Here is a 144,179-nt window from a genome sequence, read left to right as displayed (position 1 = left end):
AAACTGCCTCGGGGACCCCAAAAGCCCCAGAGTTCACTGTGGAAGTTGCTTTTTGGTGATGTGATTACAAATTTGTTGGGAATTTGCACCACTAAAGTGTAACATTATCTGGGTCTTTCATTAACAATTAGTCTGTTTCCTGTGGTAAAATCTAGGTTTAACACTTTTATTTTCATTTTTATTGTGCTCAATTGCCCCATTTTATTTAATTTTATTTTTTTTTTTAATTTTAGACATTCTCAATTGCCCCGATCACTAGATGGCTAATTTTCTTCTATCATGTAGGTTTTTGACATGAAGCAAATTTAAATTCTCCTCAAGATATCAGTAAAATAATCCAAACTACTGATCCAAAACCATTGTTATAAATCAGGTGAACCCTTTTTTTTTCTTTTTTTTTTTAAACTTGGTGCATTTCAGGAACTAACTGACACACAGGAAACCTGGGGGTCAGGTGGTAATCCAGTATAAGAGGTACTGGTTGGATTCAGAAGCTGCCATCTTATCGTGTGCTGTGTGCACTGCTGGACTTACTGGGAACTCGGGAGGCAGCAGGGGACCCAAAAAGCAAATTTTTTTGCTCCGGGGCTCCTTTGCTTCGTCGTCTGCTCGAAGCTCCAGCGGCCCTTTGGTGGAAGACTTTTCTGGAAGATCAGATTTGGAGTGATGGGACTTGGAAGTTGTGTGTTTGTCTGTGTGTATGTGTGTATGTGTGTGTGTGTGGCGCAGGGTTGGGGGGGGAGGGGGGGGGGGGGGGGGGACAGGGGGTTTTTACCTTACCACAGTGACATATTAGTGTTAGACTTACTTGAACGAGAACGAGAAGATGTTACTTAAAAAGTAGATTCTACTGTAAAGCAGATAGATCTCTCTCCTCTCCTGACCTCTACTGTATTTCTGTGTTTTAATGCTTCGTCTCTATGCCAGTGGACTCACTCATCTCACTATGGCTGTACATGTGCCTTTTATTAAAGATCATGGAACCTGCACTGCTGCTTGCGTGCATGTGTGTACGTTGTGTGTGTGTATGTGTGTGTATATGTGTGTGTGTAAGTGTGTGTGCGTCTGAATGTCGAAAAAGGACAAAAATAGAGCTGGCTTTGTGAAACCGTTGGTCTGTATAAATTATGCATTCAGTACCGCAGTTATAAAATCTAAAATTAATTTTGAAGCCTCGTGCGGATGATGGATATGTTTCATTGAATCTGATGGTGAGAATATGAATCAGTTTCAGTATAAAAAATGAATTATCCACCATCTGAACAATAACAAATATCAGCTTATCAGTTATTACTTGCATGGAAGTAGATAATATGGCAGTGTTGTAAAAGGTTGGCTTCAAAGGGAGAAGAGTTTATACGATGTGATGATTCTGTATGTCTGTAAAGATTATAAAGTTGTACTTAGCTGAATATTGATCTGGATATTTGAATATACCTTTCTCTCTCTCTCTCTCGGACATTTTGACATGTCACATGAGCAAAAAGCACAGGTGTTAATCAATAACATGAATGATTTAGCTTTGGGACACTTCAATATAGAGCAGAGCCATTGTTAATGTTATCAGCAACACCTGCGCTTCTCAAGTCAAAAATGTCTGCTGTAAAAAAAAAAAAAAAGGCTGCTGAATGATTAGATAAAAATAGAGCAAAAATTATTATTAGTCAATCAGCAGGAAATTGATCGGCAACTATTTTAATAATAGATTTATTGTTTAAGATATTTTAAATCAAATATACTAAATTGTAGCTCCTCAAATGTGAATATTTGCTGCCTTTCGTTCATTCTGGAGTTTTTTTAAGGATGAAACATGCAATCAGGCCAATGCGATGGACATTTTTCACTATTTTCTGACTGATTTATCGATTGTGAAAATATCCCGCAGGTTAATCAATGCTGCATTACTTGCAGCCAAGTGGAAAGTGGCCCCGCAGCTATACAAAGAGCAGGTGAATGAACCAGCGGTGAAATGACCTGTATTGCTAAACATGTGAGGACAGTTGTACTGAGACTCGCTGAGCATGGGGGGGAGCTAAAGTGTCACAGTGGAAAATCCTCCTGTGGCCTCAAGTTTTCCCATTTTCATCAGTTTTGCAACAGAGAGATCAAGAAATTAGTCAAATTTACTTTTTTTTTTTTTTTTTAAGTGTGAAATCTTTGCTTGTATCTTTAAAAAACATCTGTGCAAAAACTCCCAGTGTGTAAGCATCTACGTCTCCTAATAATGTCAACATTTCCTAAAACTAAATGGCCATAATGATCATGTTCATGCAAAATTCTGCACTTGATTGTTAGATTATTATAAAGATAATGACATTAATCTGCCATTTATGAACTCAACGGTAGGTTAAACCCCAAATCGCTGCTTTCTCGCAGCGCACAAATCATGACTGTTTTCTATTTTATGTTACACCACTGTGAACAGAAAGCATATCCTCACATAGTGCACTTTATTTCCTGGTGTATGAATCTATAGTCGTCATCATCATCATCATCATCATCATCATCATCGTGTGGGAGAAGAGCAGCATTAGAGGAAAACAAAGAGCCGAGATGATACAGAAATGTGACCTTGTCAGTTCAGCCACAGCACTTTATTCTATTCACACAGTGCATTTCCTTAAAACACAATATATAATTTAATATCAATATAAAACTCCATTTGTGAATATAAATTATGCATTCAATACAGCAGCTCTGATATATACTATTAAGCTTTGGTACAGTGGTACATTTATGTATATGAGTGTGTGTTGTGTGTGTGTGTGTATGTATGTATGTGAGTGTGAATGCTGCACCCTGTGGGCATCATCACAAGGGAAGCGTGTGTAGGTGAGGAGGGGTGAGAACGTGTGAAAAAAAGGTGTTTGTGGGGAGTATGTGTGTGTGTGTGTGTGTGTATGTGAATGAGTTCACGCAGGAACCAAAGTATCATCATCACTCCATCTACTGAGGCGGCTTCTGTGCATCATCAGTACTGCGCGTTCCAGGCCGGAGCGCTGAGGTTGGTGCAGCTGGGAGGATGGCAGTTGCCGTGGTGGGAAGGTGCGGGCGCCACGCAACAGTAACCCACCTCCCCGCTGACCCCGGTCACTACTTTACTCTGTGGATAGGACACTGAAACGCCTCCCTGCAGAGAGAAAGTCGGAGCTTAGAATTTGCCGTCACAAGCACTTTGCGAACTATTAAAACGCTTCTTTTGGGAGCTGAGTTGTTCAAGGCTGATGCTCAATGAGACCTTTGGGTGCTCTGTGTTTACCTGAACCATGCTACACTGGTGAGACGCCATTGGTGAGTAGGTTCCCAACACAGCCTGGGTCTGGGTGTGGGAAGACTGCTGAACCCCTACAGCAGGGGCGTAACCTGCTGCAGACACACACACACACACACACGTATATACAAGATTATTAACAGTGTATTTCATCGCTGCAGTTTCTAAGTAACAAGACGTTTCACAGTTATTCTGTGTGAAAAAAAGAGAAGGCAAATGGTCCAGAAATTGTTTATTTGTTGATAAATTATTTATTATGAATTAAATCCCTTTTATACACCAAAGTACAATAGTATTATAAATGTTTTGTTGAATGTGAGATCAACCATAAATTCTAATACATAACTGTATTTTACCCAGAAACGTGTCTTTTTGTTCTTTGTCACTGCGATGAATAGAAGCAGCAGGAAAAGAGACCGGTTCACTGTGAGACCCTCAGACTACATCTCTGACAGTGTAACGGCCCCCTCCTCTACTGCCACAGTCTGTCTGTCTGTCTGACTGACACACACACACACAAACACACACCTACACACAGGTGTTATGTACCTGTTGGTTGTGCTCCCTGGCTGTGGATGTGCTGGCCGGGTGAGACAGGCCTGCATGGGTGCTGAGCTGAGGTAGGGTACTGGCCGTAGTAATACACAGGCACCTATAGGAAAATATCACTTTAATTCTTTCTATTATTTTCCTCAAATTTTTCCTTTAAATGGCAGAAATCTGGTGTCAAAATCCATGTTAGAAATTAAATAAATCAATGCCGCATTTCCACATAATTTATATCATTCCTCAATATTTCATACATGACCACAACTTGATGTACTTCATCAAAAGAGGGACAGGAAAAACTAAAAGTGTGTTTGTGTCTCTACCTGAGGTGAGGGCTGGCAGTAGCTGGGGGGGTTGGGAGGGGGAGGAGGAGGGGGCGGAGCTGCATAGATGTAACCCTGACTGGGAGGGTAGAGGGGCGGGGCTTCCCCCGGTGACTGACAGCTCACAGTCACATGAGCGAACTGCGAGGAGAGATCTTCAATCTGTCGGTCAAGAGGAGAAAGGGGGGGGGAGGTCAACGCGCACATGTAAACACAGAGTGTGCGGACACACACACACACACACACACACACACACACACAGCGGTGCAGCTGTACAGTGATACATACTGTGGTATATGGCTGTGAGGGAGTGACAGGTATCATCTGTGGTGCAGAGTAAGAGACAGACGAGTACTGAAGCACCTGAGAGAGACACACACATATGGAGACGGAGATAAGGACACAAACAGTGATGCTTATGTACGTCAGTGTGAACATTTCTTAGTGAGTGTGTGTGTGTGTTACCTGCTGCTGCTGCTGCTGTTGCTGCTGAGAAGGAGCGCCTTGAAGCTGAGTCTGGCTCCTGATTGGCTGCTGAGTGTCTGGAGGGTTGTACACAGCTGGGGTTCCATCAGGGTTCAGGAAAGGCTGTCCTAAGAGGTCAAAGGGGAATATAAGTTATGATAAATGTATTTGAGCACTAAAATCTCACTAGTGTGTGTGAGTGTGTGTGTGTATTATGTACCAGTATGCGGGTTCATTAGTATGCTTCCCGGCGGGATCCCATTCTCCATGATGTAGGCAGGGTTCGGAGCCGGCTCTTCTATGATGGGAGGAGAGGACGGATGGGGACAAGTGGATGACACTCTGAAAAGAGAGATGGAGCCTGAGAGAGAGAAAGAAAAGTGAGGACAGCGTTATATCACACATAACAAATTCACATTTCAACTTCTCAATCTGATTTAAAAAAAAGACGACACACTTCACTCCTGCCTGTGCTAAAAACATACTGCACAGCCCCTCAGCGCATTGTCGCCGGTTACGTATTTTTCTTCCTGAATATGCGGAGGTGTTGTGTGAAAATTTACAGCTCTGGTGTGAAGATTTATGGATCGAGTTAAATTTTCACGCCAGCAGAATTTCCACTGCTTTTTGTTAATTAGACGCTGCTGAATATAAAGAACAGAAATCATTTATAAACAGTGTTTTTTTTTCCCCCCCCAAGTACTTTTGGTGATGATGTGTGCAAATAAGTTTGCTTTCACACAGGTGGAGACGAGCGAAGAACGTCTCACCCTCGGTGACTGGATTTACACCTTGAAAGTGTGACCAAAAAAAAAAAAAAAGGTGTTAAAAAAAGGCGAGAGAATGTTACTCTAACACACCTGTAGCTCGCGCATCCCAGCTGTGGTTGACAGCTTGGAGGGGTTTGGGCGCGGGATTCGTCCACTGGTACGAAGAATCGGAGTCGGTGCTGCTCCAAGGTCGGGGGTCGTTGCTGTAGCGACAGTCTGTCTCCGTGCTGCTTTGCCTGCTGCTGCCTGTCCAGCTGGAGCTTGAGCTGTCACGACTCCCCCTGTGAGGCACATCCAGAATTATCTACAACCTTATTACCGGGTGAGAGGCGCGCCGTTTATGTGAAACGGGGGGACAAAAGTGGCAACAACACCTGCTGATATGCCGCACATAATGACAGATTGACGGTTTTTTGCTAAATTCATTGACAGAAAATATCTATGAAGACATCCTTTTAATTATTTTCAGCTAGCATGTGCACAATGGCTGACAAAAAAAAAGACCAAAACTAGGTCTGCGGCAGACTCTGAAAAGCTCTGTGGCAGCCGGGCTGACCAGATTAAAGTGATAAATGACTGTGCATCTGTGCAGACAGAGGTCTACCTGAAGAGCTGCCGTCTCCTCTGGGTCTCAGCATATGGATTGTACTCCTCCACAGCCCTGCACGCAGCACACACACACAGACATATATTAATGTTCTAATCTAAATATAATAAGCTGGAAAAGCACATGGAGCGAACACACTGCAGGCAAGGTTACCTGGTTTCTGCGTGGGCGCTCTCCTGAGTGCAGAGTGGCTGCAAAAGTACAGCAGAGAAATTAGCAAGTGTCCTCTCTGTCTGTATTTCATATCATGCCTGCCTGTCTTCCTCTCTCTCTGTCTCACCTCTTGGTTGAAGATCCGATCTCGTACTCTTTGGTACTCCTCCTCTTTCTCCTCCATCGACTTGCTTTGTTTCTCCTGTAATGGGTGGAGTCGGGTCTGGCGGGGAGGGAAGGGGGAAAATAGGTTAAAACGCTGATAGGAAACGATCGATGTCAATTATAGAGGAAATTCCAGAGGGACGGGCAGCTACGGAAACGCGAGGACAGACAGACCTGGTCATCTAAGCTGCTGTCTCTCTTCAAAATAATTTTCCACCGGTGGATCTCTTCTGTTTTGTCCTTATGCACCTGATCCAGAAAACGCTGCTCCGGTCTTGAGGACAAACAAGTGTTCTGTTAGTCCAGCGCTCAAAAAGAAAGGATTTACATGCACACATTCGCAGACAGATCTCGTGCGCTTACATGCGTGTGCTGCTGGTCCTGTTGATGATGACAGACTTGCCTGTCTGGTCTACATTGTGCTCCATGCCAAAGTAGGCTGCCACCCGATGGACCAGCATACGGTGGTAGGATGACATGTGAGGGAACTTCTTAAAGGGACTGGGAGGCAGAAACAGGGAGAGGCGTGGGGAGGTGACGAGGCACAGAAAATGAAAGCGGAGAGATGGAAGGATGGAAGAGGGAAGGCAGACAAAGATAGAACGAGGGGGAGAGAGAAGGAGGTAGATTGAGAACACTTGTATTTTTTGGCTTAAGTCCAGTTTCACCCCCTGTGGTCCAAACACTCCCACACTAACATAACTGGCTCAATATATTCAGCAGCACACTAAATAAGCTTTATGGACTATAATATATGAGCTGAAAACATATTATAAATTAGCATAAAACTGTATTTAATCTTTAATAGGATTTAGCATGCATGCTAGTTTGAATTTCCCTGTTTACAGGATGTTTAAACACTAACAGGTAGATCAATGAGGACCCAAGGTTATTCTTTGCACATACACACACACACACACACCCACACACACACACACACAGACCTATTGCTGGTGATGAAGTCGATCATGTCCTGCTCCAGTTTAAGCAGCATCATGCGGTCTCTGGGGTTGCTGTTGAGGGTTTCAACGATGAACTGGTGCAGATCTATGCCGGTGGAGTCGGTGTACTCCACACTGGACTCTGAGAGCGACACAAGCAGGCAGGCAGGATGCATTACGAGACAATAAAAACAAGTAAAATAAAACAACATAAAAGCAACACTGCAATATTAAACACCCCAGGAGAACTGCATCTAAATAGTGGCGCTGAATCCCATTTTATTACATTTTATTTGCTTCCTCTGTCTCTTTTTTATGAGATATCAGTCACACACACACACACACCTTTGGACAGTGAGTGTTTCTTTGGATCCGTGCTCTTCTCCTGCTCTTCCTCCTTACAGGAAGTTCTCTCGTTGTCATGGCAGCTAGATGAGATGATTGCGTCTGGAGATGCCTGAAGATAAAGAAGAGTAATTAATTTGACTGTGATTATGATGATGATGATGATAATAATGAGGAGGAGGAGGAGGAGGATAATGTGTGTATTACCTGGCTGTCTTCATATGGGGAGGACTCCTCACAGATAGCCATGCTGCGCACCAACTTTCCTTTGGCCTGTAATACACACACACACACACACACACACACAAGCAATATAACAAGTTCATAGAGTGTAATGCAATCGATATCTCAAGAATGAATAATGTGAGGCACCGAACTACTTTAGCTTACCTTAACTTTTTTCTTTGGTTGCACCTGGTTACAGTGTTTCTGCAAGTGAGGACACAATTTATTATTAAGTGTGCATGTGAGGAGAGGTGTTTGTGGGCGGATTGTTAGTGTCACTTACCTGCTGCTCCAGCTTCTTACAGTCATCCTCCCTCAGATCGCTGCAGAGGGACAGACATGGCGAAGGGGAGGAGCAGCTGGTGACGTCACATGATGTCACATCGCAGGGTTGTAGGAGGACATCAGCGCTCCCTACAACTACTTCCGTCATCCTTCTGAACGACACACGACACGGACTCTCAGGCTTTATCCCAATTATGTCTGCATTTGTGTATTTGACAAAGATATCTTTGCCTGCGTGAGTGTATGCGTGTGTGTGTATAAATGCTGTTCCCACCTATCTGGAGTTGTTTACTGGAGAGCCTCACAGGTGAATGATGAGGTCATATATCCCATGTTCCCACAGGGCAGCCTGAAATGCAATTATCCTCTCCGCCTGTGCTCGCCTTGTCTACTGTTCCTCTATCTGCCGGCTCTTCGCTGCTCAATGAAAAATAGCCTGAAGAGATCAAAAAACAGAGGAGAGGAAGAAAAAAAAAAAAAAACGTGTTAGTGGTCATTGTATAACAAAAACACCACCACACTGTTTCACACAAATACACACACACTTATATCAAACAGTTACCAGAGCATAAAAGCATAGCTGCTGGAAATGACATCAAGTAGCTAAGCTTGTGTCTGCATATGTGAGTGTGTGTGTGTGTGTATGTGTGTTAACCTCTGTCTAGCCTTCCCAAATGCTCTCCCAGCTTGACAGTTACTTGCTGCTTGAAGTGTATTACTGTAAGAGTGTCTGCGCATCTGTGGCGGTAACATATAGGTCTTTTGCCCGGATGTGGTATTTGCTGGTGTGTTTACGTGTGTAGCTCGTGTAATCGCATGTCTGGTGTGTGTGTGTTTGTGTCTGTCTGTGTGTGTGCGTGTTTGAGCGTGTCCTCAAGCTTTTCTTAGAAACAGCAGCTGTGGAGAGTATCATCCGATCCACCGGCACTGATATTCCCAGAATGCCAAGCTGATCCCCGTGGTGAGAATATTGCCGAGACCAAAGGAATACGCACACACACACACTCACGTACACACTCACACACACACACAAGAGGAAGTGGCATTCCAGCATCTTTTCCAAATGGCCAACTGTGTTCAGTGGGGACACATTCCACTGTAACACAGAGCTCAAGGGGACACTTATTCGTGTTACCGCCCGGGACAGAATAACGAGCTCAGAGGATGCGGAGTCTCATAACATGGTTATTTAACACCCGACTGGAGAAGATAATAGCAGTTTAAAAAAAAACAAAAAAAAAAAACATGTGCAACCAAAGCGCTGTTTACCTGCCGTACCACCTCTATGAAACACAAAACATGACAGCAGAGATTCTACACAGAAAAAAATACTCCGAGCACAGCGGAGAGGCGTCTGAAATCCTGACATGGTTTGGTTTTATTATGGGAATATGACTGTGAAAATTACCATGATACATGATACTTTTTAATTAATTAATGATAACCATAAATGCAGTAGGGGTAGTTGTATTGATTGTACGATACTGTACTGAAAACAACTCATTCCACATAAGGGTTTTCCAGAGAAATTGGTTTTGTGATATAAAAGCTCTTTAAGGGAGGGATGCGGAAGGGATACTGCTCACTATGCATAGAAAATGTGTGATTCTGTTAATTAGACCTGAAACGATGGGAGATTAATCTACGTATAAGCCGATGGATAGAAAATGCATCAGAAATGATTCTAACTGAGTCATTTTTCAAGCAGAAATTTATTACATTTCCTGGTTTGAGCATCTCAAATATGAGATTTTTCTGCTTTTCTGTATCTTATATAATAGTAAACAACATCTTTGCATTTTGGACAATTGGTCAGAAAAAACAAGTAATTTAAAGATTAAAAAGACTGATTAAAAGATTAGAGACTGCCTGGGAAATTGCGATGTGCATTTTTCACTATTTTATAACATTTGAAACGTAAGGAAAAGAGCTGTTTCAGCCCAACTGTACATCAGAGCTTGAGTGTTGCAGTTTGACAGATGCTGCAGGCGATCTCTATCTCTGCATTATGTTGATGATCTACTGGAATTGTCAGGAGATACATAAACATCCTATGGGACATCATAATTTAGGAGACTCTCCTGTGTGTTGTTGGCAAGTTCGTGCTGAGGTGTCCTTTAGCCAAATAGACCAGCTCTATGAGCGCTACACTGCACTGACCCTGACCTCAGACCTTACTGAGGGGGGAGGGAAAAAAAACAACACATCTCCTTTAGAATTAAAAGAAAAAAATTGTGTATAAAATAAGAGAAAGCGTGCTGGTGTTTCACTGTGTTATATCTGAGAATCTACAGTAACAAGAGAAGAACGGGAACATGACATAAGAAGACAGAGAGGGGGGAAAAGAATATGGAGCAGATGCACTACAGAGAAAACAAGATGAATGGGAGGCGAGGGAAGCAGGGGATGAAGAGAGATGAGGAAGCAGTCTGCGGGGACTTTAAAGGTGAAGAGGGGCGAGGGAAGGAGAAGGAGAAAGAGAGGAGCCGAAGAATTAGTGATGGAGAGGCTTGCAGCACAGTCTGTCTCCGGGCTTTTCAGCCGGCGGCCGTGAAGAGGGGGGATTTGAGTGGAGCTACCAGTTTTTGAGCTGAGCGCTGCAGAAGCGGCCAGCCGCCCGGGGAGAAGGTGTGACATGATCATTAGCGCGTGACGGATGGCGGCGGGAGACAGGGAGCGCCAGTACCCGCTACATCATCATCCATCTGCTGCTCTCCCCGAAGCCTCCAGCCTCGGAGCCACTTACTCACCAGGACACCTTTCTTCTCCAGCCAAAAGCTGCCTGGCTCATCTACACTGACACACAGACAGGCCAGTGGGAAAATGTCCAAAAGCTACTTTAGATGGTCATTGTCAGCTGAACAAAGTTATATTAAGTCCTTAAGCCTGGTGCAATCTTGTTGGTATAATTAAGCCCACAGAAAAATCTGTCTTTGAATACCATGGCTATAATTATCAGTGGATTCTGATTCTGCTTCTGACTGAGACATCATTGCACCTTGTACGTTTAGATGTATTATCCTGCTTTCTCCACTTGTAGACATGTATCTGCACATTATGCCATCTCTGGAGATATTCTACTCAGTCTTCCATCTCTCTTTAAAAAAAAAATCTATTTTAACAAACATCACTGCCTGTGGTCACAGAAGCTGCTGTTTGTGTTTTGTCTCTTAAGGTTGCAGCTGATTTTTTTTTTAAAAAAAAAAAAAAAAGGATTTCATGTTTTCTCCCTCAGCTCGGGAGCTCATTAGGAAAAAAAAAAAGAAAAAAGATTCATCGAGAGACAAAAACCCAGAGAGCAGGTCTCTCTTCCTTAAAATGATTATTGAGAATATGGAAGCAGACTCAGAAAAGAGCCGCCTGTGCTTTGTTTATCCATAATCTGCACAGGCTTCGCCCCTGAGATGTAATTGGGCTGCCTTTGTTTTCCCCTCTTACATTATATGGGATGTTCAGATATTTTCTCACCAAATATGTATACAAATATTTTGTTTATCTATGTATCTATCTCTCTATCTAGTTGCTTCTTGCGTGTCTGCACCATGTACATTTGCAATTGAACCCTTTCCTTCCTGCAGTTTTTTTTCCCCTCTCTCTCTTTCTCTTTCACTGCTGCTGCATATTTAATTTAAATAAACGAGGACATAGTGTAAGTTACTTTACCCTTCACTTTCAGCTTCAGAACAGAAAGTAGGCTACACATGTGAAATTTAGGTTACATCGTCCTTTGAGTCATCAGCACCTGGCCAGCCACAGCGGCTCTCTTACCAGAGTGACTTGTGGGTGCGACATCTGTGTGTTGCTGTGCAGCTGAAGAGATGGAGATGAAGAAGGGGGGGGGGGGGGTAGAGGGGTGGCTGCACACATAATGTAAGATGGACAACACAATAGAGTGGCGAGTGCTGTTATTAAAGGGCTACTCCACTCAAAATGAAGCTCCTAAACTCTTCATAGCTCTGTCTAAAAACCGACGGCACCTTCACTATGTCGCATGGCTTCCACGTTTTAAACGACGGATGCGGCAAGTACGGCTGAAACAAACAGGTGTCATCTTCGTGCACAACTTTCAGGCATCCTGTTGGCCCACAAAAAAAAAAAAAAAAGAGACGCGAACCTATAACGATGCTCGATCGGGCATCTACTTTTCCGGACGGGGTTCTCGGTTTTTTGGGATGGGTGGACGCAGAGATAGCCTGTGGGAGCTGTCAATGTGTGTGTGTGTGTGTGTGTGTGTATGTGTGTGTGTCGCATTACCGTGACCCATGCTAAGCTGACACACCGGGCTATTTTTACACCGGGGCAGGGAGTGGACCTCCTGCTCCGGGACTTCACCGTGCTGTCAGCTGCATGTGGAGAGCAGAGGGGCAGCGGACGAATGATACACACAACAGGAGCGCTTAATATGGACTCAATATTATAGTTAGCTGCTAACAGAGAGGGACTTTTTTTGTCTGGGAATAGGCAACTTAAATCGCCTTGAAAGTCATATTTATACACTCAAACACAGCAGCCAGAAATACAAAGTGAGAGGCAGCTGCTGTATTAATATCCTAGTTTAAAAACCTCGCTGACATTTTCATCCAAGTAACGATAAAAGCTAAAATATTAACTGGCTCGTAAATGACAGTTATCATTCAGCGGTGTGGCTACGGACCGACTGGGAACGCGACTGATATTAGCTAGTTAGATCCCTTAAATTAACCGTTTTCACTAGTTCAAGCTAAATTATAAATATTAGCTTTTTTTTTTTTTTTTTTAAATCACCGTAACTCATGATGTGGTGTGATTGATATCGCAAAAGTCTTAGCAAGAGGAACGGCGATGATAAAACAGCATCAACAGAGGAAAAAAAGACAACAAGAAGCATCGATGTCAACGAGCGCAGTATATTAGCCGTTAGGGAGGACAACAGAGGAGATGTAATAACGGTCGCCGCGAGGAGGGCGGCCGTTATCTTACCGTTAGGTGATGTCTTCCTCCCGCCGTATAGCTTCTTGCCGGCGTAGCCTACCGACCGACGGATTCTGCTGTACAGTGTCTGTTGATTGTGAGGTCCGTTGCTCCTCCTCCGCCTTTTGCCTGTCTGTCAGAGCAGGAGGAGCTGGGAGGGGAGGAGCGGGGAGGGCCGACAGCTCTGAACCCTGAGCCACGCGCCCACACACACATACACACACGCGAGAGAGCGCGCGAGCGAGGAATGCACGAGAGCCAGCTCATTTCTGTCCCTGTCTGTCTCTGCCTTGCTGTCCAATTTCAACTCAATGTAATTTCCGGTAACACTTTCTATGACGCCCATGCCTATAATGTATTATAAACATACTTATAGTGCGTTATTATCTGCTTATAGCACTGTATCATTATATCTATAAGCACTCATAAATATACATAATGCTTTATAACAATAATCAACTTATAACGCATTTATTATAAAGCATTTTATAATGACTTATAAGGTCAAGTATCATAATGCTTCATAATGGCTGGTCACTCACTGACATTTTTCTTGCAAGGATCATCATTTATAATTCTCATAGTTGTAATACATTAGAATTATTTTATAATGCATTATAATCACTTACCAAGTTCTTTTTAAAGAGTCACTTTTGTTCATCAAACGTTTACATAAAAGTAAAACGTACAGCTACAGGCAAAGTAGAAATTGTTTCAGGTATTATCTATAATTTGAGTCAATTGAGTCTTCACAGTGAGTTTTCTTTTGGGTGGGAAATATTACATTAGTGAAATGTAAATGTCCATCATTCAGTTATTCATCATCAAAGAGTTAAATTACAAACACCAGGTAAAGATAAGAGCTGTGGAGATATATGTGTAGCATATTATGTGGAGTGAAAAGACGAGACAGCCTGTTGTGTCATAGTTATTTACTGTGACAAATACCAAATAAATTGTGTCTTCCTGTTATAGTCTGTTCAGGGGTAAGAGACAAGGCTATCCTTTACTGCCATGTCTGTTTGCACTGGTTTTCAGTGGTAAAAAAAGTACTGAGATACTTTACTTACAGTAAGTGAAAGTAGTAATACCAAGGTGTAAAAATAGTTAATTACGAGTAAACGTCCTGCATTCAATATTTACAATATTAAAATTACAAAATTATTATCAACAAAATGCACTTTTAAGGTTAAAGTTAAAGTACTCATTTTGCAGAACGGCCCTTTGTCAGCGTTATCATACAGAATCATTATAATTGATACATTAACATATAAAAGCAAAAGCGATACACCAAAAATGCATAACTACGGTAAGAGAGAGATCAGGGTAGCCTGTAAACTGCGACAGATGTTTACACTGGACAGTTTAGGTAATAATTTTACCATTTTCCTTTGTTGTATCTTTCAACCAAGTTGATTGGTGTTCTGAGATCTCAGCAATTGCTTTGTTGAGTACAATCTTACCATAATTGATAGAACCAAACTGAAAATAAAGCCCAAGTTATAATAAACTGTAGTTTTCATTTAAACTGCCACTCCTCCTGTGCAATGTATAGTATTTCTACAGTGGAATAAAACCTGGCCCAAGGTTTGGAAGTAAAACCAGGACACTTTGTTTTTAATTTTGCATATTTCCAAAAAAATTCGAATTTAAGTGGCACAAACTAGTTGGTAAATTGTAATCTGGGAGCTTTTGGAGTTCTGGACACTTATCAGCTTGGAAAAATTGTTATGAAGACTGTTCAATTGTCAGTTGTTCTTTCCATCTGGATGCTGTTACAATGGGAGCAGTTTTGTCCCTTATTATCTTGGTGTTGAGCTCCTATAATCTACATCATTAGAGAAATTAATCTTTGCTGTAAGAATCTGAATGCAAAGAATGCAAGATTTACTCTGAGCTGAGGGTGATGTGATTCTTATACTGTAACCGGAAGTCCATTGTTCCCACCACCTTGACTTGTTAATGGCTTCTCACATTTGAATTACATTGGTAGACGTATTATCAGTGACCTTCACCTGAATGCAAGTTATCATTCACTCACTTGCAAGAGAAATGTGGACTTTTTAGACTTTTAAAAGGACTTCACCTTCTGTTTTTAACATGTTTTGCCTTTTGAACACGTCCTATTGAAATCACGCTCTATTTTTTCTATGCTGTTTACCGATAAGTTAACCCTCCCTCCACGAAACCAATCAGGACAGAACGTGGAGAATGAACTGGAAACACAGATCTATGAGGGGATTTGGATGTCAAGTCTTGATGAGATTCATTCTTGTTCCATTAATTCTAGTCTCATTGAGTTCAAAGTCATTCACAGACTCCATTATTCAAAGACAGAGTTACACAAGATATAACCCAAGATCCCTCCAATATGTGATAAATGTAGCCTGGAGGAGGCAAAACTACTTCACAGCTTTGTCCCAAGATAGAAAATTACTGGTCTGAACTTTTTAAAACACTCCCTGAAGTACTTAATATTTATATTGATCCAGGGCCTGTTTTAATAGTTTTGGGAATCCCAGAATTGACTTCAGCACTTATTGCAAGAGGACACACAACAAAAATTATTTCTTATTGTTTTATCATTGCTAAGTATATTCCTATTATGTTCTCCACGAAAAAGGTTCTATTAGTCAAATTATGTCTTAAGGAACACTGTACACCCCGAAATATTGTTCTCAAGAGCACACTTGAAGAGTGTGATAAGATCAGCTTCTCATCTGTCACTTTCACTTAGGAACAACTTGTACTCTATTTCGATTTTTATCATCACCACTCACTCCTTGCTTACAATAAATACTGTACGGAAGCACCAATAGTGACACTGAGTAAAAACTATTATAATATTTAATTTTGGCAATATCTCTCAGCTTATGCAACAATGCAGCAAATACTGTCTGTATTTGAGGAATTAGTCACATATACATATACGTATGCAGTGGTCTATAGGGAAAAATACTGCAAAAAACAGTATAGCGACTCATTGCTACCACCACAAACTACAGAGATGACTGAGCACAAGCCTCAGGATGTGCGTCATTGAAAAGCCAGCAGACATTGCTATGTGAGTGCATCACTGTTCACACACACACACACACACACACACACACACACACACACACACACACACACACACACACACACACACACACACACGCACACGCACACGCACACAGACAGAGGTTTGTCATGTTTTAATGACACTTCATTGACTTATAAGGATCAATTTGATATTGCGGTCAATGCAGATTGGGCTTTTTTTTCTCCCCCACATAGACAAGTCATCCACAGACAGCTGGGATGCACATATAATCTAAAATTTGTTCAGAGAAGAGGCCGATGACAGAGAAAAACACACCTGCTGTCGACTGGTTCTGGCAGTATGGTTGGCATGTGTGCACACAGGACAGAGACTCAGTGGCGCTCATTTCCCGTTGCGCGTGCACAGAAATACCTCCTGTGTTGTGGCTTGTTATATAAACACACCTCATTAGAAAGTGCACAGCTGAGTGTGTGTTAGTATGTGTGTGTGCCATACTGTTACATCAGTTCCAGGGCCCCGCTGAGGAGCAGGGGTGTCTGTTTAAAGACCTTACTGGAACTGGGATTAGAGTCGTCCTGGTCTCAGGGAGTCAGTGGAGGACAAACATCTTCTGGTAGAATAACAAAGTAAGATTTATAGTATCAAGTATTTATCTACAAAGACTACAACTACATCAATCACGAGAAGATTGATAACAATCTCCTTCTACAGTGCGGAACTAGCAGGCGATTAGCTTAGCTTAGTATAAACACTGGAAACAAGGGGACTAGTTAGCCTAGCTCTGTCCAAAGGCAACAAAAAATGCCAACCAGCACCTCTAAAGCTAACTAATAAACACAATATATCTAGTTTGTTTAATCCATAAAAACAAAGTGTAAAAACAGCAATTTGACTTTATTTAGGAGTTTCTGTGCCCAGCTATTTCTTAGTCGGAAGCAGTAACTTTCTTGAATCTCTGCTTGTTGCTTAGCACATAACTGTTTTTACACTCCATATTTTGTATGCATTAAACAATATATATATATATATATATATATATATATATATATATATGGTAGGTGGATTTTGTTACCTTTGATTGGAGCCAGGCTAGTTGTTTACCCCGTTTCCCGTCTTTATGCTAAGCTAAGCTAACCAGCAGCTGGCTGTGGCTCCATATTTAGTGTATCAATCTTCTCATATAACTCTCTGCAAGAAAGCACAACTAAGCACATTTTCCAAAATGTCAAACTATTCCTTTAATACTCGGTTACTAGATACAGTTTTCGGAGGTTGTTTCATTACTAACAGGAGGTCACAGTTTTTTTATTTATCATTACATCAGTGCTCCAGGGTAACTTAACACCAGTGCTCATGAACTCTGCCCATGCAGAGATAGCTTTCTCCTTTGATCATCAGTGTGTGTAAATGTCTGTGTGTGCATGTGTGTACAAGAGATCGAGTGAGATCACCTCAACAAGTGAAGCTCATAAATATTAATAGGGACCTCATGAATATTCAGAGGGCGGGCTATGAATATTTAAACTATGATGGAGCATGTGGCCGGGTGACTAGACAGCCACAGACAAGAAACAGACAAATAGACCTCCTCCTTTGCTTCTTAACCTCGGTGAGACGCAGCGGCGCAGCCTTTCTTTGGGGCAACATACATAATTTTTATGATTTTGTTTTCATGTGAACCATGGCTCAGGGTAAGAATAATGTCCTTCATGAGGTTTCATAACAGACTACCAGCTCCTCTATTCAAATGAGGTAAACATGCTGAGTGGAGGCTTCCAAATTCAAATACTGCAAACGGTCCGGGTTATGAGGATAATATAGAAATACAGGTAGATCATAAAGATACTGTACATATCAATAAAGGTAAATTTAAACATAATTATGTTTTAATATTCTGCTGCCATAAAGGCTAATTGCACTTCTCGTTATTTATATTTTACTGACTGTATTTAACTTGGACCATATTTACCTGTACACACCTGCTTTCTGTTTATACTGTATATACGATAACTAGGATTATTTCTACTGTATATACTATTTTTTTTACTTATTTCATTCCATACTGTACATATCATAGCTGCATTCATTTGTACTGTACATTTGAATTATAGTGTTATTCCTACAATCACTACGACATCTGTTTATTGTTCATTCTACACATTTTTTTTTAATCTTTATGCACTTTTGCTACTGTTTGCACTATCTGGTCAGATGTTAAACTGCATTTCATTGCACTGGTACTTACTGTGTGCAATGACTATAAAGTTGAATCTAATCTAATCTTTCTGATGTAAAATTTCTTCGATTATATATTATGCATGAAAGAACATTTGAATCCCTATGATAAAGCATCATTAATACTCATGTCAGAAAACCTATTATTCTGTAAGGATTCAATAAGTAAAAAAAAGAGAGTATTATAGTGATTTACATGTAATAAATTTTAGAGTGCTATTAAAATATAACAACATATGAACACTTTACATTCATGTTAAGATATTTTTGTGTATTTTATATAATAACTCGTTTTACACTGTGTAGTAGATCTTCTGAAAAGGTTATATCTTAAAATAGTGTCCGATCCACTCAGCGCCACGATTCTGCATCACGACAGGGTTAACATTAGTAACACAGATATCACTATTCTCATTGGTAGGATGCTTACAGATGTTGCTTTGCATCATAAACGAAGAATATGCTTGTAAATACATCTGAGGGCACTTCATTTGTTAATGGAGTCACTCTACTGACAAAATTAAAAGTGTACAGATCCTCATTTAAGGTCCAGGAATTAGTAGAGGCCCTCAAGAAGAATTCATGAGGAATTACTATTTTAATTAGATGTATCACTTACTTCTTTATGTCCCACCCACAATAGAAACAAAAAACATAACCCTCATTAGATAGGGCTCCTGTAATAACACCTTTGTGTAATATTCTTGTTGTCTAAACTGTACCTATATTTGGGGGTACCTGAGGTAAAAAAAACAGTGTAAAAAAAAGTGATGCCCCCTGGGGAAAGTGGATAATGAATTTAGATGCAGTGCGTCAGCAGTCAGAATTACAAAACTATGAGCACAGAGAGAAATAATACGGGTTCAGACGTGGGTTGGGCTGAGAGTGCGCGCTCAGATTGTGCCAGCGCTGAGCTAAAACAGTTTGGAGCTCAGCAGCGGGGTGAAGGAAGCATCAGTATGAAGAATCCACCTGTTTTTTTTTTAAATTTTCGGATCAATGAGAGTGACTCACAGTGGATCACCTTCCGCTGCAAAGAAAACATCCAAGACGGGTTTGTGCTCAGTGGACAAAGCTCAAAATTCATGTACGTAAAAGTGGCCACCTACACACACACGTATATACCGTATCAGAACGTATAAGAGAATGTGTAAAGAAGGTGAAGGAAATGCACCTGTTAAGTGATAAACCGCGGCGGTGCGATGGCTGTGTGGGTTTGTGGTCTATAACGGATGTTTGACAGCCTGATGAGCTCTGGCACTGACACACACACTTCCTCCCCCTCCTCTGCCTGTCTTCTCATCTCTTTAGGCGGTGGGCGTAAACTCCCTCCTTTTCTTCCTAAACGCCGTCTTTCCATCGCCGCTCTCTTTCCCCCCTGCTCCTCCAATCCTTCTATGCATGTTGTTTTCGCTGATTGCAAGTTTGACAGGTCTTCAGAGGGAGAAACACAGAGGGAGAGGAATCAAACAATCTCTTCAATTAGACAGCCCACACAAACGTACGTCTGAACTATATACCATCTTCATCAGTTGTCGCAGTTTTCATCTTTCAGTCCCAGACACCTTTGTTCCCAAGCTGAAAACATACTGTTCACAACAAAGGCAGAGAAAACCATTTAGCTTTGAAGAACAGAAAGCCTCGACAAGCTTTTAAGGTTTATTTGCATCAAGAGGAGGGAGTCTCTCCGCTTTTTCCGCCTTAATTGACCCATCAGTTTGCTTGAAATTTGCAAAGGATACATAGTGGCTACTGATGTGAGGTCATTCACCATGCAAATGGATCTCTGACTGATTTTGTATTAAGATTTAATATAATCTCAAACTCAAAGGCTAAATTTCAGCAGTTTAAAGCCAATTAATGAGGAAAGGAGGATGAGGAAGTTGCTGTTATGGTCCAACGTCATACAATAACTACGTCTGCTGACTCAAAATGAAAAGATCTTGTTAGATTTCTGAGGAATAATAAGTTTGTTGGTTGAAACAGGAACGGTGAAACAAAGAATACACACAGCCTCTCTGGTTTTACATCACCAACCAGACTTTCAGCTGTCACTGAGAGCTGATGACTAAATGTCATAGAAACAAACATGTGCTGCCTCAAACACACACACAAACACACACACACACACACACACACACACACACACACACACACACACACACACACACACACACACACACACACACACACACACACACACACAGAGAGGAAGAGAAAGTAAAACACAGGAAGCGGGAGGGAGACAGATAAGAGTCCATACTGGACCTCCGGCTGGTCAACAATGGGATGAGTCAATACTGTAGTAATACTGTGGTGCAGTGCAGCATACCTGGAGGGCTCAGACCTGTTGATGCAATCACTGGTGGATATCTTGAGTTTTCTCTTCGCGCCCATCTGTCTCTTCTCTACTTGGCTGTCAACCTCTCTTGCAGCCCCCAATACCATCTTTCCTCCCACAACTCATGCCTTCCCCTCCTCTCCTCTCCTCTCCTCTTCTCTTCTCCTCACTCATTATGTATGTCGCTGGGAAAAGAAAACACCAGTTCTGCAAAAGTCAGTTCTTGGAGATGGTTACGGTTTCTTTTGCACTTGTGTGATTTTATTCTTCTTTTGCTGATATGTTGTCCGATTCGGATTTTGATTTTATCTCAATATCCTGTTCTTTTATTACTAAAAGCCTGCACTGGTATTAAATAGACTCCATGGGCCCTGTAGGTCATGGGGCTCACTCAGCATGCCAAAAATCATACTCAATTTTAGTTCAAGTGTAAAAAAAACAAACAAACAGGTTGACATTCGAGAGATTTTTCATTAGACAGCAGTGACCAACTTTCTTTCTGCCTCCATTTTTTTCTCCATCCATCTTCTTTCTTCCACACACATACATCCTCCTCCTCTGTTTCCCCATCCCGAGGAACTCAATCTCTTCCCTCCCTCCCTCCCTCTCTCCTTCCTTCCTTCCACACCTTCTTTATTTCTTCCTTCCTTCTAATTCTCCTGATCATTTCCTCCATTTATCATTCCCTCTTTCACCGCATCCTCACTCTCATCCTGTATCATTGACCTGGTAGCCTCCGAGCCTGTTCTCTCAGCCGTGGGCATCATGACCATAAGCTGAGTCGCAAGGCTATTTATATTTGTTCCTAATGAGGTGAGATTTCTCTCCGCCATAGCAACGGTCTCTATGGATACCCTGCACTTGGATACCAGATCCCATCCTGTTTTAAATGTCTTATTATGGGCTGTGCCTTCCCCTGTGTATCGTAGCCTAATTAATTCTGAATTATCGCCCCTTCGCTGTGTGAACGGTGCAGAAATGCCCTGAAATTACCATCAAGTTTACATCAAAAATACAGATTAGAGTTCCACTGGTCAATTTGCAGCATCAAATAGATCAATATTAAAGCTCTTAGACATGCAACCTGATGCACAGCTCATTTTTTGAGATTGTCATCTTGTGCAACAAGCAGAAGGGAGCAGAGACCTCTACAGGTGCTCTCATTATTTGATCTCAAACACTCAAGGGAGTATCTGTCTTCTGTGCGGCGCAAGATGGGTTGCACTATCAGGTCTGAGCCAAGCGAGGAGCCAGTTGCAGCGTGAGACCCATGCAGCCGAGCTCAGATCATTAGAGGAGCTCTCTGCGGCTGGGGTCACACAGGTGTTGAGACCCGCTGTCTCATTTCCTGCCACAAAAAACGAGACAAGCAATCAATAAAGCGGCAGAGCAAATTCTTGAGAAAGCCACAGCAGTGAGAGCATGTTTAATACTGTATATACACACATACACACACATATATGGACAGGCTCAGTGTCTTTGTATTTACTGTAAGACTTGGAAATGTTCCCTACTTTCTGCTGATGACAGACGCTCCGATACAGCTGCGCGCACATGTACTCACACAGGTACACACACACACACCCTGACAGGTGCTGCATTGTTATGGCATGTCCAACTCTGGCAGCTTGTTTTCCTCAGACCTCTCACCCTGTGTGATGACTCAGAGACGGGGAGATGAAAGTGGAGGCAGGGATGGTGGTGGTGGTGGTGGTGGTGGGGGGGGGAATGAGAGGAGGAGTGGGGGGGGGGGGGGGGGGGGGGGGGACTCATGACAGGAGGGGACGGAGGGCCTGAGATGGCTTGAGCGTAAGAAGGTCAAGTAAATCGTATCATTAATGCTATGTTAAGAGATTGCTTTGACCTCTAGTTGGCTGTCTGCATATGCAAGTGTGTGTACTGTATGTGTCTGGCCTTTGTCCCACCATGAAGCAGGTGGCAGCAATGACGTCTGTCTTCTTCCCAGCAGCACACACACACACACACTTTCTCTCTCCTGCTCTGTGCTCTCCGGTGTCAGCCGCACTAGATTCTATCGTGCTTGAAATTCACTCATCATATCGGGTGGCCTCACTGTGCCGCTTGCTGACACAAGTGTGTGCACGCATGCAAAGACACCCACGCATCAGGAACACAGCACGGTGGACTGACTTGATTATACAAGCGGAGCAGCTCAACCTGACAGAGGAACAAGCACCAAAAAGGAGACACGAAAAGAATATAAAAGGCTTATTTGCCCGTGTTGTATAAGCATGTTTCATCTTCCCACTCTCGCCTACCCTCACCCACACAGGTTAGATCCAATAGCTAGTGCCAGGCCTCTCTATCTTGCAACACAAACATCTCTGTGTGAAGGAATATTGCAGTCGAGTTCTTTTTCATAATCTCTTCCCTCTACACCCACACACGCACATAGTGAGGGGGTGAGTAGGGAGACGGGGGTAAAAAGGAGAGCTGGTAAAAGAATGAAATGAAAAGAGGAGAGGTGAGGGGGGGCGGAGAGGAAGGGAGAGAGGAGTGCTCATGAGAGCCAGGAGGTAGTTGTTATAGTAACTGTCTCTATACCTGTCAATCAGTGCTATTTCAGGCATCTCGCTTCTATGGAAAAAAAAAACACAACAAAAAAAAAAAAACAGCACATAGCACGGCCAGAGGGCTGTTTCACTGAGGCAAAATTATCAGCCAACGCACAGGCACTGATACCGGCACCTTGAGTGCTGATAGACTGATCAAATTAACACCATAAGTGAGATTTCAGCAGTATGTCATTCTTACTTTTTTAAGATTCTCACATTTTTACTTCAGTGAACTTTACTGGGTGAAAACATGGAAAGTAAAATGACAGCCAGAGCATATGCACACTTTGCTGCATCGATAGTCATCTTGTTTTTTTTTTTCAATTACACCAGAATAAAAAAAATCACTACACATCGATGTATTAAAGCAGTGCTTCTCAACCTGTTTTGACTGATGTACCCCCTCTGCTCTGCCAGATGAAGTCAAGTATCCTCTTATCAACACCACTCGTCTCATTAATTCATTAAACTGGATGATATTCAACACAATTAATTCTCTATATATGGTTTCAATATTGTTTATTTGAGGTGTCAATGTTTAAGTTGGTTTTGTCTGCTTTTGTAGTAGCTACTGTCACACCCAATTGGACATTTCAACGATTTATTTATTATTTTTAGCTATTTCAACCATTTATCCATTACTTTAAAGGTGCAGTGTATAGAATTTTGTGGCATCTAGTGGAACAGACTTGTCAGAAATGGAATATAATATTCATAAGTATGTTTTAATTAGTGTATAATCACCTGAAAATAAGAATAGTCGTGTTTTCATTACCTTAGAATGAGCCCTTTATATCTACATAAGGAGCGAGTCCTCTTCCACTGAGGTCACCATGTTGCACTGCCAAGTTTCTACAGTAGCCCAGAAAGGACAAACCAAACACTGGCTCTAGAAAGGGACTTTTGCATTTTTTGGCCACCATAGGTTCTCCTACATGCTTGGGGAGGGGTATTCAGTTGGTTGCAATCTGCAACCCCACTGCCAGACCCCACTAAATCCTACACAGTGGTCCTTGAACCCTCATCCTACCAACAAATTTAACATACAAGTACCTGGGGACCAAGTACTACTAGTAAGTAATAATAAATACTACTGAAACAACCATCATAGCAAAATGTTATTATTCTTATTTCTTCTCAAAACATTATTAGTTATGTAATTAATGTCATATGAAAAAAACCCAAACAGATTATTATTTTAGGAAAGTTACTGTTAATTTGCATATTGTGTAAAATGAAAATATATAATTTTATTTAATACAAATTGCAACTTTTATCCCAGTGACAGAGTGCCTCTACCCCTCCCTCCCTCCGGTAGTGTGGTAAACATGAATCCAATAAATAGATCCATCTATTAAAACTGCAAAGGCAGCTTTGGATGCTTTTGACCCAATACAGTTGTATATTTAAAAAGCACTAATTAATGATACAATAAAGCAACAGTGAGATATGACAAAAAGTAAACCTCTGGGGTCTGCTGGTACCCCACTCAGTAGGATTAAATTTAATACAACTATTTTGACAATGGTTGAATTTGCTAAAAGAAATGGATCCATGACTTTTAGCTAACTAATGAACTGTTTATCTATTACATTTAAATAGTTATCTGAACTATTAAAACATTTTTTAGCTGTTTTAATCATTTATCCATTACATTTAGTTAACGTTAATAGCTATTTGAGCAGTTTAAATTGTATTTTTAACTGTCTAGTTCGACCATTATCCTTTAAAAAAAAACTGTTTAGACTGACTTGCTGACTAGTTTTCTCACACAAAACACATGTTCAGGTGTTACAGCTGACTCAATTCTTTTTTAATAATAATTTCATTTTTTTTCCAATTAGTTGAGCTAATCCACAATCTTTCCACATGCCTCCTGGCAACTGCAGGAGCAGACCCCGGAAAATGTGTTTTCTTAATCAAGTATTTCCTTGTAATTATAAACATCATAGCCAAAGAAAACCATCGATATAGCCTTGTTGCAGACAAACACATGGTGAGGAGGAGAGAAAAGCGGTGAGAGAAAAGAGTGGGGGAGAAAGAATAGTGTGAGCACCAATATGGCTGAGTGCTGAGTTTGGGAGCCATTAGGCAGAAGGTAATTAATACCTGTCACTGCAGTTCTCTGCTCGCTGCCTTTATTCTGTTTCAGAGCAATTAAAATATGACACTCCTCCGGTGGAGAACGTCTTGTTAAAAATAAGCGACTGAGACGCACAGACACCTTTGATAAACACATCCAGAGCTACAATTGGCTTTGGCAGCAACGGCATGCTGTATAGATAGATAGAGAGAGAGAGAGAGAGAAGCATGGCGGTGTGTATGTGTTGTGTCACTTCCAGTAGGAAATGTGAGATGTTAGATCTGATTAAAAGTGTGTATCCTTCCCTGTGAGTTTGCCTCAAACACACACACACAGAAACCGGAGAGTGATGTGATGTTATGAGACATTTATGAGCCAGGAGATACTGACCAGTGAAGACAACTCACTGTCAACGATTTGCGGCTTGGACAGCAAGGACATATGAGCCAGGGGAGAGAGGGGAGAAAAAAAAAATGGAGGAGAGAGCAGCTGATGATATAAAAAGCCAGGTGGTATACAGAAAAAAACTTAGGAGCAAAGGAAAATATGATGAAGAGAGTCTGATAGGAAGGGAAAAAAAGAGGATGGGAGAGCGCTGGGGGAAAAATGAAGTGAAATATGGTGGGGTTTTTTTAAGAGTTGAGTTGATAGGAGCACGAGAAGACAGATTAGACGGAGAGAAGAGAGGGGAAAATGGAGAGAGGTGGAGTGATGGATGCAGGCAGGGGACCAGCAGCTCTCTGCCAACATCTCCATGCATCCTTCCAGACATCACACTGCGCTGCCATCTGCCTCCCTGCCACACACACACACACACACACACACACACACACATCCATATACACACACACACACGGAGGAGATATGTGAAATCATTAGCGTCTCCTGACACTGAATAAATATCTGGGGATGAAATCTGTCTGTGGAGAAATCACCTGTGGGGAAATATGATTGGATGAGATCACGACCTCGCTGGGAACGTAATTTGCATGCCATCTAAATGGGATCTGCCCCCAGTGCTCAAGAGGTCAAAAGGCGTCCGATTAGTCGGATGGGACGACTTACTCCCTGATTGGCTGAAAGGAGCAACAACCGGCAGGTGAACTGCTGCTCGGCTGCTGCTGCTCCCTCTGTGAGCTGCAGGACTGCCCTCTTCTGGCTGGTTTACAGTTTGATACAGACGGGAACACACACATACATTCACCATTTAAGACAAATTCTGGCTGGCAGTTGTTCTTTTTAATCACATTAGAGCTGAGGAATAAAAATAAACACAAAGAGCATGAGAGTGCAGCACACAGAGTGTCTCGGTTAACCACATACAGAGTCTTATTTATACATATATATACTGTATATATAATAGAACCATTTCTCCCACTTTTACAGCCTCTGATTGTAACACAGAAATATACCAACATTCCCTGGGTGAGAGAGAAAAGAGCAAAAAAGAGAAAGAGAAGAACTCTCAACAGTCGTCATCTACATTAGAAAACCTACAGGCCATTCGTTTTTATAGGTTTATACATCAGCGAGGCATCAGTATTCATTACAAAAATAGGAATATAGTTGATAAAGAAGCACTGGGGGTTGATTGGGTGGTGGGAGGGGGGTGAGGATGTGGCTGTGCCCTCTCATCAGTGGCATGACTAGTGATGACCACCCTGTCCACCTGTCCACCCGCCCACCCAACACACACGCACACACACACACCCAAACCAGGAAACAAAGAGCTATCCTGGGATTCAGTGCGCCTTCATCAGTCTTGTACAGCAGTCTAGCCCAAAGAGTCAGTTATCAAAGGAAACTAGTTAGGGTTTAAATTAAACAATTAACAAAACCATTTAGAAAAATGAGTACATAAAAAAAAAAACCTTACAGGCTATAAAGGAGGGGTGTTAGTGCATCGATGAAAGTTGAGATAGTTTGAGAAAAGTGCTGTTAGAACCCAGAAAAGATGAGCTAAGATGAGAAGGGAGGGTGAGATGGACAGGAGGAGAGGCTCGGTGAAAGAATAAAGGATGGCAAAGTAATAAAAGGTTTCAGGGAGAAGTGCAAAACAGCTCTGCAGTTGCCCATCACTCGGGTTTCAAACGCTGCTATTAGTGAGAGAAAATAAAGGATGAGTAGGGAAGGAAGCCGATGGAGATGAAGTGTTATTGCTGGGGGGGTATTTTTTATTTGGTGTTAACATGTGAGAGGAGGAAAAGGGGGGGATGGAGTGGAGAGTTATTGCTGAGGGTAATAGGGCTGATGCTGGGGAGGTTGCTGGGGGTACCCAGGGTAGGGCTGTCCGGCCGGGGGGGCTGCTGGGTATCCTGCCTGTCCTGGAGTCCCCTGGTAGGGCATGTAGGGCATGTTGGGCATGTTGGGCATGTTGTACTGGCCGTAAGCAGCATAAGGATTGTAGCCCATAGGCATCTGGAAGTACCTGCATGGAGACCACAACATAGAAACGTATGAATGACTTTACAATTTCAACTGTCACATGTTAAAGGAATAGTTCGTCATTTTGGGAAATATGGTTTTTCAATTTCTTGCACAGAGTTCAGTGAGAAGATTGATTCCACAGTCATGTCTGTGTGTTAACTTCAGTATGGAGACAACAGGCGATGAGCTTAGCTTAGCATTAAGATCAGAAACAGGGGAAACAGCTAGCCTGGCTGTATTCAAAGGGGAAAAAAAAAAAAATCTACCTACCAGCACCTCTAAGGCTCACACGTTATATCTCATTTGTTTAATTTGCACACAAACAGAAATGTTAAGACTGGAAGCAGGGGAAACAGCTAGCGCGGCGTTATTAGACACAGGAAGTCGCACTACCTGGCTGCTGTTATTAATTGTTATAACAAGTATCTCCAACCAGCTACAACTTGTTGTTTTTACACTTTGGCTCATGTAAACATTAAAAAAACAAAGATACAGCGTGTTAATTAGTGAGCTATAGGTGTGATTCACCTTAGGACAGAGCTGAGCATCAATTATCTCATCTAACTCAACTCCGAAATGTTAAAAACATTCCTTTAATTTAATACATGTAATTTCAGGCTGAAACATGTACCAAAGCAGATCCAGTACAGACACATTAACATTTCTTGCATACAACGCCTGCTTCTATAAAAAGGAGCAGTGCAAAGTAATCGTGATACAAGTAATGCAAAGAGAATCTGTCCACTCTATCCTGACATCATGATACAAAGTTATGTGGGTCAAACTGTATTCAGAAATGGAAACTCACCCTGGGTAGCCTTGGTAGGTCGGGTAAGGTGGTCCCTGAGCCTGGGTGGGTGGGGCCACAGGTGGTGGGTTGCTGCTGGGAGGGCCAGTTGGTGGCGCAGTGGTGGGAGTGGTGGAGGCTGCCTGTGGGGTTACAGTGGGTGGAGGGGGCCTGGCTGGGGGTTGGGGTTTTGCCTGGGGCTGCTGTTGGGGTTGTTGAGGTTGCTATGGCAGGAATCAGAGAGAGATAGGTCAGTGAACAACCATCAGCATCACGTCTACTGCAAAAGGTACTCAACGTTTTTTGTTTTGTGAGTGGCTGCTTACAAATACGGTCCTGGGTGCAGGGGTTGGGCCGGCAGCGGGGGCCGCTGGGGTGCTCTGATAGGCAGGAACGTTGAAGGATGGAGCACTGGGCTCTCGGGCGATACTCTGCTGCAGCTCTCTGGAAACAAGGATTCAAACATTATTGACAGTTCCTGTGCTGCAGTGTTTTCTTCATTTAGGCCCAAGTAGCTCACATCTCACAATCTAAATATCACATTCTTATACAGCAACACATCTGCTGGGGTTGAGTGTTAAACATCGAAATCAGACAACAAGCTAGAAACAAATCTGCAAGAGAAACTGCCGACTGTCCCACCTTTACCCTTCTAAGCAGCCCATATGAGTGTGACAAAAACAATCAAACACAGAAAAAGAGGATTTTCTTAATAACCAGGCAAGTACATACTTAAGTAGTTCATCCCGCTCTGTCTTGCGAGCGAAAACGATGTCGCTGCATTTGTTCTGGAACTTAATCAGGATTTCTGTCAAGTCGTTGTAGAACTGAGAAGAGAGAAACAAAAGGGGACAGAAATAAATCACTGTGCTTGCAAACCACCTTGGCTCACAAAAAAAACAAACAAAAGTGGAAAGTTTCTGACAACATATGCTTTACTGCGGTAGAGTACAGTTTATCTTCGCTGAGTGTGTGTGTCGCCGTTGTGCTGAGTGAGTACCTTGGTGCCTTCGCGCAGGTTGCTGCTGATCTCAACGTAGCTGTCATGGGCCGAAGCCAACTTCTTCAGGACCTCCTCCCTCTGGTTGGCCTCCGTGTTGGACTGCTTCAGACTGCTGAACTCCTGGTGGGACGTCTGGAAGAAGATCACAGGTTGAAAAGAAAGGTTCACACACTGAAGAGCTTAACCTCTGACACCTCTTAGAAGTATTTATGCACAGTAAACTATGAAGTATGAGTCTGTATGAATATATCTGTACAAGACACTGCGCTGACATTTTGGCAAAAGTAAAAGTTTGCCCAGATGTTTATTACTGTGCAAACCAGGTTTTACTCTTTGAACTTTAACTGCATCTAATGTGTGAACTGCTCGCATGTGTTTTTTGTTTGATAAAACCAATAAGTCATTAGTCCAATAAGGACATTCACTTTTTGTTTGGACACTAGTCAAAGGTCATAATCAGCTGCAGAACAGCATCCTTTGAGCTGGTAAAGGCTCTGACACGTGACCCGGTTAAGTAACAGTCTCTTCAAAAACTCGTCCACATTGCTGCACCATCGATATTTTGTTTCTGAAACAGCTACAACCTTCCCAAACTTTACCTGAACTTGTGCCAGCAGGTCTTCCTGCATGCGGAGGCTGGCCTGTACCCGCTGGTTGTAGGCGCCATACAACTGGTCGAGCTGGGAGAGTGACAGCTGCTCTTCGTTGATGGCCCCGTCCTGGGCGAGCGCCGTCAGGAAGGTGGTGGACATGTCGAAGGTCACGGCCTTGACCTCTCCCTCCAGACTCTCCCTCTCCTTCTTCATCTCGTCCAGTTGAGCCAGCTGGGAGCGCAGCACGTTCACTACCTGTGTGAAGGTGAGAACGGACCAGTAGAAATGTTTGTTCTGGAGACTCACACGCACACACACACACACCTCTCACCTACATTAATCCCTGACTTCTTACTGACCACTTATAACTGCAATATACTACACATCTTTTAGTTTTTCACTTCAGCATGAATGTAGTGCAGCTGAAGACACATCATGCACTTCCTTCTCGCTCCTCCACAGTTCTGCTTGCTTAGTTATTTAAGTTCCCCAGTGAAACAAAATGCAAAGTCAGCAAACCAAATGAAAAATGGAGCTACTGTGGGGAGGAGGGACATGCCCATAAAGCACACAATGTCCACTGGGTGTTTCTGTACAACGGGAGTCTATGTTTCTGTGGCACACAAAATATCTTGGGATGAGGTGACACTCAGCCTTAACGCAAAAAATAACCATAACAATAAAGTTTTCTATTAACTGGCCAATAATAAAGATATTATGACATCAATACAGGGAGACGGACCTCGCTGCCCTGCAGTGTCTTGGTGGGGTTGGCGGAGGGGATGGCAGCATTGAGCTCATTCTCTGGTTTACACAGCAGGGTGATCATGTCGCAGTGGGTGCTGTAGCGTTCTTTTACCACCTGGTCGGCCTGCACTGCCTTGTCCAAGATGTTGCGGAAGTTAGCACCCTCTGGGAGAGAGAAAGGGGACAACAGAGAAGGAAGACAGGAAGAAGAAAGAGACCAGGAGCATTGTGAACAGCGCATGGAGATACATTTAATGAACCAAAAAAAATAAAGAATGAAGAAAATGAATCACATGTTTTCAGTGTGTGTGTGTGTATACCTGCGCGAAGGGGCTTGTACAGGTCTCCAGAGGGGGTTCTGTTCCAGCGCTGGTTGAACTTGGTTCTCAGCTCGTTGTCGGTCGTCTCTTCATCATCCAGCATCTTCAGAGACTAAAAGACAGACACATACAAGCATATTAAGTGTACTCAAGTAATACAAACACCTTAACAATGCACACATTAGATTCTCAGATGGCTGCACTTTTATTAGAAATTTTGTAGTTTGAGCTGTGTGGGTGTGTATCATTTCAATTCAATTTTATTTATATGGCGCCAAACCATAACAAAGTTAACACAGTGCACTTTTCACATAGAGCAGGTCAAGACTGTATTCTTTATTATCTGACTTTTGAGGACCTTTTTAGAATTCACAGTATAATTACTCATTGTTTTCTATTATTTACATTTGTTTGGTCTATAAAATATCAGAAAATAGTGAAAAACTGCTATCAGAAGTTCACAGAGCTCAAGCAGATGTCGTCTAATTGCTTGTTTTGTCTGATGAACAGTTAACGACCCAAAGATATTCAACTTACATTATTATAAAAAAGACAGAAGAGCAGCACAATCTAACACTGGATAAGCATGAACCAACCAATACTAAAATAGCAGTTACTCAATTATCAATTTTTTCTGTTTCTGCTCAATTCTCTGTTGATTGAATAATCAATTAATTAAAAAGTCATGAGTAGAGTTTGTATTTTAAACAAAAATTATATCCAGAAACTAGTTGTTAAATAATATATGATCTGCTTTTGCCCAACAGAAATATACTTTTCTGTTTTTTTCTTGTCAGTTTCAGTTATGGCACTTTGTCTTCATACATCAGAACCAACTACCTTTTTGGGGAAATTGGGACATTTTGGTTTTCCACTCTGCCAACAACCTTGGAAGCAGATTGTGTTTTATGTTTTTACTCCCGTCTGTTTTGTTTGTTTCTCAGCAAGATGTCTAAAAAAAATAGGTTGGCTGAAGTTGGTGGACAGACAGTCCTTGGCCCAATGATCAGTGGATTAGATTTCAGTGATGATCCTGATCTGGGATTTATGCCATTAGGGACGATTGTGAATTTTTAGTATTCATGTGTTGGTTGCGGTAGGAAAGTACAAGTACTCAGGAGATCCAAGTCAGCTGCTAAACCGCATTAGATTCATATGCTACTTTGTCAAAACAACAAAGCCATATGACAAACAAGCTATTACAGAGTTTGCAGTTCTGCGAGTGCCTTCAGTTACTTTTTTGAATGGATTTAGGATTTGATTTAACGGTAAAGTCAGAGGTTACAGTGATGCAGGTACAGGACGTGGTTAGATCAGGGTCAGATCGGCAGTACCATCTCCAGCTCCTCCAGTCCGCATGTTGATGTGTCCTCAGGCAAGATACTGAACCCCAAATTTCTCCTGAAAGCTGTACTATCAGAGTATGAATGTGTGTGAATGGGTGAATGAGGCATGTAGTGTAAAAGCACTCTGAGTGGTCGGAAGACTAGAAAAGCGTTTTATAAATGCAGCCTGTTTACCATCTATGAGCTACAAAGTGTAGTAACACATCCATAATTCAGTGTGTTTCTGTCCATCTACATCCACCACTGACCTCATCCAGGATCTCTCTGTTGCGGGTCAGTAGCTCGGGCAGGTCTTTGATTAGCTGCTCGATGCTCTGCAGTCCTCCTTGCTGTACGATGGATCGGGCCTTCTCAGCAATGGATTGTGGGATAGAGTCTCCTGATAGATCCTCCAGAGCAGCCGGCAGGTTTAGGGATGCCAACACCCTGAAGAGACAGTCGTTGGTTAAATATCACGATCTCTCCACACATCAGCTTCATAAACTAAGTAAATTCTGTGTCTCACTATAAAAACCTGATTTAATATTGACCATTTTGATATTGAAAATTAACTGTACCAATTTCTAAAGTTGCCTATTGTTAATTTAGTCAAATCATGTTCCATTCATATGTATATTTTTGATTAAATACTACAAATTGTAAAGCAGTTGTTAGCTTCATGACAAAGCATGATACATGAACTTGACACTACACTAAAAACATATGTACTTTTATTGGCTTAATGGTACCTAGTACACCATTATGTTATGAATTTTTAATAAACCCATCCCCTGCACAGAGACACAAGAACTCACGGACATGCACACTGGAGGACAGTTACACAACGGCATACAGAAACACAACAGCGTACCCGTTGCAGAGATTGGTGGCCTCCCTCATCGTTCCCACCAGTCTGTTAACAGTCTCAGTTTTCCTCTGACTGTAAATGCTCATGGACTGCTGCACCGCCATGGGAACCATCTTCTCAAACAAGTCTGAAAAGAGAAAATAACAACATAACCTACTGGTTTGAAACAAGTTTAAAGCAGATAAGATCCCATCTAAAGTCATTGATTCTCTAAAAAATGAGTTTGAGGTCATGTTGTTAAAAGTGGATGATTCTGGGAATGTGTTAAAAAAAAAAGAAGAGGGTCAACAACTTATATGGAAGATATTAAGTGAATGTTTTTCTATTGGAATTTAATGATTTCCCAGCTCACAGGTCATTTTTACGACGTCCTGGGTGTTTGTCATACAACAGTTGATGACAGGATAACATATAGTATGATTAGGTGTGTTTTAAATGGATTTCAATTAACATGATCTATCACATAAACAATGTGTGCAGCCTTAAAATGAATTTAGTTGGTTATACATTTATGTAATACTTCTGCAGAAATAGCAACTATGTTACAACAAATCATCTTATGACATTTAAGTTTTCTTATCTAACTTGAGTCAAAATAAAAGATAACTACTCTGAAGCAGACAATCTGACAAGTATCCCCACTACACACAACCTTTGCAGACTTAAATACTCAGTTAGATGTCGTTTATATTACTTAAAAATTAACATCAGACTTAAATGTCTCAAACTGCTTGTCAATGAGGAAGTTTGTTGAGAGTCTGTGTGTCGTACCTGTGAATTTTTGGCTGATTGGAGGTGTGATGGCGGTGGATTTGACCAGCGCTGCCTTGCCGATATGCTCCAGGTCCTTGACCTCAGGCACACGATCGTGGTAGATAAAGTCATTGTCTTTTTTGGCTGCGGTGAGGGCACGATTGATCTTGTCACTCAGGTCCTTAACGCTCACATACTCGTCGTAACGAGATGCCACGGTCTTCACCAGCTCTGCTGCATGCTGGAGGGATCAACAGACAAGAGGAGAGAAGAAGATTAACTTATTCTAGTGATGACAAATCCCTTGAAGATGGGACAGATGAATTGCTGAAAGTATCTGACAGTGTGGGACAAAAGTTGCGTACCTGCAGGCGAGCAATCTCCTCTCCAAAGCGCTTCTTCTGCTTGGCCAGGACGCTCTGGTGGAGCTCGGCGTTGGCCTGCATGATGCAGTGCTTGGCCGCCAGCACCGGCAGCACTTCCTGAAAATAAAAATACTGACCAGGGAGAGGCAACCACAGAGCAACACGCAGACACGCAAACAGATATATACACACACGCACACGCACAATGGCAAGGCAAAACCACAAAATGGCAGACACACACCAGCGAGGTCAAATCAGGAATGACATCATGAAAGCCAATCACGTGCAGGCATAAGCAGTCAAGAGGTGTGCAAGAACAACACAAGCGCGCGCACACACACACACACACACATAACCAATGCCAACACCACCACCACCACCACGAGGGATGCAGAAAGAAAGGAAGACAACGAGAGAGAAAACAGAACAGGCCATGAGTGTTTAACCTTTCAGCAAAAGCTGCTACACCTTCATCAAACGTCCCACAGCCGTGTGTGTGTGTGTGTGTGTGTGTGTGTGTATGTTTGATTTCAAGCATTCAGACGAAACAAAGATGTTTTTGAGTGACATGTTCATTCATACTACAAGCTAATGTGTGTGGAGCTGCTGTCAGTGTGGAGATGCTTGTATATGTTTATGATGAGTAAATATGATGAGAATGGAAGATCAGGACTGAGTTGCACCAGTTATCCATAAATTCATCCCGAAGTTTGTGTGTTAAGTCGGGTTGCGCCATTAAATCTTAAGGAATGTCTTCAACCTTAGTAATGTATAAACTAGTTTCTATAACATCTGAATTATCCAAAAGTAACAGTTTTAGGGGGCAAAGCTACGCATTAAAATTACCTGACAATACTTCGTAAAAGTAGGTGTGACTTTGATTTATTCATATATGCATTAGGGTAGGTACTATCGATTAAATTGCTAATTATTTTCTTAATTTAGTCTGTGATGGTGATGTTTTCCAATACCTTGTTTTGTCTGATCAAATGTCTAAATGAGATTAAAGGAGAAAAATAAAGAGATTGAAATGAATGTTATAATACAGAGAAAAACCTGCCTGCTTCGATACCAGCCAGCGGCCTTTGTTGCATGTCGTATCAACCTCTCTCTATATCTTGTGTTATTTTTGTGAAATCTCATCATGTTTTTCACATGCCAGGTCAGATGTGTCGTCTTTATCCCATCACATTACACTCACATAAGCACCGATTTGAGTGGTGAAACCCGTTTTAATACAATTATGCTTAAATCTTGACTTAGTGAGTAAATACATGATAACTAGGTTAAGTTTGAACTTGCAAACAGCTGGTGCAACTAACTCCAGCAGTAAAAGCTACATATTTCCTGCTGATTAATCTTAAAATGTATATATATGTGTGTGTGTGTGTGTGTGTTTGTGTGTGTGTGTGTCCGCTTCAGTCACAATGTTAGACAGATCAGTAAGTGCTTCAGATGCCCATGATTAGATGATAAGAAACCAACCACAATGCAAACTGCAGTTAAGTAGTAACCAACCAATTAGAGTGAAAACAGGATGGAAATGGACCAATGAGGACAGAGAGATGTTGTGATGTGGACAGTCCCACAACCTGAGTATCACTCTTCGGAGTTGTTGCTCTGTCACTTAGCATCTGAGAAGCTTAGCTGTGGTTTAGTTTAATTAGAACATGCAGCTGTGTGCCAAACCTGACCTGACAGTGATTCCCTTATAATCATTCTGAGCGTCACTGCTGAAATTTCACACGATCACTAATATCAATGGGCTGAAAATGATTTTCACTTGCACGCTGTATGAGCACGATAACTCCTCACGTTACCCGTGGACTTGTTTTGAGTCATTCTCCCTTTCCTCATTCTTCAAAGGACGTCTAGGTGAAAGGTACTGTTGTAAGAGTGGCGTAGATCCTTTAGGGCAGTGTGTAATGTGTGTGCGTAGCGAGTGCAGAGAGCGAGCGGCAGAAAAGTGACGGTGAATGCCAGCGAAGCAGGGGAAAAGGTTAAGTTGTCAATGTGGCAGTAAATGTACAGTACAAGCTACAGTGTGTCAGTTAATAAATGCTGCAGCTCCTCAAGGCCAAGAAAATACTCATCTATAGAGAGGGGTTAGCCCTGAAGTTAGCAACAACGTGTTAGCCTGACCTGAACAGGCTCACTTAAAGTGGACTGACCTGTTGATTGACTAATCTATTAATCGACTAATTGTTGCAGCTCTAAAAATAACGTTACCATAATCTCAAACAATCCTGAGATGTCCTGGAAAAAAACCCCAAAGTATTTCATCCTACATTCTGGCCGTTGTCTATGACTTTGTCTCCTCTTTCCTTGATTATTCCAGTTCATCACAGTATGCAGAATACAGCAGCAAGTCTTCTGACAAACACTAAATGCAGAGACCACTTCTCTCCATCCCTTGCCTGGATTACACTGACTCCCTGTAGAGTTTATTTTAAGATCTTAAAGTTACTTAAAACTCTCCAAAGTTTGGCTCTGTATAATTTACTCTGCACTCAGGCCTTTCATGTCTGGCAACCAAATGCTGTTAAAGGTTCCACGTCCAGCCATTTTTATAATCTAGGCTCTCTCTCAAATAGTTTTATATTGACAGCTCTAAATTAATGATTCTCAAAATTGCTTGGCTTTGATTGTTTCCAGGATAGTTGCATCTACAGGACAGAGCACCTGGGTTTAGACCGACCAAAGGTTCAGTTTAAAACTCAGCGTTTAAGGACACAACAGTGGGATTTAAGAGACCACGTGATTTTGTTACAGGCAACACAGATTTAACCCGTCCTAAACCTTAAGCTGCAGCGAAGCTAATGACAGAGCAACAGCCCCTTCAAGTCGATTTTTCCCACAAATGCACTCATACAAAACATCAGGCACACGTTAAACCATACAGAATCCAAACTCTGTATGCATCTTCACTGCACTCAAACACATGGCTGGCTGTGAATGTGTTTGTTGCTGTCTTGTGTAAAACCCGAGCAGTTTTCAGGTTAGTGTGTAACTCTGCGTGTCCTTCACATACCTTGGGAAGGTTATCTTTGTACTGGCACTGCTTGAAGGCGTCGCCGTAGAAATCTGCTGCCTGATTGGCCAGCTTTGCGATGACAGCATCTTTCATCTTATCTATTGGGTGAAAAAGACACTTTTACAGTCTTGCAGCCGGCAAAGAATACACATCAAAACACAAGAAGTTATAAGAAATCGTGTTTTTGCACACCACACATCACAAGCTGATCAGGCTGTACATCAGTTTCACAACAGTGTTACCGCATCACCTTGATGAAATTGCCCTTATATCTAACAAAGTGTAAAAATAAGTTTACAATAAAAAAAAAAGTCACCCTCAGCAGAAAATATGGGTCGACTTTTTTTTTTTTTTTTTTTTTAAATGGGAACTTATATCATGGTGTAACTTTCAAAACTGTTCAGAACTCTAATAAGCAACTCTAAAAACAGAACTGGGACAGCAACTGTGAGCAACCTGGATCAAAACTGCCTACTGTCATCACCACAAATTAATCTAGCAGTAAAAAAATGTGCATGAGGGTGTAATTAAAGTTTCAAAGTTACAATTACCTACTTCCTTTACATCTGCAAGACCAATCAATGTCCCAAAACACTAAGATATGTCAGACACATTATTGAGCAAGAGACTAAGCAGTCTATGTGTGTGATGCACTTTTTTAACTAAGTGGTTACATAACAAACCATAAACAGAGATAAATCATAGCGATACCGCACTGAAAAGACCTGACTTGAACTGTTTGGTTTTTTTTTCTTTGGTACCTGAGGTGGCTTTGAGGAAGAAGACCTCCTGGGCCTGAGCCAGCATGATGAGGCTCAGGGTGCCGACGGTCTCGGGTGAGATGTCCATGGTGGGTTCTCTGTTCAGTGCTGACAGTACCGTGTCCTTGATGTGGCCGAATGCTCCGCTGGCCAGCTGGATGAAAAAAGAGAGATTATGCACTCATGCAAAGATTGATTTTTACATAACCAAAATTTTTACTGTATTTCAAAACAGTCCTAGCTGACCTTACTACACATCCATGACCCTCCATGTCCACAGAGTTCAGCTGCAGGATATTATCTGCTGCTATTCTAACTAGTGTGTCAATGTCCACTGGATGCACGAGCAGAGAGAGAACTTGCGGATCATTTCTCAGCCCCGCAATCTTCATGAGGCAAATCTATTTTTCCTGCTGAAGCTTGCGTCTCCTCAGTGTGAAATTCACTTGTGAATGTATATACCATACTGGCTCAAATATAAGGCGAACCTGACATATTCTATTTCTGCAGCAGAGATCTCAGAAGACGCTTTGAACTCATCATGACTTTATTTCCGACATGGCAGAAAAACACGTTACACAAGCCTTCAGATGCTGCTGCAGGTTAAACTGGACTAACCAAACACTTTTAGGGTTTACTGACTGTAACACATTCACTATAAATAGACTTTAAGACACTTGCTTGCCTAGCAACATTAATGCTACAAACAACCCATAATGCACCTTCCCAACACAGTTGCAGAAGTTCCCATAAATGTGTTGCACTCGCAGGTTGTTTTGCTTTCTCCCTTCTGTCCAGTTCATCCCAAATCTGTCACAGCCTGGAGGTGTTTTGGATCATTATCTTGCTGTAGGATGAACCCCTGACCAACTAGGTGTAGACCAGAGACTACTGGCTCTACAAAGTGCTGCGGCAGCCCTTTTGGTCCATGGTGACAGTCAGTCTGTGTAAGTCACCAACTCTGGATCCAGCAAAAGAGCCCCAGACCATCATGCTTTGTCATCCATGCTTTTATGAAGACAGATGGTTTGCAAGTAATCAACAGAAGTTGGGACAACTGTAGGAATTGTTTGCTTCAAATGTCAAGGCTTTATTTTCTTCCATTGCTGCAGGAAAACAATGGGCTGTTAACCTATTACTGGATTATTACAGGGTTTGTTTTTTTAACCTCTGGTAGTTTACCACTTATCTATGTACCATTTATTGAGTGGACTTGAACTGCTTGAATTTTAATAAAAACTGAAACTATGAGTTGGACTAAAACCTTGGACTGGTAGCATACATGGAATGAGACAAGTTTTTCTTGTTTGTTTGTGTCACTTCTCGGAAGTCGGTGACACAGGAGAATAAATGGTATAGTTCTACTTCCGTGAAATATTCAGGAAATACTAACGCTATCTGGTACTAAATAAAGATAAGATGGCAAGCTGTGTAGAGTAATTCAAACAGTTAAAGTATCTGTACCCACAACAATCATAAATGAGCTGCAAATGTGCATTCAACATGCTTGTAAAATAGTACTAATAGTAATAGTACTCTAAACAATAGTGGAAAACACTTCCAGTTGATATGTAAACCACGACAGAGGTGTGACAGAGCCGCATCCAGTGGACATCTGGTAGTAACTGAGCTGTTACTGTAGTACTGTGTGTTAGTTCTCCCACCTGATAGTATTTGGCTGCAGCTTTCAGTCCTTCATCACTGTCCAGGTTCTGCTCTGAGGCAATCTGACTGGCCAGTGCTGCTGCGTTGAACAACACACACGTCTTCTCGTAGCCCAAACTGGCCAAAGCTGCAACACACAAAAACACAGAAGAGTAATAAATTCTTATTCAGAGGAATGCCGTTGATTTGAGTTTTAGAGGCATTTAAGTTCTTTTCAGGGACAATTTGAACTACGGAATAATACTCTTTCACAGGATTACATGCTAGCAGAAATCCTGCTGAGTTTGTGACGTTAAGATTGGTTTGAATTTCTTTCCCATGACTAGAAAGTGATGACAGCATAAACAGAAGACCGAGTGACATCTATCTTCCACCACTTGGATATAATGTTGAATATCGACTGCTTTCTTTTTTTTGTTGATGCAGTTGTTTGTGTGGGGTTGGCATTTTCTACTGTTTAATGCTACATTTTTCTCGCTGGAATGAATCCCACTGTTATGAGCTCCCACAAATCAGCACAGAGGACAAAAGATTCAAGCGTGAAGGGAATGAATGTGAAGACTGCAACAAATAGTAATCTTTCTTTTTTATTTCACATGGATTTAAAAACTTTATAGTGCATCTGTTAATAACTTTCTTATGTTACACAAACATACCAGTGTCATGTCTTCCTCTCTCTTACACACATACTTCTTCAAACCCTATATGAAATCTTGTCAGGCCTGTTTCTGGACACAAAGTAAAACAGGGAGCTATTAAGAGTTATGAAGCTTTGTTTCTCCTTGTGTTGGTGTGTGTGTGTGTGAGAGAGAGAGGGAGAGAGACAGATGGACAGCCCTTTACATGTACACATACAGTGTTACACATGTATTCTTGTAAGTAAACAATAGCATTTGATAAGAGGCTGCAACTTACCAAGCTTGACTGAGCCACCGAACAGCGATCCTTTATCAAAGGCATCCTTCCATGTGAAGGTTAGGCAGAGCTGTGGAAACAGAGACGCTTTGTGTTGAAGTTCTTCTGTTTGGGAACTAAATCTAACCCACAATCATGTGTGCTGTCCAATCAATTACCTGGTTTTCAGAGAAGGGAAACTTGGGCTCCACAGCACACAGTTGGTCATAGTATCTGAAAAGAGAAAGAAATGACAGGATTGAAACAGTGTTTCCTTATGAGAGCACAACTTTAGAACACTTACTTTAATTGTTTAAAGGTTTGGTTATGGTTAGTTGAGTCAGTCTTCTTAAATTCTTAAATTTAGGTTTATTTAACAAAAAACAGAAAAAGCTGGTGAGTAAATAATCACAGTTGAGAAACTGGGTTAAGAGGTAGTAATTATAATGACATAACTGCTGATCTGTGGTTTGGGGAAGCTCCGCTATTTCAGAGACACTTGACAATGAGTCAGGAAAAAATATCTGGACGGGCAAGCAAACTGCAGGACACACACACACACACACACACACACACACACAAAGAGATTCAGTGACGGCTCGTCAGCCCTTTATCTCTATCAGTATCCGTGTCAGTGATATGGAAAAGTCTATTATTAGGAATGACAACATGCTGAGAGGCCAGTTAGGGAATTCCCTATTACCAGTTCATCCACTCTGCTTTTCCTGTTTACCAGAGAAGATTTGAGTACAAACATATATGTAAACAAAGACTGGCTTTATATAAAGAACTACCCTCATATAGCACAGTTTACTATCCTCATGTGTCCCATTTAGGAACAAATGAACACACACAAGTGCAAAGGGGAAAGCTGAGATGAGGTGTGCCTTTTGGTAAACTGAAGGGTAAAAGAAAACGTCCTAAACAAAACAATGGTTACCATGGTGACACAATGGCTGTGTGTCTGCCCGGCTGTGAAAAGGATAGGGCTTGTTGCCCCGGCTACCTGGCACATGGCAAACAGGCGACATGTGAAGAGAGCCAAGGAGGGACAATGCTAAGAGTTCGCTCATTCTGCACAGACATGCTAGCTTCCACGTCTCTCCTAAACCAAGACAAGGCACCCACAAGCACAAGTTAAACACAAAATAGTTCAAGTCTCCATACATTTGTAAGATAATAACTTTGAATATAACTGAAGTGAGGTAGTTAGATATATCCACTGATTTAAAAGTGGGCAAATGTTTCAGATTCTGTGAGAAATCATCTCTTTTCAGTCTTTTTTAAATCTCTTATCCAGTATTGAAACTGTTGAAAATGGGATAAAGTGACGTCTCCCATTTTAGTAGTTGCGACTATCAACTACTAACATGCAACGTCACAGGTAGTGCATCTCGGAAAAGCATCACAGAGCCAAAACAAGAATGAAAACAATCTATTGTGCTAAAGGCAAGAAAATGTCTTTCATTACTCAATGTTTGGCTACGTTCCCGGCTGTCAGCTCTCAACAGTCAGCAGCTCGAGTCTAAGATCTAAAGAGCCTAAGTTTGGCACCTGCAAAACACTTCCACTTCGCACTGCGGATAAGAAGTAGCTTACAGAGGAGTTGAAGGAAGACCGGCATTCTGCAAATTCATACCTGGCCATACAGATAACCTGCATTTAATGACACATGAGTCATTGAGAACAAAGACTGAAATGAAAGAGAGCAAAGTCCACTCCATCACCTCTGAAAAGAGCATGTTGGTTAATATTAAGTGACACAGCATTGGTAAAGTTTTCTTAGGTAATCTTACAGATAGAGACCAGGATAACTCAGTCGAAGCCTATGTGACCATGAAGGCTGGAACGTGTATAATAACATACGAGTAAGCCTGCTCTTGGGACAGAGAGGAACTATGTTTAATCCTATTTGCATCACAGTTCCTCTATGCAAAGTGGTTGGCACCGTGACAATCTTTGTGCTTTTGCATTATGTGAACATATGCAATGTTTTACACAGCCAGAGCAGTCAGCCGTGAACATATAATCCATCACAACAGAGTACATTAAGGTAGCTTTTATCTCCATGTGTTTTTCTTGCTTCTGATTCTCAAATACACACTTGTTATCCTTTATCATGTTGATCTGTGATTTATGATATGAAAAATTGCGGTTGCCTTCCACTGGATGTCTGATCATGTGGCTGCCAGTGGACTGAAGGCCTCGGCTGTGTGCGTGGGCCTGAATGTGAATTGACATCTGACGGACAGGAGAGCTCGCTGTGCTTTCTCTCTGATGGTGTGTAGATAGTAGTAGTAATGTAACTATGTCTGCTAAGGAGTCTGAATGTGTCTGTGAGCAGATTTTTGGGATGATAATTCTGGATATACACATAATTAATTCCTATTAATGTCATTACATTAAACTCATTACACTTTCCCATTTAAAAATTGTCAGGCTGTGATGGTGATTGATTGATTATTGGTTCTGGAAAATAATGGCTAGATTCATACATCACATTCTTCATATATATTATAAATTCATCACAATTTTGTTATCATGTTCCATGCTGTATTTCTGTCATTTGTCTTCTATTTTGTACACACACTAATTGAACATCTGTCCATCCTGGGAGAGAGATCCCTCCTCTGTTGCTCTTCCTGAGGTTTCTTCCATTTTTTCCCTGTAAAAGGGTTGTTTTTTTTAAATGGAGTTGTTGCGAGGGGTCTAAGTTCAGAGGATGTTGTATTGCTGTACAGACTGTAAAGCCTCCTGACGCAATTTTGTGGTATGTGATAATGGGCTGTGTAGTCCAATGGGCTAGATTTAGTCCACGTTTTAAGTCACTATGAATGTTGTTTTTTGTGAACCTGTGTTTTATATTTAATGTTTAATGTATTGTGTGGTGTTTTGTGTTTCCCCCTGCAGTCAATACAACTTATATTAAACGCTGAAACTTAAACTTGAAAGGTAAACCACATACTCTGAGTCATTTCACTGCACTAGCCATGGCTAAAGATCATACATAGCTCATCATACATGGTTTATTTCATCTTATAGGTATCTGTCAATTCAGTATAACAATTTAACAAGCAATGTTTGCATTAGCTATCGAAGGAAACTTGGCATGAAAAATGCATGAGTCAGTTATAATGGTGAGAAATACCTTTTAGCTCCCAATGCTAGTAGCTAAAAGCTAACACATCTGGGTGCGGTAATGACCGAGCTAACTCAGCGCCACAGGTAAAGACGGTTGCTACGGGTGTTGGTAACATGGCAGTCGGCTCAGGTGTGTTATAAAAAAAGAGGGCTTGTTCACCTGAGCAGCACCTCCAGGGAGCTCTCGTGTTTGTCCAGCGGCCTTCCCAGCGCGTTCCTGCGGAGCTTGTTCAGCTCCTCCACGGCGCGGATATACTCCGCCTGCTCCTCTCCCGCTGGATACGAGGCCGTTACAAACTTCGACAGCGGTTTCACCAGATCCACCTCGGAGGACTTTTTTAACGGGACTGAAATAAACGTCGCCATTTCGGCCCGTAAAAAAACGATATATATTCAATCAGAAAAAGCCTGTCGATTTGCGACCAACGAACACAAACAACAGCCAGCGACCCACTTCCTGGGTTGAACGTCAAATGACGTCATGGAGAACGGAGCCGCGCACCGCGCAGGCGCAGTGTCGTTTTGATGACAAACGACAACTGTTCTGTGTCCACGTCTGGACTTGACATCCGATTTAATCTGTTAGACATAAGATGTAGGTCCCTGATCAATGATAATACATTTAATTTGTACCGCACTTTTCATTCATAGTGAAACTTAGAGTGTTACGGTATTAATAACAGAACACACAATATAAAGCAACTAGAAATACCGGCTCGCGGTTGTATGTCTCTGCCAACCAATCAAATTGCAGTTTACATCCATGTCCGTCCAGATTCATATAATATTTGTGGTGAAGACTTTAAAGGAATTTAATAAAAGGTATTAAGTGTACTTTCCTTGTATGTGTTCACATACTTGGCCAATAAAGCTGATTCTGATTGAACACAAAGTTGTAGCCATGACAGCAGGCAAAGCTTCAGATATGGATGTTGCTGCAAAGAAGCCACACAGACTAAATCATGTTCAACCCGGCAGCACAGAAGATCAATACAATCACTCCAGTTTTAAGGTGGGCACCCAAGATTAGTGTCACCAACTCAGTATCCGACCAAATGTGAAATATGGCGTTGAATAATGGTCGGTAAATGTGCAATATAACAAAATCATATGTGCAACAACTCTCCCCCTTTCTTTTCATGTTTACATTCTTTACATCTCACACCTGTGCAATGTCCAGAAATTATTTATTATTCAGTTTTTTATATGGATTTTTTGATAGAGCTCTCTATACTGTTTTTCTTTTTATTTATCTGTTTTTAACGGGACCATTCTCGTAATTTCGTTCTGCTTTGCATAACTGATGTTTTGCTGGATGACAATAAAACGATTTTGAATCTTGAATTTTGAAGTGTTTTTGCAGAACATTATGATGTCGCAGTGAAGTTGACCTTTGACCTTTTTGGATATAAAATGTCATCACTTCATCCTATAGACATTTGTGTGAAACGTTGTCATAATTAGCATATGAATTATTGAGTTGTGGCCAAAAAAAGTGTTTTGTTAGGTCACAGTGACCTTGACCTTTGACCACCAAATTCTAATCAGTTCATCTTAACTCTTATTATTATTCCTCATCATAATGAGTTAAGATGAAAAAGCCTTCCTAAATAGAAATGTTTTTTCCTTTTAGAGACCCACTGTACAAATACATACATACAGCCAAAATATATATAACCATGACATTGTGAAATATTACATTTTATTAATCAATTACATGCTAACATTATGAACTATTTGTTTCATGTGAACAGTTTTATTTACAAATGTCTTTCTTGCAAATGATTAAATAATGCAGCAGGACTCCAGAGAAAGTTATGAAATCATTTATTCCCAGCACATGTGGTCGTGTACATCTCCAGCATGTGCACATGAGAAGCATCATCATTGACATTAGGCTGTACATGAACAGTGGTCACCTCTCCTGCTCGCTCACTCCCTCACACACACACGCACACGCTTACACACACTCTGTCACACAGAGAGACAGATGATCGGTCAGGCCCCTCGGGAGACCAGAACTGCTCACCGGAGTTCCGCCCGACTTGGCATCACGTCAGCTCTATACGCACTAATTTTTGAGTCGAACAGTTTACTGTGCTGTGGTACTCATGTCCTTGTAAACACCACAAGAGCTACAGTCCCGGCTCTGGTGTGTGTGGTGAGACGAACACACAGACGCTTTTTTAGTCTCGACATTCTTTTTTTTGTTATTTTTTTGTTCTCCTTGTCATAGGCGGATAAGAAGAGGGTGTGGCTGTAGGACTACTGACTACACATCAAGCTTGAGTTTTGTGATTTTTCAGTGCAGGCTTGGTCTCTAACATCTGGAAAAAGAAGGAGGGGGGGAGGGGGTTACACTCACCAAGACCCAAATTACTCCTCTCTTCCCCATCTTCCACATGTTCTTTACTAAATGGCAAGCTAAACACAGTTTGATCATACCAACAGGAAAAAGTTCATGACGAGTACTGACATAATCAAGTCTTCTTTGCAAGAAACGAAAAAATGATACACATGCACACACACATACACACTTTCTGACACTTAGAGGGCGTGCAATGCACACAAACATACGTACTGTATGCACTTCAACATTGCCAGACACTGTGTACCAAAAAAATTAAGGGGGTCGACTAAACCAACAGCGACTCCCAGGACCTGTGTGAGGTTTCCTGTCACTTTTCAAAAGGTGAGGGCACTCAAAAACACTTGATCTGCACTTCCTGTGTTCAGCTACATAAAAACAACACAAGATTCTGGAGATGGATGTGGAGCTGCCATGATTTTCTAGTCTACAGGATAAGACAATTGAAACCAGGCTGTCGCGCTGATACGTTTCTACCAGACTGCTGCGTAATGGGTAAGTTTCTTGTGAAGCAGATTCTGGCATAGGAGGGTTCAGGACTTTGTACATGCGGCGCACAAGCAACTCCACTAGATGAGGGTTTAATTTGCCATCTGATGAATGCTTCTAATGACCAAGATGTACAGAGCCAACGAGGCTTTTCCTCTAAAAATGCCTATCAATCGGAAACCATTTGGTCCACATTATAGTAGGTTTTTTGGATAGGCGTTACTGCTCTGCGTGTCAGTCTTCTACAGAGGCTCGCTCCCGTTTTTTTCTGCACATACATGGCCAAAATCCCAGAAGGCGTAAACCACACTCCTTTCAACCAGTGTTTCAAAGAAAGCACGGAAAGCAGAGGAGTAAAAGATGAGGCGTATGTGTGCTCCATGTGTTTGTTTGCGTGAATGTGAGTAAAAGAGCTTAAAAAAAAAAAAAAAAAAAGAAGCCAATATGGCACCAAAAACAAGTAATTTCAATGAGAGCAATAGAAAACGCTCAGCCATAAATAGAAGCATCAACTAAAAACGGTAAAAAGCGCAGGCCAAACAGGACGTACTTTTAAGATAGAGTGTGTGTGACATCGTGTCGACGTGGGGGGGGGGGGGCAGACAGATATGGCTGGAAGTCTAAAAATCACATCAGGTGACTCTACGGGACACGTATGAATGAAATCAGTCCGTCCAACAAATTCCAAGAAAAAAAAAAAAAAAAAAAAGATTTGAATGATGGCGACAAGATCCACAAATGACGCCACCTCCACAAATTTAGCCTGGATATTATCAGGGGTTACCAAGCTGATCAATAAATGGTTCACTATGACAACCCCCCGCGCGAATGTTAAACAAGCAGAGTAAGTTGGGATTCTCCTTTTAAAAGCAAGTTAGTATGTTGAGATCGCATGCTGTTCAGCAGTAAAAGGTTATCAAATACTGGCCTAGTGCTGGTTGTGCGCGTTGTGTAGGAAGGGCAACGAGCAATAAGGGAAAAAAAACAACAACTCTGCTTTCTCTCCTTCTCCTGCCAGCCAGAACATCTCTCCCCTCTCTCCTGGAGCCTCCCCCTCTCTTCGCCACACAGAACCATATAAAAGACAAAAAAAAAAAACAAAAGCAAAAAAAAAACAAAACAATAAAAATAATAAAACCAAAATACATAGAACATTAGTATCTTTCCCCTAAACCCTGTGCCTCCCAGTCTCTCCTCTTTTAACTAGTCTCCTCCGTTAATAGTGTTTTCAATATGAAACAGTGGACACACCCATGTCAGATTCTAACATTTACATGGCTTAGCGCAGTCTCTCTGCTTTCCATCCGGCAATCATTTAGAGAGAGAGAGAGAGAGAGAGAGAAAGAGAGAGAGAGAGAAAGACAGAGAGAGAGAGAGAGAGAGAGAGAAAGAGAGACAGAGAGAGGAAGTAGAGGAGTAGAGGCAGGGAGGGAGGGAGGGAGGGACAGAGGGAGGCTTCTGCTCCAAAACAGAGGGTGGAGTATTAGTGACGCCATCTGTCCTCCTCACTACTTCAGGATTAGATGGAGTCCCTCGCCCAGTTCATCTGGAGGGGGAGACAAGTGCCATAAAGGAAGAAGTCCATTAAAACCTCATCAAATAAGGATCTATTAATAAAATGCCACAGTGCAGCGAGACAAGACGCGCTCTATGAACTCACCTTCGACAGTGCTGATCAAAAAACAGCTCTCGTCAGGCAAGTTGTAAACCATCTGGAGAAGACAAAAAAACAAAAGTGCAATGCTTCAGTTGATCAAATATTGTTGTTTTAGAAGTAACTGTCATGAATAGCTGACAACAGTACAGTATGTGTGTCAGACTGTAAATTACATGCAAATAAGTGACGCTGCGGACTGTGGAGTTGTTGTTCCTGGTTAGATAGCACACAAACTAGTGGCAGACTGCTTGTTTCTTCCTCCCTGCAGAGTGATGGAGTCTCCGGCCATCTACTCTTACTCTCCACTCAGCCTTTATTTTTGTATTTCAAATACAATGTGGAGGGTCTTACTGTTTTATAAACATGTATAAGCAACATTTCGCTCTTACTGTCTTTTAATGGTAAATTTAGACAAAAAAAAAAAAAAAAAAAGGAAAAGTTTTGGCCTCTTGTGGGCAGTGCAACAAACTGTAAACACTACACTGACATATCACCTTATAAAGAAAGTTTGGCGAGGTAGCAGCTAGTTGCCTTTTTACACATCAAGCAGACATGGAGCAACTGATGAGACCAATATTAGCTCTCCTTTTAGCTTTATTTTATGTACTGTATGTCCTTTTTGTGCTTCGGTTTTGCATGTTTCAATTAGTGTTTAACAACGCAGCACAATGTTGTCTTATACACCCATATTTCTGTTAATAGTCCCCATTTCATTACTTTGAATGTCTTGTATCATGTGTTTCTGTATTGCATGTTTTAATTAGTAGCTGACAATGTATTATAATGTCCTGCATGATATTTTTGACTTACATTGATATTCTCTTCTCTTTCTATTAATTTTCTAATGTGTGTAAATTACCTCAATAACTAAGTAATTTTAAATATGTATATATATATTTTTTTCCTTAAAGGTGACTTTGTCTGTGCAGGATGAAAAATTCTGGCACATTAACAGCAATGTATATTAATGTGCACTGCCGTTAAATAAACTGATAAATAAAAATAAATGAATTAAGCTCAACCAACTCCTGAGAGAAATATCTGTCTCTTTAACTGCTAAATAATAAACTATGTTCACCTGTTGGTTGCTAACTTTGTCTGCTGTTTGGCGCTGGGCAGGTAGTGTACAGCAGGTTTATCAGAGCTTTTATTTTTTACAGAATACAGCTGCCTGCTGCTGCAGAAAAGAAGTGGGGTCGACAGTGAGGTTAAATCGAAACACTAAACTGCGAGCCGTAAAACAGTAACAGCAGTAAACAGTGAGCTGAAAATTGCTTCAAGGCTCCATGGCTGCAAGGAACTATAAAACTGGATGAAAAGTCTCTGTTGGTTCATCGCTAGGAGGGACCCATTTCACAGTGGATAGTTGTTTGACCCATTGTTACTATAAAAATACTGAGTGAAGCAGCTTTAATTTCATTTTACTTGTATCCATCAGCTGTTGAAGAAAATAATTCAAGTCCTGTTCACGAGTTTACTGTAGAGTGCCGGTTTAACAAGGCATGCCTGCACACTGGTGAACTCAGAGACACAGAGCAGATCTGAGTCGGTCAGCTGACCCACAGCAATGACAGGGAAGAACTTTTATACAGTAAAACAAAAGCAGTGATCAGACTGTATGTAAATAGTGAGTACTGTAAGGCAGTGATCAGACGGGATGCAAATACAGCTGGGAACAAATGGCGAGAAGGGGGAGCGGGAGATATTTGAGCTTCACTGTGCAGCATTTACATTCAGACCTTAGGGTGTGACACACAGTTGGCATATCTCAAGATCAAGGGGCCAAACCAGCAGGGGGCAGGAAGCTGCTGCTGCTCCCAGGCGGGTAGGACAGCACATCAATAAAATATATCCCAAAAAGCTGAGTGATTAAGGTAATCATCAGTATCCATGATGATGGTTTTTCCTGATTATGATAAGAGAGTGGTGCGTCCCACAGTTTACCTTTTTAATTCCACCCTCCCACTTCACAAAGAGTACCCTCCACTGCTGAGAGTGTGATACTCTAAATGCTAAAGTGCTAATGGAGAGGATCCATTTGGCAAAGGGCTCTGTGTGTGTGTGTGTGTGTGTGTGTGTGTGTGTGTGTGTGTGTGTGTGTGTGTGTGTGTTGTTACCTGATCACTAAGCAGGATGTGTATGCCTGTAGGACCCTGTCTGTACACCTGGTTGATATTTCCCAGTGGAAGGCTGCACACACACGCCATCTTGCGGATCAGTTCTGCTGCTGTCAGCTCCTCTAGATACAGAGCGTGGTACACTGCACAGACACACAACGCAGAGAGAGAGAGGTTTTAAAACTACATCCGTCCATTACTCCATAAATGTCACGTTGCTATCAGTCGGGACACACAGAGCTTCTTTACCATGTAAACTAGGGGAGATGCTGTGCTCTCCATTTTCATTGCTGCTGTGTCTCTCCAGCAGGGGGCTCTCCCGAGGCGACTCCTGACAGACGTACACCGTCAACCTTGGACGCACCGATCTACACACACAGAAAACAGTTTCACGCACTGATAAACACTGTCAGCTTAAAAATGCTCATAGAGGTGGACACAACATACACACACACACATGCAACACACCTGGATTTAAGTGCATTGAAGAGTCTGATCCCATCTGCTGGCCCGCAAATCTGGACCAGGTCGTCCCGGGTTAACTTCAACAAATCAGAACCTGTGCAAAGAAGACGGAGGACCGGTCACCTATGCTGCAGATGTTACAACATTACACCTGTGTTTTCAGTGTGTGTGTATGTGTTAGACGATGTGTGTGCACCTGAGAAGTGAGAGAAGAGCCGTGTGTAGGAGTTGAAGCGGTTTTTCAGAAGCCACTTCTGGGCGTCCTGTATGGAGGCAGTGGGGCTCAACTGCTGCAGAGGGCAAACAGGATGTGAACACATTTACACAGATTCATCCTAGTTTTACTTTCACTCATTCACTGGAATCATCCATCTATTAATGTCTGATGTAACTAGTGCTGCAAGTAATTATTTTTGATATTGATTAAACTACAATCTATTTAATCCCTTGTGTGTGTGTAATGCTTAATGACAACTGCTAAAAAAAGAAACTGAAGTGAAGATTCTTCAAACCATTATTTCATCATTTTCTGTCAAATCACTGTTTTGTAGTGTCAGTACCAGATGTGACCACAGTAGCAGTCTAAAATGTGTTTTGCTCATTGTTCCTTCACCTGCATGTTTGAGCTTCACTGTGCAGAATGATGTATGTGCAGATGTTTGACACTAGAAAGCTGTTTTCACATTCATCCGCTGAAGGAGGAACGTTTCTCTGAATGACTGAGTGAAAGGGTGATTTGTGGCATCACAACTAGTTTGGAGCCAAACCTGGTCTAGATGCAACTGGATATAATGGACCAGTGGAAACTTGAAGCCTCCAGTGCACAAACACTGAAAATGGACTTTACAGTGGAGTAACAGACACCCTGTGTCCAGAAGTTAACTTTTGGTTTAGCTGCAGGGTCATTTTTATTCTATTTTATCTTCTTTTTATACTCCTTTTAATCCTATTTTTTTATGTGTCTTCTTATCATCTTTTTATGCACCATTTCTTTTCTTAATGCCTTTTATGTAAAGCACTTTCAATTGTTGAAAAGGTGCTACAGAAATCATCTCGCTTTGCCTTCTGAAATGAACAATATTTGCATATTAATAGATTCTGGATTTTTAAATGAGGGAGAAGGAGGAGATGTGATTTTAATGAGGTAATTCAATTTTTGGATATTATTATTCTAAGCAGATATTTTACAACATGTCTGGAAGGGATCTTTAAATAAACATCTTCAGTGTTGTGGAATATTAATAAAAATGAGTAAAATCTCATTCACAACGGCATATTAAACAAAACAATGGAACGACATAATGTGAGGTCACTTATAACATATTGTAGTAAACTGAATTGGGACGCCGTGTATCAGTATATGATACAGCAGCAAAGCAAATGACTCAAACGGTGTAACAGGCATTTTCTTACTATGACAAGTCTACATGTCTGCTGTGAAAAAGCACACGTGTTACTAATAACATGAACAATGGCTCCTTCAATTCAAGTGTCCCTGTAAGCCATGACAGTTTTGACAGTGAGCCAGGATGCACAGTACCAGCATCCTGGTGCAGCTAAATGGAATTCAACCATTATTTTTTTATTGTTTGCATCTGTACTTTTCCTACTGTGACACATAAAAAAAAATCTCCAGTGGAAAAACACCAAATTAATCTTTCATTCTTTAAAGGACCGATGTGTAAGATTTAGGGGGATTGATTGCCAGAAATGGAATATAATATTCATAAGTATGTTTTAATTAGTGTATAATCACCTGAAAATAAGAATCGTTGTGTTTTTGTTACCTTAGAATGAGCCCTTTATATCTACATAGGGTCCTCTTCCACAGAGGTCACCATGTTGCACCGCCATGTTTCTACAGTAGCCCAGATCGGACAAACCAAACACCGGCTCTAGAGAGGGCCTATTCAGTTGGTTGCAATCTGCAACCTCACTGCTACATGCCAATAAATCCTACACACTGGTCCTTTAACCTCTGCACCAGTTCCTACAAAGTTCGTAGATTGCGGACTAACCTCTGTGTTGCCATGGCTGCCAGGGTCTGCCTGGTGATTGGGAGAAGAAGAGTCACTGGAAAACAAGAGAGAACAATTAAGAGAGGTGAGAACAACACACACCTCATTTAAAAGGCCAAACTGCGCGCGCGCACACACGCACACACGCGCACACACACACACAGTTACCTGTCCGGTACTGAGGAGGTCGTGTAGGTGGACAGTGGGGTGGAGGTGAAGGAGGGAGTAGCTGCCTGGTTGGTGCTGACGTAGGCGGTGTCTGGCCAGGGTGAGCACTGAGAAAAGACACACACACATCTAAATACTCAATCATTATATCACAACCCATGACATAAGTTATTTACATTGAACTCCAACCACCCAGAAACAAAAGCTTAAGGGTTGAGGGAAAAGTTTAGATTGGGAATTTAGCTTTGCGCCTCTCTATCCCACCTTACATCAAAGAGACATGATCTGCAAAAAGGCATTATGACATCCCGTTCCCAGCAGCTGAGGGTCTAGTGTCTAGAAGCTTCACACTAGTGTCTAAAAAGGGGGGAGGGCAGATTGTGAATGGAGTGATGGGGAGGGGGAGGAGTGGAGGAGAGGAGAGCAGGGTGCTTACACTGCCTCTCTTGGCCAAGGAGTCGCCACAGTCAGCGGGAAGTGTCCGCTTGCTGGACTTTTTCAGCTCGTGGTCACCCGCATCCTCTATGATGGGCTCAAGCCTCGTCTACATACAGACACACAGTAGAAGTTAGCCAGCCTCACACACACACACAACCAGTAACCCCGTGAACACACTCCATCACCTGATAAATGACCTGAGGGCAGTTTAACTGTGCCATACAAGTGAGTGAGATGTAGAGCTGCAATGATTAGTCGATTGATGGAAAGTTCACTGGCAATTTTATTGAGATATTTATTGAGAAAAATTGTTTCATTAAGCAAAAATGTGAAATTTTGTTGCTTTTCTTCATGTTACATTATTGTAAATCTAATATTTTGGGGGTTTCAGCTGTTGATTGGACAAAATTAAGACACCTTTTCAGCAGATTAATCCATAATAAAAATAATTGTTAGTTGCAGCCCTAATGAAATGTAAACTATATTTTTCGGGGCACACTGTGACAAAACCTTTAAACACATTTTAAAGACTAAAACACATTGATAATGTTTTTTCACATTTTAGCTCATTTACTACCTCACCCGACATAAAAACCATCTCTGCTGACATTGTAGAAATTAATTAAATTTTGTGAAATAAAATATTTGCATTCAAGAAAAAAGAGCAGATAATGTCATACATTTAAAGAGCGTGGCTATCGTTAAGGTTGTCGTCTACACACTTAACTGATAACGACATGCGTCAGGATCTAGGTGGCTTACCGTCACTGCTAAACAATTTACTTGGTGAAACCTTGTTTGTTGTGTTGTGAGTCTTATTATTGCTGCCATTTTCCATTTTCCAAAGCATACCAGACACCATCCTCTCTTCTAAGCAGCCACCGGTTTCAGTTCATGTCACTGCAGCTTTAAAATATACGTGCAGAGACTTCAAAACATGCTATGACACAGCTAATCCATCACAGTGAGCGATCAGTCGACTTGATGTTTTTATCGAAGTTGTGTTTTCACAATTCGTAATTTCGAAAAACACAGCAGTGCAGCAGAGAGTTTTAAAACCTGCAGTGTTTTATTGATGTGCCTGTTAGAAGCTCCGCCATCAAACATCTGTGACTCAGTTGCTGAACAGAATTTAATTCATGAGCTGTATGTTGTGAGTGAAAAAACAACAAAAAAAACCCCTAATTTTCTTCAAAATCACACCATTCAGTCATGAAACCAGTCACTTAGAGCTAAAACAACAGTCAGAAAATTTATCGGGAACAATCTTGATGATTGATTAATAGTTTAAGTACTAATAAAGCAAAAAGTTAGTTAGTTCAAGCTTGTAAAATGTGAGGATTACTGCTTTTCTATCTCTTATATTGTTGAAAAATAAATATTTTTGGCTTTAAAAATTTAAAAGGCATCACCTGGACTCTGAGAAACTGTGATGGACATTCTCTGACGTTTTATACGTTTAAAACTCATAAATATAATTTATAGATGAATGAATAATGACAATTATAAGTTAAGTTGCAGCTCTACCAATAGCTGTCAGGAAATCTAAGGCACTGGCAAATGCTTAGGAAAATGGTTGGCAGTACTGATTTTGGGTTTTATCAATAAAAGTGACTTGAAAACACTAGTATGGTTATTTTTAACCCTGTAGTGGAAACATATATTTTAACATGATAGCCCCACGAATGTAAACTGAGCCTGAGTGCTTGCTAGTACTATAGCCTAGTTAGTGCTGAAGCATGAAGTTCGAAAGAGTTGTATAACTAGCGTGAGATGTGCTGAGAAGGCCTGACAGCAGCTGCATACTGACCTCTGACAGGATAGTGGTATCATAAGAAGGCTGGTACTTTTCCTTCTCTTGAGCTGTGCGCTTCTCCATCTTCTCCCTGTCTGTCTTTTGTTTACGATCTGCCCCCTTTGGCTAAACGGCAGAGAGAGGAAGTGGAAAGGAATGGGACAACAGATTTAATTGCTGTGAGTGTCGACACATGAGGCGTCAAAGAATGTCAACATAATTTCAGTCAGTGGAAAAACTTCCCCTCGTGAGAGAGCAAGTGTGTACCTTGAAGACTTTGATTTGGCAGGAGGCTGAGTGGAGGTGCTCTGTGTACTCTCCACTCTCTCCCTGGGCGAACGTGTCAATCTGGATCCTGAAGGGGACGCCCTTCTCTCCGCCGTGCTTCCTGGGAGTGAACTCTGTGCTGATGCAGTGCACCTGCAGATGGCCGGGGAGACGAGGAGTACAAGTGTTGTCAAAATATGTGTTTGATGTGGAAATTCAGTGGCACGCTCAACAGATGGCACAAAAAGAGAATTCATACAGTTTGTGTGTATGTGGTTTGTGTCAGTGAGGATGTGGGTGTGTTACCTGCACAAAAACAGAAGCTCTTTTGTTTAAGTCCCAGAGGAACTCTGCAGCGTTAAGCTGGGAGGGGTGAGTCTTCGGCTCCACAATGCCCACTGACATGGGGATATCTGTCTCACACGAACACACGCACACATATTTGAACTCCAAATACATACACACATGAGACGGTTAAAGTAAACATTTCTTGCCAGGCATCATTACCGATGTCAAGGAGACGGTCGCCAGGACGATTCCACTTCCAGCCCTCCAGCTGCTGGTGCTCTGTGTACTGCAGCCGGCGGTCATGGAACACCACTCGCACTATGCTCTGCACACAAACACACGTCCTCGTAGGTATAAACTGGACTTTGCTTGCTAGAGGTAAAATCTTTCTTCAACTGACTGGATTTTTCTCACCTTCACCATCTTGTTATTGAGCTCTGGAAACTCCCCTGTTTTCCTGTTGTCCAACAAACGCACCTCGTAAGACTGGCCTGAGAGAGAGGAAGAGAGGGAGATCATAGAAAGAAAGAAACTTGATGAGAGAGTGAATGTAAATATTCTGTGTAATGATCTCTTCGACGAGTATCGGCTTTGTATGTTACGTGATTTAGGTGAGAACTTGAAGTCCCGGGATCTAAACGTTCTGTTCTTTGTTTCCTCCATATTTCTGACAAAACAATCAATTCCAGGACTTCCTAGGTCAATTGTCTTGGGAAAAAAACTTTGAAACAACAAACTGCTTGCAGTAGACAGCTTTTAAAAAATGGTGGTTTTTAAAACAGTGGGGTCAAGCACACTCAACCTCGGGTCATCAGTAGGAACTACCACTTGAGCTGGAACTTCTGTGGGAGCAGGAACTTAATTTAGACGCAGGTTCCTCTGGTTAAAATGCAGGTCAGTTCCTGAGTCTCTACATGTGACTGTGAAGTTCCTGTGGTGGAAAAGGGCGACATTTCCTTTTTGTTTTATTGCTCATTATACAATGATTTAAAAGCCTTTGTTTTTCTTCTAGTTGGGTGCCTAAAAAAAGACCTGAGTTGTGTTATAGGTGTGTATTTTTTGTGGCAGACTTTATTTGTAGATGTTGAGACAAATGTCTTGGTTTGCAATGTATTTTATTCATTGTACTTGCTTTATTTGTGGAAATTCCATCAAGGTTATCATGTGAGTACATCTCAGATATATTGCCTCTGAGTAAGTCAGTAAATGATGGCATCATAGGAAAATTCCCCTCTTGACCAAACCCCCGCAAAAGATTAAATGTTGTTGCTGCATATTAGCAGCACCAGCCATTCTGTAAATTAATTTTTTTATGTATGAATTCTGTTAAATCCTCTGTATTCCCATGAAAATTGGGCTCAAAAATTGACAGCTTCTGTCCTGCAGTTCACACGTTTCCGCTTCTTGTTAGAAATAGACTGTTGCTAGTTCCTCCCTTTTTGTTAATCCTTTTATGTTCTATTAAATTAAGTAAATCTCTGTTTGTGCCATAAAGGAATGTAGCAGAGTCAAAGCCAAACTGGTGACACGCAACATTAAACTGCAAAGTAGAAGCCAAAAGAGGCTGCCATTCACCTCAGGAAGGTTTTATTTTACAGTAATTATACTAATGTGCAATAAATTAATGTGGTAATTTATTGATGTAAAAATGATAGAGGGTGTAGCCCTAGAGCACAAAGATGTGGTTTGTTTACAGATCACAATCCAACACATAAGCCTTCATGTGCAGATTAGTAATCTAAATTTTAAAAAGTAAAAAAAAAACAAAAAAAAAAACCCCAAGTACAAGCAGGACTTTCTCCTGAATGCACGTATTGTGCGTCTCACCTTGGTTTAGGTATGTGAGCGTCTCGTCGTGCAGCTTGACAGCAGGCGAGGTGGCGGCGCACAACACATACTGGAATGGGGGATTTTTGGTCTCGTTTTCAGGAGGAAGGCTGGAGTCCTCCTGCTTAAAGATTGGCAAAGCCAGCACATCACTGCGAGAGAGAGACAGAGGGAAGAAAGACGAGTGAGAGACAGATTGTAAACATGGATACGATGTGGAAACGACAAGCAAGAAAACAATTAACCCTCATAAAAAACAAGTTGTGACACGGCTTAAATCGTTTATGCATGTAGAGCTAATTGGTGCTGCATTTCTCAATCATTTAAAATTGGCTTTTTTTCCCCTTTAAGTTTATTAAAAGCTCTGGGCTTTTAATAAATCACTAATACCATGTGGGATCCATCTTGATGGCGACATAATCACCGTGACCTCCAGAATATATTCCTCAAGATTGGATGTTTTTTGTTTTTCCCACTTTGCAATTACCTCACATCAAAATGGATTATGCCATTTAGCAAACTGTTGCATGCTCCATTTTTGGCTGGACTATACTTTACCTCCTCATAGTGTGGAATTATTAAACGGCTTATTTTAGAATAAGCTCTCTATCGATCAAATGGCTCTCTTATTATGTATGCATGAGACTGCAGCAGGATAAATGAACAAAAACACCCAGAGATAGCCTGAGCTGCTGACACACACTATCTCTCACACTTGGCAGCCACTCTAGACAACCAAGCCGTCCTCAGCTCACCCTGACAAATGCTGCGGGAGTGTCAATGAGTGCACAGTGAACGGGAGCATGTGTGTGTGTGTGTGTGTGTGTGTGCTATCCATGCAAAGAAATGTAGATCATGGCATCTCATTACCTGGAAAACTTTTTGGCAAGTCTCTAAACTTGAGCCATACTTAAAAAAAAAAAAAACAACTTGACAGTTTCAAGACATTCCTTCAGCACCTTCCTCCAAATCTGTTTCCAAACACAGGCTTCCAAACAGCAGCCTTCAAGATTTATTCAGTCTTAAATCACTTTTCTCTCGACCGCTTGCTGGTGTGTTTTCTCTGCAGAGTGGGTGCTCGGACGGTGCCAGCCTGGGTGCCGCAGCCCCGTTTAGCCCGGCTGCCCAGGAAAACTACATCTGCTTCCTGAAATCTGAGGAGCTGGTTCCACAGAAACACACTGAGACATTCTGTTCCTACCAGCTGCTGGCTCCAAACATGCCCACCCCTACCCCACAGATAGCACCACCCCTGCAGCCACTGACACCACACACACACACAGACACTCTCGCTAATTCACATACATGCAACCCATCACTTGAGTATCTGTAAACTCGCTTACTCTCATAAGAGACTGGCACACACATGTCTACGCATGCAGATAAATGCATGGCGCTAAAAGCAGATGGCCGAGGAGGCAGCTGATAAGATACATGCATGTCCTGCGAGATTCTTGCCTTCGTCACACACATATCATTACCTCCTGTAACCTTTTACATTATACAGGCCAAACATACCAACAGTTACGGATAGTTTCCAAAACCACCACCGTTATGTCAACAGTAGGGCTGAGCAATATATCGATATCGTGATACGAGACTAGTTATCGTCTTAGATTTTGGATATCGTAATATTGTGATATGGCATGTGTCGTTTTTTTCCTGGTTTTAAACGCTGCATTACAGTAAAGTGATTTTTAATTTTCTGAACTTACCAGACTGTTCTAGCCTTTCTATTATTTGCCTTTATCCGCTTAATATCCACATTACTGATGATTATTTATAAAAAACCTCATTGTGTAATTATTTTGTGAAAACACCAATAGTCATCTCTACAGTATTGTCACTGTCCAGGTATTTGGTCAAAAATATTGTGATATTTGATTTCATCCTTATCGCCAAACCCTAGTCAACAGAATCCTTCTTTACCAGCTAAAACAACAAATGAAGGAAACTTTCATACAACCTTCACAGACAGATCATCAACAAGTTATCCTGACTAACCGGCGTTATTTTGCTTTCATGAGATTCTATGTTTTAGAAATGATGGAATAACCTCAGTGACTAAGATATGTTGCAATAACCATGTGTCATTAGAGTGAACTGTAAACACTGAGGGTGAATATTTGTTGCTGGGCTGCAGGTATTTCCTGAAATGTGAGCATAGTGACGTGTGTATCTACCGGTGCCAATACTATACCTGCGCTGTCAGTACTGATATCATAACAATACTTTTTCCGATAGCTCAGTTTGGGGAATGTGAAATATGCTGCACTGCTTACGGTAGCAGTGGTAAATAACGAACTCAGCCAAAAATAAAAAAAAAATACAATCTTGTTTAAAGTTGTAACAGTGTTCTGATTTCCATGAGGACATATCTGATCATAGAATAAATAAACAAGCCATCTGATGCAAACTCCTGTTACTTAACGCTTTTATACACACTTTGATACTGGATGCTTACGACACATTACAGTTGGTACTCATAAAGTATTGCGGTTGGATACTCAGCCCTGGTAGCTATGATGACACTGTTCCTCTTGTTTAGACTGGAAAAATCATGAGATGATTAATGAAAACCTTTGGAGTGGAATAAAACAAGTCAGAAAAATCCAAATGGCGCAAAGACAATCTGACTAAATGTTCATAACCATGGTCATGAAACACCTATCACCTATTATATCATTAATTCAACAGAACAGTTGGACACAAAATCCTCTTTCATATCCAAATGGGTGGTCCAGTGTATCCTGTATTGAAAGAGAGCATCTGGCACTCATCTCTCCAAGTTCGTTTACTCTTTTGGGGGACTTTCCTATCAAAAAGATTCAAATCAGACCATTCAACTCAGACACAATGTACAGCATTTTGTTCCCACATACCACTGGCCCTAAAGCCAGTCTAAGGGGCCAAAACAGGGCCTTTCCTGTACACTTCCTCTGTGTTATCTTGAAATGTACCCAGAGTTTAGGGTCTCTTTATGGTAAACACAGGATGAACTGATATAGCTGTCTTTTCTGTGGGCTTTAGAGAAATTATTAATCTTTGTCCCTGATCATGGCACCCTGCAGCGACTGCCCTGCTCCAAATCCCAAAACAAAGAGAAAGCCATCACACCCAGTACAAAGGGAATAACACACACAGGGAGGAGAGGGGGAGGGCTGTAGTGTTAACACTTGCAGACAGACTGTATGTTGTTTTCTCTAAAGCTGAGAAGCCGGAGAGTTGGCATGTCGGCTCCGTGTCTAACCTCATGCTGTAGGCTCCAGCCCCCAGCTCCTGCCCGATGCCGGACAGGCTGGCATCGAAGTCGTGCACCAGCCCCGACTCGATGGTGGCGTCGTCCATCTTCAGCACCCAGGCCATCGGCCCCAGCTCCTTGTCCTCTGCTTCTACTCGGGGGGCCGCCAGCTTGCTTTCAGGTACGAGAGACAGGTCTGCTAGCGAGGAGGAGGAGGAGGAGGAAGAAGAAGAGTGGGCTCTCTGCAGCTGCTGAGTGACACCGCGGAGAGGAAAGTTACGCTGCTAGCCCGTTAGCTGCTCCTTCACAAGCTGGCCAGGAGAATCGGTAGCTTTCCACAGAGGCTGCATGCATCGCCATTATCTCCACTCGGGGTCACTTTTGGGGGGCTCTTGGGGTTGCTCCACAGCTGGCAGACTGTCTGAAAGTAGCGACAAGTTAGGGTCCGCTCAGCGAGCAAAACGTTAGTCGTGACTGAAAGATGCGAGCTGGTTGTCAGCATGCTAACGTTAGCTAACAGCTAGCGAGCTTTACGAAGGCATCTTAAGCAAGCTAGCGTGAATATAGCAGCTTCGTTTGAGTCTTAAAGCAGTCTAGCGAACGTTAGCTCAACGAAACGCAACAAGCAGAGCGGATATTGTTTTAGTCCACACGCCGCCGCATCCCACGCAGCGCCTGCACAGCTGTTGCTACCTAGCTATCAAGCTAACTAGCATCACTTTGCTCTTGAATCGACTGATGTCCGGTGAGCTACGCGTAGCTCTCCTGTACCGTCCCAGCGCGCTCTCCTCTTCTCATCGCGGTGCTGGAAACACCGCTAAGGCTCCCAGTCTTCGACACGCAGTCCTTTAACCATCCAGAGTGCAGCGGTTGACACAAAACCAGGCATCAACATGGCTCCCGCAGCACACAGACACAGACCCGTTGCTCCGTGCTGCCAGGACGTCGGACAGCCAATCAGAAGGCGCCTCCTGGGCCCAGCGCAGGGTGATTAGCCAATCAGCGGCCTCCTAGCTTGCGTCATTGTGTCCAACTGTAGTTGCGCTCCTGCCTCCCATAAACTATAATAATACATCTACAAAGTTATTAATGTCAACAAAGATGAAATAATGATGCACATACATGCCTCTTGCTTTACTCACAGACATAAATAACTCTTACGAACTAATAACAGGGCGCTAATTGATCTTATCAATAGTAAAATTAAGCAATAACCAAAATAGTTATTCATTAACCTGATAAGCGACGCTGTCCCACCCATGGGACACTTAAGGCTTGGCATTATTTTCAGAATCACTTTTACTCATTCTGACTTCCTGGTTGTAACCTTTTATCTTTTTAAATGAGACCAGGGTTATAAATGTAATCAAAGGGTTGAAAAACAGTAACCTTCTTATTTTGGTGCCTGGTAAGAGGTTAACATGTCTTATAGTCAGTGATGGAAAGTAACTAAGTACATTTACTCAATTACTGTACTTAAGTACAATTTCGAGGTACTTGTACTTTACTTGAGTATTTCCAATTGATACTACTTTATACTTCCACTCCTCTACATTTAAGTTGGAAATATTGTACTTTCTACTCCACTACTCCTACATCATAAAGCTTTAGTTACTTTACGGGTGAAGATTTGACACAATGGATAATATAACAAGCTTTTAAAATACAACAGACTACTGTTCTTCCACTGTAGATTATAGAGCGCTTAGAAACACACCCGCACTGTGACAGCTCAGAGGCCATAAACCAAACAAAATAAACATTTCATTTTACAGCTTTGTGAGGGTCATACCGTGTGTAACTGCTGCCGCTGTATCTCTGTACTGGGGCTCGGAAGTTTTCAGTGTAAGGCTGCCAGAACAACATGTTGCTGCAGTAAAAAGTCTCACTCCTGCTGCAAAGAAACACGACTCAGCCCGGTACCGAGGAGGTCCCAGCATGAGCTCATGGCTGCTCAATGTCACTGCTGAAGAGAAGAGTCCACACAAGCTGGTTGCAGCCTTGCTGAGTGTCCCCCTGCGCTCTCTGGTCAATAATTTTCCAGAGGTCGGACCCTGGTCAAGTGTCTTGGTTGCAAAGTTTTTTTCTCCGAGCAGGGCACACAAGCTATTTCGGCTCAAAGGGGGAAGACCCGCCTCATGAGTTAATTACTGTCGCCCCTGTCTGACTTCTCAACAATTCAGGACGCGAATAGCAACACATTGTCAACATTTAGTAAAGTAAAGATAGCGCAAAATCCGTCTGGAAAAGGCAACATTAAACACTTCTGTGCAAATATTAAATTATGCCTCTCAATTCCTTTACATTTTGAGTAACTTGTAAACAGAGGTGGAAGAAATATTGAGATACCTAAAAACGACTAGATCTCTGCTATATATTGTTGAGTTGTGTACTTAGAAATATCCTTAATGTTTCCAAACCCAGAGAAATACGTAATTTTAATAAAAGTTACAGTCATTGACTGTATATAAATATGGACGTAATGACAGCTCCCCAAAAGTGAAGCCAAAACATCTGGATCGCCCCCTGGTGGCTGGCTGCAGTTCAGGTCATAAGTCCCGCCCCTCCATGTTAGTGGATGGGACATGCACCAAACTAAACAGTCAAAGTACACGTCAAATAATTTTTTCCCAAAGGTGGTTTCTGTCAATTTAGGTTGTTCTTGTCATGCTTATGTTTTTACAAGTGCCCATTTTTCTGATGTTTGTTTGAAATTAGTTATTTGACAATATAAAAAGGGGCCTGACGTCATAATTGACAGCTGTGACAGCCGCTCTCAGACCTCCGTCAGGCGGCGGGACTCTGGCTCCAAATGACGTCACACAAGCAAGATGGCAGCTTCGGGGAAAGGAGATGTTTTGGCTTCACTTTTGGGTAGCAATAGGAAGTGAAGACGCGTCGTCCATATTTATATACAGGCATGGTAACGGTCCGTTTCATTTGGTCACCTGTCAATGGCGTCATATCCCCTTTGCGCATGCGTCAGCGTTGTGGTTGCTTGCCAGAAGCTGTCATTTTTATCCAGTTTTAAGCCACATTTTTAAGATATACTTTGTAGATAGGTCATTTTTAACTATATCTTTTAACTGGATGAAGGATTTCAGTCATCGGACGTCTGAATCTTAAGTTATCAGAGAAACAAGCTGAGCAAACACTGAGCAATGCTCGACTCACAGCCCCTACAGACGTCCTCTGTCCCCTGAAAAGTGTGGGAGAAACACTGATTTTTAATGTGAAACTGCTTTAATTCAATGTTTTTACTGGTTTTAATCACCGGGTCTGTATGTTTTGGAGAGGAGACCTCTGCGGATAATTCAGCTTCCAGTAAAAACCTCCGGAACGATGAAGGAATCCTAACCGGGAGAAGCTGACTGCAATGAAGGCAATGGTGGCTGTTTAACAATGAAAACAACTCTCAATAACACACACTACTTCACATCATCAAACTGTCTTTTGTTATTGTTTTGATCGAGAGACCTCTAGTGGCAGAAAATTACACATTGTGCATTTAAAGATCCCCTCCAGACATGTAAAATACAGTAATAATTTCTGTCTGATATGGTTTTTACACACAAAAAAAGTTATTTTGTTAAAATCCTTAAAATTACATCCACTCCTTGTAAGATGAATATTGGACTAAGACTGGCTCCAAACTATTTGTGATGTCACAAGCTCGTAGGCCAACCTCAAAACTGGATTTTCAATGAGCACAGAGAAACTTTCCACTTTCAGCAGATAAATATGAAAACATCCTTCTGGTGTCAAACTCTGCACATACATCATTCTGCACAGTGAAGCTCAAATATCCAACTGTAGGAAAAAGAAGAAAAAAAATGTTTTTAAGTGTAGGGGGACAGCACTTGAAAATAATGGTATTACTAGTAAAACCGGTAATACCATTAGTCATGCAATTCATTTTTAAGGCAGAAGGACTCCTTTCAGTGTTATATTATTATAAACATGCTGTATATTATATCATTACGGTGGTGCATTAACATGTAAGCAGCATTTTAATGTAGCTGGTCCAGATTAAGCTACTGTTGGGCTGTTTAATCCTTAACAATGCATTTTCTTTATAAATTGACCACATTTAACATTTTGCATGTAAAATTGAAGCTGCAGAATAACTGAACTGTGAGATAAATGTAGTGGAATAAAAACTACAATATTTCTTTCTGATTGTAGTGGAGTAGAAGTAAAAAGTAACAAGTACTCACATACAAGATAGTGAAGTGCAGTATTTGAGTAACATCACAAGTCACCACTGAATGCCACCACTGAAATGTAATTTAATATGTTTGCCTAAGTTAGGTAATTGTTTTGACGACATACAGAGTATTAATATATACAGTATGCAGGGACTTGGCAGGAGGTGAGTGCTGGGAAGCCAGGAGGTTTACAGGTCAGACTGGTACGGTATCTGGGACCCTGTTTAGCTGCACATAAATTTACAGCCAACAGAACAGATGCATACATAAAATTCAGCACCGGGTTCTCAAATAGCGATGTTGCATAAGACATAAATGTCATTTTTAACAGCAGATGTCTGGATTAACCCACTTGTATTAACCAACACATACTGTGCAGATTTTCCTGTAGATTTCTTTGAGGCAGTTTTTGCTGTATGTGACTCTCTAACACCAACTAATCAATCATGGCTGAGTCCACTTCAGAGCCAAAACAAAGTCGAATAACTGATTGACAGAAATTCCATCTGCAAATATTTTGAAGACATTTCTCAAGCAAAAAAGCCAAACATTCCTTCGTTCCAGCTTCTCAGTTGGGATTTAGGAAAATGCGATGTACATTTTTCACCAATTTCTGACATTTTATAGACCAGATGATTTATCAGTTAATAGAAAAATAATTGGTAGTTGCAGACCTAAGTGGTTCCCAACATTTTGGCTCGTAGCTCTTTAAAATGACCATCACAGATTATGGACTTGAGTTGTGGGCAGTGTGAGCAAATAGGGATTTTTCTTTCTTTCATTTCAATGATTTTAGAGGCCAGAGGATGTGAAACCATCCAGTACTTTACAACAAAAAAGGCAAAAACTAGAAGAAAGTCAGAAAAAATAAGCTTAATTTTTTTGTAACAGTTTTTTCTTTCTTTTGTATCTCATTTAATCATCTGGTGACCCTTCAGATTTATCTTACGACCCTTTGGGAGCTCTTGACTCTTTGGGAACCACTAACATTGAATATAACACTTCCTGTGTGCAACAAGGTAAAGGCTGTAAATAGCAGATATGGGGATATTATTGCTTTTCACCATTTGACTCCATCCCACTACGAAAATCAAAAGAGCCAGGGCTTGTCATGAACTGTACACGTTCTTTATTTTAATGTAAGCACAGCTTTGTAAATGCACAGAGGAAACACAACAGTGAAAACTAGAATGTTACAAGAGGAAGGAAAGAAAGACACAATGAAGAGGAGAAGAGAAAGGGTGACATGACGTTTTTTTTTTCCAGAGCTGTAAATAATACATTTCTACAAATTTCTCAGCAGAGAAAAAAAAATAAGTGTGAGAGAGAGAGAGAGAGAGAGACTACTTCACGCGCAACAGAGAGAGAGAGAGAAAATAAAAACAAGGATGGGCACAGGTGCGCGCATGCACCCCCCTCCCACACAGGGACTCTCCTAAATGACACTGTTATTGGATATTCCATTTTAATATCATATATAGATACATATCCACTATGTGATAATAAGCCATGTCCTGCCATACTTCATGTAGCAAGCAGCACGCATCCATCTTTCCGCCCAGTGTTGCCCAGAAGTGGACTGACCCGAGATGAGCTGGGAGAAACGGAGTACACTGTGGATTTTTTTCTAAAAGGGGCGGACATTGTTCACATTAATTTAAAATCTCAGTCACACTATTCTGACTGTGAATAGGACCCCGATAAAAAGATCTTTTTAGTCTCATGCATAGCCAAGCACATAACGCCTCCTATACTTTGGAATCTGCCTATGTACTATATTTGCTATGAGCAGGCATGACCCACTGTGACTCGCGTTAGTGCTGTGCCGGGTTGGTCGTACCTTTTAGGCTCATCAGCACCTTTTAGAAAGAGAGAACGTGTGTGTGTGTGTGTATGTGTGTGTGTGTGTGTGTGTGTGTGTATGTGTGTGTTTGTGTGTGAGAGAAACCTCCAAATATTAAAAACTGCTGCAATAAAACCTCATGGCATTAAAGAAATCCAAACTATGACACAATGTAAATTTACATTCCTGTCTAACTGGCCCCGCTGTTCCAGCAAGGAACGAGACAGGCAACCATTCGTTCATCTCAGCCCCCCCCACCCCCCCTCGCTATATCTAGATCTTCAGAGGGGATACTGTCGTGTTAGGAAGAGGGCCAATGGATATGAAGGAGGTGGAGAGGACGGACATCTTCATCCTTGAGTGATTAGTGACAAACCTGGGGCTGTATGTGTGTGTTTGTTGATGCTTAAGCCAACTTGAAGAGTTCGGTTCAGTGAGATCAGGGTGGATCCTCAGCGATGGTCAAGAGAACTACAACACCTCCTCCAACTCCTCTCTTCTGCATCTTGCAGTGGGGGCGGGAAATGTACAGTACGAGGGCTGTGTGTACTTATATTTATGCAGTTTGCTCCTTTTGAGAGCGTGTTAGGATGTGTGTTTTTGTTCTCGGTCTGTGTGGGTGTGAGCTCATGAGCAGATGTTTGTTTGGTGGGCAGAGTTGCAGTTCTGTGGTTGCCCTGTAGGAGGGCGCTGTGTCTCCTATAGGCCCTCGGTTGGGGGTTCACTGCCGCTGGAGCCGGACTGGGCACGCTTGATGTACAGATTCAACAGCTTCAGCTGCAGGTGATGACAGACAAACAGAACAGAGGATGGAAACGTCAATACGTGAAACTCTACAGGTTGCAAGGAAGTCATATGAGGTGGATACTGAGGGGCAAACCCACATCGCAAACCAGTCAAGTAGAAACATAGTTCCTCAAGAATGTTATCATGCAAGACCTTCACGTCTTTACATGGCACATTATTGTAGAGCTGCGATGATAAGTTGATTAATCAATTAGTCAATCGAAGGAAATTAATCACCAACTATTTTGATAATCGATTAATAGTTTTGAGTCATTTTTTGAGAAAGAATTGCAAAATCCTCTTGTCCAGCTTTTCAAATGTGAATATTTTTTTGGCTTCTTTAGTCTTCTATGATAATAAACTGAATATCTTTGGGTTGTTGACTGTTGTTCAGGACAAGACACCATATTTTAGGTTGCATCTTGGGCTTTGGGAGACAGCAATTAACATTTCACTATTTTATTTTACAGACCTAATCAACAACTAATCAATGAACTGAGAAAAATATCATTAGTTGCAGCCCTAAAGTATTGCATTTTAACAGGTTAAAATATGGAGTCTTAAGACTTTAAAAGCATGTAAATGTGTTGAATTTTCCGGCAATGTTGACTCATATTTCCATGACACTGACTTGCACCGCCAGGCTCCCCCCTCTGGGACAGATGAGTCTGAAGCTGATTAATTCTCTACTGATCTTAACTCAACTCCTTCATACAATTCATTTTTCCCAGACTCTCATGGTTTTGCTTGTTATATAACATTCTATTGTAACATCTTTTAATAATAGTAGTGGAATGAAAAAGTATAATCAAATATTAGTTTTGATTGAGAAAGAAGCATTACAGTGAACGGAGGGCAGTAAGACTGTATTGCCACACTGGTTTCCTTAAATCATGGTAAAAGTGTACAACATACTACATTTAAAATGTGAACATGCCTTTAAGTTAAGATGCCAGTAAGATGTGTGTAAAGACAAAGATCCTCTGTGGTAATATGCACTACAGACGATTCATTTTTAGCCAACTGGCTAACTGATACTGATGTAACTGATAAGGCTTTAAAAAGTCAGGTCCGGTCACCTTGCTGCTGGTGAGTTGGCTGAGGTGTGGTTTGAGGTCCTCTCCTATCACTGCGTAGATGGCCACCAAGCAGAACACACATGCTTTCCTCACGCTGCTCTCAGAGTTGTCATAACCCTGTTCAACCAGATAAAATAGATTACAAACCTGCAGAACACTTGGTGCAAAACAAAGCAGTCAGAGAAAAGTATAAATGCAAAAATGTGTGTGGGTTGTGTGTGAGGGAAGGAGCTGAATTAGTTTTACAAATTCTATGAAAGAAAAAAAAAAGTAAGTCACTAGAGTTGCAGAGAATACAGAAAAGCTGAGAGGCTTTATTTAAAACAGTAACACTCTACTGCAATAGATTAAAGAACAATATACAAGCTGTGTGTGTGTGTGAGTATTTTACCTGTATGAGTCCTGGTACTATCTCAGGCAGCATGCTCATCAGGCCCTCACGAGGAACCCTCTCAATCACCTTGGTCTGCATCTTGATGGCAGCTAAGTTAATGGGGTAGTCAGCTGACTGGATGATGGGACACAACACTTTGATACACTGGTCTGGACTGATGGACAACGCCAACATGGCTGCCGTCTCCTCTGCTGCTCGAACCACCTGCAGGAACACACACGCACAATGAGTGTAGAAGCATAAAGGATGATTTGGGCTTGGATTGCACGTAATTTGTCAACTGTGTTAATCTAATGGAAATGAACAGTATATACTTTTGTTTTGATGATTTAGCACCATCTCTTCTTGCTCTCTGATGGTCTCACGATAAAAACAGCCCTTAAGTAAACTAATGTGTGTGTGTGACTCTGTGTACCTCCTTGTGGGGGTCTTTGTGTGCCTCCAGGGCCTTCATGATGGTGAGCTCTGCGTAGTTCTTGAACCTCCACGGCTGCTTGCTGAGAATCTCCCTCAACACCCGCAAAGCCAGCGTTCGGATCACATGCTGGGAGAATGAAAAAGACTCGAGTTTAAGAGGAATGTAGCGTAGCCTATTAGCATGTCGTTATCACAGACTTTAGGTGAGCGTGTGTATACCTCTCTGTCCCCCATCGTCTCGAGCAGGAGCAGCAGGATGGTCTTGAAATGTTCGTCCCACACCTGTAGGGTGTTCTCGCGAATCAGCTTCAGCAGCTCGCACAGCGCCGCCTTCCTCTCCTCAATGCGCTCGTTGTGATTGGACAACTCCTTCAGCAGCTCGGCCACCAGCTCTGATTGGTCCAGGCTGCTATCTGCTGAGACAACAGACACAAGGGACTGAAAAAGTGTTGTAAAGTGTGTCTGTGTTGTTTTTTTTTTTCTTCCAGGTGTCAGAATGTGTTTGCGTACCGTCAGTGAGATGCTCAGAGTCGTCCAGGCTAGTGTCTTTGCGGCTGTGTTTGAAGGGAGAGTCGGAGAAGTGCTCGCGGGCTCCTCGGGGGCTTGAGGAGAGCAGGGGGGTGTTGAGGAGGGAGGTCTTGTTGTCCAGAGCCATGCGGCCGCCGTCCATGAAGTCTGTCCCGCTACCGCCCTGCAGGACGGAGACAGAATACAAATTGTTATGTTGGGGGAGGCTGAGACTATTTTGTATTCAGCAGGTACAGATGTTGGTTAAAGCAAAAGAAACACAAACAATCAGTTTCACTTTCTTTGTGTGTTTATCTAGATCAAAATGTTGGGTGAAGCTTCCTTTGTTTTTACATGTTGTTCTGTAGATGTGATGAAAACAACTCAGTGTTTGGATGTGTGAAGGCTGACCCATGGTGAACTACAGCGGGGCAGGGTGAAGAGGTTTAAGCTGCTCTTGTTTCTGTGTATATTTACACTCAAACCACTAAATGCCACTATCTGCGTGATAGTTTGATGAGTCAGGTGTGCTGTGATTGGCAGGCTGAGGACATGTGGGCTGATTAGATTTCAGATGCATCTCATGGGGAAAATGTCAGGAGGTCACACCTCTGTACTAGAGTACACCATGTCCTTACTGCAATAAGACCTGACATGACGTCTTAAGTCATAAATTTGGACTGAAGAAGTACATTACCGAGACAAGTACTTGTGAAATTATTAAAGAGGGGCTTTCTTGTTGAGAAAATCCTCGGGGTGTGGTTTTCAACAGCCAGGAAAATAACAAACAATAAACATGATTTTATCAGAGGCCTGTGGTAGATTAAGTTCAGTCATCAGTCCCATAAACACTCAATGTAAGCTTCTCAGTTCCCTCACAGGGGGAGTGGTGGAACAGATTGGATATCAGGGTCACATACAGTACAAGTAGCTAGGTCTGTGTGTGTGTGTGTGTGTGTGTCTGTGTCTATGTAAGCCTTAACTAACAAACTTTACTTTAGCTTTACACCTTAAAAGGATCAGACTGTCGATTTTCTACATTTTTCTTATTGTCAACAAATCTCATGTGCAGAACCAAACAATGAACTCATCTTACTTATAAGTAATGTGTGTGTATCCAAAGTCTGATATATCCTATTCCTCTGTGCCATCAGGTCTTTATATTTATTGATTTAAGTCATAATTCTGTCTCGAAGTAATGTATTAAAACAAATATTGCATCATACTAAGACTCAGGTATTGTATTAAATCCAGTATTGTACAATTTTAAACAATACCCAGCCTTAAACATGGTCGGCTGTGACATGAACCATGTCAATACAGAAGGCCCTCTGTTGCACAACACGACACAAAATATTATCAACATAGGGGAATTGTGATTTTAATGGATGCAGGCAAATTTCTCTTTTCCTTCTGCTTTCTCCAACACTTCTACTTTTTTTAATTTGTCAAAATGTTCTGCTAGTTTCATCAAATCAAACTACAACAACGAGCTCTTTCATGAAAAGAGAAACACACAAACTAGTTTTGTGGAGTTTCATGAAGGAATTCCCCAAGAGTTTGGTAATTTTTAACCCTACTCCTCAACACCATGACGCTTGTGATGCCGGCTGCTCTCCTTCACACAGTCATCTGTAAATGTTTCACTTTTGTTCTCATTCAAAGTCACGGCACCATGACCCGTTACGTAAAATCTTACTTACATACAGAGATATAGTTGATAATTACAAAAAACCTCCCATCCTTCACAAGAATATTTTACAGCCGTATCACTTCTCTATCAGCCTTGATAAACATACATGTACATGCATGCATCAAACAACAAACACACAACATTCCTTTCCTCTGCTCTACTCACCTCCTCTCCCTCCCGTCGTTGAACCGGTTCATTCATGTCCTCCTGGCTGCGGACGCTGAAGTTCTGAATCGCCTCAGTGACACCTTTCAGTGAGCTGTAGATGTCCTCCGAGTTCATGTTCTCTGTGTCGTAGTCAAAAGCACTGCGAACACACAAGGAAACGCTAGACTGAGCAAGAGCTGCATGATTATATAGCCGTTTATACTCTTACTGTACATCAGGAACAAGATCAATAAACTGATCAGGAAGGCAGGATCCATTATTGGCTTGATCCCTGACTCGCTAGAAGTGATCATTGAGCAAAGAACGTGTAGAATAATATATAGGAGGCTCATGAGTGTTATGCAAAATGAGGATCATTTAATGTACAATGTTTTTAGCGAGCTCACGAGCTCTTCTAGCGACAGGCTTGTTATGCTCAGGTGCTCTTCAGAGAGATTCAGGAAGTCCTTCATACCTGCTGCGGTGACGTTTTTTTTAATGAACACTGTCGACCATCCTGTTGATGATGACGATGATGATCTGATGTTGATGACTAGGATGGTGGTTGTACTGAGGATTGTGGTAATGTTGGTGTCCATGAATATGTCGATGTCATATATAACCACTAACATATACTAGTGCAGTCACACTGATGTTTGCACTATTTATTATGGTGCTGTGCTCTCCCCTTATTTTATACTGTCTTGAGAAGTGTGTCCGTTTTTCCTTTTGTCCTACCTGTTGTCTGTCCTATATGTATGTCGGCACTCAGTTTCCTCCCTGCAGGATTAATAAAGTATTTCATATCGCGTCTATCTTGACTTGATAAAAAGCTAGAAAAACATCATTTTACATACAGAGCACGACTAATTGTCCAAGAACATTCATGGAAATAAGTTAACTGTGTTTAAATAATATCCTGCTGACAAAATAACACATTAATGGATGAAACCATCAGAGAGAGAAGTTTGAAAAGATGGATAAAGGAGGAACTGAAGCACACTACCTCAAACTAACTGAGTTCATCTGGTTCTGTGTGTTTGCTAATGTGTCAATGGTTGTTAGATGGATTTTCCATTCTGATTAATTCAGGTGAGTTTAGTTTATTTAGACAAGACTTTGTGTGTGTGTTACCTTGGTGAGGGGGTGTTCTGGGAGGTGTTGGTGGGGGAAGTGACTGGGCTGGACCAGCTGGCTGGAGAGCGTGGGGTGTGGCGCGTCAGAGGGCTGCCCATTGGTGCCTGAGGAAGTGACAAAAAAACAGAGTTGACACAAAGACGTGTTCCATTAATGTCAAAGTATAATGATTTACAATCACTTGTGTCACAAGTAAGACAAATGAACCCCTCTTAACTGTACTGTAACTGTCAGGAGTGTGTGTGTGTCTGTGTGTTACCTGTGCAGCGTTGCCAGTGTTCTTCAGATGGTTTTGAAGCAGTTTGGTGGCTCCATCCTGAAAGGTTTTGGGCAGAGCTGCCAGCAGCATAGTGAACTCTGGAGTGTTGAGCTGGAAGAGGGAAATTAGCACCGACTGTGCTGCCTGTAACACAAAATACATCCCTCTCATTTAGAACGACCTGCGTGAACCAAAGAGGACGGCAATCGTTTCCAGTAACACAAGAATTAACTGTGGGAATCATGTTTTAAGGTGGCTTTTGATTTGAAAAATATGCAGCATTGCATCTCAAAAACTAAGTTGGATTTGTGTGTCAGGACCTTTCTGACATCAGAGCTCTTGGGTTCAGTTGTCCAGGTTATAATTCGGGAGACGGCCAGCCGAGTCTCACTGGAGTTCACAAAGTCAGGAGCATCCATCTGTAACGTCAGCGTCTCAATATACTTCAAAATGGCCACCTTCACCTGGAACACACATTTATACAAACCATTAGATAACATGGTTGAAACCACAGAAACTGTACAGCCAATATTCAGCTGTAAGTACAAACACAGTATCAACAAAACTACAAAGATACACATGAAAAATGGAGCATCAACGTTCACAGTCAGCATGTACAACAACCAATGATCTGATGAATCAGTGAGAGAAGATCAAAGTGCATTCATGGACATGCTTTACAATGCAGGGAAACCAAATGAATAAAAAAAATAAAAAAACAAATAAAACAATGACAAATGACAAAATTAAGAAACCAATAAATGCACACACCACATTCACCATTCACCGCAGGCTCTGAAACGCCACAACAACTGACTCCTGCCCTGATTGTACTCTTTTCTCCAACCCTCTCTCTTTCTCCGTCTCTCTATATATATGAACCTCAAGGACCAGAACTTCGTCCAAATCACTTAGCAGCATCGTGCGCGCCATATAATTGCTCCCCCCGGAGCGCACTGACCTGGCAGGACTGGCTCCAGGCTGCGGCCTGCTTGTCTAGAGAGCAGGCGTGGCGCCGCGCTCTGGGGGGGAACAATTTTACCACGGACCCTCCCCTGCCTCGCCCGCAACACGAGCTCCGTACAGGCTTCAGAGAGAGAGAGGAGAAGCACCGCGTCAATCAACGGAGAGACAGGGAGATGACGACAGGGGAGGGCAGGGGGAGACAAGAGAGGAAAAGGAGGGAGGGAGCAGGGAGGGAGCAGGGCGGGAGGGTGCAGAGAGTTTAAGAGGAGTAAAAAGATTGGAAAGCGGCGTTGGGCGATTCTGAAATGATTGAAAATCTGGCAATACAGAATATAATTGTTTATGCCACATGATGGCAGCAAAGAGCTGTAATCCTGCTAACTAAATCAACACAGAACTGATGGTTTATGAGGCTTCATGCAACAGTTGAATAACGACTGCTACGCTGCTGAAATGCTCAGCATCACATTTACATTCTTATTATTTCAACATAACTTTGGTTATGTTGTTGCGAGCAAAGAGCATGAGTTGATCTTGCCTGTCATCTCTGCATACACAGGCAGCTGTATTGTTCATCATTTTATTGAGTGATACTAATACATTTTTCTAGAAATTCATTCAAGAAACTTAAAATAACCAGATGGCAAATCCAGTAAAAATACATATCAGAAAAATGTAGGTACTTCAACATGTTTGAGAAAATCCTGTAAATCCAAAATTGCCATAAAACAGTCGTCCTATTCGATTTGCAATTTGCAACATCACCCACAAATTTGTACTGTGTCACGACGGTATATATATCATCATATTTCCCACCAAGTCTATGATGTGAGCTGATGCTATGAACTAAGAGGTTTCTGGAAGATACTTTGTCCAGGCAGTGGTACAGGAAAAAGTCCTCAGCATTCAAGAAGGTCACGATCTTTATGCAGGACAATCACAAGCGCCTAAGTACTTCACTGCTTGGTTAGCCGGCAAAGGCCTCAGAGATGACCGAATAATGACCTGGACCTCTTCCTCACCTGACTTAAATCCTATTGAGAACTTGTGGGCCCTTCTCAAATGTGAGATTTACAGTGAGGGAAGTGCTAATGCCTAATAGTTGACCAAACCATCAGTTGATGAGAAGAGTCTTAGACGACCGACCAAGTTGTCATTGGTCAGTTAGTCGCACGAAAAATTACTTTGGGTGGACACTGTAAATAGTTCGTAGTATGAAGTTGTTACATTCCAGCAGATAGCAGTAACGAAACACTTATGGATGCCAACTGCTGTAAAACAAAACAGAAGAAGTTGCAGGAAAAAACCCCTCAAAGCCCATTTGGGAGCTGCGCCTTGTCATTAAAAAGTTATTAGACTATGTCGGGCGGGAAATTATAAAGTGTGGGATCATTTTGAGCATGTAAAGGACGACCTCAAGTAACTCTGCATATAAAGATTCAATCATTTGTCACCCTAAAACATGACTTATCATCTGAAACATGTAAGTAACCTAACTTTAGCCACCTAGCATGGCTGCTCTAGATGGCCTACGTTCAGTCTCCTTGCTGGTTGTTCCAACACATTCAGAATCGTTAAAGCTTTTGCTGTTAACACTGTCGTTAACAGGCGGCTCACTTCATGCACTTGTAAAATTTATATTTTAAAGGCTCATTATTACGGTTTTGTATTTCTCTGTAATGTAGCACAGTGTTAAAAATGTTACTCGTAACATTATTTCTCAGCCCTGGAACTCAAACCATTTTCTGATGCCCCCCAAAAATATGCATTTAAATAATTACATTAATATCATAAACAAGTGACGACTAGTCGATTAATGGCTTGAACTAACAACTACTAATTGACAAGGAAAATCTTTGGTCGGGGCCCTAAAGACAACACGCCTCTTTGAACAGCGTGTGGGAGGATGTGGTTGGTGCTTCAGTGAAAACTGATTGTGAACAGATCAAGAAACTGACAGACTCCATGGACGGACAGCTCATGGAAGTTATTGAAAAGAAGGGTGGCTATTGGTCACTGAATATTTCTGAAAGGCCAAAAATGTTGTTTAATTGTCATTTTGTGTTACTTATTTGTTACACTTACTCTAAAAATTCAGAATAAACAAGTGAGTTGGGAAAAAATATTTTTGTAATTTAGTTGCCTAATATTTCTGCACACTAACAATTGTGCACACTTATATATTCCGCTGAGACAACCAAAACTCACTTTTTCGTTGTTAAACATTCAGGTTTGAGGTTCAATAACATTTTGGATTGACTGAGAGGATTGTATTTGTTGAACAATACAAATTAATCCTGAGGAAGACAATTTGCCAAATAATTGTGCACACAGTGTAGTTACAAAACAGCAAAAATACAGGACGGCAGTATGAGGCAAGCTCCCTTTGAAATGACAGAGGATTTGAATATAGTGAATAGCAGAAAGTATAAGTGACATTGCTGATAATATTCTGTCATTGCCCAAATAGCAGGAGGAAGGAAAAAGTCTTGAGAATGGGGTGAAACATCAGGCAGGAAAGGGTTTGGGAGGAGGCAGGATGAAAGAGAGCAAAGAGTGAGGAAGAGATGCTGATGGGTTGTTCTATCAGACGGATTAGTGGGAGAGAGGAGGAGGAAAGTACAAGAGGATGAATGAAGAAGTTCAAGGATTAGCGGAGGAGAGCTTGAAGGGAGTGTCCACACTGAAGCAGAGCAAAAGGCCTGTGGAGTGGCTAGCTGCAGGTTATGTCAGTCACTATCCAATCACAGCCCAGGATTCGGGGTGTGGGGGTTTGGGCAGGCGGAGCCAGCACGGGCAGGCATGAGGTCATATCAGTACATCAGTTACCACGGTTACAGAGTCCCTGAACTTCTAGCCCCCTGTTCATCCTGACAACCCACCCGTCCTTCACACAACTTCACAGCTCTCTTTCTCATACATAAAACACACACACACACACAGACACAGACAGACACACACACACATTAACTCCTCATTTACCTTGAGGTTGGGGGTCTGTGTCTGGTCGACAGTGAACCTCATGAGAATAGTGAACTGGAGGTCATTGGGGAAAGACTCTCTGCAAAAGAAAAAATAAGTCCACATTGACCCTGAAGTGAAGACACACAAACACATCTCTGAAAAGATATAAAGTAAAAGAACAGTGGCAGGTTTAATAATAGGGATAATTTTGTCTTTTTTTTTTAGAGGAAAACAATAATTTATATTATTAATCTTTCTCTCTTCAGAACAAACAAACTATTCTTTGACTGTATTGTACAGAAATTCATAATCTTAACCTGAATTTGGAACAACTGCTTACTTATTTTAAATATATTTATTTATTGTTTTCTGTGTATGTGACTTGGAGATTTTCTACTACTACTACTACTTCCCTGTCGTAAGTCTTCGTCATTCACATGTGCACTGATTAAAGGCCAATAGGAAACGTGCGTATGTGTATAGATGTCAAAGTAATGGGCTTTTTTTTTATCCAGCAAATTGGGTTTCTGTAATCCTCTGTCTCAGGAGTCGGGTTACTAATATACATTAAGTATTCAAATGCACAAAGTTGCACTGGATCTGTATGTAAGCGATACCCACCGTGTGATATCCAGTGCTCTCTGAACTTTGGCCTGTACGGAGCCCAGAAGGTCAGCTCCCATCTTTTTCAGCAGCTGCGTGAGCAAGACGAACAACCAGTCCTGCAGGTCTTCCTTATGGACCTGGATGAAATCTACGAGTGTCTCCAGGAACATGCTGAACACCTAAACGCACACACACATACACACACACACACACACTGCGGGTCACACAAAGTTTCTTACTCATCATCAACTCACTCAGTTCTTCATGCACACACGCATACAAGCAGTCCAGCATTTACAGTGTATTTACAGATTATACTGTTGAAGTAATATATGAAAGTAGTATTAGTTCCCATTGTGAAGTTAGTGATTATTTACTCATTATTGCAGCAGCCCGTATCATCATTCCCAATCACCAATTAGATCTAAATCACCAAACAATATTAATATTAGAAAACAACCACAATTAGACAATTAATTACACGACAACACCAATCAGACTGTGCGGTGAACATTTCTACATGCTGATGGTTGTTTTCAGCAGGACAGTCTAGTTGTAGGCAACATTATGTGAGGTAGGTTAGTTAGTGAGTGAGTGAGTGTTACGCTGTTGCCTTGGTAACTGGTTATCCAATCATATTAACGAAGCAGATTTTAATCCAAACAGTGCACTGATTGGCCAAACTTACTCTCTACAGAGAGTTCCAGAGTTGGGGGGGGCATGGAGGAGAGAGAGACACACATCTGTTAGCATCCGACAAAGTATACCCGAACGTACGCTCATAATCTCGGCATTCAATTCACACTTCCAGCTCAACATTTGCAAAAATATGTGAGGGTCTTCAAACAGGTAACAATGACATCATCTGAAAAACGGGAAGTGATGCTGTGTGCATACTTGAAAAGAGAACTGAAAGAAAAGTTGGAAAAAAAAAAAAGAGATGAGAAAGAAATGAAGTAGGAAAGATCTGTGACAGACAGATGGAGGCAGGAGAGAGAGAGATCCGTGGTGAGATGCAGTACCTTGAAGGAGGCTGAGCTTATACCGGATTCTGCCGTGCCGTACACCCTGCCGGAGTCTCGCTGAAATTCATCAAATCGTCAAACGTCAAACGAGGGGAAGGGGAGGGGACTCACACACCTTACGACATGTGTGAGGCAACGGCCACTCAAAACGCCGAAAGAAAAGTGGAGCAGTTAGAAAGGGGCGAATCGCAGCTGGTTAGTCAGAGAGAAGAGCTGGCAGCCCAGATATTTCTGTGTGTGTGTTTGTGTGTACACATGTGCGCTTCAGACTGCAGGTAGGGAGGGAAAGGAGAGGGGGTGGCAGTGAATGCAGTGAGCACAGCCGGTGAATTGGTCGCTGAACAGTGACAGAGCAATCCCACAGGGACGGCGAAGAGTGTGAGGTCACACGCAAACTCAGGCGTGGCATGCTGTTAGAAAACAGTGGGTTGCACGCTCTGCATGCCTGTGTTTATGTTTGTGTGTGTGTGTACTTTAGAGGATATATTTTCCCTGGTTTATCCCGTCTTTAAGTCTCAATGCAGTCAAGTGAACGTATTTAACATCTGTGGGTGTTTAAATGTGTCTGTGTGTGTTAACAAATAGATTCGAACACTTCCTTTGTTTTGGCAGAATCCGGTACAGTGAAGGATGGTGGGATAAACGAAGTGTTTGGAACCAAAGTAAAATCAAAGTGGGTAATTGATGAATCTATGTGCCATGGGTTTTTGTGAATGAGTGCTGTGTGATTTTGCGTGAGCAAGTATGTACCTGCGCTTGCATGCAACCATACCTTACTGTGAGGGTCCGCAAACATCCTGGTGAAGATTTCACACAGCCTCTTCAACTCTACCCGACTGCAGATACAAACAACAACAGTTAGATGAACATCACTAATCGATTCATCCTGAGAAAACACACCTGCCTGTCCTGTTCTCAGCTGACCTGAGTGTGCGTTGGTTCTTCAGCAGCGCCTGTAGGCCCAACAGCCCCTCCTTCCTCTCCGACCAGTTAGCACTGGCACAGCGGTTCAACACCTGGAAAGAGCCACAAATACAGACACACATCAGCAAAGGCCCGTTAAGACTTACATATGGGTCAAAGAGAAGTAATAAAGTAATAGAGGGAGAATAAAGAAAAAAAAAAACAGCATTGAGCCTGATTCTGAAGTGACTTAACTGTCTGGTTTTTTTTAGATTTTAGGTTTAATGAAAGAAAACAATGGAGTCAGTTAAAGCAAGAGACTCAATGTCAAAGCCTGTCATGAATCTCAGCATCAAGAACTCAAGTTCCTGCATTGATGGCAACGTTACATTATACTGTGATGCATGAATTTTAACTCACTGCAAAGCTGTAGTGAGCCAAGTGTTAGCGGATACAGTTTAGGAAATAATCCACATGTCAATCTGTATCGGAGCATCTTGGAGCAGCTTTTTGCTTCATTTTAAGTATACTCTTATTAATGGTCTAATCCCCATTTTTCAGTCACCACCACAGCTGCCAATAAAGTATGATTATTTTTTTCCAGGATAGATTGCTTGAAATCCAACATATTACTGCAACTGATGACTTTAACATCTTCGCAGAGTTCACAGTGCTGATGTGTACAGCTGTTGTCGCAAACCTCAGCTACGTCTTCTGTCTGTCTCATGTAGGTCGGGATCGCTCCTCCGTTCCTGGAGCTGTAGGACCTTTCTGAACAGGCGCTGGATGCGTCGCTGTTAGCGTCGTCGTCAGAGTACATGCTGTAGTTGTCATACCGCCGCCGTGCTGGCTTCTTCTGCAGGGAAAATGAAACTGGCATGAAATTAAACTGAAAACAGTAATACAAGGCAAAGGTAGAAAACATGCACTGATGCGTCTTCTCGAAGGAACACTGCTAAAGACAACACACAGGTATGAGGCGGGAGTAAATGCTGACCTTGGATCGCATGTCTCCCAACAGCTGACAGCGTTAAACAGAGGTAGAACAAGGGGTTAGTTAACACACAAACACACTCCAGTAGGTGTGAGATGCACATTTTCTGGAATGAGCACAGAGTTTGTGTGTTTTTTGTTTGGCGGTATGTACATGTGTGTTTTCATACCAGCGCATCAGCTAGAGCCTCTTCTACGTCTGAGCCGGTGTTGAGGACCCTCATGGCACTAACGGAAGAAGAGAGACGACTGGACTGACTGATGCCAAAACCTGATCCTGCAGACAGAGAAAGAGATAGAAAAAGAGGAGGGGTTGACAGAAGGAGAGTAGGAGAAATATGTTAAAAAACTTCCAACACTCAAGTTCGCCGACTCTCAGCCACTCATTGAACTGTCTCTCTCTCCACTGTCGATCCACCATTCAAGTAGCTCACTCTCCTCATCATCCATTATCCGACATTCGCTCAACCCACACACGCTACATTTCTCATGAGCCAACCCTGTAAGTTGATGTGATGACTTGTTAGGGGACATTGCAGGTGCCACTGGAGGGGGAGAAAGTATGATTGACATAAGGAGAACGCGTTGGTGTCCCTGAAGAGAAGGGACAGAGCTAAATAAAGAAAAACAAATGGGCATGGATAAAACTGGCAGGATGGTTGTCAACTGGCAACTGAACGGGCGGAAGCATGCGATTCCACTGGAAGGTTCGACATCCTGGAGCAGAATGTTGAAAATAAAAATAAAAAAAACAACAACAGAGGTCAATGGACACTAAAAGAAAACAGGTTGACGAAATACAGGAAAAGATGCGTGACACGAAAGAGAACAAAAAGAAAACGGAGCGAAACAAAAATTAAAGGCGAGGTGGGTGGGTGAGGTACGGAGAAATAGATGTACTCAGCCTTCACCTGCAGCCCCAAAAGCATCAGGTGTGTGGAGAGCTCCGGTGGAGCGAGAGTAGCTCCGCGTCGCTGCAACCGAGATTAAAAACACACACATACACAGAGTTTAACACTCACACACATACATACTTACACACACACACACACACGAGACCAATACACATAAATCCCCACACTGATCCAACAGTGTGTGAGAGTAGAAAGAAAGGCCACAAATCCATGTTGTTTACTTTATTTTCCTGCAGTTTTTAGGGTTAAAACTGTTGAGACTTTAATAAAGCGTCAGATTAAATCAGATACTGGATTCAAATAAAGGCCTACTTTTCTTTGCTTAGAGTTAATCTGGCAAAAAAAGTACCAAAAACCTCATGTGGGAAAAGAAAATTTTAAATATAGACACACTTCTTTGGTGTCTTACTCATCCTGATTTTACCACACATCCCTCCTGGGTATCTGTCCGCTACTGCTACTCACCGAGAGGTGTGAAGGAGCGTACGGGGCTGGTGTCCCGGCTGCTCTCCCTGCTGGCCTCTCTGCTGCAGCCCTGACTCATACTGGGCCGCGGGATACGACTGCCCCGAGCTAACGCCACCCGGGTTACAACGTCACACCGCAGCAGAGGGAATAAGGACGGGAAACAGGGGAAAGAAGAGCAGTGAAAGGAAGAACAGTGGTAGTGAGAACAGAGACATACAGTAAAAGAGTCAGGACGCAGGAGAAGGGGAAGGGGACATAAAGAAGACACCAAAAAAAAGTCAAAGAAGGAAGACAAACATGAAAAGTGACAGAGAAGTGAGAGGTGAAGGTACATGGATAAAGACATAAATAAGACAGTAGTGGCAAAAGAGACAAACTGACAGATACAAGAAAGTACAAGAGCGCAGGTCTACCAGCCCTGAGGGAGCATCTCACAGACTTTAGTCACTTCTTCTGATTTCCAGTTAAGCAAAGACAACAGATCTCCTCAGAGATCAGGGCTTCAACTAACAATTATGTGGATCATTTTCAATATTCATTTTCTGGTCTATAAAATGTACTAAAAAACATGAAAACATGCCATTGAAAGGTCCCCAAAGAGCCTTAGATGAAATCTTCAAACTGCTTAATTACTACTAACAGCCCAAATCTTCAAAAGGAATTTGAGTTTACCATCATGGTTTACCAGCTGCCGTCAAAGACTGAAATATATTCACGTTTGAGAAGCTGTAACCTGTGAATTTTTGCTTTAAACATTCCTTAAAAGACTGATCCACTGTCTTAAGTGTTGCAGATTTTGTTTATTGACTAATTAAGAGCTAAATGAGATGCACCCAAAAGGAGCAGAAGATTTCTGCACTCACATTTAAATAACAATCTGACATTCACACACTCACACAGGCGCTCGCCCTGCATCTCTTTTTCTCACACACACACAAGGACAAAGAACAGAAAAAGGAAGTGAATTTTAGATGAATTCAGCGATCGAGGGGGGTCTGCGAGGGGAGGATCTGCGTTTTCATTCAGTAGCATCGCAATCAAGTTGACCCTTCATTGCTCTTTTCACCAGCGTCAGCAGCTACCCAGCCAATCAGGGTTAATTACAGCCTACCAAAGGGTTACAAAGACCTGACGAAGCTCCGCTGATCCTGCGTGAGGGTTCGTTTCGCCAGCCACTGACAACAAGTTAGTACAGAGAGGGAGGAGGTGCTCTCATAATGCGTGGTCATCTGCTGATCATTTGGCAGTCATCACCATAACACAACACAGCCATGAGGTCATTGACAGGTTAGAGAGACGGGCTCTAGGAGGCTGAGGAAATGTGCATCAGCTTGATGGAGGGATTGTGATGGCGAGAGAGATTTTTAGTGATAGACAGAGATAAAGAGTGAGGGATGATTTCAAGATTAGAAAGGTGAGGATGGGAACAGATCGATGTGGAGAGATGGATTGCAGGGGTGGTCTGGTCGACGTCGGAGTCTTACCTCCTCTGCTCGCCCCGTTGTAGATGGAACTAATGCTGGAGGGAGCTAGAGGACAGAAGCAGGGAGAGGGAGAAAGGAGGACAGGGAGAGGAGCAAAGGAGGAAGAGGCGGAGAGGGAGCAGGAGGGAAAAAGAGTTGAGATTTGAGGGTATATTGACGGTTTAATGTGGTTGTGTGTCTGCTGCTTGTAAGATTTCTATGCATACATTTGGATAAGACATTGCTAACAGACAAGAGTTGGTTTAAACATAAGCAGACACATAGAAAGGAACTTCTTTACAACTTTCATTCATGCGTTTTAACTTCCCTTCGTCAATTGTTGCTTCTGTACTCACCGACAGACAGCCGGGTGGGGGAGGAGTCTCTGGAGCAGCCCTGGCTGCGAGGGATGCGGCTTCGTCTGTGTCCGTCCCCGCTGGCCCCGGCCAGCACCCTGTGGGCCCCCGTGCTCATGGTGCTCAGCGCCGTACTCGTCAGCACGCGGCCGGGCGAGCCACTCCGACTGCCCGCTTCAAGTAGATGCAGGGAGAGAAGCCAAGATACAAAGAAAGAGAGAAAGTGAAGTCAGAGCTTTCCTCACACAACAGGCATCATTTAACAGTGTAATAAAATGACAGTTAACCAATCTCCCTCTGATGTGAAGACAGTAGACATACAGTATTTATTAAAGATGGTGACTAGTTTTATATATAAACAACAGACAGTTGCTACAGTCCTTCACATAATGGAACTTTCCAAGCATTTTTAGTGAAAACTAAAACCTACAGTACATATATTAGAAAAAGACAGAACTTAATGACAAACTTCACAGTGTTTGATGTAATTGGTGAGAGGATTCTTGGGGCTAGGAGAGATGTAAGAGGAAAGTGTATTTTACATTGAGCAATAAGTATAGAACTGAAGTTTTTCTTTCTTATGTGACATTATGACAACATGATGACAGTTTTATAGACTGGCTTTCCTCATGTTTTGGAGAAGACACAGTGTTATATAAAGGCAGCAAATATAACAGAGGTCTTCATTTTCTCCTCCCCCATGACATCCTGTCTCCAAGTGCAAAAGCCTACAATGTGTCTTGTTCTACAACGACTCACATTACTATCAACCCGAAGACAAACAGTTGAGGAGAAGCTGCTCTGCTGTGCTGAATATAAAGTGTGTGAACAGACTTTTGGGGAAACAAGCTCCAATACATTAACTGGTTTCAACATGAGCAGACCAGACTCTCTTTCTCTCTCTCTCTCTCTCTCTCTCTCTCTCTCACTGACACACAAAAACTCAACTAAAGCACGCGCACACACACACACACACACACACACACACGCTCAGGAAGTCCACGTCTATGTGCTAGTGACACAGAGCTAAATCAAATACATCTCAATGACATAAAAAAGCTAAAGCAGGATTGTTCTGATATTTTATGGGAATCTGGATCGCTATGTGTAACCTAACTAATAAACAGTAGATCATTTTTTGAATGTTTTATCATGTAGTGAACACTACACGACCCTCCGTTTGATGGCTAGTCATTCTTTTGTTATTGTTTCCAGTCAACTCTCCCTTCCTGTCTCCCCTCATCTCTTTACATTTACAGATACACAAAGCTACTGTTGATTCTGTGATTTCCAGTTAGCAGTACGAGATCATTTTCACTATGTAAAAAGTGCCAAAACTGGACTTAAAATTCATGTTTTGGACGACTGAATTCCACTAGAGAAAGGTCATTTTTACAGGGGAAACAAAAATCGTCTCAATCTTTCGGCTTCTGCCAGGCACACATTAAAGTGCAGCAACATGAGGCTCTCGAAGCAGCGTGTTTTAGCATGATCGTAGAACAGCCATGTTAACAAGTCTGTGCCTACAAGTCCCAGCATGCCTCAGCCAGAGTGGACGGAGCCCTTAAGTGACAGTTCTGGGTGCACGTGAAGGAAGGGGCAAGTCAGGGCAACAGAAGAAAAGGCAGTTAAGATAAAAGAGCGGGTAAAAAAAGAAGTAGCGTTATAATCTTACCACCAACAGGGGTAGCAGACTGAGATCCTGAGCCATTAAGCCCATTGGTTTGGAGGAGAGGGAAAGCAGAGGCGAGGGGAAGGAACAGCAGATTAAACCAGATGAATTATGGGTGTTAGCGCAAAAAGCATCATGGGCGTTAGGACACAGAGTACGATGGGAGCGCTTCCAGGTGTTTCCATACCAAGAATGACGGCGAAGCTGAAGCACTTTGATTAAATAAATCCATTTATTAACGAGAAAAACAAAAACACACACACACACACACACTGAACCAGCTGCAGATGATAAGACTGGGAAAGCAGTGCATGTTGGGACAGCTGGCACGGCATATATATATGAAGCAAAGCCTGTTCACAATGAGGAAAAGAAAAAGCCTCAAAGTAAATATGGTCAAAAATATCCACACTCCCTTGCTCTCACACATACACACACATACGTAGAAATCTTTCTAAGCCTCTGTTCAGCTGCCATTTCTTCTCTTTCTGTTAATCTGTTGTTCTGAGTTTTGGGCTTTGAACTCTTGATCAGATAGCTTGCATTTGGTCGTCCATCTAAATGTCCAGATCTGATTGGTGCACTGGGCTGTGGTCCAATCACTGTCCCGACTTCTCAACTTGTTTCCAAGCGGGCTCCAAAGCCATCCGGCCGCAAGCAGCATAAAAGCAGCAGGAAGTATTTTTGGAGAGCAGGTGCACGCACACATCTGCTTTATGTGTTGCAATGTTATAACCAGCTTGTGTTACACTTCTCGCCCTGAAACCTGAATGACAGCCAGAGCCAGGCTAGAGCAGCGGAAATAAACTGTCCACCACACCATCCTCAGTGATGAGACACAGCATGCAGAGGAAAAAAAACATGTATTACAACACACAAACACTCACTCCTCTTTACATAAAACACCGTAATCAGAATGAGAGCAATAGCAGGTGGGCCACCATTCCCACTGTGGTACACAGAAAGACGCACACACACACTCTGACCCTGACACACACACACACACACATACACAGAATACCTGGTGTGCAATCGGATTCGTCGGAACCTGAAGGCACAAAAACATGTACATGGAGCTTACTGTCACCGTGACGGCAACAAGTCAAGAAACTCCACAACAAGAGCCTGAGAAAGTACAAACACACACACACACTCCAAGAGGCTCACACACCATCTCTGTTACTGTGTGTGTGTGATGTAGTAAGTGGACCTGATACCCAGAATGTTTCACTCACAGCTGTGGGTTCAAGCAACGCTATGTGAGCGGGTACATACGTTGTGACTGGGAGACCATCTTGGTGCGGCTGCGTCCTCGGGAGTCCACCTGGCTGGACACGGTGCTGGCGGTGGACAACGGCTGCTTGGTACGTACGCGGCCTGTGTGTATGCAGAGGGGAAAACGGTAAAAATACACAAACGCACACATCCTAACCATACAGAACTCTCTTGGCGAGCACAGCTAAACTGTTTGCAGCTGAACGAAGCCCAGAAACTAAAAAGCACTACAGCTGAGTAAAAGCTACTAATGCTGGAAGCTGCTGAACACTGAACTAAACACTAACATTCAGCCAGGTGCACACACAGATATATATACACCAGGGATGCTTCAGTAGATTAAGAAACAGTCTCAGTAAGGACAGTCTTTAAGTCTGAAACTGGTCCATCTAGTGATCCATCTCTAAGGATTTGATTGATTTGATGAAACTATCAAGTCAGTGAGGAGGTGAAATGTTATTGCAACTACGGCTGCAACCAACAGTTATTTTTATAATGAATTAAACTGCCTATTTCTCTTGTGTAATTGATTAATGGTTTGGTCTATAAACATCAGAAAATAGTGAAAGTCTTTAAATTGCTGGTTTTGTCCAATCAACACTCCAAAACCCAGATGTTGACTGAAAAGCAGTTCACATTCGAGAAGCTGTAAACATCAAATGTTTCGCATTTTGCTTGAAAATATAACTTAACAGATTAATCGATTATCAAAATAGTTTGTCTAGTTTTCTGTCAACTGAATAACTGACGGATTAATGAATCAAATAACTGTTTCACCTCTAACTGTGACACACTTCACTGACATTGTTCGCTTTAACATAAGACGTTATTCAAAGACATGATGCTCTTGCACGATTTATGTTAGATCTGTGATGGAAGATGGTGATATTTAGAAAAACTCTGGATGTCATTTCAGATTCTACAACTAGAACATCCCTAAAATGCGCACACACACACATCCACCTAACCACAATCTTACCATTGTCTGACCTGGTCCCTACAGACAGACAAAGAAGGAGCAGGTTGTAAATATCACATTTAATCGGTCTATAATAGTAATAAAACAATACCCCTGAGTATCCTAATAAACACTAAATAACTGAATGATGCAGTTTAACGCAGGTGTAGATGGATTGTCAATTTCTTTATCAATAACAAGATTAATCCTTTGTAAAGCAGGAGATTATCTTAGATGTGTAAAGCATTTGATCCATGATGAGATGGGAAGGATCGTGACGTGAATGAGGACTGAGTGTGAGAGACTGACAGCAGGGGGCGCTGTGGCCACACACTGCAACAAAGGGAGTTAACATGGACTGGAATGAAGTGAGTAGGGTGAAAGAAAAAGAGCAGAAAGAAAAAAAGAAAAGTATGAGTAGGCTGTCAGTGGTGAAGCAGAGTGAGATGATCTTACCATCCGTTTTATCAGAGGCATCATCTTTAGGAGCAGAGAGAGAGAAAGAGATAGAGAGAGAGAGGGGGGGAGTGAAAGGAAGTAAAGGGAAGAAATGAAGGGAAACAGAAAAACAAAGGATTGATAGAAACAATGATTAAAAGTAAAAGACACAAAAGGAAACCAAAGAAGGGAAAATGTGTTAAAGAATTGAACACAAAGTGTCAGTAAGAAGGAAACACAAAAATAATGAATGTGAGACAGAAAAGAAAAAAGAGCAGAGAGAGAAGAAAGAAGAAGAAGAAGAAGAAGAAGAAAGGAACACAGTGTGTATTAGTAACCGAACATCTGTTTAACAGAGATGGTCAATACTGAAACAGAGAGAGAGAGCGAGAGAGAGAGACAAACAAACACAGGACGATATTCATCTACAGATCATGCACCCAAACACATTCAGGATACATTTACAGGCAATGAGCGGGCATCAGGAGAGGAGAGTAACGGAGAGGAGAGGAGAAAAGGCCAGTCCAAGCACTGAAGTGTTAATGTGTGTGTGTATGTGGGTCCATACTAACATTTTTTTGTGGCGTGTTTTGCAAGAGAAGGAGCGACTTTAACCTCAGAAGTACTACCTCTAAGCTGATCTGAGAGGACTCCTCAGACGGGAGCCTCCGTCTCTGCCTGACATCTCGCTGATCACATGCTAACCACTGTCTGACCAGCTAGCCGCCTTGATTGACAGCGCCCTTACCCAGTGAGCAGTAGGAGCCAGGGGGCAGTCGGCCCGCTCCCCTGGCCTGTCCGACGTGCCGGTGCTTAGCGATTGCTGCTGCATTTACGTCCACGTCGCTACGGGAACGCTGCAGGGAGGCCGACGACACCCCACCCTTTGAACCCGCAGGGACTGATGGGATATAGGAGGAGGAAGAGGAGGAGGAGGAGGAGGAGGAATGTATTGGAGAAGGGATGGGAGGTGATGAAGGGATATATATATATATATACACACACACACATCACAAACACATGCAGGCACCACACTACACATATTGATACCATACAGAAAATACACAAACGGCCAGACACATATACGTATGCGCACATGTGTTGTGACATAAAAACAGAACAGGATGTGGCTGTACGGGGCCGGACAACAGGCAAATATGAATGAGCATGATGGGAAATGGCTCTGTGGGAACCGATGTGTGTCACAGTGTAGTGTGTGTGTGTGTTTTCACAGGAGTGAGATTATGTTTTTGAGAGATCTTGCATGTATCTGCCGTTGCGTGGTGCGCGAGTGTGTGCGTGCGCGCTTGACTCACCTCGCCCTGGAGCTGCTGACCATTTAGAAGACAGAGGCCGACTGACAAAAGAGGGAGAAAATTAGGTCAGTACGCAACAAAACAGAACCGAACAACAACAAAAAAAACCCTGAAATGATAATGTGGTGCTGGGTGATGAAGAAATAACGTTTTTTTTCTTTTTTTTCCTCCCGTTGATGACAAAATATAAACAGCTCAATAATATCTCCCTTAAGTAAGCAGCAGAATTACACTGCAAGCATTGTGCAAGGAAAACTCACATTTTACATGTAAACAAATACATACTAAAGAGTAAGAGGGAGGGAATTTCCAAAATGAAAGTGTGGTGATGAATGTGAGGGAAGATATTTAAATAAGTGCTAATTTAACTAAAAGATGTAAATTCTTCTAGTCAATAATCTAGGCATTTTAACTGTTTAGTTCAACCAACATATGCTTTTATGATTGGTGTCTTTTTATATTTGAGAAAAATAAGAATTCAAAATAGCACATATCATAATTTATCTTTACTGCATCAAATAGATTTTTTATTATAACCTTTTGTAACCAGCTCTGTAATGCTGCTTATTCCCCGAGCGCCAGCCGCAGACTTCAAAATATATGCTTTCAAACTAAACAGTATTCACTGACAGCAAGTCTATAATAAGATGTAGTGTAGCAGGAAAGCACGTCTATCTACTTTGCTCTAATTTCAGCGTGCTTTGGTATAAAGTTTACCAGTGAAATATAATGCAGACGAGGCAAAAAAAAAGTAACGAATCCAAAACGCTTGAGTTAGACTATACGTACACACTATGTGATGCCCCGAATGACCCGCTAGCAATTTGATTGTTCAGCATTTGCAAAGTATCAACACTTGTGGATGAAGTCACACTTTTTCTTTACTGATGCGGACAAAAAAGAAAAGGCTGAGAAGAAGACAAATTAGAAGAGGAAAAGGAAAGTAAACTGGGGAAATTGTCCAGCAGAGGTGTGCTTACAACTGATGCTTGAAACAGGTCTTGCTTAACTAACTTTCACCCCTTACTTCTTCATCTTCAAGACCCAAATGTAGCCTTAAAGCAAACCCAGAGCTCAAAAGTTAACTATAGCGGTTGATTACTTGAGGCTCTCCTGAGAGGAGGACGAGGAGCGGTCGCTCTGGGGAAGTGAAGCCACGCTGCCAGAGCTCTTCAGACAGGACTGAAGGGTCCTCTGATATGACGACTCCAGGGAGTTGTACAAAGCGTCTGCCTCCACTGGAAAGTGGTTCCTCAGACCCCAGTAGGCCCTGGAAGAGATAGCAGAGAGGAAGAAAGCAGAAAGGAAGGATGGAAGGACAAAAGGGCAGAGAGATGAAGAAAAGTGAGCGGGAGGATGAAGATGGAAGAAGAAAGATGACAGAGGGAGGAAGCAAGAGAGAAAAATCAAGGGGAGAAAAGGAGAATGGTGAGATATTTAACAATACTCGTCTTTCACATAATATCGTTTTCAGAAATGCCCGTGCGTGCACGTGTCTTACTTGCGGGCCTCCACTCTAGCCTCTGAGTCGGCATCTCGAATTCCCTTCTTGATGCTCTCAACCAGAACTGTTGTGTGCCTGTGAGGCAGAGAAACGGGGATGCAACACGGTGAGAACAGGAAGAAAATCAGGTCTGAGACAGCAGTGCTGATCACAGCTTTACTCGAAACCATGCTGAAATCAGTCCTCACCTTTCTAGAGAGTGGGTTTGCCATTCCTGTAGCAGTAGGTCCAAAAAGTCATAACAGCGCCTGGAGATAACATATTTTCATTATTGTCATAAAACATTACTTAACAGCATCATGACAAGCAGACTAATCATGATTTTATAGTTGTTAATTGTTTGAGAACTGCTAATTAACACAATCGTTTTTTTCATAATTGTAGTGACTTTGTTAATCTCACCTTCTAACAGCAACAGACTTTGAAGTGCAGTTACTGGTTATCAGGGGGATGAGCCTCGGGACGTGGGTGTGCTGCAGGGAGGAGGGGAGGCAGAGAGTGAGAGATGAGAAAGGAAAAAATTAGCAACAAATCTGACTACAAGCAGTAGCATTTGTACAGACCACAAAAAAAAAATCTGCAGAATGAATTTAAATGTGTGTTTGCAAATCTCACCCGTATGATAATGCGGATAGCTGACACACCGGAGGTGGCCATGACTTTGGCACAGTTGGGGATGAGGTTGAACAGGACTGGGACGATGGCTTCCGCTCCATGGTCAAATTTGTTCCCCAACACCGTTGAAAGGTGGCTACACATACACGCAGACCAAAACACAAAGTTATAAACACAGAACACAACCAGAGCAGTGGTAAAACGTACGTAACACTGACAACACTTTTACCTTGTTTTTACCTCGAGGATAGAATAAAAAGTTCACAACATTGATGTGACCAATTGGAAAATACGGTAAATCCTATACCCTTTGTATATTTTGTTAAATTTTCCCTCCAGTGATGAAGTATTTGTGAACAACACTCACGCCACAGTGATGCAGGCCTCTCGGACCACTTGTGAGCGCAGGTCTTTAGCCGACAGCTTGAAGGCTCCATCTAGTAGCCGTAGGTGCTGGTAGAAACAGTCGTAGGTGGGAGCGCCCGCCACCAACAGTGAGCGGATTTTCTTCAGCTGTTAAAAAAAAAAAAAAAATACATGACAGTTACCAACAATGATCAAATGGAGCAGAAGCATTACTGCAGTGCCAGTTAATTTCATTAAGTGATAGTCATTCATGAATTCATGTCTGTGAACTGGCAGCGAGGCAGAGTTTGGGGTGATTATTTTTAATGACATATAATTAGAGAGATTGTTGAGGATGAATCCACTGACAGCGATGGCTCTCTGGTCCCAGTCGTGTTTGTCATCAGAGCAGATCTCACGGATCTTATTCAGGTTGTCCTCGAGATCTCTCGATGAGTAGATCTTCATAGAGACAGAATCAAGAAAAATTGGAGAGAGGGGAGTAAATATGTGAAGGGCAAAATAAATATTGTCCTGTTATTAAAAGCTGTGAAAGTGTGTGATTGTTTATGTTTCTATGTGTTTACCTGGACAGTAGGGACATCTGTGAAGGAATTAATGAAGTCTTCTTCATCAACCGCCCCGGCACTTTCCTTGGACACTGGAAAGTCAGAACAGAGTCAATTAATTTTTGTGTGTATATGTGAGCGTATCTGCATTCAAGGTTTTTTTTTTATGCTGGTTGGGTTTGTGATTCTGGTTTAACTCACAAGCACACTTTCAATTACACACACACACAAACTTAAGTCGGTGGGAGCAGCCTGTTTTTTTTAATGCACTTCCTGGCAGTAATGGGCATGTCAATCATATATCTCTGGAAGCTCTGTGGGAAACATCTCCTTAAATTCCTCACTGGGATTGGAGCAAGAGAAGGGAAAGACGGGGGAAAAAAAGCAAACCAATCCAGGTGGATAAGATTATTAAAACAGTGCAACGGGTTAAAGAGATGTTCAAAGGAGAAGAAGAGGCTGCTGGAGGGTAGGCGCAGACATGGTGGAGGAGAGCTGGGTATAAACAAAAGGAGGAATGAAGGAGAAATATATCCTTCCCTCCTTTTCCCTGTGGTTAGTTTCCATATCAGGCTGTTGCCACAAAGACATGTCATGTCAAAACTCTACATGGCCCTTAAAGAGCTGGGAGACATCGATGCGGCCAGATGGTTAGCTGTAGGCACAATTCTCTGTGACTCCGAGGGAGGGAAGTGGTGGCAGCCTGTCCATGAAAGCACCTACCAGCACTCCATCGTCATTTCCAATTATTTTTATTGCCAGCTTTATGAAGTGGAAATGTTCATATTGTAAACAGGTCATGAAATGTTATCAGGGTGCACGTTCACAGCTACAATAATCATAATGATGTTGACAGCTTATTCTTTCATAATTGTGAGAACTAACTTTAATATGAGAAACAAGTATTTAATCATAAAAAGTGTTTAAAATGCTAGAAGTGTAAAACAAAAAGTATTTTGTTACTTGTGGAAACAAAATTGAGACATCATAATGTGGAGATATAATCATTAGCCAGCGGTGTGAAATAAATTGTGCTGCTGTGACTGAAGACTGCTGACATAAAGCAACCATCTTGGAGAAATCAGGCCCTGCTGGCACTTGATTCTTCCAGATACAGACTTTTTAGATTTAGACTTTTTTCCCTAGCTCTTAACTCACTTTTTTTATGCCGATCACTGGCAAAATTGAGATTTCTCTCTTTCTGTCTGAGTCTTGCTGTCGGGTGTTGCCAGAGTGTGTGGGCGTACTGTCATCTAAATGCAAATGCGGACGATAGTGCCTCCCATCGCCGCCATCATGGAAACTATTCCCATACAGCAGGAAAAATGCCAGACAACTCATTCGTGAAAATTAAAGGGGAAAAAAACAAAAAAAAAAAAACACAATGTCAACCCGTGTTTACAGCTGTGACCCGTTACAAGCAAGCGAATGAAAATCGCCAACATGCAGCAAAGGTCAAATCAGGTCTTTTCCTTTTCATCACATTAAACGTAATAAAGTCAAGGTCTTAGATCTGTAGTTCTGTGTGTGAATACCCAGCATGCCTTGGCTTCAGCCTCTCACGTTCGCTCTACGATCAATAAGACTGTAATGATTCAAGTGACATGAGTTTACGATCTTGTGTTTCCAGCCAACGGAGCAATGTAGCAGGAGTCAGACAGACTGCTTGCTTGCAAAACACTTGCAGCTATGAGTGTGCGGCTACATGCATGCAAGACAGTGCTGACACAGATACATTAGAAACAGCAGCAGGAATCGACCGCGCGGTTGTGGGAACACGGCTTTCTTCCCAAAGAGAGCAAGACGGGAAAAATCAATACATGCAAAGGCGAAGCAAACATATCACTCAAAGACATCTACAGCAGGAGGGAGACTTGGCAGAGAGAAAGCTCTCTCAACGGGAAGGATGATATAAACTATTTCAAAGGCGGTCACAGATACGAGGTTGATGATAAGAATATCAGATTTCTGAGATGCAGAGCAGCATGTCACTGCAACGTCTGTTTAATCAAGTCTATTTGCTTCTTCTGGCAGCCCCGATAGTCTGCCCCTGTTCTGTGACCACCAATAATACGCTGACCAAGAACCACATCCTGGAAAAATCTGACCTTCACTGAAATCTTGCTGAGGGCATTAAAGGTATAAAATCGTATCACAGAGGGAAGACACCTGGGTTGAGACTGATTCACTTCCCACCCAAATATAAAAATATAAAATAATGTCAAACTGCAGTGTATGTACAGATGAGATAGTGCTCATACCCAATCATTTTGTTGATTGTTTTAAGAAAACAGTAGCTAAAAAAATGTTTGGGAATTCTTTTTTTTTTTTTTTTTTTTGAAAATATGATTCAAGTTTCCTGCCTGTACTGATATAAATGTCACAGTGTAGGTTAATTTCTACTGTAGTGGCTCAACTTCTTATTTGACCAGAATAATACCAGTCTTAGTGCTTGCTGCCAGTTAATTAAGTTAATTAAGTTAATTAAGTTCATGTCTGTACAGAATAAAACTGTTAAATTCAGTTTCCGTATGTTCAATTATCTCTGTATAATAAGAAATATTGACACTATTGAACAAACTGGCTATCGAATCTACCACATAGAAGACATTAACTAGTAATTTCGGTTAGTCACTCACCTAAAGGAGCCACTAGTTAACCACCAGTCTTCAAGTCTTCTATGTAAATGTATGCTGATGATACTGTGATTTTTACCTTAAATGCAAGATCTAAAGAATATGCTGCAGCCAAGCTGACAGCTGCAATGAGCAAGGCGTCGGATTGGCAAGCCAATTCATGCTTGACCCTTAATGTAAGCAAAACAGTTTCCATGATCAATAATTCAGTCAATCCTGATATTTTAATTAATGGTGAAGTCATCAAATCTGTGACACATGTTAAATACCTAAACGTTATAATTGACACAAACCTGTCCTTCAAAAAAATAATTAGTGGGGTGATCAGCAATATTAAGTTTACTCTGAATAATTCTAAGAGCATTCAGGCACCAGATGTCTCCGTCCGCTGCAAAGCTGAAGCAAAGCAAAAGAGGTTTTCCCCCATTTGTCTTACTTCATAACAACCTGATGACTGGCAGGTGTGACTGCACTCAAGCCTGTGTACTCACTCTATAAACAAATCCTAAAGGGATCACCATTACTTTAATATCCTGAAAAAAATATAATTTCCTCAATTCTGATAACTTCTCATTTTATTCTGATTCATGTCTGATGTTTAAAATTATTCATAATGTCGCACCGCCTCCTCTTAGAGGATGCCTGGTCTATCCCGGTAGTGGCAGTACCGGTAGGACTAGAGCATCTACTAGACGTGACCGCAGTCGGTACGGCAGTTCAGAGGGACAGCCTTTGGTCAATCTGCTTTCTCGGTTAAAGAAGTGGGGAAGTGGAATTTCATACCAACAAACACCAGAGTCTCAGGAATCTCTGCAGTGTTTAAAACCAGCCTCAAGCTTTGGCTAAAGTCAGCACAAAAGTGTCACCACCAATGAATGCTTTGTGTTTATTGTATTGTATATATTTTATTGTTTATATCATATTGACTATATTTATTACCTCACACTGATAGATTTTTCTGTATTGTGCTGTTTTATGTAGTATATTTATTGTTCTGTGGTTGTTTTTTGTCTACCTGCGCAGGGACAACAGATGTTAATTAGCTGCTGGCTAACTCTGGTGCAATTACTCTTAATTGTGTGCTGTCTCTGCAAAAATAAACAATAAATGAAAATTGGACGCTCACTTTCTATAATTACAAATTTAACATCCTCAGATGCGACAGAAGAACTCAGCTGTGTGTTTGAATTGTCAATGTGTGGAAATATAAATTAAGTACCTAGCTTGCCACCGGTAGCGCTGGGCCTGCGTGCAGCAGAGGACTCTGCAGGCTTCTTGGGAACTTTGGGGACCTTGAAGGCAGCCTGGGCTGAGGAAGAACGATTCCCATCCACGCTGTCATCATCCTCAAAACTACGATCTGGAATGAAAGAAGAAGAGAGAGCAGAAGTGTTAACATCCTGAGTGTAGCTAAGGAGGAACTTTTTCAGTCTTTTCAAATGTTGCTGTACCAGGTTCTTTGTTTTTTATTTTACATAATAAAAAACAACAGACCTCACACAATATTGTAAATTATTTAATCAAATATAGGCCATAAATAGTCTTCAGACTGTGAAATGTATTATTTTCTTTCTTCACAACTGACTCAAAATAAACTCAACAAGTGAAGAAACACAACTAGTCTACTGGGAAAATGAGACAAAAATATGACAAAAACTATTGACAGCTACTCTCACAAGAAAAGTGTCAATAAAGTAAATCAGGTTTCTAAAATGTTAAAACAAGTTAAATGCAATTCATTGCCCGCACCTTTGATTTAATTGGCACCTTTCTTGTTTAAGGCTATTAGAAGACAGTGAATGGTAAAAAGACAAGTAAAGACGAGAGGAGAAGAACGGAGGTTGCAGTTTACAGAGAGCTTGGTCAGGAATCACTAAATCAATACTAATTACAAAACAAGAAAAAGCAAACCCACACACAGATACGATCACCTCTAAGAGCTCAAAAACACATCCTGATGGTCAAGATGTCCAACGATACAAACAGTGACTGACAGAACTCTCTGGAGCCCAAACGCTCAATCTGCATACTAGCAGAAATCGAGCTAGCATTGAAGCTTGAGACACGCTTGCAACGATTGTGCAGAACGTGTATCTACCAGTGAAAACACTTGTGGAAGACGATATGTGCAGATACACATACAGACGCACAACTAAAACTGTTGGCAAAGGAATGCAGTTGCGCTCCGGTTGCTCTGACAACCAACCGCGGTGAAATGCGCCAAAGCCACCACCCTACACCTTGACTCATACATCAACTTACCTTCACACACACAGAGTCAACATGCAAAAATCAATGACACGCATGCATGGATGTACCTACAAGCCATATGTTCCACTGTCATTGCAGAGGCTATTGTGTCGGGCTCGACAACTGTTAGGTGGATGTAAAGAACCAGCCGTATACATCTTCTGCTGTAAAGCATTTACATCGACACACACCAACACACCCATGGCCGTCCCTGCACTCACAGTCACAGATCCGCTGGCAGATAAGTCGCCTCATGCTTCTGGGAGGGCGTGGTAACTGGGTCCCCCCTCTTCTGCAAGCCGTACCCCAAGACACATACACGCACACACCTCACACACACTTCATAGTGGGGCTAAGGCACACCTCGCGCCATCGTCCGAAAACCCCTCCACCCATACAAGTGCCGGCATTTTCTTTCACTCCCCTCTATCTACCTTCTATCCCTCCCTCTCTCTCTCTCCCAGCATCTCTCCTCCTTCCCTCAGCAGCCTCACAGCCAATCAGACGAGAGGTGACATCATGGTGTTGCAGCCAGTGCGGAGGCAGGACTATGAATGTGTGTGTGTGATGAGAAAGAAAAAGGGAGAGACACACACACACACACACAGACACCCCAGGAATATTAACAGGGTTTCTCTGTGTCCCTGCCAGACCAGCTAACCTAAACTCATTACCATTGACAACACACACTCTAAAGCTCTTACACCCTCTCTCCCTTTCTCTCTCTGTCACACACACACACAGCATCAGCAACCTCTAAACACACTGTCTATGCTGCTCCATTTACCTGTGAGACAACAAACACATTTATTCATTCACTCTCTCTTTCTCCACATACACAAAAGAACAAAGGGTGATGTTGCAATGATCGGGGTGATTGGGAGGGTGAAGGGGGGGAGAAGACCACACCCCTCCATCTGAGGCCTTGACCCTCCCACTCTCCCCCTCTCACACACACACACAAATATACAGTGCAGTCTTGGCATACACTTGACTATGAATCACTGTATAGGGTGTCAACTTTCAGCTTTAATACAAAGTGTTTACATCCACATCAGATGAGCTGTGGAGGAATTGTAACCCTTAATATAAATATTAACTCATTTGTAGGGGAACAAAATGTATTAGGCAGATCTATTATGACCCAAAATGAACTCATCATACTTTAAACTGGGTTACACATCCTTTACAGTCAATGACAGACTTCAGTCTTTGACCTACAGAAATCAGGAGACTTGGTATCTTGCCTGATGATGCTCTGCCAGTTCTGTACTGCAGCAGTCTTTACTTTTGGCTTGTTTTGAGGTTATTTTTGCCTTTAGTTTGGTCTTTAGTAAGTGAAATACTGTACATGCTCAGCTGCACAGGCCTTAAATTGGGGGGTTGTGTATAAAAAGAGCTACATACAAAAATAATATACATGTAAACTCGCACAAAAATCTACTTTATAGTTATCACGGTTCAATTCAAATCTCTCTCTGCAGAAGCACAGAGTCAAAATGAAATGAATTATGTGTCACTGTCTTATGTAACATATTTAAATGCAACACACACACCTGTCTGGGTCTTGGTTCCTTTAATGTAGCAAGTAGCACATTTTTAATGATGTCTCCTCTTCCAGTCAACCAAAACAAACTTGTTTTAACAGGCAGATAATAGCGCATTATCTTGCACTCTGTGGTTCACAATTACTGTTATGGGTCAGTAACATCAGGTCAAAGTTCAAGGGGCCAAGGGGACTATCAGGCGGCACTTATAAACATTATTAACAGGCTTTTTAAGGAGGAATGGATGCAAACAAAATACAGTGAAAAACACTAGAAGAACTGCATTAATTCATTGTATGACAAACCAGTTTAGTGAATTTAATTGCTTTCTAGTAAAACCCACGGGTCCATTAGCAACACTCCGACATGCATCACGGGGCTTAGCATTGATTAGCATCACTGTTAGCATGATTAGCATATCCCGCTTTTGTCTAGTCAGACCCCACGGGAGTAAATGTCTCAGGGTGAAGGGCAGAGCAAAGACACGAGAGGGGGTGGGGGGTGGGGGGGGACAGAGAGTGAATCCCTTGAGGAGAGCAGACTGCACAAATGCTGTTGCCATGGCGACCTGTGTGCAGACCAGCTTCTCAAATGAACAGAGCATCAAACGGGAAAAAAAAAAGATGTTCAGTAAGCCCACTTCCACACATACACATCTCCAATTTACTTGAATCAACAGTTGAATTCACTGTTTATTCACTGACATTATATTAATTTATCAAATTAGGATGGATTCTGGTCTGACGGGGAGAAAAGGCTCCTCCGGCAGCATCAACATCACCATGGATACGCACACTGCCAAGAAATATGGCACAACATGCAAATAACAAGTCTATATACACAGAAAAAGAAACAGACACACACACACACACACACACACACACACACACACACACACACAGTGAGACATATCAGCTCCACCATGCACCAGGCGGCGTTGCCATGGAAACACCAGGCCGAGATTCCCTCTCTCCATTTCAGGAGAAGAGTCAAAAAGAGGATGAAAAGAGGAGAGAAGACAACAGATACAGACCTGATAGTTGCCCAGCAATAATCAATCACTGTAGAAATTCATCAATCCTTAACCCATGTGGGAATAAACCCAGAGTTATTACAATCTACATGAAGGGAGAGATGGAGGAAGTGACCACATTGTTGTTCTGTTTCTGTCTCTCTCTAAAGATAGAACGATAGAGGAAGACAGACCAACCGAAACACTCAGATATGGTCGCAGGCTTGAGAAAGTCATTTAGTGATTAAATAACAGATCTGTGAACACACACACTCACACACAGGAAAGCAAAATTTCAGCTCTGACCACATGGTGGCACCACTGGCTCTGCTCCAACTGAATGAAATCCAAAAGATTTCCATGGTTCATATATGCCAAATCCCAAAAAACACACAGAAGGGGGGGGGGACACGGCACCTTTCAGCATCACAGACAACGAAGAGAAGAAAAATCAGAGCAACAGAGTGACATCTAAAGTTGCTCGACTCAACAGTGATGACTCAATTGGTTTGTGTTAGGGGCGACTGTTTAGACCTGCGAATGTAAATGTAATTTCTAAATTAATACTCGATATGATGGAACCGTCACTGTAAATTTCAAAATTTAAATGGAGGCTTTTTGAGAAGATTTTTGAAAACTAGATGAACTGAAGGTCACAAAAACAGTAAAGACAGTCATACTGTATGCCGTCTATAATCAAACTGGACCAAAAGAGAAACAAACTTCCACATACCGTACATGTGTAAATCTGCACTCACTACTGCTCAGTTTTGCCTTTTTTCACTCCTGATTGGCGGAGATCACATTAACCGACAGACCCAATGAAATACAAATGATGGCGAGAGAGTATATAATATAATTTGGAAGCAGCATCAGTCGGCTTAATACTGAAAAAAAAAAAAGATTTGAAAGGTCTTGAACCACAGAAGAAGCTTTGCAGCAAGGAAACACAGCCAGTCGGGATATTTTAGATCAGCCATATAAGCTTACAAGATGGTGTGCAAAAGATTTGACACACTGGAGCTCAAAGCCATCACTGTTCTTCTCTGTTACTAAAAACCTGCCTGTTTCTTCACCAAAGAAAATATACAGTCACATTCATTCTATGGAAACTTTACTTTAACCTCTATATGACCAAGTGAAGAAAGCTTCCTTCGTTTTTAATGTTCTAAACACCCTGAGACATCTTATCAGCTGAAGCGCTGTATTACGGCTGAAAATCTCCACATGCAATTAAGAGCATAACCAGACATCTTCCGAGGAATTAGACTTACGACACAGAGCCTGTGTTTGTGCTGATCTGCTGTAAGCTGCGGGGGAACAGGCAAAGTCACATATTCCCACTCACGACCATGTGACAGTGTGCCCAGTCCCATGCAAAAGATGACACACCGAACATATTTTGATACTGCGTAGCACTCATATGAGAATGACTACAGCTAAAAAGAAAAAAAAACACAAGCAGCAGTGCAAGAACTGGCACAAAAGTTTGGTTTATATTGACATAAAACAGTGAAAAGCAGCAAATCCTCTAATTGCTGCAACCAGAGAATAATTGTCATTTTTTTGCTTAAAGATGACGATTTAAACGATTAATAAATGACCAAAATAATTCCAAAACCAAGAGTATGATATTGCGAAAGCAATTGGTTGCTTACTATTTTAAAATCACATTAAAATGCGCACACAATGAGAAACATACTGCAACAATATTTTATAAAAGGTAACCATCAGCTAACACCACAAAGACTAAATAACTAAACAGTGTAATAAATGGTCACTAATCAGTGCAAAAAAGGAGGTTCTTACACAGTAATACATGCAACATAAATATAAAAGGCAATCATCTTATAGGACACAATCATGCTCTTCTGTGCTTCCAAAAATACTGATTATATATTAACACTGGTCATATATTTCATACGTTGGGATTATTTTGAAAACATAAGAAAGACAGATGAGCAGATGTTTTACTGTCAACCACTCGGTTGTTTATAGAACAGAGAACAATGGAGGAAAAGGGGAGTAAAGAGACAGACACACTTGAGGTTCAGGCCTGGATTCTCTAATAAGAGACAGACTGCTCCATTTCCAGCCCAGCTCAGGGAGAATGATCTCCTTAAATGAACATACACACAGACACACACAGATTAGGACATTGCAGTGACTTCCATTCATTCTGAACAGCCTAACCTTAACCAGGTCTTCAGAAATGACATTTTGCCTCATTAGGACGGGGCTTTGGTCCCCATGAGGACTACTGGTCCTGACAAGGTCGGTGTTTATATCAGAAAAGGTCCCAATGAGATAACAAAACTGTGCACACACACATACAAGCACAGACACACACACAGGTATCATTTGAGTCCCAGTTCCAAGTCGAGGAGAGGGATAAACCATAATATTCAGGAGGAAAGCTTTGCCATGGCAACCAGCCTAGCCTGGAAAAGGGGTCATGGTTTCCTTTGCAGAGCCGGAGATGCACTGAAGCAGAATGAGCATGTCTGCAAGTGAGTGTGTGTGTCTCTGTGTGTGTGTGTGTCTGTATGTGTGTGTGTGTGTGTGTCAGTCCCTGTCAACACTGAACGACTATGCAAGCAATGAAAGCTGCTACTGATGGTCAGTTTGCAATGCACCAAATATCTCTGGGCTTCTATGACGTGTGTGTGTGTGTGTGTGTGTGTGTGTGTGTGTGTGTGTGTGTGTGTGTGTGTGTGTGTGTGCGCGTGCATTCACACAGGAACATTTTAAGAAAGGACCAAACAACATTAAGTAAGAGCAAGACCCTGGCGCCAGCGGCACTGACATGCTTTACTTTCTTACACATGAACCTCTTACACCAGGAACACGCTTCACACACACACACACACACACACACACACACACTACACCATTTACACAATTAAATAATCGATCAATTATTTGTCATTTACGTTAATCTCGATAAAAGTTCATGATAAGGTTCATATTTTGTGACATTTTTCTACTCTCAAAAAGTGCATTTCCCTCCACTATATGTCTATATGAACATTAAGTTATGGCTATCATTGTTTAGTCTAAGTGGCATGTTGGTGATTTGGGGTTTTTTGGTGAGTTTAAGTTAAAATAATATTTTAAAACTGCAATAAATTACCTAAATTTATTATTAAAAGCTCATTTTCTTTGGGCCAAGCATAACAGACAGCTCAAAGCACCACTAAGTGAAATGTTTCGAGAAGTTGTTTTCATAACAACCAGAAAGAAGACACTAAATTCTCTAAGCCATGTTGATTATGTTGCATCTAAATTTATCATCCGTCCAAACAAATGCTGCTGTCACACTGTGGTGGATATTTTAGACTAATGTGAGTGGAAACCCACTCTTGAAGGCTGGAGTCTGGATGAGCTTCATGAGCTACAATTTATCTTGTCTTCAAAATGATTATTCGATCGTAAAGAAAACATCAATCAGTGGCAATGATGCAAAAATCCTAACAGGCATGTACACACACACACACACACACACACGTCAGTCCACTGAGAGACAGGAAGGCTGCCAACCCAGAACAACACACACTTGACCTCATATTACACCAACAGATAGAGAGTAAGCGGGAGAGAAAAAGAGCAGAAAATGAGAGACTACTTCTATATTATGTCACACATAAATCACAGTATTCCAAAAAACCAAAAACCAAGAACCAGAAGAAAACGTCTTCACTTTCTAAACCGAACCAAATGGAGAAATTGTGAATGAATCCCAGCAGAATATTGACTCTGAGCCTCCTGTTGGCTCAGCTGGCCGAGGTGCATACTGCACTATGTAAGCATGACTGATGTCCTGAGTTCAAGTCTGGCCTCAGGCTGCAACTCATAACAACAACCATCTCTCCCAAATATTTCCCCCTCTCTCTTTTATAAGAACTTTAAAAAAGCAATAAAAGAACAAAAAACTATTTCTGACACACACACACACAAAAAAGAAATGCATTGTATATCTAGACACACACAAAGATAATGGAGACATTTTAGGATTTTAGGGAAACCTCAGCTTTCCCTCTCACACACACACACACACACACACACAGATCTAATGTATATCTGAGCCGGAGCACTTGGGGTGAAAGTGCATGGAGTTTAAGCAGATTTCAATCTAAAACCATATGTTGACAAGCCTTTGTCTGAGTGCCAGCATCTACAGCCGATGAGATTAAAACGCACGTCCACGCACTTACCATCGCCATCATCCCCGACTGCCATGACTACAGTGTGTTATGGTTAGAAAACTCCCAGTTGTCTTTGTCCGTATTCACTCCTCTCCCTCTGTTCTCTCCTTTGTTTTCTCCTCTATCTCCTCTCCTCTCTTGTTTGTTCAATCTCTCTCTGTCTCTGTCATGATGAATCAGGGAGAGGCAGTGATAGGCACAGCGCTGTGACTCGGCTACTGCCAGAGATCTCTGTCAGCTTCCTCCCTCAATCCTTTTGCCCTCCCTTCCTTCCTCCCTTTCTCCTCCTCTCTCAGCAACAGCTGCCTCCAAAAAACCCTTTAGAGCAAACGCCAAGAGCTGGCCTAAAAGAGATGTGGGACAAGGGCAAGTAAGAACTTATGTGTGCGTGTGTGTGTGTTTTAGTCCTGTACTTGGACCTTGAATTCTTGCTAGGTTTGCTGAGTGCTGAGAGCAAAACGCCAGAGTCACACACATGCTCATCACACTACTGCCGACGACCCTTTTTGGGGCGATTTTCTCGACAAAAATAGAGGAAACCGTGAGCTTCGGGCTGACCAATGTTACTCGAGTGCAAAAATGAATTCAGAGTGCAGGAACGGTTTGGGGGAAACTAGGTGACTCCGACGTTATTTGTTTATTCAGCTGGAGGATTCAAATTGGCTTTTTGTTTTTGAATAAGAGTAAAATCAGTCAAGCGTATTTATGGATTGCATGCAAGCTTAGGAGGCTAGGCAGTAGAGCTGAAACAACTAGTCAATTATTCAATTAGTCAATCATTGGAAAATTAATCAGCAATTATCTTGATAACTGAATAATCATCAGTCATCTTTCAAGCAAAAAATGACCTTGTTCAAGCTTCACAATCGTGAGGATTTGCCGCTTTTCTTTGTCTTTTGTGATAATAAACCGAAATCTTTCAGACAAGACAAGCAACTTGTAGATTTAGAAAATTGTTAGGGGCATTTTTCTCCATTTTACAGATGATCTGATTAATCAAGGAAATAATCAGGAGATCGATAATGAACATAATTGTTCATTGCAGCCGCACTAAGAAAGGATGTGAATGCAGCCTGACAAACACCAACAATTTACCGTAGTGTGACTCTGAACTGCCAACTGTGACATGGCAAGCTGTAGTATCTGAGGCATCCAGAAGAAAGAGGTTTAAGTGCACTTGAGGTAGCAGCCAAGGCCGACCAGCAACAGCAAGTTCACCCTGTTGAAGCTGAGTAGTGAACCCGTTATCACCTTCACTTCAGGTTTACTCGGGGAGTTTAGATTTGTCGTCAAGAGATTGTGATGAGTTTCTAAAGCAGCACATGTAACACATAAAAGAAAATTAAAGCAATAATACAAATACTTTCATGGGTTTACCTGTGTGCACAGCTGCTAATGTAATTTTTGAAACAGCCTTTTAAACCAGTGGGTCCTGTTAGGCCTAATTCCACAAAACAAATGATGGGACAATCCATATTGATAAACACAGCAATACCACCAGTACCACTCCATGTTTTGTCGACCATCAAAGCCAGTTTCTTCTCAAACTTTCACTGGTCTTGCATTATCTTTCCCCTGTCCCTGTACATGAAAAGTGACGAGCCAACAGCCTAAAACGATTATTCCATTTAAATAACGACAAGAACTGCTTTCATGCTCAGTGGAGCACATGACAGAAGAGTGTGAAAAAGCAATCACATTATCTTTTTATCATAACAACTACACAAGTAGCTATCTAGATCCCCCAAAACACAACTTTGCTCTACACCTTAGGGAGGTGGGAGTTAAAGTTAACACCTCCTCCATCACTCTGCTGCCACCGGAGACAGCATCATGGCAACAACACCCACAACACGCCCTGAGCTCTTGTTTCTCTTTCCAAGTAAACAGGCTGCAACAGCCGACCAGGCACCGACCACTGAGGTCGCTGTTAGACAAATAGATACAGTGACAGGGCAGCCTAAAGGTACAAACAGCCACTGACAACCTCTTCTAGACAACAACAGACCTAAAAGACCTCACGGCGAGCACAGACCTAACTTACAACCACACAGTCGAAAATGGGTTCATTCATGTGAACACACAGTCATGCTTTTTGAAAATGTTGACATACTGTCATTATGTTCACTCAGCTTCCATAATAAACCTACAGTAATCAGTCATTCTGCATTATTGGCTGCTGTTGAAAGTATGCTATCTACTAATGTTCACGCTTCCAGGTGAGAAGTCAAACAACTCAGACATAAAAAAGCCATTATCTTTTAGATGGAGATATGGAATGACATGATTGTAGTAATTGAACATATTAACTAATGAGAAATCGATGCTGTGGTAGATATTTAGGTAAAACAATATAGATGCACTGATCCAACTTTTTCTCTCCTGATACAGATTCCTCAACTCTGGTTATCTGCTGATGCCAAATACAGATCCGATACCAGTGCTCTCTTTTCCCCAGTTTAACATTTGTATACCTCACTGCGTTTGAGATCATTTGTATGTAAGGTAACATGAATCCAGGGATCGCTGTGGCATGAAAACTGAGATGATGGTCTGCCATGACTGAATAAATGTAACTGACAGTGCAAACTTTCAATTTTGTAACACTGACAAGGAAACAGAATCGGTCACATAAAAGCCAAAACCCATTCTGCTTGTTATGGTTATAATCGGTGTTGATGCCTATCGGGCATATCAGATTGGTGCATCCATACAAAACAATTAATTTGTTGGTGGATGCAGCACAATATGAACTAACAGCTTCTCTTGACAACGATCCAAAGAGACCACTTTGTGGATCTATATTCAGTAAAGGCTTTCCACAAACATTTAATAATCACAGAGTCTGAGAATCACAGTTCAGCTGTTCAGTTTCCCTTCTTGCATGGGTTTCAGAAAATCCCTAAAGAGCAGCTGAACCAAGTTTTCCTTGAAAACAACAAAGCAGAATGTTGCTTTAAAAGGGGTCTCGTCAATACAGCTAAAACTTTCCACTGTCAAACAACACTGGCTGAGTTTGAGGCTCCAAGAGGTCCACAGTCCACTCTACTGCTGGACAGCCAAGTACTCAGCAGCAGCCTTCAGCTCTACTGGAAAACCCACAGCAACACACACACACACACACACACACACACACACACACAAAACACACACACACACACATGTACACACAGATTAAACCATTAATCCTGTTAGGTCTTCTTACAGGAGCTCATGGCAACAAACTGACACAACCACAAGAGCACATGCACATTCAGAGATGCACAAGCAACCACACACACGCAAACACATTCTCTCTCTCTCTCTCTATCTCTCTCTCTACAAAAACACACCCAATACCTGACAACAGCAAAATCATCTTGACAACATGTCTCGAGTTGGTGGCTCTCAGAAGCCCAAAGCGACTGTGGCAAAATAAATAAGAGAAATGCACTGACCGTGACTCAGGCTGAGAGCCATGTTGCCTGAATTCAAGGCTTCATCAAAACGAGTGAATATCGTCTGTAACCTGGAGAGAAAAGAGAAGAAGAAAGGTTAGAGCGAATCACAGACATACCGCACACATTCAGAACAAAGCCAATAAAATCACTTACAGAATCGGATACACTCAAACGAGACCGAATAAGGAAAATTATACTCAAATTATTTTCATTGCAAAGAAAATGCATTTGCAGATGGACGCACGCGCACACACACAACGCCCAGAGCTTTGACATAGAGACAGGCGAGGTGCTGTGAATCCCAAGTGAAAGTATCATCAGCAGCAACATGTGGACAGCCTGCCTGCCTGCCTGCCTGTCGGTGGGTGGGTGTGTCTATTATGCCAGTCACACTCATGAAGCTGCAGCAACAACATGACAACAGTCCTCCTGACATCTCGCTCAGCACCAAATACACACAAACACACACGAGCCAGATCTGTTCAGTCATGTGTTTTACAGGTAGGACTGTGTGCATGTTAATAAGTCAAATATCTCTCACAATCCACAGACAAATGAGGGCTGAACAATAGCTTCACACAACCCTCAAACATCTCCTGCGCACTGAGCAGTGCTGGTACACCTTGGCTACACATGCTTGATATGGAAAAAAAAAATACAACACAGACACAATATCCCATGTTCAATAACATGTCTCAATGTCTCCTTGTCAAAGTGTTAGCCGATATATGTGAGCGCACAAGAATTAGAGTCATACACACCGTCCTCCTGTCTGTCTGTCTCTGTCTGTCTTTTGATGTCTAGTTGCTCGTCCACAACCACCAGACAGCTTAGCAGCTCCTGATAAGTGACGATTAACGTTGCAACGGGCTGCTCAGCCGTGCATCGTTTTCATGTGGTTCCCTTTCTTTCATTAGCATTTTAATTTGCCTATTTGGATCGGAAATAGCCAAGTCTTTAGTCTTCGGTACTCATTTGCCTCTGTATTTCCCGGTGGGCTGATTAATAGGCTGCTGCGTTGCTGCGCAACGTTGCATTAGCTCCCATGCTACTGACACACTCCGGTCCTCAGCTCCCCTCAGCTCTTTGTATCCAACATGGTGCAGTGGCTCCGAGAGGGAGGGAGGGCGTGAGAGAGAGAGAGGGAGAGAGCCAAACAGTGAGAGACCAAAGCATGCTATGAGCATGCGACAAAGCACCACCTACTCCCTGTGTGTATGCTAAGCACACACACACACCCACTGAGAAAACTACACAGTGGTACGAAGAGTTAAATCTCAGTGTTTGTGTGTGTGAGAGACATAAGCGGGGCAGTTCGTGTGACAAGCGGTAAAGGGATTCAGTTACCCTTTACATAACCTCCCTCTCATACCCAGACACACACAATCATAAGAGGGGGAGGGGTTGTAGAGCTAGCGGCAGACAGAGCGCGGCTGCTCCTCCCCCTCTACGTCTCCTCCTCAGCCCAATTGCCTATATTCTCTTCATCCCTCCCTATTCCACTTTTTTAAACGCCCACCACCCTCTTCACATTTTTTAATTCCAGATTCCCGTTTTCACAGTGCTCAACCTTTTACACAGAGTTCGGACGGACACAGGTTGACTTGTGGGTCGCCTCGTGTCCAGCAGAGTCGATTCACGCATTTCAGGTAGCTCATTTCCCCTTTTGAACAATGATTGTGCGTATGATGCAGGTCTGAATGCTCATTCATCCTACATTTGACCTCTGACAGGAGACTTCTGTCTCTAGTTAATTGCTTGTTGTCACCATAAACAGAGACACAAGCCTACAACAGAACTTCCATTGACACACTTACAGGACATTAGAGAAATAGTGATACATTTCAGTTCCCTCCACACATCAGGGAGTCAGTTAAATTATCAGTTAATCAGTCCCTAATAGAAACACCTGTTCACTAAACCCAGATGGTGTTTGACCTGTATTGGACCCAGGATGGGAGAAGCTGGGTCATGAAGTCAGGCCAGTTGATGCCTGTTGACCCTTTCTGATTAACAGCCGAAGCAGGTTTAACCTTTGTTACTGTCGCGCTGAAAGGGGTGATCGGGTTCAATGTCGGATGAGTGTTTACCAGATAACAAACGTGGCGTACATGTACTATGTTCTAGTCTGACTCAAGAATTAAATTATTTTCCAATCCTGTTCTGGACATTCGGGCATCTCCTCTATAATATTGCGAATGCATTAGTAACTAACTTAATTTTGAATGAGAGCATTCCTTATCATTAGACTGATATAGTATACAAGCTACAGATTTTAACCTTTATTACCAGGATGTTAAACTCAGTAGCCTCCAGACAGACTAACCTGCACATACTTGTACTGTAACTGCTAAAGGGAAGGAAATATCTTTTTAAAATGCTCACGTCTCTCCTGCAACTTCAAATTGGCTCATTTACTGGATTTAATCTCTGTAAAGGTTTATTTAATGCATTGCATCTGCTTAGGCGCAACAAATGATAATTAATTCAAGGTAAAACCTCAAAAGTTTGTTGATGTTGTTCTGACCTGCAGCAAAATATAATCATACTCCTGCAGGCTTACTCACAATTATCTGGGTTAGCAATGTAAACAACTTAACATAAAAACAAATTAAACACTGTTTGTGTGTGATTTAATACTGTAGGCTTGGGTACTGTTTCAGGCTCTTTTTCAGATTAAAGGGGGAGAGGCTGAAATACAAAATGTCCCTCAGGAAATTATTTATAGTGCAGATGTCACAAGTTGTTGTAATCCAGACGTGTCAGGGATGTTATGCAGGTCAGCTTCATGTAAGGAAACATGGGCTGAACATGGGTCCTCTCTCACGCTCTACAAGGATAGTTTTTTTCCTCACAGAGCAATAAACTAAAAGGACAGCACAAAAAAAGGAGAAAGCATAAGGGAAAAGAGTTATCAACCCCTCACTTTTCTTCTGTGTTATCTCTTCTACCTTTCATTCTCAGTCTTCTACACTCTCTTTCCCCTCCCACTGCACCTCCTCTCTCTCCATTATCTGATGCAACTACAGAGTTGATATGTGATCTGGTCAGCAAGACCCTGGCTGCAGCCCAGCATACCACTGAGAAGCCGTACACCAGCAAACACAAACACATTCAGGCACACATACAACCTCCACCTGGCCTTCATGCCCCGATCTTATCAGGAGATATAGTAATAATTGTGCTGCTCATAATGCATGCAAAAATGAATGTGTAATTTAAAGAATTTTATATTAATTGTACAGAAAATTTCATATCTAAATCACTGCATCTGTCAGACCTCTACATATAACCCAAAGCAGAGAGACACACAAGACTGCATAAATCCCACGTACACCGACAAGAGTGTTTACACTGGAGACAGACAGGCTTAATATGCACAACACATGACACATGGCCACAGCCAGCATTCGCAGACGCAGGACTCATACTGAGTAGTCAGCACAACACTGGCTGCTGCTCAGATCTCACACATGGGAAAGAAAGAGAGAGAGAGAGAGAGAGAGAGAGAGAGAGAGAGAGAGAGAGAGAAAGAGAGAGAGAAAGAGAGAGGGGGTCACTGTGCTTAGAATAACCCTCAACCCAACACATGTAACCAGGACGACCAAAGAAGGACGAAACAACTCAATGGACCTCTTCAGATGACATAAACACACACTTTCTGATGAAATTTTCCCCCAACTCAGTTACTCCACCAAACGCCTTTGTACCCCCATCTGCACCCTCCCACCTTCTCCCCCCCCCTCCCCCCTCAGTCAGCATTGTGCTCTGGATAAAAGTGCCTCTGTGTGTGTGAAGGGCAGAGTGGTGCATGGTGTGGCCTGGGACTGACAGAGTGCCAAAGCCTCGGGACCCACAGAAACCTCCACACAACTCATCACTGCTTGGCAGAGTGCACACACGCCCACACGCACACACACACACACGCAAAACACACATATACACATAGACCATCAGAGCTCAGAGAGACAGAGGTGATCAATAACTGACACAAAATAACTCACCGTGCAGCAGGCAGTCCTCTCTTTCCCAGGTCGACCCTGACCCTCTCTCCAACGTGACGATAAACATCCACCAGCGTTGCTGTGGAGGCCTCACGTACCTACAGACAGCAGACATCGACCACTTTAAAACCTTCCACACACACACACGCATACTGTGCAAAAAGCCATCTGAATGTTTATCTGCGTGCTCAAAACAGTAAAATGATGTTCAATTTTCCATCAGTCATTTCATAAAAAATTACACCCTTTCTCCACTAACTGGGATTACAGAAACTAACGAAGGGTTGTAAACGTAAACACACATTAAAATATAAACCCTTCAGGGCCCACTTTCATCCCCGTGATGGGAGACATCTGATTTGCTAGTTATATTGTGAGTACTGTGGTGATTGGGTAGAGGGATGCTGTTAAAGGGATTCTCAGCAACTGAGGGTGGGCGGGCCTGCTGAGGATGTCGATTGGTTGGGACAGTATGTGGGTAGATAATCATTGGGTAGACGATAGGAGCAGATTTCAGCTTTGGGGTACAACTCCACAGGAGGTTTAAACAACCTCTCTCTACCCTTCTCTCTATCTCTCTCTCTCTCTCTCACACACACATTTGCACGAAGATATTAAGAGCTGGTACTGTTGTGTGGGTTAATAGCTGGGTGTTGGCGCTCATGATTCAGCAGTGAAGCGGAGTGGGGGACTCTACAGGGCCCATCTCCTCACTAATAACAGTAATAATCACAGTGCCGCCTAAAGATGCCTGCCAACACACTCGGGATGCTAAGAGCTAAACCACAAGCCTAGCTACAGGCTGATACAAGGAAGAAACAAGAATCTCTACACACTCATACTGATCTTGTATCAAACCGGTAAAGTGCTGTGTCTCTTACCTGCGGGTTTTGGTCTCCAGTCAGAGAGCAGAGATGAGGAACTATTTTACTGAGGCTCAATGGCTGAGCTCCATACCTGAAAGAGAAGTTAAAAGGAGAGAGTTAAAGGGGATTTAAAGTTGTACTTGTGCCTCCTCAAAAATCTAACTACATGTGTGGGTTATGGCGGCTATGGAGACACAAGTTTCTCCTACAAATTTCAGGATGCCAGTAGAGATGAGTGTAGACAACATTAAGGAAGTTGAAGAAGTAATCTCAGTAATCTTCCCCTTTTCAGTAACACACATCTAGCAAATTTATCTCCACAGCAAAAATTCCACTTGAAAAAAAACGTAAACGCAGTGATCACCTGGCTGTATTCAGTATTCAGACGAGGTGAAAAGGACATTATCTGGACATATTTCCTGTTTGTAAGCACATGTGTAGTGCACCGTCACTCTATCTCAAAGTGAATGAAAGAATGTAAGCAGTATGTCTGTTTCTGTGGGTGGTATTTAAAGCACGATACATCCATCTGTGGTGTTAAAAAAAACTTTACTTATGACAATATAAAGCATGTATCGATGTCTGATGAAAACCTTGCCCCTCAAAAATGAAAGATGTTCAGGAAATAAGAAAGCAGGTCTATTTTCATTAGAAGAAACTGTATCAGCAAAGCTATTAAAGACAAGTGTAGAGTGTGAACAGCATTTCTGCAACCCTGGGCATTTGGGACTTTCAGCATCTGTCACCATGTAAACTGTACTAATTTTGTCATCCTATTTTTCCACACTGTGCTGTTGGCTATCTTGGTCTATTCTGTACACACAACATCTACTGCATGTCTGTCGATCCTGGAAGAGGGATGCTTCCTCTGTTGATCTTCCTGAGGTTTCTTGCGTTTCTTCTTTTTCCTAATCTTTCCTCAGTTTTTCATTACTCAAATCAAGGATCTAAGGATAGAGGATGTTGTATGATGTACAGATTGTAAAGCCCCCAGAGGAAAATTTGGGATTTGTAATATTAGGCCGTATAAATAAAAACTGGACCTGACTTGACATGTGTAAGAATTTAACCTATTACAAAATATGGAGCTATAACAGATCAGATCTATGTCATGTTTTACAGTTAAGTTTAGTAAACATCTTTAGCTTTAAAATCAGGAAGCCACCTAGCATTTAGCACAATAGTGTCACTTTCCATTAGCACAAAGATGCTAAAATTACCACTGCAATGCTAAAAGGCCAGATTTAATGTGTGTGGTGACCTAAAGGTGGAAAGTACAGTAAACTAAAACAAACCTGCAAAAAGATATAAACTGCAGTCGAGCTGCTGTCAGACGAGATGTAGCAAGCAAGTGTCTGTATAATCTTTATGTTTAGAGGTTTGTTTACTGACAATTCGCACAGGATGGGGGAGCTTGTAGAATGCAGGATAACTATGACACAGCAGGAGTCACACACTTTGTCTTTAGAGTCGTTGCTTGTGTGCAATCATACATTTTATTATGTTTATAAATGAGCAGAGGAGAGACAAACACACATACAATTTGCTGTTAATAAAGTAAAAAGGCATGACGCACACAGCCAAAAAAACTAAAGAAAAAGAAAGCAACTAACCATGTGACATTACTGAACAATGCAAGTGATGATTCATAGGTTGTGAGAAAAAATTTTTGTCTAGTTTAACCAACAGGCCTTTTTCTAGTAAACATAATTATTTGCTCAGATGTGATCTCTGAGACCTCTTGTGGTATGGAAACAAAACAGGGTCGTATGTATTGTAGCTGTGCATCATTTTGTATGGATACATTCAAATGTGTAAAAGCGTTTTGATCAAATGAATTCAAATGTTTGAATGTGTGAAAAAATATCTGAACAAATGAAAAAGATTTGCACAAATAATTCCCGATGTGTGAGAAGATTTACACAAAGGTTTGCAGTTACACAACTATCAGTTTGTGGATGAAAAAAGTTCACACAGAGCTCAACTGTATGTGTGAATATCGAGTTTACAGCTATGAATCAAATCTAAGAATACAAATCAAACCTACAATTGCAAGTACTTTTGTCCCACATTTGTTGCTTCCTACTGAAGAGCCAATGTGGATGCTCTGAAACGCTGGGGGTGTGTCCGCTGAGAGCACGCCCCAACTTAACAGCCTCTGAACTTAACAACGCTCATGCTGAACCCTCTTATAAAAATACGCAATTTAAAATAAGCCTTGTTTGAAGGTGTGGGACAAGGAACGTGGATATTTTAAAAATAAAGAAACATTAGGAGCCGCTGTTTAATTCAGCAATAATAAACATATTTTGTAGGTAAACGAGGACTTATTTTAAAAATGTAACTTAAATGAGTAGTTAACAAGCGATCCATCACCGATGATCGTTATGTTAAATTGTCCCCCCCCCCCAAATCGAGTTCAGTGGTAGCGTTACTCTTGTGCTGAAAAGTCACAAGTTACTACACTTACTGGGTAGTTTTACAAACTTTCATTGGAGACAGCTGGGATTCACGGATAATCCGCTGTTACTGGTGAATGGGGCTGTTATCGGACAATGGTAGCGCTCAAGGAGTTACTTCAAACCCAACTGAAACGTCTATAGCTCCATTGTGGCCGCCACCCTTGAAGCAAAAGCCTCTCACATCGTGCTTTCTGGTGGTGAAGTGTTACTCGACAAATGCTCTCCCTCTGCCCGAGGACCTCCCATCTGAACAGCCAGGGCTGAGGCTGGAGCCGGAGGCTTTAACACCGACTCTACCTATCAACAGACGCCTCAGCTGGGTTTGAAATAACTCATGAGAGCATGTGAGAACTCACATTTGGTCAATTGAGAACAGATTTTTAAGTCTGTCTGAAAGCTACAAATAGCAGCATGTATGCTCGACGCCTGTAACATCATATGACAAGAGTGGTGGTGCCTTTCGTAGCACGTGTGCCACCTTTACAGAGTCACACAAACACTTAAGAGGATTAATCCTGGAGACTGAGACTGTGTGTGTGGTTCTTCAACAAACAAAATGGGGCATGCTCACAGAGGGCAGTAGTAAAAGCACATGAATGTCCATCAGAAATCTATGAGCTGATTTAAATATACCAAGGTGTGTTTTTAGTTTTGAATTCATATCAAAAACCAATGTAGACCTACTTCTAAGACAAAAACATCCCCAAGAAATGTCTATAATTAATATCTTTACAGTTTACAACTTGCTTTTTCACAGCTTATCCAAGAAGTGATCCAGAATAAGAAAGGAAGTTACTCACGTGTTGAGCGTGGCACTGAGACAGAGGCAGAGTCCTTCTCGACTGCGGAAGTTCTTGTGTTTAAAACTGGTAAGTAGCCTTTCCCAAACGTTCTGGACGAAGGAGAGGGAGAGAGAGCAAAGGATGGGAGGGAGAGTGAGAGAAAAAGAGCGTCAGTAGGAACGAGCGGCAGAGGGTCCCAGCAGGTAGCTTGTCAGGAGTTGAGAAGATTACAGAGTACAAAGGAGGTTACAGTCTGTGGAGATGTGCGTGTGTGGTGTGTGTAGATAACACAAAGCAGAGTGGAGATGAAGCCTGTGAAATTCCTTAAATATCCATAAGAGGGAGCCCGAACATAGAGCACTTCTCAGCTGTAGTGGGCATCTATTATTGATGTGGAGGTGGCTGTGATTTGTCTGCTGTCTCCGTTCTGCCTCTTAATCGTGTATTTTTCTGAATAACTAGTCCTGTAAACTATTTCCCTGAACTAGAGCTGTAAGTAGTGATTGTTTTATTTATTGTTTACTCAAATATTCTTTTAGTCAGCAAAATGTTAAAAAAAAAAAAAAAGTGGGAATAAAATGGCATTCACCATTTCCATGGTGATATCTTCAATTTGCTTGTTTTGTCTGACTAGCACTCCAAAACCAAAAGATTTAGTGTCATATAACAAAGAAAATGTTATATTAGCTGCTTGAAATCTATCAAAACAATAATTTGGCTACATCTCAGTGATACCCCAGTTTCATCCAGTATTACATCTGATATATAATACAAAAGGCTTTATCTCCTCAGGGTCCTGAGACTCTGATTTGACCGTATGTGTATGTGTGTGTTTCTGTGTGTGTCACACCATGGGCGAGGCAGTCTGCTCCATACAGCGAAGGATGAGAGCTTGGCTGTTCTCCCTGACCTGGTCCTTCCCATCACCCAGCCTGTCCACCAGGGCTGGCAACACTACAGACAGAAAAGAGATGGACATGAGGAGAGGAAGTGAGAGAGGTCAATACATGAAAAATATAATTTAACGTACAGTATTTACATCAAGTGAAAGAGAAACAAGGCCACACATGACTGAATCTCTACCAGACTAAAGCGCCAAAAACAACAAAGACTGCCCCCAAGTGGAGTGGTTCTAAAGCACAGAGATATACAAAGATACATGCTCATCATTAGTTAAGAGTCAGTGGGTGTGTGAGACAGAAATAGACTGAAACTCATTGTAATGTTAAAGCTTGAGCCATACCACCACTGACACCATGAGCTCTGACAAGACAAGAGGACAGAGAGGACAGGAAACGAGGAAATGGGCCGTGACTAAAATAACGTCAAGATCATCAAACGCTCTCATGTCATTTCCACTTTCTTCAACGCACAACTGCTCCAGTAGCAAGGTCGATGTAAAGCAGTGATGCACAGAGTAAAAATAATATAGAGTGAGAGGGTTTAAATGCCGACTTCCAATTAACTAGAAGGTATTTTGGTAACTACTGTTGGTTACTCTGAACTTCTATGAAATGAGGATCAGTAAGGGCTTTAAGTGTATTTTCAGCTTTATCAGAAGGACAAGTACTTGACAGCTTTTTGTGTAAAAAAAACATTTTTGGGTGCTAATATGAAACAGGCATCATCTGTGAAGAGATCATTTAAAGGCTAAGTCTGGTGATCATCTGTATTTGTCTTATTATTAACAAATCCCACAAAAACACCAAAAACCAACAATGAACTGTTTCTCCAGCCATGTACTGTTGATGTGTGCAAAGCCTGATATATCTTATTCCTCTGTCCCGTCTATTAAAAACACATCACTGAGCTACAGAGTTGCACTGGCTGACTTGTTCCTTCATTACGATGGACGTGGGCACTGTTTATTTTCAGTCGCTCCCACATACATCACACCACCCTACTGCCATAAACACTATGTAGTGCACTAAATCTGAGGTTGAAAATACTCCAAAAAAAGAAATATATACTCATGTTTTAGTAACATTGCTAAAAAACTACAGAGCCCAGCTGATTTAGGCTCTTTTTCCTTTTTTTTTTAAATGAAAGTATGTATATTTATAACCCATCTTTAAAAATAAACATCTTAGTATGGGCTTCTGGCTGACAGCCACAGACATGGAAGGGAAGTCATAAATTAGATGAGAAATGGTCTAAAGCCTTGTTGGTTCTGTTCGGTTCATGAGATTTGTTGATAATAACAAAACCACTAAATATTTCCAGCCTTAACCTTTAACTCACAAGGAGAGGCTGTCGTTTAAATGGCCTCTTTTAGTCAGCAGCACATAACCCTCTTTAAACAGACAAAATGCCAAATCTAGCGAGTCTTTCTCTGTTTGACCACCAGATGGAAAAAAAAAAATCTAACTTTCTGCATTACATAAAACTAAAAATCGCCCTTTGACATTCACACAAAGAGATAAACACATGCACAGAATGGCAACACACACACACACACACACACACACACACACACACACACGCATGCACACTCCCACCCAAATTCCTCGTCAGTGAGGGGAGTGATAGAGTGATGTCATCTTTCCTTTTACTGTGTATAAGTGCATGTGCGCGTGCATACATTATGTTACCATAACAGCTGGTTGCTTTGGCAACAAAGACAATACTCAAACAGAAAAAAACATGACAGGGGGGCATTGTTGCACATAACGTCATCCGCTGTAGTAAAGATCAGAACACACAAAGAGAGACACAGTTTGCTCGTATGTGGCAAGTTGATTCGTTTTGTTTCATCTTCTTTTGTTTTTGATTCATGTTTTCAACAAGTCAATCTTTTAGAAAATGTCAAATATGCCAAAGCACTGACTTGTGTCATCTGTAAGTTTCACTTCCACCTCTACTTCACATCTGGGAGCTACTTGGTCAACAGCACAGTGTCAATGCACACACAGTGTAACGGAAGCAGCCTTGTACCATGAGTCAGTCCTGTAGATCAATACAATCAGTCTCAGTGATCTCATCTTGTTCCCCTAAGTGTGCGTGTGTGTGCGTGTGTGTGTGTGTGGGAGGATTTTGGGTGCAGTGAGAAGAAGAGAGAGAACGAGCACAGGAAAGGAGAGATGGAAGTCAGATGGAAGGAGGGAGATTCCAGCGGTAGCTCAGAGAGATGTTTTTCCCATCAATCTGAAACACACACTTTCATCACACACATACACACTCATACACACAGGCAGGCCTAGACAGTGACCGAGTTATAGAGTGAGAGAGTGTGTGTGTGTGTGTGTGTGGTGACAGAATTTGCACAGTGTGACAGGTCCAGTCATCCCAGAACTGCACTGCAGGGTTGAGTGTGTTTGTTGGTGACAAGAGCAAGTCTGGCTGAGAAAGACAGCTGGTGACACCTTAAGCTGGCATACACGAGGACTGGCACTGACATAACACACACACACACACACACACACATACACACAGAGTGAGAGATAGAGAGAGAGAGCGTGAAACCTGATACAAGATTTAGTCTATGAGGTCATATGAATGTGAGGTGTGGTTTTTGGGGTGTAATGGGCAGAGCTACATTATGGCAGACAATTCAAAGCCTAAATATAGAGAGTAAAGGATGGATAATAGAGAGGGGGTGGTGCCAGGCTTTAGAGCAGTGCTGCTGGTCTGTCTCAGAGGAACCACAAAGTGGAAGTGAGAGACAAAATGGAAGGACATGAGTCAAAACGCTGAAGAGTGTATGAAACAAAACACAAACCATCAGACTTCTGCGTTGCACAGAGTAGGAGAAGTATGTGTGATGTGGTAAATTGTTATGATTGTCACTATTTTTACATTTCTCAGTTCAGAAACTACTTGGACTTGAGCCGAGAGGGCAAAGTCATTCTTCACTGCTCAAGATAATGGAAGGAGCACTTAGAGGGAGACATTTACTTTTGAGCCTGATCAACAGAACAAAGAAGGTAACTTTTAAAATCCCTTTTCCACAGACTGACACCAAATGATAACAATAAGTTATGTGTGTTTGTGTGTTGGCGATGAGATTGCTGAAAACAGGTTTGTACAGGTTTGAACAAGTTTGTGACCTATTCCACGAAAAAGGCAGAAAGAAAATATTGACAAATCCTGCTGACGTTCTGTGTGTAAGCAAAATATCATGAATAAGGTCCACTGTGCAGCCTAACCTAAAGGAAATTCAGTGTGAGTAAAGGTTGAATCTCACCTGTTCCCAGGTATCCTTTGAACCGCTCCCCCATGCGGTCCACAAACGCACCGCAGATGTCTATTCCCAACAATGCCACCTACAAACACACAGTGAGAGACAGACAAAGGTTATAGTGGGTCATACACATCATTTATGATTGGATTCAGGTAAATGACATTTCACTGCACTATGTACGTTTTGACCAGTTTCAGTGTCTGCTTAGTTTTTTTTTTGGTATTCCAACTCCAGAGGTTCATGCTGCTCCGGTCTCCTGGATCACAGACAACCTTGCCAGATGTATTCAGCATGTGCACAGACTGTGTGTCAGACACAGTGGTAAGCAGTGCTGGATCCCCACAGGCGACTGTCCTGTCCCCTTATCTCTTTACCCTGTACACCTCAGACTTCAGGTACGACACGGCGACCTGCCACCTACAGAAGTTCCCCAATGACTCTGCAGTTGTTGGATGTATTAGGGGGGAGGATGTGTCAGAGTACCAGAGGGCGGTTGATAGTTGTGTGGACTGGTGTGAGCTGAACCACCTACAGCTCAACATCAGCAAAAACAAAGGAGCTGGTGGTGGACTTCAGGAGATCCAGGATTCCTGCTACTCCTCTTTCCATTAGGGGGGATATGGTGGAGATGGTACAGAGATGGAGATGGAGTACAAATACATGGGTGTCCACTAGGCTTGTGCCGACTGGCAATCAGATCGTATGTCGATGACTGAAGGGATGATCAACAATTGTTTTTTCCTATGTTGATATGAGGCAATTTTAACTAACTAGTGTTATTCGAGTAGCGTAGCTCCTTTAAGGGATAGCTCAGTACGTAGATTGTGTGCGTAGTGAGTGTGTGGTCGAGAGACACAGAGAGAGGGAGAGAGAGAGAGAGCATGTGTGACGGTAAGGCTGGTAACCGGAGCACAGAGTATGAAGTCAGCAGTACAGTTGTGAACATAGACGTGCAATATGTGTACAGTTTAGGCTATCTGTCAGTGAATAAATGCTGCAACTCAAGACCCAAGCCAAGTTCCCATGTCTTGCTTGTCACCTGCTGATTAAAGTGAAGGGGGTTAGCACCGAAGGTAGCAATAATGGGTTATTCTCATTTTAGTGACAATCTCAGCTGCTCCTAAACAGAGAACGGAGAGATGTCTGGCTGCCGAGTCTCTACCGAGTATGTCAAGAGTTGTGGCACTCCCGATTATGTAATCTTGTCGCATCCTCTTTATAATATCTGTGTAACAGCAGCTCATGAAATCACACACCGATGATTTGCACTTTTTCACCAAGAAATTGAAGTTTATGGCTTGTCTTAAGTCAAATGTGGAATAATAAACTTCATACATGATATTTGTTATAGAGACCTCTGACGGTCCCCTTTCGTCATCTCTCTGATTTGATCTCACAGTGGCTCAATCTTTTAAGAATTACTGGCTTGTGATATGACTTGTATGGAGAAGGTATACTGGATTTTTTTTGCTGGTAGAGTTGAGTTTTCCACTGTGTTTCTGATTAGGATCGCATCCCACACTGTGCTGTGCTCCTGGAATGCTTGTCTTGGCAGCGCTGCGGTAGAACTGAACAGTCCAAAAAGAAAATCCATTAAAACATTATTCTCCTCCGTCCTGCCCCGAGCGGGGAGTCAGACTGCAGTTCTTCCCTATTTTAGTCAAAGGAAGAGCTGAGCCAGGTAACAAAAGAAACAAAAAGTGAAGGGGGGGGAGGGTTGAAGAAAAATACAGGAGTGAAAGCCAAGTAATACCACGGGAAAACAAAAATCACCTGGAGAAGAAACATGAGCTCTGGGTCAATATGATGACGGCTTCATACTGAACTAATCTAGGGGGGGAGGTGGAGGGGAAGAGGAGAGGAAAAACAGCAGGAGAAAGTAGGAACAGTACAGGAAGGAAACAGCCTTCAGGCCTCCCCTCCCCCCTCCACCACCCAGCACCCCAACAAGCGCCCACAACCATATGTCATCTTCCCATGGAGACAGAGGGATAGATAGAGGACAAGAGCTGGAAGGGACTGGGCTTGAAATCCACCTTGGAAGAGAGAAATTGAGAATTGCTCTATGATGAAAAGGGTAAAAGGGAGGAGAGGGGAGAGAAGAAAACCCAAATGACCACTTTTATCAGCCAAAATACTAACCAACACCGGGCATGTGGACAGAGCAGTCTCTAATGAGCATGAAGCGACACACACACACTGCATCTCTAGACTTCAGGCCTCAAAACATCAGGGCGACTGAGGTATGCAAGAGGAAAAAAGAGTAAATATTTAGCCCGGAATCAATGGTTCTTTGTGAAGACTGAGACTGGTGCATATAGTGGCTTAGCCTGCTAATTCGCATACCATGTACAGGGTTAACTCTGGTTTCTAGAGAGGCTTAAAAGCAAGTTTTAGGTGGAAAAAACAGGATCCAAGGCTCACACAGGAACACTCAGCAACATTTGCAAAGATACGTTACAATTAACAGGAAACAACTAGTCAATTAATCCATTACTTGATCATCATGAAACTTGCAAACAGTTTTGGCGATCGATAAAATCGTTTAGGTCACTGATCAAGCCAAACAATTGCCCTCAAATGTGAAGATTAAGAGCTTTTCTCTGTTTCATATCACTGTAAATTGAATATCTTCGGGGTTTTGTACGGTTAAAGAAGATGAAAACAGACAAGTGAAGACATCATCTTGTGCTCTGGGATTTTGTGATGAGCAGTTTTCACCATTTTCCAACATTTTATAGCCTATTTATAGAATGATTGATAATGAAAATAATCATTTGCCGCAGCCTTAAGGATTTCTGTTGGTTGGACAAAAAAAAGCAAAGTAAAGGTGTCACATTGGTCTCTGGGAAATTTCATAGACTAAAGATTTGGTCACTAAATAATAAATCAACAAATAATACTAACTCACATCACTACTACAGTGACTGGTCAGGTGCTCAGGGACAATGGGGACTATAGGTAGGACGGCTGTAGGTTCAAACCCCCGCTCAAGCTCTGTTCCTAAATCTATTCGCACTTTCATCTTTGTGATAGCTGTTTAATTGATGAGACAAATTGCTGTGATACAGAATTTTGTGGTACGAAACAATGGCAAACTATGCCTGTGTTTTGTATGGGGCCAGATTATATTAACCCATTTAATTACCATATTGGCCTAGATACATTTAATTTAAAAATGGATTTTCCCTAGCTCACAGGAATAAGTCTGGTACCTATGGTTACCAGGGATGGTGGCTCCAGAATGGGAAAGACATAGTATACCTTGATTTTCTGTGTGTGAACTCTGTGATTTGATCAAACTATGATAAGCATCTGGATCTCTTCTCCGTAGCCACTATTTCACTGACAATACAGCAGCCAAAAATGTCCAAATGTAGATAAAAACCACCGCCTGTCTTTGTTTAAAACCTTACTGCCCGAGGCTAAGCTACCTTTGCTGAGTGTAGTTCATCAGTTCCTACAGCTGCTTCCCACTAAAAAGCTGCAATCAATTCCCTTCACTGGATGTTCCTACAATGAAGCACCTGCAGGAAGAGTTGAGATCGTAGGAACAGCTGGCCGACACAAAAATATGTTCATTGTTTAAAAGAGAATTAGTAATATACTGATGCTCTAGTGGACAGATTTAACCAATAAACATTGATTGTACAGTGTTTGGTGTGTTTTTGAATTATATCCTGAAGCCCATATCCTTTATATGTATGAATAATTTAGTGCATTTGACACTGCATCTTCCTTTAAACTAAATCAGTCTGGCCAGGGCTACCTCACAGCAGTATCAGTCCTCAATCAGTCCAGTCAGTGTCCAGTCATCTGGCCCTGCTGCCCATAAAAGCACCCTGCAATATTAATGCCTGCTGTATGTCTCACATAGGCACCGAGGCCTCTGTGATGTTGTGAGAGCATGTGTGAGATAAATATGCCGCTCTGTCTGTTCATAGAGGAAAGAGAGAAGAGGCTCAGAGGATGAAACTGACTCATTGACAAAATGCACCAGACAAGGACAAAAAAAGAGCCAGACAAGGACAGAGAGAACCGAGCCAAGGGGTAGTAAAAACACTGCACTTGATCTGTTCTGAAAAGAGCAACTTAGGCGTGATGGTCCCCTTATCGGAACATTTAATGCATTTATGAGTCGTGATTTGTTTTCCACTCACCTTCCCTTAACCCATTTATCACCCCAGTCCTGTATTTCTCCCTTTATCTCCTCCTTCATCTTCCTCCTCTTGACAACTCTGCATCATCTCTCAGTTCTTCCATATCTCCGAGCTGACTCAGCATCTTGCTTACAACCAACCCCTCCTTTCTTTTGCCCGTCGGGTAGCCCATCGGCATCACTAAAAAGCCTGCTGTGTGAAGGCCTCTGGGGGTCACGACTCACTCGCACATCACTCCCAGACACTGATATGAGCTGAAGTTACTGTCTGTGTCACCTACATTAAAGAACAAATCTGTAGAAAGAGAAACATTACCTCTTTACAGCTAGGAATGGGCTTCATGGAGGCAGACTTGAAAGTAGTAACGGTTTACATTTTCACATCAAACATGGCTATTCATTTGAGAGACAACTGACAGGGGCATCAGGCTGATTACTACATAAATTTCGACCACTTTCTCCACAGTTTCTGTCACCAGAAAGTAACTCAGATCAATAAGGGAAGTTTTCTTATTTTGAAAAAAATAATAATAAAGAAAGAAGATAATAAAAATGTTTTAGATCTCAACTTTTGCCGACACCTGGGATAGTTTTCCCTGTTTCTATTTATATACACAGTTCTACCCATCCATCACTATAAGCACCTTACATTTGTTTTGACACGGTTAGATGCAAAACCATGCAACTGTGCAGAATATTTCATTTGTCACGTATAAGAGGATACTAAATCTAAAGAGAAAATGTATGAAACTGCAAAAGTTTGACAAGTTTTATGAAAACATTATAACAAGAAAGAGACAGCCAAGTCAAATTAGTGCTTTCTACCACTTGCAGAGGGGTTTTGCCAAATAAGATTTTAAAAGAGACTAAGAGAGGATGAGTTTGTTATGCTGAACGTGCAATTTCCACACTCATACAGTCTTGCTGAGTCCTGCAAATCAGTGCAGACAATGTTAATCAGTTCAAAAAAAGACTTGGGAGTCAAATTTCAGCACAGCTTGAAAAGGATTTCAGACTGTTTTGACTCGCTCTCTGGATCAGTGCAATACCTTGGCTAAAATGTCACATTCCAGCAATTTGGAGATATGGCACAGGGCGCAGACAAGGCCACCACACACACACAGCATGAAGCAGGAGTAAGGATGAAGATTAAAAAACTGAAAAAAGGTTTTTTTAAAAAAAAAAAAGAGAGTGAGAGGGTGTATGCGGAGAGATGGAACAAGAGAGACTGAGGGATAGATGGAGAAAAGGCATAGGTCATAACAATGAGTCCTCTAACCCCTCCCCCCATCTCTTACAGTGCTCCAGTAGTCTTAAGTCCTGACAATGGGTCCCCTACGCACACAGTCTGCAAAGACAACAATATAAACCCCAACAAACCACAGGAATGCCCTGAAAATGTCTTACTCTGACACTGGGGTTGAGATTTAAAAACGTCTGATTGTCATGATCCAGGATTAGATTACTGGGTTGTCAAAAACAAACACATGGCTTCCTGTTTTTCTACTATGTCAAGTAAGAGGATGTGCAGTTTGGAAAAGCAACCTACACGTGAAATATTGACTTGTTCGAGGTCAGATAAGATAAAAGGGCTATTGGTTTGATAAGCTGTTTTCAAGAGAAGATCAGATAGTCATTTTCATACCAATAAAGCGATGACAGCTCGTTGTAATTGGCTTATCGCTCTTCAACTTGCACTGAAACCAATCTCTTTTGCAAATGACATACAATTTTCATGACTCCCCTCTCTCCTCCCGTTCAATAACTGAGGGGGGGGGGGGGGGGGGGGGTAATTCATGAACAGGCCGTGAGGATTACTGCTGCAGTGACACTGCGATAGCCTCATACCATGACCGTCCACTATCTCTCACCTTGAAATTGCTGGAGTTCACCCATCCCGTTAGCTCATCTATGGTCTTATCCAGCCGGGGTTTGTCTTGCTCAACGTCCGGGGAGCGGTGCGGGTCGTTCAGGTAGTCAATGAGGTCCTGACCGACCTGCAGCCTGCGGGTAACGTCTTTCTGCAATACCTGCTGGTAAAAATAGTCCATGTTGTCATGTTCCTCCATTGGGCAGTCAGCGCCGTGTGGCCAGCCACTGAAGCCGGCCGCAGACTGGAGACAGTGGTCTGTGGGACGGGGTGTGAAGGACCGAGGAAGATACTGACTGTGGTCCCGCGGAGGGGCAGAGTGACTGTGCGGTCTGGACTGCGACTAACAGATATTTGATCATCAACATGCGATCCAATAATTAAAACACATAAATCATCCTTCTGCCCATATCAAAATCTCAACTTTGTACAGAGAAGCAGCTTGCTAGTGTCCTTACTAGACAACGTTAGCCGAGAGGGATAACTTGAAACTTTTTGTAAGTCAACTGTAGTGGACCCCCGCAGGTTCCTTCAACATATCCGCATTAAAAACAAGCTAGCAGTCTCGGTTGGCTATCTGTTATGCTAACAAAAATAGCACCTAGCTAGTGACCCAAACAAGGATAGACCGCCTCACAGCAGCTAGCTCGGCTGGCTAACGGTAGCTAACCGCGGGCCTAACGCCTGGCTCCACTCCGCTCTTCTATTCCATCACCACAAAGCTGGGAAGTCTGCAACGCTGCTTTCAACGGCAGCTGTAAAATTGCATCAAACTCCCAGTAACAAGCACTCCGCTGCTCCAGTCCCGCGGTAGCCGGTTTCTTCTTTAATACAGGAATAGTCGCTGCACAGGTAAACCCGTTAACAGGCGCTGGAAGCTTGCGCGCTGCGGGGACGCGTTTTTTTTCCCCCACCCGCATTCTGTGAAGCCCCGCCCCTATTTTGCCTCTGATTGGCTCTAATCCTAACCAACTCAAAAAACGGAGGCAACGAGTACTAGCCAATCAGAGGCAGAATAGGGCGGGACTTCACGGAATACGGGTGGTACATAGAAAAGGCTGCCGGGACCGCAGTTTACCAGGAGGCCCTTCAGATCAACGATCAAGCCGCACAGCTAGCCAGCATAATGCCTGATGTAAAATGACAACTGATCAAGTAGGCCTATACCGTGAGCCAAGCTTGTGGTTATATATTTGTAGATACTTTAACCAAGTAAAATATATTTTGTCATTACTTTTCTGCTCTATAATTTTGTAATCTGTATCAGAACCAACGCATCAATCAAACCACACAGTTTGTGTGGGTGTGTCTACTGTCTGCACGGATCTGTGGTGACATCTAGTGGTCACACTGGACTATAAACTGTTCAGTTTGCCGCAGTTCACTATGAAATAGATACTAGAACACAAATTACACTGGAGAGACAACGCACATTTACTATTAGTCACTTTTATTTATTCATTTGTTTATTTTTTTCTTTATTTTCTTGAACATAAAACTGTTAAAACAGCTGTCAAAGAGAGGGCATTAGTATCACAGCCAGTCAAGTCAGCTATGTTTGTAGTCCATCTTCTTCCTTCATCTTTCCATCTTCTCTCCTTTGTTTCAGTCCTATCCATATTCCTGCCAATCTCCACAGTCTTTGAGCACTTGGCACAACACAGCACTTGCCAGTCTCTTGTTTTGCGCAATACTGAGAGCTGCTTGTTTTATTATATTTTCAGTGCTTCAAGTAGTGGTTTTTCATGCCCCGTACATGTTTTACTCTGCATGGCAAGACAGATAATATCGATATCTCCAAAAGGAGTGTCTGTATAGAGCAAAATAAACAATTCTGATGCTTCTTCCACAGTTACTGTATAACATACTCCTGTTGTCGCATATATTTTGTAGGATTGGATGAGCAGGAATTTGTTACTCAATTAGATGTTTTAGGAAGATCTCACCCAACCGGTGTCAAATGCTATTTCATGGGTTGCTTGGGGCATTAGGTGTGTGGAGTTTATTGAAAAAAGACAATTAATATCCTATATTATCATCTGTAAATTGCCAATGACATAAAACTAAACTAAATTAATGTTCAAATACATAAATTCATGTGATTGTCAAAAAGTTGAGGTGCATTCGCTTATATTTCCATACCTATTGTCTCAGCTTTACGCAAATTCCAGTTCACTTTGAAGCAAAACTGCACCAACTTTAGCCCTGATTGATATCTAAATACACACAGCAATAAATTTGAATAATGTACTTTTACAGTCCAGTGAAAAACAATGGGTTGAACACAGTTGTATCAGTGTCACTAAACTTATCTCTGTATAGTAGGGAGACTGGAAACCTACTGATGTAAACAAGTTTGTCTGTGGTGCTAACCTAATCCTGGATGTAAACAAATGCTTAAGTGGTCAAGTAGGAGCTAGTGCACAGGGCTACTGACAGGATTGGATCAGGGCCTAGGAGCCAACATAACCATGTAGACACAGGAGAGGCCACTCATCCCAGATAAAGTCAACATAATGCTTTTAGACGCTGAGAGTCTGAATCATAGGTCCTTTTTTTTGTCAAACAGCAACAGTTTTTTCTTTTCCATTTCATAAAGAAACACAAACATATCTCCCTCTCTGAATAGACAGGCATCAACAATTACAATAAGCACTGAAAAAAAGAGAAAATAAAACAATTTTTTGTGGCCTTTCCTCAATTTTGAGTGTTTGCCATAAGTGTAATTCTTTTTTTCCATTGCAAAACATTCTCTGTACAAACAGAATCAAAAATCTCAACATAAGTATCTCAGATGCACAAATATGTCACATGTCCCAATCCTTCCTGTTTTTCCTAACTCTTCCACACTGAAGAGTGGAGCTGGCCATGCCAAAGCTTCACTGTTTATATCCAGAAGATCTGCTATTCCCATAAACCGGCTCTCCCCTTCCTCCATGCTGCGTGTCTATTGGTCGAAGCAGAATGAATCACAGGATGGTCACATAGAGGTGTCATGTGATTGGTTGAGATGATACTCCACAGAGTGAACTGTTGTCCAAGATGACAATATTGTCTTTTCTTTTTTTTTTTTACTTTGAACTTGATGCATTGTAGTTCCACTGTTCAGACCCCCTATCTCCAGCTGTCCAGGTGCAGTCCTCTGAGCCCACAGGTAGGGAGTCAGGGGTGTGAGGAGCAGCATGGAGTGGACAACCTGTTTTTGTCCTTACAGTGAGAAAGAGAGAATAAGACAGAGAGAGAGAAAAAGAGAGAGAGACCATCCATCCATCTTTCCTCTGACCCCTCCACGCCCAAACCTGGGGCTGCTGCAAAGCCGATTTGTGAGCAAAAGGAAAGAGGAGGGGCAGGCTAAACTGATCAAGGATCAGTGGTGATCAGTCTATGTATTGATGAGTGATCAGGAGCAGTGAGTGGGTCCAGCCCCTCCTCTCCCCTACACCTACCCCAGTCCCCACCCCCCATTTCAGAGCAGCAGGACCTGTAGACAGAGGTGGCCCCCTCTGGCCCTCCACTGTCAGAGGATGATGCAGCAGCGGCACAGACGCTGGCCACCTCCATGTACAGAAGGAGGGGGTGTCACTGGGGCGAAATAGGCATGGACCTTGATCTCTGGAAGATGGGCCTGTGCAGGGAAGAAATGTGTGAAGATCAGGGTATAAAAAGACAAAAAACACAGAAAGAGGCCCACATATGGTCAGGATTCTTCTCTGTGTCCAGTAAACTGTTACTTTTCCGTAAAAGAATAGTTAGACACTTTGGGAAATATGCTTATCCACTTACATGCCGAGGGTTATCTGAGAAGGTCGATACCGCTCTCATATGTGTCCTTTAAATACAGCCAGCAGCCAGTGAGCTTAGCTTTGCACAAAGACTTGAAACAGGGGGGGATAGCTAGTCTGTCTCTGTCCAAAGGTAACAAAATCCATCTACCAGCACCTGTTGCTTGTTTTACCGGTACAAAAAACTCTCATCTCATCTCTCATCTTTAAAAACGTGAAGTATTTCCCAAAATGTCAGACTACTCTTTTAATGCAAGTATAAACTACATGATTTTTTAGATAAAATAAGATTTTAGATTAAATAAACAATTTTTGAAAAATCACTGGTCCAGTCCCTAACGAGACCAGACTCTGTGATCAGAAACAGCTTGTATTTTTCCGTAATGTCCACTGACCCGGATCCGTTTGATGCCAGCCCTGGTCACTTGCTGACAGTCGTAGAGCTCGATGCGCTCCAGACGATGGCAGCTCTTCAGGTGCTCCAGGGTCACATCAGTGATGAGGGGGCAGTTGTCCAGCTCCACCACAGTGAGGCGCTCTTGGCCACAAGTACTGCTGCTCAGAGCTCTGATACCATCGTCTGTGATCAGCTCACAGTGGGACAGGGACTGGCGGGGTGAGACATATGGAATAAATATACATACAAGCATGCAGACAAGCTGAGGCAGAACCTGTCACAAAATCTGAACTGCAGGTGTGAATGTTTACCAGGGCTTGCAGGCGAGGGCAGTGGATAGACAGCTGAACCAGGGTGTTATCTGTCACCTGAGGAGAGGACAACCTTAATTAACGTACCGGTCTCACATGTCTAGAGACAGCATGGTGGCTGCTAGATTTTGGAGGCATGTGATGTATTTTTATGTCTAGTTTTGCATCCCACTAAAACATTTTCTCCTGTGTCACTGCTCATCTGTCTTGCTCTCTGCTTTCTGTCAAAAGTGATTTAAATACTGAGGTCATTGGACTGCTCACGATCCCTCTTGGCAGGAAAAATACACTGTCATGCACACAATCACATCTGTCCTCGTGCTGCAGTCTAATCTCTACCCGGACAAACAGATCAAAGCTAAGAATTTTCTTACCAAAATACATTCTTCTAAGTCCATTTTTTCAAGCTCATGACAATTCTGTGAAGAGAATGAGATGGATTAAGCCCATGTGAGACAAGGACTCAATTATAATCAGAGATACAGTGGTGAAATAGTAACAAAAGACTCACAGATGAGAAAATAGGGAAAAAGAGCAAAATGAAACTCACCCTGGCCAGCACAGTGAACCCAGCATCTGTAACATGGGAGCATCGTGCAGCTTCAAGGATCCTGAGAACACACAGACAAACACAACTTGTGAAAGCCAGGAGGGTGTGGACTAAATATTGTGGCTCATTGTGTATTTAACAATGTTAACAACAACAATAAATCATCAGCCAATTGGTATGAAGAGGCAGTACTGAAAATCCCCTCAGTGGGCTGCATTGAGTGGTCACAAACTCTGAAAAAGTCCAAAAAAATAGCACTTTTTTGTCACAATTTACATGCAGACATTTTAAGTGGCTAAAAGTAGCTGCAAAACCACAAATACATATGACAATTATAGTTCATTTGTGGAAATGGTAGCAGTCCCACAGCCTGAGGAGGATATTTTGTGAATACTGAGGCAAGCTGTTGATGTCCTTGTGAAGGATGGTGGGACAAGTGTGCATGCATATATGTGTGTGTGTGAGTGAGTGTTCGTGCTTCTCACTTGAGTCGGGGACAGTTGAGTCCCAGTGCAGTGAGGGAGGCATCAGTGATGTTGCTGCAGCCAGACACACAGAGGATCTGTAGCTTGTGGCATCCTCGGCACAGACTGACCAGGCCTTCATCTGTTATTTGCTGGAGGCGACACAAGATAAATTACGAAAACACAGAGGCATACAGACGCATGCATGATTACCAGTTTCTCCCTCCTTACCGTGCAAGACTGCATATTGATGGTGGTGAGTTCTGGGCAGTGTTTCTGAAGGTGTTTCAATGCTCCATCGTCCAGCTAAGTTGCAGAAAAAAATGCACATATTGTCAATCAAGATCACAGATCAATAATTAAAGTATTGAACAATATGTATGTGTGTTTATGTATCTGCTAAAGTTAGGTTGGCTTGTGGTTAAAAGGCTGTTGAAACCCAAAGAACATTTGTGTGACAAAATGTCCCCCAATAAAGGGGAGGAGACTTTCCATAATTTCTCCCTGTTCCCTGTTTTTCCAATGAGTTCAATCAATGGTCATATTCACACCCTGACAACTGTCCTCTGTATACCCCCACAGATGATTCACAGGGGTTTCATGGAGTTTTTTTCCGCTGCATTGTAGGCAAGAAAAATGGATTAGGCTTTGGTAAGAAAAACAACTCAGAGCACAGCCTGCAGAAAATGCTGGCTCTACAGAGGCAGCAGAAAAAGAAAATGCCAGCCTGACACAAACCACTACATCATCAAAAGACCAACCAATGAGATTGAAATATAAGTAAAGAACCCAAATACCATGAGATGGGAAATGTACTGTGTTGGGAACAGCGAGTGGGGAAAAGGGCACATTTCTCCTCAGTAAGCCTGAGATACAGCGTGTGGGTGTGTGTGGTATATTATGGTTTTGGTTTTTAATCTGGGAAAAAATCTGGGAATTTATAGGTATTTATTTTGAGTTTTACCATCTGTTTTTAATGTTTTCTCAGTTAAAGCATATTATGAGCTGTCTTCACTAACAGAGGATCCTGTTTACAGTAAACTGTAGTGATCAGTGTCCTCTGGCAGCAGGAAACACAATATCTTGATGCATAAGAAGAAAATAGGGTAAAAAGGTTTTAATCATTCTTCTCTTTTTAAACATCAGTAACAAGAACAAGAACAAAAGATGAGCCTTAATTATGGTCCTTCATGATTTTATTTTCATCTTTTATAATCTTTGAGCTACAAATTAAGTGTGAAATGACAAATGCGAGGTGAAAATGTATTTCAAAATGGAATAAGGCACACTGGAGAGGGCCTACTGCCTCTTAAAATTCCAATAAAGAAGGCATAAAATGTCCCCTGAAAGAAAAATCTATGTCTTTCCCTGCATGTGCGTGTTTGTGTGTGTGTATTACTGTACCTGTGTGCAGCCTCTGAGGAACAGTCCTCGTAAACCGGTGCAGCCTCTAGCCAGAGCCTCAATACCATCACGCGTGATCTGGTCACACCATGACAGGTTCAACATCTCCAGCATTCTGCAGCCATCACTGAATATGGACACCCACACAATTCAAAATACACGCACAGACAAGCATACAGGATATGTGAACTAGTCTACATGTACCGTTTCAACATAGAACAGTGTGCACAATGAATAGTGAAAGTGTGTGTGTGTAAAAGAGGTTATGTGTAACAGGTGAGGGCTTTGTGGGGAACTGACTGTTTCCATTTTAGTGCTGACAGGGATTTGTTATGTCAGGGTTTTGACAGCCAGATAAAAGAAAAGTGTGCGGGTGCTACCTGAGGGCCTTGAGGGAGTGGTTGCTGACGGACACACAGGAGGTGAGATCTAGGTGTTTGAGTTTGGAGCAAAACTTGCTGAGGCTGAGGCAGGTGCTGTCTGTGATCTTGGTGCAGCCGTTCAGGTTCAACACTTCGATGTTTCTGCAGTTCTGAGCAAATGTCCTGGGAAGCAGTCGAACGGTAGGGAGGGAGAAGGGGAATTACTCAGGAGTCGCTTCATTGAATAAATAAGAAGTCATATGCTGGGAGTTGCTCAGGAGCCAATTAACAAAATCATTACAGAGTCATCTACAGGCCCTTGGGAGCTTCTTCTACAGCTAATGCACATGTTGCTGTTATACATAAGTCTTACTAGCCAAGGAACAGCTTGTACTTCTTTAAGTCAGTTGCTTCTAGAGGTGATAGAAGTCAAGTGAAACCATGTCAAATCAACAAATCAAGAGGTAGAACAGTGTCATGTAAACACAGAGTAACACCACTACTTATCTTTTGTTTTTTTGAGTGTGCACTCAGTAAAGTGAGATTACATGGAATAAAAAAAAGAGTGTTAAGAGTCCCCTGGGACAAGCAGCTTAAAGTTGACTTTAAATATAATCACACAGGGAAAAAACAACAATCTATCAAACCAACAAGAGGAGGTCTTTTGAGAAAAGTCAAATCAGAATCACAGTTGTTCTATCAGTGTGGGAACAACGAGAATCTCACTTCATGGAGGCATCTCCCACGCTGAGGCAGCCTCTGAGGCTCAACTGCCTCAGGAAGCCGCCACATCGCTTCGAAATGTTCTCCACCACCCGACCCTGAGAGACACAGGGACAGAGAGAAAGAGAGTGTGAGACAGAGAGAGAGAGAGTAATATGACTTGGGCCACAGGACAGAGGATCAGTTGTGACGTCACAGTCGGCACCAAAGCCTACTGACCCAGCACTAAGCCTTGGGCTGGATAATGCTACTCAACAAGCATACATTCAGCACATATAGGCAAGCACGCACACATCGCGAGCCCTCGTTCTTCTCCATTCATTCATTCTCTCTCTCTCTCGTAAACACATCCCTCACCTCTATGTCTGTCTGGAAGTTGAACAAGTCGATCTTCTGCCAGTTACTGCCATCTAGGGCCAGGACATTCCACGCCTGAGAGGGTGACAGACAGGTTGTGGATAGAGACAGACAAGTGGGTCAGACAGAGGTGGGGGAAGGTGAATGGTAACTCTGTTATCATAATATGCAGGAGAAATGAATGAACATAGTGGGTCAACAGATCCCTATGGGTGTAGGTCTGTGTACGCATCAACTTTGCTTCGCCCATTTTTGTTTCTTTGATCATGGAGCAGGTGGAGTAGCTGCTGTTTTCACTTCTTACGTCAGTCATAACGATGGTTGTTGATTTGGGTACACAGCACACACACATGAGGCCAGACTACTTAATAATTTTTTCCCAAGTACGAAGAAAACATTTTCCCTATAGGAATCAATTGGAGCTGTTGTAAGAGAAGCTGCCATAACAGCTCTGCATTCATAGTCCACGTGCTGTTATTATTCAGTGATAGCTCATTCATAAATGCCTTTCAGCTGCAGTGCACTATGGCGAGAGAGGTCCACTTTCATATAACCAGCAGATGGCGCTATATTATAGACATTTCTAGAGAATTCATTACTGATTCACTGGTTTCAATTCAATCATACCTTAGTTTAGAGTTAAATCAATCCATTCTTGTAAAACAATGAGTGTGTTAGACCACAGTGGGTGGTTTTGGAGGCGTAGAGAGAGAAGTGCTTACCTTGGATACTTGGGCACACCTACAGAGTGTAACCACATCTAGATAGGAGAATATTCTAGAAAGAGAAATGAAAAGAGAGCATGAGCATGTCTCAGTTCACTGATCACTCCCAGATAAAGAGCGTAGTTTTGGTGTTAATGTGCGTGCATCAGTCTATTGAACTTTATATTTGATTTTTCCTTTTGTGTGCTCTAATATGTTTTTGATGTGTGTAGAAAACAGAACAATCCCCTGTGTATTGATGGTAGCAGGAGAGCCCCACAGACAGGCAGTGTTTGAGCTGTGGGCCGGTCAGCCACAAAGGGCTGCATGCAGCAGGCTACTGGGTCAGCTCAATCCATTAATCTGCCAATGAGTAATCTCTGGCACTCAGACGGCAAGGCCACAGACAGCCTGGGACAGACAGACAAACATACAGTACATACATATACAAGAGGACACACACGAACACAAACACGACATCAAACATTTACACCTCCCAAGTCCACAGCCATCAAATGACCTGTTGCTGCTCACAGAAGAGCCTTAAAGGGGCAATCTATAGCATATTTGAGGTATTCAGAGAATTGTCATGGTGCCAAAGCTTTGAGTGCAGCTGCGGTCTGAATGTCCTTTTAACACTAGGAAACAGGAGCTGGCCATTGTTTCCTTCATATAGACACAGACAAAGGCTGTGTGTTTTTTTATGTGCGGCAGGCCAGGGCATGTTGGGACTTGTCTGTATAATCTATACAGGAATCTTGTGTCAGGGAGTACATGCATACAGTCAACAAAGCAATACGGAGACACACACGTGACACACACACACACACACAAACACACTCTCGCACATCACACACACAGTCCTTGGAGTGATCGGAGGCCACCAGAGAAGCTGACCAATCAAGCGGGAGCTCATCGATCTCCATCCTAATAACTGGTTAATGGCTGTGATGCTTATCATTGATTGACTGTCTGTTTTGATCAAACACAATCTGACTTTCCATTATGTGTGTGAGAGACCTTTTTACCAACCAAAGAAGAATTCTGTTAATCAAATCTCAGGAAAACAATCAGTCAATCTGATTTGGTGAGTCCTGTTTTGAGGCCTGTTAACTTATTTGACATTTGCACTTGGGATTAAAAGCATAATATCTGGGAGCAGCCATGACTTTTGAGATGGTGACATATTGACAAAAGATGAGAAAACAGAAAGTGGAGAAGGTGACATAACAAAGCCAAAGACAGTCACAACATCATGAGTTGCCGTACCGAACACTTTACTACACAGAGGCAGGCCCTAATGCTGGCTCTGAACACAGGTAGAATAGAAAATAAGTTAATAGCCTCTGATTGCTCCATCAAATCCTGCTTGGGTATGCCTTTTTTCACGGTACATAATGAGATTTTAATGGAGCATAGCGTCTCATTTGTTGACAAAACGTACGAACTGGCCCTTCAAGCATGGGGTAGATAAGAGAGAGTCAAGCCTTCGCCATGAGTCTAGGACTGGTTGCTATGGTAACTCCAGTCAGACATGAATTTGGGTGGTGGTGGTGGTTGTGGGGAGGGTGCTGAGTCAGTGCTTCTGGGTAAGAGGACCCTGAACTCTCTCTGAGGTTTGTCTATCAGACTAGCTTCTTCTTCTCCACCAGGGCATAGTTTTCGCAGTTTATATCCATGCTGTACTGGCCTAGATAACAGCTGTTTACTACGCACTGGCTGAGAGGCAGACGAACGCGAAAAACAAGTCAGGTACTTGGGCTCCCTCACAGTGATGCATTAAACATAAGCAGTCATGCTAGGGAGAACACTAATTAATCAAATTAACAGATTAATTAGAAAATGTTCCTACAGCAACATACTTGCAAACACACACATGATCTACTGCGGTGGTTCCAACCTTTTTTTTGGCTGGTGACCCCTCAAAATTAAAAAAAATGTCTTTGAGTTGTTGGCACCACAGAGTGAGTTTCTCCTCTCAGATTGTTTCATTTGAATAATATAAAGGCCTGAAGAGTTCAAACTAACTTGTCAATCATCTCATGACCCCTCAGATTTATCTTGCAACCTCTTGCAGAGGTTATCTCAAGGTTGGGAACCACTGATTTACTCCTTACTCTTAATACATAATCATAAATGTTTTGTGAATAAAGCTTCCAATATGTGAGATTCTATACCTTCATCATAAAAATGCAGCAGTGACAGTATAATGTTCCTCACTGTGTACTGTAGTGGCGGGGCATAACGAAATTACAAAATACAAAACAAAAGGCTCCAGTCAACCCGCTTTCCATGGTTCAAAAACAAGATTTACTGCCATCACAGTGAGCCCTCCTCACAGCCGATGTTGTGTAAGTGTCTCAACATGACACATGTGACACTAGGTCATGTGTTGTAGCTCGCGCGTACATGTGAGCGCATGTTTTTCCGTCCACCAGCGAAAGTGCGCTGGTGGTAATGGGTGTACTGGTGGTCTCTGTGGAGCACAGCTGGAGCAGCAGAAGAGCACAGCAATGCGGAATTCCCCACCAGCTAAGACAAGCTATTTATAGCATAGACATACAGTTTTGCATAGGCCCAGGAGTGTTTCACACACACACACAGACACACACACACACACAACATGCAGTTCTCAAATCTAGAAATAAACTGCCCCCATCATGTGTCAAAAGAGGAACATGCAGGTGTATCCCTTTCAAACATACAAGCACACACACACACACACAGAAATCCATATATAAATCAGTGTGAAGGATGAACACGGGTGAGTGCATGTGTGATGTCAGATTTATGGGTCACACACAGCTGCTGTGGGTCTGTAGGTCACACAGTTAACAGCATCTCATTTCAGACTTGTGGCCAACATACATCATATGGAAAGCACACACAGACACCTGCACAGAACACACAAACACTAGTGACAAAACAAATAAACACACACTCCCACACACAACTGTTCAAGGCTGCTTCAGCTAATGAGTAACCGTGACCTAAGCCCTTGTCCCCGGGTATGTTGTGTTGTATTTTGTGTATGTGTGTGTGTGTATAGAGGGGGACGTTCCGTATTATTAATCTTACCTAAGAAGGAGCTCTTTGGGGAGCTTCTTGTTAATGGGGGCTTCATCGCTGTTTGAGAACACCTGCAGAGACACAAGATGAACAATAATATTGAGCGTACATGTGTGTGTTGCAAGAGCAATGAGACAAAAACAAAACATAAGCTGTTACAATGGCAACAGGGATCAAAACACAGAGTCATCAGTGTCATCATCACAAGAACAATGCAGCAAATACTTAGAAAGAACCAGGCTTACAGATGATTTTATTTTATTTTACCAACTCAAAATGTGTTTAATGAAAGTAGATTCTTGCATGTTTTCAGTTGCTGGTGAGCTATTACTTCCTTAATCTATGCTAATAAACAAGCCAGGACTACATTTGGCTTTCCATGTCCCCTCCTTACAAGCTTATAATACCGTTAGCCTGGTCAGCTTGTTGGCATGCTTATCTCAATTAGTCTACTCGCTGGATGTCTGGCCATCTGCTGAGTGGGACACATACATACACACACACACACACACACACACACACACTTACGCACTCACAGGTGATTCAAGTCAGACTTCTGTGTATGAAGAACAGAGGTAGAACATTCGAGATCAGGTGGGCTGTATTCAGCCATGAATTTAAATTACGGCAAACACCCACATTTGCAGTGCCTCTGTAGACACGCATCCCACCAGTGATACACTTGTATCCTCAAAGATTGAGAAGCTGTATCTAATGAGGGGGACTCCCCGCTGTTTCACACGCAAACACAAACACTGAAATGTGAAAACACAAAGAGGGAGCAAGGGAAAAGGCATGTGAGGTGGGGGGGGAGCAAAGGTTGGTTTTGAAAATGCTGTGGTTTCATCTCGCTCCGTGACATACACAACCTCCTCGAAAGAGGAAGCAATAGAGGAGAGGAAAGATGGGACAAAGACGGAGGAAGGGGGGGAGCAGGAGGAAGTAGCAGACAGAGACATACAAAGGAACGGGAGTGATACAGTCAGAGACGACAGGAAAAATATGTTCAAAAGTATTTTTAAAATTAGAGAGTAAAAGTAGAGGAGGGGTGAGTGGAGGGGTGAGTGGAGGGGTGAGCGGAGGGGTGGGGGGGCAGTATAGCTCATTTGAGAGGAAGTGAGGTCAAGAGGACAAAAAAAGAGGGAGTTGGTCCAGTCAAGGCCGTGCAAAAGATTAACTAAGCTGGTTTGAATGTTAACATCTATGTTCAGGTGATAAAACAGCAGGCAAAGTGGTTTGAAACACATATATTGATTAACTACATCCAATAATAGCTCCAGGATATACTTAAAACCTTTTCCATCTTTGGGCCTCACAAACCCCTCTGTTGAATAATGCATTATAACAATCTACCCATGAAGTCAACCTTCATGTGAAGCTTCAAAATTTCTATATAAATACTTCTGAATAACGCCTTTTTCATTATCATGTCACTTCCAGTTTCAGTTATATTTAGAGCTGTGTCAACTGAGTAAACTCTGAGTAAATTGACCGTAATTGGGCAATACAGTACATGCTTCTGACAACTGATTGTTAGGAGGGGAACTGGGCCTGCCCATAGATAAGGCTGACAATAACTCGTTCTGTCTAAAGCCAGAGGTGGCTTAGGATTTAGGACTAAATTTAGACTTAAATCCTAACCACCTCTGTAACACATCACTCACCTTTGACCTCTTCGTCAAGGTTATACACAATCTAGACGATATAGTTGACTCATCATTTTGTTTAAACTTGCAAACTGAAACCTAACTTTTCCTATGTAATGGAATATTGTCTGGGTACTGTCCAAACTATCTACAGTAGCTGGATATCTAAAGTATAAATGTTTAAAAAAAATAGATTTTCATTGTCTTGGTTAATTAACAGTGGCATTTCAGATAACTGCTGAAACAATTAATCAATTAATTATTAACAGAAAATGAATTGTCAACAATTTTGATTGATTTATTGAGGAAAAATAATAAATATTTGGTGGTTCATGCCTCTTAAACATGAGGATTTGCTGCTCTTCTCGCCTTTATATCCTTGCAAGTTTCATATTTTGGGGGTTTTGGACTGTTGGTCAAACAAAACAAGCAATTTAACAATTTTACCTTAAACTCTCTGAACTTATGATGGATGTTTTTCACTATTTTTCACTTAAATCAAATAAAACAGACATATATATACATGATCCTTAGCTGCAGTCCTATTTTAAAACAATTTCATTTGCATGTATTTGGGCAGAATTTCACAAAAGTTGGCCAAAAAGTTATAATACAGCCTTCATAACTTTTCTCTTGCACCCTCCCTGAGTGTTATGTAAACCAAAGTGCATGCAAGAAGTTGCCCTGATGGAATGGCATGAACACAGTATTTGGCGTGTAATCTCAGCCACAGCTATGGCATTATGACAACATGGTTCAAAGCCATCTCTGGTACGCATGCTTCATTAAAGTTATCACCTCAGCATTTTGGTGCCCTCGTTCCCTGTGCCAGCAGAGCAGCATTCCCAAGCAGGGAGTTCCTCTCTGCAGTCATACTCCTATTCCTAGACAGTGAACAACCGGGTGGATATGCAAATCTGGTCTTTTGAACCTGCGTGGTTCAGGTCTAGAGTTTCTTCGCCACATAAAAGCAACTATGAGGAAATTATATCTGGGTCATAGGGTGCGTGTTTGACTTCTGGCCTGCAATACAACAACTACAAGCATCATCTCAGGTGTTTTGGCTATATCCTCCCTACCGTCTCTTCCTCTCTCTGACACACTTAACCGCACCAGGTTGTTTCCCACCGTTCACTGGTTTCCATCTAAGAAGCTTAGAGCTCTGTTGAGAAATCCACTGATATGGCGACACACATCAGCACCACTACCGCCGTCTGTTCTCCTTCACTCACATGTACACACACACACACACACACACACACACTGTTCATACAACTACTGAACTGACACACTTACAGGCTGAACACCTGACAGAGAAAGTCAAGTACCATCAAGTCAAGACCTAAAGCATCTCAGCAATGCGTAAATGATATTTCAGATAAACAATGCTCACAGCTTCAGGGGCTTATAACCAGTAGAACAGGAGTTAATGAACAATCACAAAGAAAATGTCGACACAGCAAAACGGTAATTATTATATCATAGGTGTTATTCTTGATTCAAGGGTTTATGGGTGTGTTATGTAAAAATGTAAGCAGCTGATCAGTGGTGGAAAGTGACCAAGTACATTTACTCAAGTGCTGTACTTCAATACAGTTTTGAAATATTTGTGCTTTTCCTACTTTTTTTTATTATTATAGGCTAATTTATACTTTAACTCCACTACATTGCAGAGGAAAATATTGTACTTTTTACTCCACTATATTTATTTGACAGCTGTACTGGGTATACTTTGCAGGTTTTCAAGGTTTTACATTACAAAAAAGATAATCACTTTTTTAAAATATGTTTTGTTATAGGTTAAACTGCTTGACAATATATAAAGTGGTAAAAATTTGCTTGACAACCTGCTACAATATAAAATGTTGCATACGCAGTAATGCATCAGTAATGACAATACAGTAATATAACAATGAAAGAGGTCATTCTGCTTGATTTTTGAGTAATTTGATACTTTTCATATATATATTTGCTGCCAATAACCAACATCAGTGCTAAAAATTCAATACAGGACTTTTGCTGCTATTTTGACTCAAGTAAAAGATGTGAATGCTTACTGCAGGAGATCACTGAGCTCTGGTATGTATAAAAGGGTGTGTGTTTACAAATCTCCTGCATAATTATCCATGCTGTGTCATGGCAAAAACGGAAAGGCCGTATGAGGAAACATGATGATGTTATATACAATATTACTGCTGATTCTTCAACTGAAAAGCACCATCTGTGGTGTGCGGGTGACTCTCAGAAAAGCACCCACATCTCCTGTCATTCACAGGCATTACAGGAAGGTGTCACAGGTTTTACAGTGTTATCAGCCTAACCCAAGTGATGACTAATTGAATGCTGCTACACTCACTGCTTGTATTTACAACATTACTCTCCATCTGCAGCCCCTTTTCCCCCCTCACTGAAAGCCACTGTAACCTCAGGCGACAGTGCCAGCCAGTCAGCCAGCCAGTCAGCCAGCCTCGGCCCTGATATATTGACAATCCTGAGCCACAGCCCTCCTGTCCCGCAGCCCTGAGCTCCATGTTGTCGCTGTCTACTGGTGCGGCAGGACAATAACAGGATTTCGGATTACCCTTGACCAACTAAACGCCTCGACTATACATGTAAAATTAGGAGCAGCGCGCGCGCACACACACACATACACACACACACATACGCACACACACACTTTGCTTATACAAGACCACGACTCCCACGTCTACTAGAAACAAACAGTTTAACCATTGGTGGTCCACTCCCTGTGTCATACCTCGAACCGGCCCTTGGTGATACCGTTCATGTCTGCGGCGGCACGTCCCCCTGTTACAACCCGCACAGACGCCAGTCGAGCCGTTTGACGAGAGCCGTTATTGTTTTTGTCGCCGTTTTTTTATTATTTTTTTTCTGGTCGGAGTGTATAGGAGCCGGAGCTGCTGGAGCTGGGTCCTCCACCACCCCCCACCCCCCAGCCGTCAGCGAGGCTCCTGTCTCCGGGTCAGTGAGGTGGCGGCGGTGAGGGCGGTGTCGGTCCGGGGCGGCCTGCGGTAACGTTAACGGTCGTTGTCTCGGAGACCAACGGCTCCCCAGCCCGTCTCATCACAGGGCTACCAAAATAACAATAATAACATGGACGGTCTGCTGTCAAGTGACTTCACTTCCGCCTCTCCCTTCATCGCTCCAGCGCGAGTCAGCTGGGCCCCCCCCAAAATCTCCCAAGTTTGCGAAAAAATTAAAAAAGAAACACTCGAAACGGAAGAGAGAAACGGGAAATTAACGTCCGCGTCCGCCTCTCATGGCATATTTCCCCGCATCAAACACTCGTATGGCGACTGACATCAACGTTTTCTGTTTACTGGCGGGGAAGGGGAGGGCTTACGTGACGTCATTGCTGCGGGAAAAAGCACGCGTGGTCGATTTGTTTTGATTGTGGGGTCTTGCAGGGATTTGGGGGAAATTTCAACAAAGATCTCATTCAAGACTGAAATCATTTGAAATGGGAAAGATTTTCTTCACTACATTAACGGCCCTCAAAGACAAACCCATGATATATGTCTCTTGTATGGAGAATGAAAAATGACACAAGTATAAATAAATAAATGTAGAAATAGCTTAAATGAAAGTTGATGTATGGAAATGTAGAAATAAATCCAGGGCATGAAATTTAATTATGTCCTTTTTCATTTCCAAAATGTATTTATTTTTCATTTATTTATGTATTTAATTATTTATTTCTGCATTTATTTATTTTATTTGTGTCATTTTTCGTCCTCCATACCCTACCATGCACATACACACATGAGCACACCACACTCCATGAATGTGCTCTTTTGGTCCTATAACAACACATATTTTACTGGTATATATATATATTTTTTACTAGTTATTGTCTTAGTCCTTTCTTTTAAGTTGTATATGTATATATTGCACTTCTCTTCTTGTTTTATGTTTGTTTATATTCCTGTGTCATTCTAAAATTCAATAAAAGCTCACACACACAAAAACACAAAGGCCCTTTCGGTCTGATTATTGGGAAGGAAACAC

General features: G+C 42.1%; 5 protein-coding genes across 29 annotated transcripts; all 5 read right to left on the bottom strand.

The window, feature by feature from the left end:
* Nucleotides 1-2,554: 2,554 nt before the first annotated feature.
* arpp21 (cAMP-regulated phosphoprotein, 21) lies at nucleotides 2,555-13,274 on the bottom strand. Of its 5 annotated transcripts, none has more exons than XM_042436720.1 (20): nucleotides 13,059-13,274; nucleotides 8,374-8,535; nucleotides 8,098-8,251; nucleotides 7,980-8,018; nucleotides 7,797-7,862; nucleotides 7,590-7,701; nucleotides 7,248-7,386; nucleotides 6,667-6,804; nucleotides 6,478-6,577; nucleotides 6,266-6,361; nucleotides 6,139-6,176; nucleotides 5,983-6,039; nucleotides 5,469-5,659; nucleotides 4,829-4,969; nucleotides 4,609-4,736; nucleotides 4,432-4,509; nucleotides 4,144-4,305; nucleotides 3,821-3,923; nucleotides 3,260-3,366; nucleotides 2,555-3,130 (listed from the first exon to the last, which is right to left on the bottom strand). In XM_042436720.1, the coding sequence occupies exons 3-20, from the start codon at nucleotides 8,245-8,247 to the stop codon at nucleotides 2,972-2,974; spliced, it is 2,004 nt and encodes a 667-aa protein (XP_042292654.1). In that variant the 5' UTR covers nucleotides 8,248-8,251; nucleotides 8,374-8,535; nucleotides 13,059-13,274; the 3' UTR covers nucleotides 2,555-2,971. The 5 variants fall into 5 exon arrangements, with proteins under 5 accessions (XP_042292654.1, XP_042292658.1, XP_042292657.1 ...); XM_042436724.1 differs by having other exon boundaries at nucleotides 3,260-3,363; XM_042436723.1 differs by having other exon boundaries at nucleotides 4,432-4,506.
* A 14,204-nt stretch (nucleotides 13,275-27,478) lies between these two features.
* LOC121913334 (programmed cell death 6 interacting protein) lies at nucleotides 27,479-44,495 on the bottom strand. Of its 2 annotated transcripts, none has more exons than XM_042436028.1 (18): nucleotides 44,171-44,495; nucleotides 41,049-41,103; nucleotides 40,891-40,960; nucleotides 39,975-40,102; nucleotides 38,311-38,464; nucleotides 37,547-37,647; nucleotides 34,516-34,647; nucleotides 34,169-34,391; nucleotides 33,401-33,524; nucleotides 32,799-32,976; nucleotides 31,205-31,316; nucleotides 30,880-31,049; nucleotides 30,144-30,392; nucleotides 29,542-29,676; nucleotides 29,274-29,368; nucleotides 28,868-28,985; nucleotides 28,563-28,765; nucleotides 27,479-27,755 (listed from the first exon to the last, which is right to left on the bottom strand). In XM_042436028.1, exons 1-18 carry the CDS (start codon nucleotides 44,374-44,376, stop codon nucleotides 27,554-27,556), a joined length of 2,655 nt encoding a protein of 884 aa, XP_042291962.1. In that variant the 5' UTR covers nucleotides 44,377-44,495; the 3' UTR covers nucleotides 27,479-27,553. The 2 variants fall into 2 exon arrangements, with proteins under 2 accessions (XP_042291962.1, XP_042291963.1); XM_042436029.1 differs by having other exon boundaries at nucleotides 34,516-34,632.
* A 1,325-nt stretch (nucleotides 44,496-45,820) lies between these two features.
* On the bottom strand, nucleotides 45,821-63,201 carry ubp1 (upstream binding protein 1). Of its 3 annotated transcripts, XM_042435382.1 has the most exons (17): nucleotides 62,941-62,997; nucleotides 61,158-62,209; nucleotides 57,908-58,059; nucleotides 56,495-56,571; nucleotides 56,300-56,405; nucleotides 56,099-56,205; nucleotides 55,793-55,945; nucleotides 55,541-55,651; nucleotides 53,729-53,836; nucleotides 53,293-53,399; nucleotides 53,125-53,179; nucleotides 51,303-51,396; nucleotides 51,110-51,200; nucleotides 50,891-51,009; nucleotides 50,642-50,784; nucleotides 48,528-48,579; nucleotides 45,821-48,413 (listed from the first exon to the last, which is right to left on the bottom strand). In XM_042435382.1, exons 2-17 carry the CDS (start codon nucleotides 61,271-61,273, stop codon nucleotides 48,376-48,378), a joined length of 1,629 nt encoding a protein of 542 aa, XP_042291316.1. In that variant the 5' UTR covers nucleotides 61,274-62,209; nucleotides 62,941-62,997; the 3' UTR covers nucleotides 45,821-48,375. The 3 variants fall into 3 exon arrangements, with proteins under 3 accessions (XP_042291316.1, XP_042291317.1, XP_042291318.1); XM_042435383.1 differs by lacking the exon at nucleotides 61,158-62,209 and having other exon boundaries at nucleotides 62,941-63,201; XM_042435384.1 differs by lacking the exons at nucleotides 53,729-53,836; nucleotides 62,941-62,997 and having other exon boundaries at nucleotides 61,158-62,515.
* A 4,284-nt stretch (nucleotides 63,202-67,485) lies between these two features.
* Nucleotides 67,486-127,312, bottom strand: clasp2 (cytoplasmic linker associated protein 2). 17 transcript variants are annotated; one of them, XM_042435364.1, is made up of 42 exons: nucleotides 126,383-127,312; nucleotides 120,356-120,434; nucleotides 117,023-117,126; nucleotides 116,191-116,282; nucleotides 112,944-113,019; nucleotides 112,063-112,160; nucleotides 108,056-108,126; nucleotides 96,824-96,964; nucleotides 92,987-93,060; nucleotides 92,769-92,861; nucleotides 92,422-92,567; nucleotides 92,055-92,190; nucleotides 91,842-91,912; nucleotides 91,628-91,687; nucleotides 91,437-91,514; nucleotides 91,038-91,205; nucleotides 89,936-89,976; nucleotides 89,368-89,520; nucleotides 87,224-87,325; nucleotides 84,277-84,450; nucleotides 83,942-83,986; nucleotides 82,455-82,562; nucleotides 81,987-82,049; nucleotides 81,246-81,352; nucleotides 81,080-81,103; nucleotides 80,783-80,938; nucleotides 80,104-80,195; nucleotides 79,952-80,015; nucleotides 79,177-79,236; nucleotides 78,843-78,845; nucleotides 78,170-78,333; nucleotides 77,567-77,645; nucleotides 73,939-74,082; nucleotides 73,619-73,762; nucleotides 73,357-73,463; nucleotides 72,241-72,382; nucleotides 70,386-70,566; nucleotides 70,095-70,288; nucleotides 69,874-70,002; nucleotides 69,456-69,662; nucleotides 69,065-69,181; nucleotides 67,486-67,976 (listed from the first exon to the last, which is right to left on the bottom strand). In XM_042435364.1, the coding sequence occupies exons 1-42, from the start codon at nucleotides 126,578-126,580 to the stop codon at nucleotides 67,899-67,901; spliced, it is 4,563 nt and encodes a 1,520-aa protein (XP_042291298.1). In that variant the 5' UTR covers nucleotides 126,581-127,312; the 3' UTR covers nucleotides 67,486-67,898. The 17 variants fall into 17 exon arrangements, with proteins under 17 accessions (XP_042291298.1, XP_042291299.1, XP_042291302.1 ...); XM_042435365.1 differs by having other exon boundaries at nucleotides 80,783-80,935; XM_042435368.1 differs by lacking the exon at nucleotides 79,177-79,236.
* Nucleotides 127,313-127,829: 517 nt separating this feature from the next.
* On the bottom strand, nucleotides 127,830-143,529 carry fbxl2 (F-box and leucine-rich repeat protein 2). 2 transcript variants are annotated; one of them, XM_042435387.1, is made up of 14 exons: nucleotides 142,909-143,529; nucleotides 138,514-138,575; nucleotides 135,454-135,508; nucleotides 134,732-134,806; nucleotides 134,378-134,472; nucleotides 133,670-133,834; nucleotides 133,290-133,416; nucleotides 132,117-132,191; nucleotides 131,907-132,037; nucleotides 131,422-131,482; nucleotides 131,246-131,290; nucleotides 130,872-130,928; nucleotides 130,559-130,771; nucleotides 127,830-130,006 (listed from the first exon to the last, which is right to left on the bottom strand). In XM_042435387.1, the coding sequence occupies exons 1-14, from the start codon at nucleotides 142,936-142,938 to the stop codon at nucleotides 129,899-129,901; spliced, it is 1,299 nt and encodes a 432-aa protein (XP_042291321.1). In that variant the 5' UTR covers nucleotides 142,939-143,529; the 3' UTR covers nucleotides 127,830-129,898. The 2 variants fall into 2 exon arrangements, with proteins under 2 accessions (XP_042291321.1, XP_042291319.1); XM_042435385.1 differs by lacking the exon at nucleotides 142,909-143,529 and adding an exon at nucleotides 140,949-141,694.
* Between the last annotated feature and the right edge of the window lie 650 nt (nucleotides 143,530-144,179).

The sequence above is a fragment of the Thunnus maccoyii genome, chromosome 15, assembly GCF_910596095.1.
Source record: "Thunnus maccoyii chromosome 15, fThuMac1.1, whole genome shotgun sequence".
Classification (NCBI taxonomy): Eukaryota; Metazoa; Chordata; class Actinopteri; order Scombriformes; family Scombridae; genus Thunnus; species Thunnus maccoyii.
This window is presented reverse-complemented; position numbering and strand designations above follow the sequence as displayed.

Bases quoted from the DNA above. Each gene is read 5' to 3' on its own strand.
- clasp2 (XM_042435364.1), bottom strand. From the start codon at position 126,580: ATGGAGGAACATGACAACATGGACTATTTTTACCAGCAGGTATTGCAG. The intron at 117,127-120,355 runs GTGAGATTCAAC...TTCTGTCTGTAG, and splicing joins CAAAGGATACCTGGGAACAG to TGTTGCCAGCCCTGGTGGAC. The intron at 91,913-92,054 runs GTGAGATTTGCA...TCCTCCCTGCAG, and splicing joins CTATCCGCATTATCATACGG to CACACCCACGTCCCGAGGCT.
- arpp21 (XM_042436720.1), bottom strand. From the start codon at position 8,247: ATGACGGAAGTAGTTGTAGGGAGCGCTGATGTCCTCCTACAACCCTGC. The intron at 6,040-6,138 runs GTAACCTTGCCT...TGCTGCGTGCAG, and splicing joins AGCGCCCACGCAGAAACCAG to GGCTGTGGAGGAGTACAATC. The intron at 3,367-3,820 runs GTACATAACACC...GTGTGTCTGCAG, and splicing joins CCAGGGAGCACAACCAACAG to CAGGTTACGCCCCTGCTGTA.
- ubp1 (XM_042435382.1), bottom strand. From the start codon at position 61,273: ATGGCCTGGGTGCTGAAGATGGACGACGCCACCATCGAGTCGGGGCTG. The intron at 53,837-55,540 runs GTCAGTATGCAG...GTCTGTATGTAG, and splicing joins ATACCACTATCCTGTCAGAG to ACGAGGCTTGAGCCCATCAT. The intron at 53,400-53,728 runs GTAAGCACCCTG...GTCTTTTCTCAG, and splicing joins CCTTGGCCAAGAGAGGCAGT to TGCTCACCCTGGCCAGACAC.
- fbxl2 (XM_042435385.1), bottom strand. From the start codon at position 140,993: ATGCTGCTCTGCTGGCACAGGGAACGAGGGCACCAAAATGCTGAG. The intron at 132,192-133,289 runs GTACAGTAATAC...TCTGCAACTTAG, and splicing joins TCCTCAGAGGCTGCACACAG to CTGGACGATGGAGCATTGAA. The intron at 130,007-130,558 runs GTCAGTGGACAT...TTCCCTGCACAG, and splicing joins CTGGCATCAAACGGATCCGG to GCCCATCTTCCAGAGATCAA.
- LOC121913334 (XM_042436028.1), bottom strand. From the start codon at position 44,376: ATGGCGACGTTTATTTCAGTCCCGTTAAAAAAGTCCTCCGAGGTGGAT. The intron at 34,648-37,546 runs GTATGTGAAGGA...CTCCCTGGTCAG, and splicing joins ACAAAGATAACCTTCCCAAG to TATTTTTATTTTCAGGAAGT. The intron at 29,677-30,143 runs GTAAAGTTTGGG...ATCTTCTTCCAG, and splicing joins ACCTGCTGGCACAAGTTCAG to ACGTCCCACCAGGAGTTCAG.